This window comes from Macaca nemestrina, chromosome 15, assembly GCF_043159975.1.
Source record: "Macaca nemestrina isolate mMacNem1 chromosome 15, mMacNem.hap1, whole genome shotgun sequence".
Classification (NCBI taxonomy): Eukaryota; Metazoa; Chordata; class Mammalia; order Primates; family Cercopithecidae; genus Macaca; species Macaca nemestrina.
This window is the reverse complement of record NC_092139.1, coordinates 3,955,197-4,099,375: the sequence shown is the minus strand read 5'-3', so window position 1 is coordinate 4,099,375 and position 144,179 is coordinate 3,955,197. Positions and strand designations below refer to the sequence as shown.

Sequence of the window (144,179 nt, the reverse complement as noted above, 5' to 3'; positions counted from 1 at the left end):
CAAGACACAGAATATTTTCATCAACACAAGAAGCCTTTATATTGTCCTCTTATAGCCACACCCACCTCCTCCCCCAAGCCTCATCCCTGTGACCACGGATCTGTTCTCCATCTCCAAATGTTATCACTTTAAGAATGTTATGTAAATAGGAATACAGTACGCCATCTTTTGAGACTGTCTTTTTTCGTACAACAGAATTCCCTTAAGATTCCTCTCAATTCTTGTTCGTATCAATTGCTTGTTCCTTTTGATTGCTGAGTAATATTCCAAAAGATGGATTACACTGCACTTTGTTTAAACTTTCATCTCCTGAAGGAGATCTCTGTTATTTCCACTTTTTGGCTATTAGAAATGAAGCGGTTATGAACATTCATGCACAGGATTTTACAAAACCTGGAATAAATGTCCAAGAGTACTATTGCTGTGTTGTACGGTAGTTGCATGCTCACTTTTATAAGAAATTGCTGAACTATTTTTCAAAGTGGCTATAGCATTTTACATTTCCACATGCAGTATATGAGTTTGTCAATGTATTTCACGAAATATGTAAACCCTTATGCCCTTTAACTAATAATTACCCTTTAGGGAATCTATCCTCTGAGGATAGCTCAACATATAGAAATATATGTGTGTGTGTGTGTGTGTGTGTGCTTTATATAGTCTATTTTTTTGGCTTTAAGGAAAGCTAAAGGGTAAGCTAGATGGGATTTTATATTTAAGCCTAGAAGAAAAGCATGTTAAAATTGTGTTTATGGAAAAATATAATCAAGTGGAAAAACACATTGCCCTATGTTTCTCAGGCAATAATGCTTCTAATACACCTATTTGTTTTGAACATATGGTCATATCCTTTGCACCACTGTACACACTTGCTCTCCAGGGAGAAAAATAAGTCTGGAACATTGACTGAGAGAACCTTAACCAACAGAAAGTTAATTAGGTGGTGAGGATTAGGAAACCATGAGCCTGAACAATTCCTTAGACTGGTAGATGGTGGTTGAGGGTCAGTGAGAGGCTTTTGCTTGTATTGTCAGGAGAAGGTCAGAGGTCAGCAAGAGGCATAGGAGGTGACCACAGTGAGGGAAAAGGGGGCGTGGAGGAGCCTCCAGTCCACTTCACAGTTGATGGATGCCCTAGCCGTGGTTGAGAATTAGCAGCTCCTTGTTCCTCAAGGCAAAACCCAAACCAAACCAAAACCTTTCCCAGAAATTATATTTTTCAAAGACTGTTTGAAATAATATCACATAGACATATAGATATTTTTAAAAGAGAAAACAGTAACCTATCTAGCTAACATCAAGGGGAAAAGATCTTAATAACATTGCCTGTATCTTTAGGGTCTTTGGAGTTTGTTGCTGTTATGTTTTCAAGAAACCCAATATACAAAGAGATCAGAGCAAGTGAACACTTGGGTCTTGCACGATGTGTCTGGAGAACTGGCCTGCAGAAGTGTCAATCAAATCTTAACACAGAATTTAGTTCATTTCTAAAAGATTACAAATATGAAGTGACTTCTCAATTAAATCTGTTAACCACAGGAAAAAAACAAAAACAAAAACAAAACAGCACTTCAGTTTAGTTTAATTCCGATTGCCTTTTCAAATGCCAGCCATGCTGGTGGCAGGAGAAATGGAGGTGCCTCCAGAGACCACCGGGTGTGAGTCCTCAGAACCTGTGGATATCTGGAAACTTGTGGTCTTGTCACAGAGAGGAAGGAGACATGAAAGTAAATTAAACCCTTGAGAACCATTTCTGAAATTATGAGACCCTCTTAAACTTAGTTAACATCTCCCCTCCAGATGGAGAAGGAAAAGCTTAGGGGTCATATTTGGGAATTCACTGGACCTGGATTCAAATCCTGTTTCTGTTACAGACCATGTGGCCTTGGGAAGTCATGAGCAATTCTTATTTTTTAATTTTTTTTTGAAATGGAGTTTCACTCTTGTTGCCCAAGCTGGAGTGCAATGGCACGATCTCCGCTCACTGCAACTTCCGCCTCCTAGGTTCAAACAATTCTCCTGCCTCAGCCTCCCAAGCAGCTGGGATTACAGGCATGCACTGCCATGCCTGGTTAATTTTGTATTTTTGTAGAGGCGGGGTTTTACCATGTTGGTCAGGCTGGTCTCAAACTCCTGACTTCAGGTGATCCACCAACCTCGGAATGTCAAAGTGCTGGGCTTACAGGTGTGAGCCACCGCACCCAGCCTCCATGAGCAATTCTTGAGCAAGTCACTCAATCCTATTGAGTCTTAAACACTCCCCTGGGAATGAGGACTCTCGTACCCGCTTGCAAGGCTGTGTGGGCATGACGTAAAATTCTGAATGTGGATCATTAGCTGCAGGCCCACATGGATGACATACTGGCTGCTCCTGGGTGGTTGGTGAGATGTGGGGGGTTATTTCCCCGTCATGGCTGGGATTTGCCCATTGTTGGTGAGTTCACAAGCATGCTGTTTTCTTTGATGCATTCACTGATTCTGCAAGTATTTGTTTGACACAGGCACAGTTCTAGGTGCTGTGGAGACAGCAAGGAGTGAAAGGGAGCCTGGCTGGTGAGGAGGGCACCCTCTGTTACAGGGAGAGATGGTAAACAATTCCTTATGCCCGGTAGGTGGGATGGACACTGGGGAGAAAGCTAAAGCGTTATACAGGGATAGAGAGCAAACACGAGGGTGGAGAAGGAGGCCCTGTTAATAGCTTGTCAGGATAGGCCTCTGTGATAAGGAGATATTTAAGCACAGCCCTGAAAATGCAAGGTGACAAGGGGAAACGGGAGACAACTATTATGGGATTGGTCAAACACACGTTTAAAAATATTTTCTGGCCTCAGCTTCTGCTTGTTTCTGCTAATGAACTGGGATCCAGAAGCCGGATCTGCTCTTCCTCGGGAGTGCTCTGTGGCTTTCCTGTTTGCTGCTGGGAGGCCTCAGCTGCCACAGCAGTGAGCTGGGATCCTACAGCCCTTGAGGGACTTCCTCCTGGGGGCTGCCCTCCACGCCCCATCTGTCTTCACTCCCTCTGGCTCCCACTGGCTCCTGGACCTCACTGTACCTGATCTCTTGTGCTTGTCTACCTGCCCATCTCCTCCAACTTGGGTCTAGACCTCCAGGGTGGGACTGTGACCTTAGCCATCTTTGTTTCCTCTGGCGTCTGGCGTGGTGTTTATTTCACAGTAGATCCTTCCTCAGCACAAGTTAGGTGAGTCGCTGAGGGACAAAGAAAAATAAAACTAAGTAGGTTTGCCATTAAAAAAAAAAATCTTATACTGACTAGCCCTTCTGCCATAACAGAGGTATTTGATTTAGACAAGACAGAAACCCACAGTAATTAGTTCAAGAAAAAGGGGGGAAAGGTGGCCTATAGAACAGTGAGACTCAGGCCCATAGGGTGCTGCCATTGGAAAGTCAGGGATTTCAACTTGTCCCCCTCCCTGCGGGTCCCAGGTCCCGCCTCCTAGTCATCCTTTCCTTCCCCTGCAATTCCCAGCATGTGGGTACCATTGGCTGGCCAGGCAGTGACTCGAGTCATGATGAAGTTTTGTGACCATCTGGCTTCTTCAAGTCTCCTTGATCTCATGTCTCCAACTTTCCATCCCGGAGACAGATCTCAATGACTTAGGCTGGTCTGGGGTCTGCCTCTGGGCCCAGCAGCTACAGACCCTGGAGTGGAAGTGTTCAGTGCCCAGATCTGCCCCACAAGCTCCCTGCGATGATTTGTCGCCCGTTCGTTAGTAAGTTCCGCAGTGCCTCCTGCAGAGCTGGGCCCACAGTGCTGCTGAGGGTCTAAAGGCAAGTTGGGGCTCAATAATGACTTGGAAAATGTTGACTGAATGCTGAAGGTGAGAGCAGGGCAATGGTTAGAACACCTTCTACATCCATGAAAAATTTACAAGAAATGTGAAATATGTAAAATAAATGTGCTTCTGTTTCCTTATCAGGGGCTGGTTTTGCACTTACCTGCCTCCATCCCGGTGATTAACCCCAACCAGGTATCCTCACTTTCAAATCACAGGACTAAAAAATAATTATTTTGCTCAACATTCTAAGTGAAGAACAGTGTTTGTGATTTTCATACCCTGAGATGAACACATTGTTGTGTGCGTCCATTTTCTGAACCTACTTTTCTTCTCTATACAATGGAGATGGTAATAATAGTAACAGTAGTAGTATAGTAGTCATCTTAGTATACTCCATATGGCTGTGGTGAGAATTAAAGAAAATAATGTGAGCAAAGTGACCAGTGATCAGCATGGTACCAAAAAAAAAAAAAAAAAATCAGCCCTAAATGGATGGTTGCTACATCTTTTGCAAATACCACCCCCGCCCGCCCTCCACACTGTCATCGTTGTCAGGAGCATCGCCGTCACCAGGGAGCAGCACCTGCGTCACCCTCTCACCCCCCGCACTCCCACCAGGTGCCTCCTAAGGGCGACTACAGAGAAATCACTTGTTGTTTTCCAGTGTGGACAAAAATATTCAGCAACCTCTGTTTCTATTATTTGAGAGGCAATGTGAGAAAACGACAAGCAAAAAAAAAAAAAAAAAATCACTTGGAAAAAGTTTGATTTATGCCTGCAATCATACACAGCCAACTTTTAAACTATATTCATTAGCTTGTGGAATCTGTTGTATTCCTCGGCATGTAAGACACTGTTCTGAACCCTGCAAAGACTTCAGCTCACCTTGGAGACGAAATGTGAAGCATGATCAAGATGAAAGACAGTTTGCAAGAAGCATGGACATAGAAATTGTTTGCAATTTAGCCATTCTTCATTTTGTGTGATTGGAAGTGCTAGCCCACTTACAAATGACAATCGAATAAAGAGTTTTAAACAAGCATTTTCTAGAATGTTGATTTACTGGAGGAGGAAAAAAAATTGTTGTATCCTGCCAAATGATTGCAGCACCTATAAAATGGTAAGGTCATTTTTCTGCTGAAATGTCACAGTGAGATTTTCAAAATAGATTCCTGGTGCAGTTTTAATAATGTCGAGGTTAAAGATAAGGGGAAAAAAGTATTTAACAATGAAAGTGAAGCAAAAATATTGCTGTTTTAAAGTGGATTTTAGGAGTAGCCTTTTATGATGTCAGGGCAAAATATAACCTTGTATACTGCTAATATTTTTCTAATTGTTTTATTCATAATTAATAACAATCAGCTCAACCACACTGGGCTGATGAAACTGCTTTGACCCTCATGCTGAATATCATAAAAGCAGTCCCCGGGGAGGTCTGGAGGAGGGAAAAGGAACAGGGAATGCATGAAGCCCTGTGAGTTTCTCAAAATAAAAATCGAAGAGTTGGCCGGGTGCAGTGGCTCATGCCTGTAATCCCAGCACTTTGGGAGGCCAAGGTAGGTGGGTCACCTGAGGTCAGGAGTTCAAGACCAGCCTGGTCAACATGGTGAAACCCCGTGTCTACTAAAAATTAAAAAATCGGCCGGGCGTGGTGGCAGGCACCTGTAGTCCCAGCTACTCGGGAGGCTGAGGCAGAAGAATTGCTTGAAACTGGGAGGCAGAGGTTGCAGTGAGCCAAAATTGGGCCATTGCACTCTAGAAAAAAAAAATCGCAGAGTCTGTTCTGCAGTGGACATTGTGGAGAGTGTCCATCTGGCTCTCTTCTCTTGACCTGAACCCCATGACTCAAAGCTGCCAGTGACCAAGGTTGTATCACGTGACCCGAATGCATCCATTGTTGGAGATCAGTGTCGGAAATGTGAACCAAGCTGGGCCAGGTCCTTTGTCCCTAGCATTTGTGCTGAGGAAAGGAACCTGGGAGATGGGGGTTGAGGGTATTTTTGGCAGCATGTCCACTTGCTCCTCAATGGGAGACTTGCCTTCTATGTTCATCTCAGTAAGCGTCTAGTAAATTGCCTTTTTAAACCTAAATTGAATGTATTAATGAAGACGGTTTTTCATAACAATCAGTAGAGAGGTTATTTCTCCTACTTAGGATGTAAGGAAGGAGGGAGCCAGGGTGAGTTAGATAACTCTGCACTCTCTGTAAATCTCTTCCTTTTTTTTTTTTTTTTTTTTTTTTTTTTTTGTGACGGAGTCTTGCTCTGTCGCCCAGGCTGGAGTGCAGTGGCCAGATCTCAGCTCACTGCGAGCTCCGCCTCCCGGGTTCACGCCATCCTCCTGGCTCAGCCTCCCGAGTAGCTGGGACTACAGGCGCCTGCCACCTCGCCCGGCTAGTTTTTTGTATTTTTTAGTAGAGACGGGGTTTCACCGTGTTAGCCAGGATGGTCTCGATCTCCTGACCTCGTGATCCACCTGTCTCGGCTTCCCAAAGTGCTGGGATTACAGGCGTGAGCCACCGCGCCCGGCCTCTTCCTCTGTCTTTTACATTACACAAGAGTTTATCTGTGATGTTCCCCTTCCCGAGTCCAAGTGATCTCATTGTTCAGTTCCCACCTATGAGTGAGAACATGCGGTGTTTGGTTTTCTGTTCTTGTGATACGGTGTTTGGTCTTCTGTTCTTGTGATAGTTTGCTAAGAATGATGGTTTCCAGCTGCATCCATGTCCCTACAAAGGACACAAACTCATCCTTTTTTATGGCTGCATAGTATTCCATGGTGTATATGTGACACACTGGGGCCTATCATGGGGAGGGGAGAGGGGGGAGGGGGGAGGGGGGAGGGGGGAGGGGGGAGGGAGGAGGGATTGCACTGGGAGTTATACCTGATGTAAATGACGAGTTGATGGGTGCTGACGAGTTGATGGGTGCAGCACAGCAACATGGCACAAGTATACATATGTAACAAACCTGCACGTTATGCACATGTACCCTAGAACTTAAAGTATAATAATAATAATAATAATAAAAAGTTTATCTGGATGAGAATAGAGCAGTTCAGCAGCCATTTATCCAGCCTGGGAGCCTGGGAGGCTGGAGAAAACTTTCTTCTTTGCCTGCATCTTCTCTCTTCCTGCCTTTCCTAGAAGTACCCAGACGTTTCCCTCCTTGGCCAGTTCTGAATCCACAAGCTACCTCTAACTGCAAGGAAAACTGGGAAGGCATTTTTTTTTCCCTTAGTGGGAGGAATAGGGGGACAGGGAGCTGGTATGACTGTGGGATCAGCAGCCCATATTGTCTGCCCCGCTGGCCTGTGTGGCTTTCAGTTGGTGACCCAAGGGTCCAATTATGACAATGTAAGCCAAGAGACTAGGGCCTTCCAGATTCTAAGTTCACATTCTAACATCTACCATACTCAAGCCTGCAAGAAGGAGGAATGTGTGATTCAGCCTCAAATCCGCCTTCTCTGAGACATTCATGGGCAGCTTTAAGTGCCGTCTGAGATGCCGCATGACCACACGTGTCCACCAAATACACCAGATCTTTGCTTCAGTATTGTTTTTCCTATTTGGAGACGTCCTTCCATCCTCCCTGTCTTTCTTTCCCCCTCTCCCTCCCTCTTTCTCTCCCCAGAGGGCAGGCTGTCACGACAGGGAGTACCATGTCCATGTTTGGCTTTTGAATCTATTCTTTTACATGTCAGTGTTCATGGCAATATACAGCATGATATTTCATATCAATCTCAAATAGTACGCAGATGATATCATATTGCTCACATGATCCAGCAACTTTCTCTTTTTTCCACATGGCATTAACCCTCTGAGATCTACCCATGTTGGCATGCGTAGCTGCAGCTCATCTCTCTTAGCCACTGTGTTCTCTTCTACCCTGTGGCTCAATCTTTTTTGAGCAATGTTGCCCAGGCTGGTCTCAAACTCCTCGTAATTCCAAGCCATTGCAATTATTTATAATTACATCCTGCTACTATAAGCCAATTAGGAAAGTGATCAAAGGAGAATTAAAACCTTTCTATGAAAAATTAAATCTCATTGAAATCTTAGCTGTAGCAGCTAACTATGCCAGCATGTACTTTGGTGAGATAAGGATGCCAATCTCGTATCTTCCTACTCATGGACTATTAGATTGTTTCTACTTTATGGTCATTGTGAACAATGCAGGAAGGGACATTTGTCTTTTTAGGTTTAGAAGCAAGCACTGCCATGTAACTATTTGCTGGGAGTTGAATTTATGGAACAAAAGGTATCCATGTACCAGCATCTTTTACCAGATTTTGCCAAATTATTCTCTACTTCCAGCTGCAGTCCTGGCAGCATACAGATGTTCCAGTTTCCACATCTTCAGCCTCTTCCCATAAAACACAAATGTTTTTGCTGTTCCAATGGATGATGAGAAAGGGTCTATCTTTGTGATTTTGATCTGTGCTTTCTTAATTACTAGCAAGTTTGAGCATCTTGTTCTGTTGGATGCTCACCTGGGCTCCTGTTCTCTGAATTATCCTTCCACAGCTCTTGTTTAGAGCAGGACCTTGCTCTATAAACACTCCATACTCATCCTTCATCAAATATGTGAGCCGTCCACGTGTAGTCTCAGTTTCTGGCTGTCCTTGGCTTTAAGGTATCTCGTATTTTACAAATGTTTTAAATTTAAATGTGGTACATCTATCAGTTGTTTTTATTGTGGTTTGTACCTTTGAGTCTATTTCAAGACATTTTTCTCTATTCAGAATCATAAAATAGTCTTTTATAATCTATTCTAAGAGTTTTATTGTTTCACCTTTTTGCATTGATGTCTGTAGTCAACTTTGGATTTACTTTTGCATATGAAGAAAAGCATATGGTGCATATAATTTACTTTTACATATGAAAGAAAAGCATCAGATGGTGCATATTTCAAATAGGCAGGCAGATATATTAGTGACATTGGCAGAATGTCCTATCACTTCTCAGCTTTTGTACAGGACACTTTGGTGCCCCACGTGTGTGGGGTCATTCTGGACTCCCGTTTTTTTTTTTTTTTTTTTTTTCCAGAAATCTGTTTTTTTAAATCCCTGACTTAATTCCCCATGGGTTTTTATTTTCAATACAGTGAAAAATAAGCAGGGCATTTTGCCTTGATGTTGCTTGTAAATCATTTTATCACTTTAATAAAGCTCCTTTTGTTCCAATTTTGCTAGGAGGGTTTTAAAATGACTGTATTTATTTGGATGTTGAATTTAGTAACATAATTTTGTGTATCTGTTGACATGACTATTCTTTACGTTATTAGTGTGTTGAATTACATTCATAGATTTCTTAATATCAAAATAAGAAATAAGTGAACAATGCCTGTCTTATGATTTAATTGTGTGTGTGTGTGTGTGCATGCATGCACACATGTGTGAGAATATTCAGCTTGCTGATATTTAATTTAGGTTTCTGTATCTATGCTCAAAAGTGAGAGCATGTATCTCTGGTCAATGCTATAAATAATTCCGTCTTTTTACTTCCAATTCTTTTTCTTTCTTTTTCTTTTTTTTCAGAAAGAGGAAGTCTTACTCTGTTGTTCAAGCTAGACTCAAACTCCTGGCCTCAAGAGATCCTCCCTCCTCTGCCAAATTCTTTTGTGATATGAAAGTTCATTTTTTTGGAGTAGGACGATTATCTAATCTGGGAATATTTGTGTTTTAAAAACACAAATATGGGGGCCAGGAGCGGTGGCTCACGCCTGTAATCCCAGCACTTTGGGAGGCTGAGGTGGGCGGATCACTTGAGCTCAGGAGTTTGGAACCAGCCTGGCCAACATGGTGAAACCCTGTCTCTAGTAAAAAATAAAAAAATTAGCTGGGCCTGGTGGCCAGCGTCTGTAATCCCAGCTACTCGGGAGGCTGAAGCAGGAGAATCACTTGAATCCAGGAGGCAGAGGTGGCAATGGGCCAAGGGCATGCATTGCACTCCAGCCTGGGTGACAAGGTGAAACTCCATCTCAAAATAAATAACTAACTAAATAAAAACAGTTATGGTATTTAAGTAAGAATGCAGTGAGCCTTTCCCGGGACTGACTTCGACCCTCTTAGTTTTGTTGTTGGTTTTATTCATCAGGAGTAACTAGGACTGTTTCTTGCTGAGCTGAGCTGAGCCATTCAGGGTGGTGCCCACTGCACCCCCAACGGACAGGCTTCACTGGTAAGCAAGTCTGCATCCCATGCCAGTTCTGCTAAGAATGTTCTTACATATTTTGGCAAATGTTCACCAAACACTAGAACTGACAAGCAGCTTAGAGTGAGACAGCTGTCCTTCTTAAAGCTCAAGATTAAATGTATACAATCCAAGCCAAGCAGACAGTAAATCTATTTCAGAATCAGAGCTCCAGGAAGGATTTTCAAATACCGTACAATGGAAAAAAAGGAATCACTGATGAAACCTATTAAAATATCCTTAGAAAACACAACTAAAATGTAGTCAAAAGATCCAAAAGAAAAGATGGCCTCAGCAACTCTTGTCTCAACATTGGATAGCCTTGCAGAGATGATAAAACTTCTTAGTGATGTCTTAGCCTTGATGATATGGCAAAGGGAGGCTTGTCATGGCAATATTTTGCAAATAATGCATTAACTCTATTAAAAGTGCAATTCTAGGATATACACAAGAGACACAATAATGTTAATTATGCAGGAAGAAGCTCAGAGTCAGAATAATTTGAATAAAAGGTATGGCTCTAAAATACTAATTCTGATGTGTCTAATATAAATTAAAAAATGGTTCCAAGGATAACCCAAAAGTGATTTGGAATAGTTGGAGAACATTCCAACATTACTCATTTATATGTGCATTTTCGCAGCATCTTTAAAAAGAAAAACTTATTCCATTTATTTATAATTACATCCTATTACTACAAGCTAATTGAGACAGTGATCAAAGGAGAATTACAACATTTCTAGGAAAAATTAAATCTCATTGAAATGTTAGATGTAGTCCCTAACTACTCTAGCCTGTACTTTGGTGTAACAAGGATGCCCGTCTTGTCTTGGGTCCTGTAGTTGGCTGAATGATGGCCCCAGAAAGATACGTCCACCTCATAACCCTTGGAACCTGTGAATTATGCCTTATTTGGAAAAGGGGTCCTTGCGGATATAACTAAGTTAAGGATCGTGAAATGAGATCCCACTGGGTTATCTGAGTGGACACTTTCACTCGTGTCCATGTAAAGAGACCACCAAACAGGCTTTGTGTGGGCAACAAGGCTGTTTATTTCACTTAAGTGCAGGCGGGCTGAGTCTGAAAAGAGAGCTAGCGAAGGGAGATAGGGGTGGGGCTGTTTTATAGGATTTGGGTAGGTAAAGGAAAATTACAGTCAAAGGGGGGTTGTTCTCTGGTGGACACAGGCGGGGGACACAAGGTGCCCGGTGGGGGAGCTTTTGAGGCAGGATGAGCCAAGAGGACTTTCACAAGGTTATGACATCAGGTAAGGCAGGAACAGGCCATTTTCACTTCTTTTGAAATGAAGTTACTTTTCAGTTACTTCAGGCCATCTGGATGTATACGTGCAGGTCACAGGGGATATAATGGCTTAGCTTGGGCTCAGAGGCCTGACAGACACTGAATCCAAGGACAAATGTCCTGATACATGTCAACCTGAAATAGTCAAAAGGTCAGAATCTAATTCAAAGCCAGTTTCCTCCAGCATAAATTGGTGTGAGGCTGCCACCCCACCCCCTCGAGAAACACCGGCTCCAAAGGAATGGAGTCAGCCTGCCCAAGTAGGGAAGCGAAGGTTTCGCTTATAGCAGCAGAGACAGAAGGATGAAAACTCATTCATACCAGGTTGGTGCATAGCTACAGCAGTTTGGCTGGTTATAGGCGGTGTTTCTTTTGGGAAAGGGTGCATTTAACATTTCTTACAGAGGGTGTGAGAGTCATGGGTTTTCTGTCATCTGGTCTCAGCAAAGCAGGACAGCAAGGGGAAGTTAATCGATAAAAGTGTCATTAATTTAAAAGGCAGGAGGTTTCTGTCCTTGACGTCATTTAATTCTTTCTAGTCATTGTACAGAACAAGAAAAATAAGAAAGTGAATTAATCTATAATCTGAGAAGAGAAGTTGTTCCCACAGGTGACTGAGCTCACAATCACATCTCTGTCAAGGCGTAAAGTGTTTCTGGGGGTTCCAACAGCTTTTGAATTGTATTTATTTTCACATAAAAGACAAAAAAGGGGAAGATGCAGACTCATAGAGGAAGGAGAGAGAAGACATTGGAGTGATGCAGAAAAAAAAAAAAAAAAAATGTGTGGAGCCACCAGAAGCTGAGAACGGTAGGGAAGGATTCTCCCCTAGAGCCTTCAGAGCAAGGACAGCCCTGTTGAGACTTTGATTTGGAACTTCTGCCCTCCAGAGAAGACATTCCCGTTCTTTGAAGGCTCTGACTTTGCGGTGATTTGTGATGGCAGCCCCTGGAAGTGAACACAGTTCTCATCTTGAACCACATCACTACCCGTGGGTGATGCCAAGCCAAGAAGAGCGGCCATGACTTTGTCGATAGACCATGATCAAAACCCAAACAAAACAACTACACCCCGAAATGCTGGGATGACTTCAACAAGGAGACTTATTAAGGGTATATAGAATGATAAGCCAAAGCACAGGACAGGCAAACGTGACAACCTGTGGAGAGCGACCCTGAAGCAAAGGCAATGCAAAGTTCTGCAAGGGGCTGCCACAGAGGCGTAGTGACTCTGCAGGACTTTAACACGAGCATTGATCGCTTCCCAGAACTGGGAACACCTGCAGGGCTCCGACCCCACAGAAGCGCCCTGCTGAGTTGCGTGGCTCCACTTTAGGGTGGATGCAGGCAAGTCTGGCAGAACAGCCTCCAGGATGGAAAAATGACTGAAACCCTGCTCAAAGAAGATGTGAGCAGAGCAGGAGAACTTTCTGCAGAGACCCAGGAGCTACAGGAGGTGTTAATCTCATCTGCAAGCTGCCACAGGGAGGTTCTGAAACCAGTGAAATGATGGAGTTTCAGGTCAACGTCAGCCAGACCTAACCAAATGCTGGGACATCCTGGGGCCAGAGGCCTCTTCCCATTGTTGGCGGCTGAAAAGGGAAGAGAAAACAATTTTTAGGGAGGCTCAGGGAGTGACCCAGCATCTGAATACATTGTAGTAAGGAGGGAGAAAAATGGTAAATTTCCATAATAAAGAAGAGGGTTTGTGGAGGAGGACGTGAAGGGGAAGTGGCCCATTAGTTTCAAACCCCTGTGGGTGTCTTGAGGGCAGAAGCTCCATTTCATCACTTTTATTCTCAAGAAACCCCTTGGAACACTGACTTAATATTTGTGAGGTGAATTTTTTTCTGTAGCTTAATGTTAGTTTTCCATACATGGTTATCTTTTAAGGATAGCAGTAAGAAACTGACATTGTTTTGCCCCAGGGACTAGAAATGTCCCAGGTACTGGACCCATGGCTTCAGCTGGGAAATCTGTGTAATTGACATGATTTAGGGAAGGATTTTTTTTATTGTTTAAACAAGTTTTTCCCTTATAACATTATTGATTCACTCATCAACAAATATTTAATAAATGCTCACTGTGCTAGACAATAGGATGGCGAACACAGACCTCCACCCCCTCAGCATCCAAGCACCCTCTAGCCACCAACTCACTACCTACTCTTGGCAACCCTGTGAAGTAGGTTCTTATTTCCATTTTGCATGTGAGACCACTGAAACAATGAATAATGTAATTAGAAATGAATTGAATTTATTTGCAACGGCAAAATAATTTGAAATAGAATGAAATAAGAAAAACTGAAATAATTTGCTCCAATTATGTGGTGGTTGTGGGGAGGGTGGGAACGAACCCAGGCAGTCTGGCTCCAGCCAGATCCTGGGCTCCTCAACAGACTCCACGCTCCTAGATGTACGATGACGGGCAGAAGGACACCAGCCTATCCTCACGTCACAGGCAGAGTGGTGGGAGAGAGATTTTAATCAAATACTTAATCAAATCATGAATCAAATAATGCCAAGTAAATATACAATTACAGTTGCAATTAGTCGTATAGATTCATCACCAAGGGGTTTGCTGTAGCAAAGGTCTGAAAAGCTTTCCCCTGGAAAGGCATACTTAAGCTTATACCTAAATGATGTCATAAATTTGGTTAAGAGGGTGGGGGATGCTTCAGGCCAAAGTGAGTCACAGGCACAGATATGACTCTATGCCTTGTACAAGGTCTAGGTATTTCCCAGCACCAGACGCATCTACCTTGTAGATCGGTGGTCTTAAAATGAGGTGCATAGCTCAGAAGCAGCAGCAGCCCCTGGAAACTTACTGGACTCATGCACGTTCAGCCTCATCCCCCTCAAGGGAAAAATTTGCCTGTGTCCATGAAAAGAGTCAAACTCTGTAAAATATTTGAAGAGATTTCTCCTGAGCCAAATATGAGTGACCCTGGCCCATGACACAGTCCTCAGGAGATCGTGAGAACATGTGCCCAAGGTGGTCAGGGTGCAGCTTGGTTTTATACATTTTAGGCAGACATAATTCTTGGGCTCCACCCCGTCACGACTGAGTGGGGAATTCTGGAGGGTGGACCCACTGCTGTTTTAAACAGCCCTCCAGTTGATCCTGAGCTCACTCAAGTTTGGGATCAGCTGCTGTGGAAGATACAGTGGGCACATGCCCAGACCCCTTCCACGGCAGATGTTCCCATTCCCCGTGGCTGAGTATTGGCCCCTGACAGCTCACAGCCACCGACTACCCACTCAGGAAGGCTGAGTCAGCACTGCTGAGTCAGCCTCACAGGAGCCTTTTGCTCCCGAATGCTGAGCTGCCTGTAGCCTCCACTCTCCCACCAGACCCCGATGACACATGACTCACATCATGCTTGCTCCCTGCCTTAAAGTGAGGATTGTGTTGAAGTTGTGTAATCACCTAATGGGTTCCTCCTACTCACTGCACAGGCAAAATCAATTCACTGAGACCATGGCATTGCAAGAAAGAAAGAGTGTAGCTGACATGAGGCTGGCCACATTAGGTGGGAGATGAAGTTACTACTCAAAATCAATCTCCCCCAAAATTCAGAGGCGAGGGTTTCTTAAGGACTGTTTGGTGAGCAGGGGGTTAGGAAATGGGTGCTGCTGATTGATTGGGGATGCAATCAATGGGATGTGGAAATCGGTCCTCCTGCACTGAGTCCACTTTTGGGTGGGGCCAGAGGACTGTTTGAGTCACAGCTCTGGGTGGGGCCAACTGGTCATCAGAAATCAAAAGCCATAAAAGACATCTCAAAAGGCCAATCTTAGGTTCTAAAATAGTGACACTAATTATAGGAGTAATTGGGGGAGGTGCAAATCTTACCCCCTCTGAAACACTGGCTGGCAACTGTTTCACTATGCCTACCTACATCTTAGCAGGATGCGGCGGGCCCCTCTTATCCTCCCAATCTGGTGGCCTTCCATGAGGTTTATAAAGGTGGTTTCATTTTGGGGAAAGGCTATATCATTTAAACTAGAAACTAAATTTCTCCCAAAGTAAGTCTGTCCCAAACCCAGGAATGACCAAGGGCAGTTTGGAGTTGAAGGCAAGATGAGGGTTGATTAGATCAGATCTCTTTCACTGTCATAATTTTCTCACTGTTATAATTTTTGTAAAGATGGTTTCAGTTGTGCCCCAGAGCTGCCAGTGAGCCATATTCTAGTTTAGACACATTTCCCATCTCCTTGCCCTCTCTGGCCTCCTGTCTTCTTCTCCCAGGTATAATTTCCCAATAAACCTCTTGAACAAGAATCCCCATCTCAGGCTCTGTTTTCGGGAAACTTTACCTGGTGTAGGCACTGTCGTTCTGGAGGCAGACAGAGCTGGAAGCAAAACTGAGACAGAGACAACAGAAGCATCAGTGTGGAGTGGGGGGCACTCTTCTCTGGCCCTCCTGCCTTTTATTTATCCCAATCATGCACGTTCAGCCTCATCCCCCTCAAGGGAAAAATTTGCCTGTGTCCATGAAAAGAGTCAAACTCTGTAAAATATTTGAAGAGATTTCTCCTGAGCCAAATATGAGTGACCCTGGCCCATGACACAGCCCTCAGGAGATCGTGAGAACATGTGCCCAAGGTGGTCAGGGTGCAGCTTGGTTTTATACATTTTAGGGAGACATAAGACTTCAATCAAATACATTTAAGAAATACATTGTTTTGGTCCAGAAAGGTGGGACAACTTGAAGGAGGGGGTGGCTTCCAGCTTATAGGTGGATTTTAAAATTTTCTGGTTGACAATTGGTTGAATTTATCCAATGACCTGGGATCAATAGAAAAGAATGTCTGGGTTGTGATAAGAGGTTGTGGAGACCAAAGTTTTATCAATGCAGATAAGGCCTCCAGGCAGCAGCCTTCAGAGAGAATAGGTTATAAAATGTTTATCAGACTTAAAGTCTCTGTTGATGTATCATGAGGCATGTCCGACCCCCACTTCCCATCAAGGCCTGAGCTAGTCTTTCAGGTTAAACTTTAAAAGAGTCCTGGCTGAGGAAGAAGTCCATCCAAATGGTTGGGGGCCTTAGAATTTTATTTTTGGTTTACACCTGCTTGTTTACTAAAAACAAAGAGGTTATTGGTTGTGACATCCTTCCATCTGCTTCTACTTTAGACCATCCTTGGACTTCCACTTAGCTCCAAGCAAATATTCTCAGTTCTTCTCCATCTTTTCCTCTGCCATGCTCCTGTCAGGAAGCTCCCTCCATCATGAGTAGGATATGCAGTGGTCAGTACAGAGGCTTAGAGCTTCCAGCTTCCTTTAAGACAATCACCCTCTATGTGCAGCCTGGTTGCAGCTGATGTCCTGCCTGATGGTTCCCAGGGCTCAGATAAGGTCAAACAGATGCTTCTTCCAGGACAGGGACTTTTGGGTCAAGGGATGCAGGACTAAGAACAAACACCGTGGCTGATTCATCCCAACAGCTGCACTCTGACAAGACTCTCCAGTGTCTCCTGACACTCAGGGTCCTGCCACTGGTCTACTTCCTGTGCTTTCAGACACAGGTTTGGGTTCTCTTTCTCTTTCTTTTTTTTCTTTTTTTCTTTTTTTTTTTTTTGCCTTTCCTCCCATTTCTTCCATAAGTTCTCCTTTGCTCAAGTAAATTTTCTAAAAGATACACCACCTTTATAAGAACAATTCATACCAGAAATATTAGCATCTTAACAAAATTAAGATTTATTCTTTACTCCTGCAAAATCCATCTCGGATCCAACAAGCCTCTTCCATTTTGTAGCTTAGCCATGAGAAACAAGTGACCAATGAGATCACTACTTCAGGATAAAAAAAAAAAAAAAAAGGAGGAAGAGGAGGCGCTTCTGGTCTTCATTGCAGCAGTGACTCCCCACCCCCAGCCAGGAGATGACTGCCTCACTTGTCCCATGCTCAAGTGCAAAGGAGGCAGAGAAAAGTTGAGGAAACACTCTCTCTCTTGCTCCTTTTAATCCCAACGCCACAATATACGGTCCATTCTCCCCATTACCCTTCTTTACCACTGACTCATTGATCACTCCTGGTTACTCCCTGGTTTTGCTTCCAGTAGATGCCACTTGAAACCACCTTTTATTTTTTTGAGACAGAGTCTCACTTTATCACCTAGGCTAGAGGGCAGTGCAGTGATCTCGGCTCGCTGCAACCTCTGCCTCTCAGGTTCAAGCGATTCTCCTGCCTTAGTCTCATGAGTAGCTGGGACTACAGACATGCACCACCACACCCAGCTAATTTTTGTATTTTTAGTAGAGGCGGAGGTTCAACATGTTAGCCAGGCTGGTCTTGAACTCCTGACCTCAGGTGATCTGCCCGCCTCAGCCTCCCAAAGTGTTGGGATTACAGGCACGAGCCACTGCGCCCAACCTGAAACCATTCTCTTGCCATCATTGAGAACCTCCCTGATCCTTGCTCCCTGACCAAGGGTCTTCCCTCAGTTTCTTATCTGCCTGCCCTTCCCTACAGTATTTGATGTTTCCGCCATCCCTTCCTCCGAAGAGCTCTCTGTTCCCTTGAAATGTGTAATAGTGCCCTAGTCTGACCTGGGAGACACCTTTTCCTATCTCCATATCCTATTTTACTTTTTATTCCTGACCCCTAAGTATAGTTCTTCAGATTTACAAACTAAACTCTCTCCTTTCTCCTTATAGTTTTAGAAGCTCCATCCAGTTTCATAACTTGAGTTACCACCTCTCTGAAAGTAATTCCTAAATGGTAATACTTAATCCTGATACTGACTCAGAACTTCCTGCAGAAATGCAAGTCCATCTGGTTTTTGAAAAGATCCACCTCCAGATGTTCATACCCAAGATAATGATGCAACTGTCTTCCTATCTAGCGGTGAATCCACTAAGCTAGGTCCCTTTGGCCTTGGGTGCTGCTGATGGCCACTTCTCTCCTAGGCTGCCCTGAATCTCATGACTATGCTTATCCCCAAGCAACCTCTTTCCATTTCCAGAAGACTGCACTCTTTAGGTTTTAGTAAATTTTGGCTGGATTATAAATAAATTTTCCTGCCTGGTTTTTCTTTCAGGATTTTTCATTTCCCCGCTGTTCCCTGTGGTGCTAGATTAATCTCCTTAAACTGCTATCAAAGAAAAACTGCATGAGGTGGGATAAACAGGCAAGGAAGACTTTATTCAAGACTGGGGCAATAGGGGAGAGAGATTGAACTCATCTCCACTGAAACAAACAGTAAGGTAGTGTTTAAGTGCTGGGGTGAGCCAGTGGAGAGGGATGGGAAGACGTCAGGAGTGAGATTGGCCAATGCAATTAAGCCATCTGGATTTTCTGATTGGTGCTTATAAAACTAGGCTCCCACTCTCCCACAGAGATGATTACATTTCAAAGGAATTGCTTCCAGCTCCTTGAGAAAGATATTCCTGAGTATAAAACTGGCAAGGAGAAGAGTTGCATCTCACATGGGCAGAGAAATGATCTGCAACTTCAGATCTTTCTAAAGTTAATGCTCTAAGCAAAGGAAGGTCAGAAAGAAGTCTGTCTGGAGTCCAGTGAAGATGAGGGTTATGTTAGGTTCACATGGTCACCGCAGGGCTGACCTGGCCTCTGGCCTGCTGGAGTCTATGCAAAGCCCCTCTGCCATCCAGTGACCCTGTAGATTCCCTGCAAGGGACGCAGGGTTCCAGGACCTTGGCTCCATCCTTAGCACTCATTCATGGCCTCATTTCCATTCCTGATCACACCCCAGAGGGCCTGTCCTAAATATTTCTGTGCACATGTCTCCCTCATTCCCTGTCATTCCCTTTCTCCATGGCCAAACATTGAATTTTCAACCAACCTTCAAGGCCCAAATCAAATGAACTTTTCACAAAATTTCCCTAAATGCCACCCTTGGGCCTACACCATGAAGTATTAGTTTTCCATTCTCATTGTCTTCACGGCAAGACTAAATGAATGAACGAGTGAAGAACAAATGAAGGAATGAAATACATGATATGGAGAAGTCTTCCTCTCTGTGTTTCCACTTCAAAGTTGGATTTAAGTTGTCAATACCAGTTTTAGAACGTGGAATTTACAAATACTTTAAAATATCAAAAATTTGCCAGTTTAAGTAATGTTCTTCTGAAGCAAAATGTATTGTCATCTAGCTCTTACTTCAAAAGGCTTAAGAACAAAATCCATGTGGCTACTATTTCAGAGTCTCTCGTAGCAAGTGGGTAAAGTACTATCTCTTGTTCAGTTTGGGCAATTGCTTTTGCATATCAGAGGACTAGTCATTAACCAGCAGAATTTTCTGTGATACCTACATGTTTCCCCCTACAGTTAATTCTCCCTTAATTCAGAATATCCTTCAGTAAGATTGTAAAGCTCAGGAATTTGTGCAAGTGGAATTTCTTTCATGAATAACATTACCTTATAGACAACAGCGCATGTACGGCCACTTTTTCCAACATTCATGTAAATTTTTATGGACAACAATACATCAAGGCTAAGGAAAATACAAATTTCGAAATAGAAAAGTGTTACACCTATATTCTTGACAGGAAAACATTGTAAGTGCATTTAGATTTCGCATCTATATTAGCAGAGAAGTAAGTGTCTTGCTAGCCCTGGTTTAATGGTGACCATGGTATTTGTTCCTTTCCCGACCCTCTTCTATTCTAAGGTGAAGATGATTAATAGGTTGCCAAAGGAATTGTACATTAAGCTTTTCTGACCTGACTATTCCTTGAGCTAACCATGTAACAGCTCACTGCTGCACAACTGAGGATATTGATGAATAGTTTTATGATTCATCTGGGCAGATCCATGAAGCCAATTACTTCATAAGGTGGCATTTCATCACAGTTGCCTTCGATCCTCTGTGGCTGGCTCATTGATTAGAGCTTGCCAAGGAAAGCAAGTGTAACAGTCTGGGATCCAAAATTGCTGACAGTCGTACCTGGACTTCAGCATGGGTGTTCTGACAATGTGCTTGTAATTTCTCTAGGCCGGCTTAATTATTCTACCCTTATATAAGGTTTAGTAACTTGACATAAAGTGGAAGAAAATCCACAGTAACATTAGACAGAATCTGCAGTTCCTAGATTCGGATAGGACTCATCTGGAACTGCCTTCCCATCCACCCCTCTCTTTTATTGAAGAATTTGATCATTGAATCTGGTCACGCATGTATGCATCATTTGCTCAATTTGGAGGAGTCAGTTAAATTAAAAATTCAAGCTGAAAAAATGTGCATTAGTAGGTGGTTTTGATTTTTCTAGCTTAAATACAATAGAATTATATCTGAGTACAATTTCATTGATGCACTATGCTGTTAACAAGAGGAACAATTTGCAGCTAGCAAATGGTATGTGGATCCACGCACACGCATAATTGGAAAATTAGGTGCAAATAAAATATTTTTTCAAATGATGTATTTTTGCACAGTTTGCTCTCCTTTAACCCCATGCTGATGCATAATTAATACAGAGATGTATTCACTTAACTACTGACTTCTAGAGACTGCCCGCAGGCATCTATTCCATCTCAGAGACCCAATGCAGTGTGACATCCAATGACATTTTTGCCATTGGAAGGCAGAGTAGTTAATGATGAGAAAGAAGCTTCTCATCTAGCAAAATAGTAGGAGGCAGGCAGTAGTTTCCTCTAGTGAGGGACACAGAACTTCCTTGGGATTGCTGCCATTTAGTGGGATGGCACAAGAGAACTCGAGCTGGGAATCAGAGCTAGTATGCCTTTTAAAAAGTAAATGTTTCACTGTATTTTAAGAGTCTTAAAATTACAAAAATAAATGTGAAGATATGTTATAGTTTGAATATATGTCCCCACCAAATCTCATGTTGAATTTTAATCCCCAGTGTTGGAGGTGGGGATCCAATCACCTGGTGGGAAGTGTACTGGATCCTGGGGGCAGGCTTCTCATGAATGGTTTAGCACCATCCTCTTGGTGCTGTCCTTGCAATAGTGAGTCCTCAGGAGATCTGGTTGTTTGAAAATGTGTGGCAACTCCCCACTACTCTTTTGCTCCTGCTCTGGCTATGTGATGTGCCTGCTTCTGCTTTACCTTCTGCCATGAGTAAAAGCTCCCTGAGGCCTCCCCAGAAGCTGGGATATGGGCACCATGCTTGTACAGCCTGCAGTACCGTGAGCCAACTAAATCTCTTTTCTTTATAAATTGCCCAGCCTCAGGAATTTCCTTATAGCAATGCAAGAAGAGCCTAATGCAAGATGGTGCAGAGTTCCCATATGTCCTACACCCTGGCCCTTGTTATTTTAACTGCTTTATTGAGATGTAATTCATATACCATAAAATTCACTTATATAGACCATACAATTAAATGGATTTTGGTGTATTTGGAGTTGAGCAACTATCATCACAACTAGAGCATTTTCATTATCCTAAGAAGAAACTCAGTACCCAACGTCAGTCACTCCTCTTGCTTCCCAACCCCTCAGCCCTAGTCAGCCTCTGATTGACACACGTCTATCACTATAGATTTGCCTATTCTGGACACTTTGTATGAATGGAATGATACATGATGTGGTCCTTCAGGACTGGCTTCTTTCTTTTAATGACATGCTTTCAAGGTTCAGCCATGTGGTAGCCAGTATCAGAACTTCTTTCCTTTTTGTTGCCAAATTATAGTTTATAGTATGAAGATGCTGCATTTTATTTCACTGTTTATTAGTTGCTGGACATGGTATTGTTTCTATTTTTTGGCTACTATGGATATTACTGTCATGAACATTCAGGTACAAGTTTTTGTGTGGCTGTGTATTTTTATTTCTCTTGGTTAAACACCTAGGAGTGTAATTGCCAGGTCATATGGTAACTGCATGTTGAATCTTTTGAGGAGCTTCCAGAATGTTTTACAAAGTGATGGCACAATTTTACTTTCCCTCCAATAATGTATGAGGGTTGCACTGTCATTACATATTACCAACATTTGTCATTGCCTTTCTTTTTTTTCTTTTTCTTTTTTTTTTTTTTTGAGATGGAATCTCACTCCGTCACCCAGGCTGGAGTGCAGTGGCACAATCTTGGTTCACTGCATCTTCCGCCTCCTGCCTCCCAAGTAGCTGGGACTAGAGGTGTGTGCCACCACACCCAGCTAATTTTTTTTGTATTTTTAGTAGAGAGGGGGTTTCACCGTGTTAGCCAGGATGGTCTTGATCTCCTAACCTTGTGATCCACCCTCCTCGGCCTCCAAAAGTGCTGGGATTACAGGTATGAGCCACCATGCCCTGCCATCTGTCTTTTTGATGATAGACATCACAGGAGTGTAAAGTGATAGTTACCTATATTGGCTTTGTATTTCCCTGATGGTTAATGATTTTAAACACTGTTTAATGTGTTTATTGACCATTTTTAAATCTTCTTTAAAGAAAGTCTATTCATATAATTTGCTCATTTTAGAGTGAGACATTTTATTTTTATTCTTGAGTTTGAAGGGTTCTTTCCTTATCAGACAAATGATTTGTATATGATGCTGCTATGTAGATTGTTTTCTTAAATTTTCTTCCACCCTGTGGCTTGTCTTTATTTTCTTGGTGCTGCCCTTTGAAGCATAACAACGTTAATTTTCACAAAGTCAGATTGATCCTTTGTGCTTCTAGTATCTCATTTAAGGGAATTTTGACTAATCCAAGGTCATAATGATAGATGTCTATGCTTCCTTCTAAAAGTTTTATAGTTTTAGTTCCTACATTTAGGTATTTAATTCATTGTGAATTAATTTTTGTACATGGTGGAAGGAAGGGTTCTAATTTAATTCTTTTGTAGGTGGATATCTAGTTGTCCCAGCACCATTTGTTCAAAAGACCCACTTATGTTTAACTGAGCTATCTTGACACCCTTGTCAAAAAACAATAAATATATGTGTTTCTTTCCATGCTCTCAGTTTTATCCCACTAGTCTATATGTCTGTCCTATTAACAATGCCACACTGTTTTAACCTTGTATCTGTAAATTTGGATAGTATTGTCATTTACAAAACACTAGGTTTTTTGATTTATGAACATAGGGTATTCTAAAATTTATTTACGTTTTTTGAAATTTATTCAACAGTGTTTTGCTGTTTTTCAGAGTACAGTTGCCCCTCACTACCCATGGGGGATTGGATCCAGGACCCACATGCAAACCAAAATACATATGCAAATGGATAATCAAGTCCCTGACATAAAATGGTTAGTAACTTTGCATATAACTCCATGAACAACCTCTTGAATATCTTAAATCATCTCTAGATTACTGGTAATACCTAATACAATGTAAATGCTATGTAAATAGTTATACTGTGTTGTTTAGGGAATAATGACAAGAAAAAATGTTGTACACTCAGTATAGACACACTCATCCTTTAAAAAAAATATTCTCCATCTGCAGTTGGTTAAGCCCACAGACGTAAAACCCACAAATGCAAAGGGACAACTGTGTAAGTTTTGCACTTGTTTTGTTAAATTTATTCCTAAGTGTCTCTTTATTTTTGCTACTATTGTAAATTGCTTTCTTAAATTTTATGTTTGTACTGTTCATTGGTAATGCACAGAAATACAATTAAGTTTTGTATGTTTATCTTGTACCCTGGAACATGCTGAATTTGATTATTAGTTTAAACAGTGTTTTAATGGATTAATTACAATTTTCTGTATAAAAGATCATATTATCTTCAAATAGAGATAGTTTTACTTCTTCCTTTCCATTCTGGAATTTTTTTTAATTTCATATCTTATCCTATCTACACCTCCACTACAACTCCAATTGAATAAAAATGGCAAGAATGGGAATCTATTGATCTTAGGGAAAATTTTCAACTTTTTCATTAAGTTTGAAGTTAACTATGGGATTTTTCATAGGTGCCCTTTTTCATGTTGAGGAAGTTCTCTTTCATTTCTAGTTTGCTAAATGTTTTATCATGAAGGGACATTGTGCTTTGTCAAATTCTGTGTGTAAATTGGGATAATAATGAAGTTTTTTTACCTCCTTGATTCTATTGATACGGTGTAATTTTTTTTTTTTTTTTTTGACAGAGTCTCACTCTATCACCCAGACTGGAGTGCAGTGGCACAATCTCAGTTCATTGCAACCTCTGCTTCCCCAGCTCAAGTGATCCTCCCACCTCAGCCTCCAGACTCCCATATTACATTATTTATTTTATTGTTCTAATTTTGACCATTGGGAGCTTTTTCTGCTGGCTCATGTGTTCCTTGGACATGCCACATCATTGTGTGAGTGTGTGTATTTGTGTTTGGTTAGCACTATATCACTTATTGATCCTAAATTCATGATCTAGGATAATCATATCTTTTCTAACTTAATTCTAGAATCAGTCATTTCTCCAAGAAGCCCTATTTCCTTTCACTGGAGAATAGTGCTAGAAATCAAAATATTATCACTTCCATATTCTTGTTGTTAATGAGGTATCATTACTTCTAGGAAATCTCAGGTAACTGAGCAATAAAACATGTGTAAACACCAACCCATGTCTACACATATCTATAAATATTTCTAGATCTCTCTCTCTCTCTCTCTCTCAAGCTAAACATGAGTTCATACAGAAGTCCCTTATCCACTACCACATGGATTATTCTAGCCTTCTCTCATTGTGTATCTGTAAAGTCCCACACTAACAGTGAGTAACCTGGCTTCAACCACCCACCATCCACTTACTTACTTATTCATCTCTATTTACATATATAGCAGTAGAGAATTGTTAAAACATACTGCCATGGGAAACAACATTATCAACTAGACCATAGCGCTTATGTGCAGATTTTTTGTTTGAAGTTTTTCATATTCCACTCATTTCCAAAGCCACACAGGTCAGCAGCATTTTCCCCACTCCCATCAGTGGCATTATGTCATATAACAGCAACGTAGTCAGATGTTTCGTCACCTTCCACGTTCCATCTCGGAATTCCCCCAGCCACCTCAATGCTTTTCATTTATATTTGTGCTATACGGTTCTATAGGTGTTAAGAAATAAATAATATCATATATACACTATCAGAGTGCCACAGAGGAGAGTTTCACTATCTTAAAGAGAAATCCCTGTATTCCACATATTCAACATTCTCCTCCTTGCATAAATGCCTCCAGATCTGTTCTGTTTTTTAATGTTGTGCTGGCTAGTCTATGTTTTTTGACTTTCCACATAAATGTTAGAGTCAAGTTATTTACAGTTACATAGTGGCTCGCTGAGACTTTTATTAGTATTGCATTGAATTTATAAGTGAATTTGGAAAAAACAGACACTTTAACAATATTAAATCCTCCAGTTCATGAACATGGACTATATCTCTATTTATTTAGATTTTATTTTATTTTCTCTATTTTTTTATTTACAACTTCATTGATTTCTGCTCTTATTTTATTCATTACATTTTTTCCCTCATGCTATAGGGTTAAATTGCACATCTTCTTCTGGATTCCTAAGGTGAAATATTATATTGATTTACATTTTTCATCTTTCTAATACATTCATTTCATGCTATACATTTTCTTTTAAAGAATGCTTTCACTTTCTTCCACTTTTTAAAATAATTTTATCTTTATTTAGTTCAAATTACTTTTTACATTTCTCTTGAGACTTTTACTTTGATCTATATGTTATTTAGAAATGTGCTATTTAATCTCCAAATAGTTGGAAATTTTCTAGTTATTTTTGCTATTATTCAGTTTCTGGTTTAGTTCCATTGGGATCTGAAATATATTTTTATGATGGTTAAAAATTTATTAAATGTAATAATTTATGACACAGAAAGTGATTTATTTTGGTGCATGTTCTATGTGAACTTCAGAGGAAAGCATATCCTCCTGCTGTTGGATAGTGTTTTACAAATGTCAATTAAATCAAGTTGATTGATAGCACTGTCACATCAACTACTGATTTTCTGCTTGCTGAATCTATCAATTACTGACAAGAGGTCTGTTGAAATCTCCAATTATTATAGTGGATTTGTCTATTTCTCCTTGCAGTTCTATCAGTTTTTGCCTCATGTATTTGGATCCTCTCTTGTTAAGAATATGCAGGTATACCTATTTCACTGTACTTTGTTTTATTGCACTTTGCAGATACTGCAAGGATTTTTTTGTTTCTTCTTTTTTCTTTTTTTTTTGAGATGGAGTCTCGTTCTGTCACCCAGGCTGGAGTGTAGTAGTGTGATGTCGCTCACTGCAACCTCTGCCTCCTGGGTTCAAGCAATTCTCTGCCTCAGCCTCCCAAGTAGCTGGGATTACAGGCACCCACCAATTGCACGCTACACCCGGCTAATTTTTGTAGTTTTAGTAGAGACAGGGTTTCACCATCTTGGCCAGGCTGGTCTTGAGCTCTGGACCTCATGATCTACCTTCCTTGGCCTCCCAAAGTGTTGGGATTACAGGCATGAGCCACCATGCCCTGCTGATACTGCATTTTTTACACAAATTATAGTGTCGTGGCAACCCTGCATTGAGCGAGTCTATCAGCACCATTTTTTCCCCCAATAATTTGTGCTCACTTTGTGTCTCTGTGTCACATTTTGGTAACTCTCTCAATACTTTAAACTTCTAATTGTTATTATATCTGTTATGGTAATCTGTGATCAGTGATCTTTGACGTTACTATTGTAATTATTTGAGGAAACAGAAACTGCACCCGTATAGGACTGCAAACAATCAAAAAATGTGATCCACTGACTGGCCATCCAATCTCCCATCTCTCTCCCTCTCCTCAAGCCCCCCTATTCTCTGATCCACAACATTATTGAAATTAGGGCAATTAATAAACCTACAGTGACTTCTAGGTGTTTAAGTGAAAAGAAAAGTCACACATCTTTCACCTGAAATTAAAAGCCCGACATGATGAAGCTTAGTGAGGGAGGCATGCGGAAAGCCAACACAGGCCTCTTGTGCTAAACAATTAACCAAGTTGTGAATGCCAAGAAAAGTTCTTGAAGGAATTTCAAAGTGCAACTCCAGTAAACACACAAGTGATAACAAAGCAAAACAGCCTCATTGCTGATGTGGGGGAAGCTTTAGTGGTCTGAATAGAAGATCAAATCTGCCACAACAGTCCCATAAGCCAAAGCCTAATCCAGAGCAAGACCCTAACCACCTCCAATTCTATGAAGGCTAAGAGAGGTGAGGAAGCTGCAGAAAAAAAAGTTTGAAGCTTGCAGAGGTTGGTTAATGAGGTTTCAGAAAAGCAGTAATCTCCATATCATGAAAGTGCAAGGTGAAGGAGCACGTGCTCATGGAGAAGCTGCAGCAGGTTATCCAGATCTAGCTAAAATAGTTCATGAAGGTGGCTACACTAAACAACAGAATTTTAATGTAGATGAAACAGCCTTCAATTGAAAGAAGATGCTATTTAGGACAGACTGACTCTTGTTAGGGGCTAATGCAACTGGTGATTTTAAGTTGAAACCAAGGCCGATTGACCCTTCTGAAAATCCTAGGGCTCTTAAGACCTATGCCAGATCTACTCTACCTGTGCTCTAGAATGAAACAATAAAGCCTGAATGACAACACATCTATTTACAGCATGGTTACTGACTGTTGTAAGCCCACTGTTGAGATCTACTTCCTTTTAAAATATTGTTTCTCATCGACAATACACCTAGTCACCAAAGAGCTCTGATGGAGATGTACAAGGAGATTAACACTGTTCTCATGTCAACACAACATCCATTCTGCAGCCCAAAGATCAAGGAGTAATTTCAACTTTCAAATCCTATTGTTTAAGAATTATATTTTGTCAGGCTTACAGCTTCCATAGACAGTGATTCCTCTGATGGATCTGGGCAAATTGAAACTTTCTGAAAAAGAGTCATCATTCTAGATGCCATCAAGAATATTCATGATTCATGGGAAGAGGTCAGCATATCAACACTAGAGGAAGCTGGAAGAAGTTGATTCCAATCTTCCTGGATGACTTTAAGGGGTTCAAGATTTCAGTGGGGAAAGTAACCTCGATGTGGTAAAAACAGCAAGACAACTAGAATTAGAAGTGGAGCCTGTAGCTGTCATTGAATTGCTGCAATCTCATGATAAAACTTGAATGCATAAGGAGTTGCTTCTTATGGGTTAGCAAATAAAGTGGTTTGTTGAGATGGAATCTACTCCTGGTGAAGATACTGTGAACATTGTTAAAACGACAATAAAGGATTTAGAATATTATGTAAACTTGGTTGATAAAGCAGCAACAGGGTTTGAGAGGACTGACCTCAGTCTTGAAAGAAGTTCTACTCTGGGTAAAATGATATAAAACAGGATTGCATGCTACAGGAAAATCTTTCGTGAAAGAAGGAGTCAATCCATGCAGCAAACTTCATTTACGTTTCATTTTAAGAAATTGCCAAAGCCACCCCAACCTTCAGCAACTACCACCTTGATCAGTCAGCAGCCTTCAACACTGAGGCAAGACCTTCCCCCAGCAAAGAGATTATGACTTGCTGTAGGTTCGGATGGTTATTAGCACTTTTTGTCAATATTTTTAATGGAGGTATGTACATTATCTTTTTAGACACAATGCTATTGCACACTTAACAGCATTATATACACTGAGAAACCAAAAAGTTTGTGTGGATCACTTTATTACAATGTTCATTTTATTGTGGCGGTCTGGAACCAAACCTCCAATATCTCCAAGGTATGCATGTACATACTTACGGTTGCTAATTCTTTTTTCTTAGAAAATTGACACTTTATTATTATGTGAAGCTTCTTTTTATCCTCAATAGTTTTCCTTTCTCCGAACTCTGCTTAGTTTGAAATCACTATAGCTACCCTAGATAATTTTCATTGGTGTTAGTGTGAGGTATCTTTTTTTTCCCCATCGCTTTGTGTTGAATTTTTCTGAGTGTTTATATTTAAAGTGGATTTCTTGTGGACAACATGTAGTCAGGTCTTGTTTATTTATCTTTTCCACTCTACTGGTCTTATTTTTAAATCCACTCAACAATCTTTTTCTTTAACTAGTGTATTTAGACCATTCATATTTACAGTGGTTATTGATATGGTTGGATGAATGTCTACCACGTTTGTATGTGTTTTCTTTTTGTTGCAGTTGTTGTTGGTTTCTTTATAATCCCTCCAATTTTCTTTCTTAATTAAACTGAGAATTTCATACGATTATGTTTTATCATACGATTATGTCTTAGAATGTTAGCGATACTTCTTTTTAATATGCTTAGTGTTTACTCCAGTTTTCTATGTACATTTTTAACTAATATAAGTCCACCTCCAAATAACACTATACCATGTCACATGTCCTATAGGTAACTTATAGCATTTCCACTTTCTCCCTTGCATCCCATAAGATGTTACTGTTCTTCATCTTCCCCACATGCTATATTCATTACCTGTCTGATCAATTGAGAATGAGAAACATACAATATTTTATTGTATTTTCATTAACTTTTCTCTGAAGCTCTTCCTTTCTGTATGTAGATATGAATTTTGGTTCTATAGCATTTGCATTTTTCTGAAGAACTTATTTTACAATTTCAGGTAGGGAAAACCTGCAACCAATGAACTCCTCAGATTCTGTTTGTTAGAGAAAGTCTTTATTTCTACTCACTTGTGAATAACTTTTATTTTAACATAATTTAAAAAATTTTAACATAAAATAAAATAACTTTTATTTTAACATAATTTTATGGCTATAGAACGCTAGGTGAGTAGGGTTTTTTTTTCTGTCAACACTTTAAACACTTTAAATCTCTGCTCTTTGTTTATTTTTTTGCATGATTTTTGCATGATTTCTGATGATAAATCCACTGTAAATTAAGTCCTTATTCTTCTAGGTTTGCTCCTCAGTGAGTAAAACAATTTTTCTTTTTGTCTCTAGCTTCTTTTGATTTTCTTTTCATTATTTTTTTGTTTTCTGCAGTTTAAATATGCTATGTGTAAGTGTATATTTATTGATAATTAACATTCTTGCTATCGTGTGACCTTTCTGGATCCACGTTTGGTGTCTATCATTAACTTTGGAAATTCCTTGGCAATTATTACTTCACAATTTCTTCTGATCTGTCTCTCTTTAATTTCCTTTCAGTAATCCAAATATTCATGTTTTTCACCTTTTAAAATTGTCCTAGAGATCTTTGATGTCCCATTCCTGCTGTCATTGTTGGCACTGTTTTCAACTTTTTTTCTTTTCATCTCAGTTTGGGAAGTTTCTGTTGCCATATTTTCAGGCTCATCAACTGTTTCTTCCAGTCTCTCCCATCTATGATGAGCTCATCAAAGGACATGTTTTATTTGTGTTACAGTATTTTTTTTTTGAGTTCTACTATTTCTGTTTTGTTCTTTCCCCGAGTTTTCATCTCTCTTCTTACCTTACCCATCTGTTCTTGCATATTATGTACTTTTTTAACATTAAAGCCTTCAATATGTCAATCATCGTTTTATAATTCCAGTATCTGAATCAGGTTATTTGTTTTATCAGTGGTTTTGGGCACTGTAATTTAGCCTGATCAACATTTCTTAAAGTGAAGCAAATGAAACATTAGCCCTCTATAATTATTTTCCTAGAAAAAAAATGTGCATATCTATTTATTAGATATACACTTATAAGCAATCTACCCTAGACATTAGTAAATTAAGGATTTATTAAAAGTAGAATTAACTTTAGAGGGTTACAGTAGAGAAACTAATTTGCCTAACAAAGAGATTTCTCAATGTATTTTAATTTAGAGACATTTGTGGATACTTGTTAACATTTCCCATGTCTTGTGTTTCCTGGAATATGCTTTGATAAACAATATTGTAATTGAAATATATTTCTCCACCACTCCTTTACTCTTTTCTAGATTTTGTTAGACTATGCATTTTTTTGCATTTTTTGCATATAATAGGTTCAAAGACATTTGATTTGATATTTATTACGGTATTCACTATGAAACTGTCCCAGAAGTCTTAGGTGTTCATTAAGTCTTTTATTCATATATTTTTAGTTATGTGTTTTTTAAACTCAGAAGGCAAAACAAATGTATAGAATATCTTTACCTAGTCAGCATCTATGAAACCTCCAGCTCCGAAAGAAAGCAAAAGTTTATTTTTTTCATATACCAAATGCTATTAAGTGCCAAGATATGCCAGGTATAGTTCTGAATGTTCTGTCTCAGTTAAGGAAACAGAAAAGGTCCTGTGGGACGGGGAGTATAGTCTAAGTTATATGACACTGTGTTCTTGAACCAGCCCTTCCCTAAGAGACACACAGTTCACGGCTTGTACTGTTTCTTATTTTTTAAGGCCTATGAATCATAATGAAGATGTGTCATGAGAAGGCCTGTCAATTCTAATGTTTCCTTAGAACAAGTTGCATTTAAATCAGGGATTTCTAAAGTGTATGCCATGAAGCCCTATGGAGTGTTAATGTGTGCAATGAAAAATATGTTCCAAGATGAAATAACCACAGTACTTTGTGTTTAAGAAAATTAAACCTATTTACTTAGCGAAGGCATTCTTAGTACCTTTAACATATGTTCAATGCTATTACGCCAGGTTCATCTATCTGTGTATGAGGGGTATCTACAAAGTTTCCCAAACTAGCTGTCCAGGGAATAGCTCATAAATGTGATGTTTCATAAGTTATGTTCGGGGAAATACATTTCTATTCCCTGTGTATGTAAGAAATGCCAATGTACCCAGATAAGAAATTTGTAAATGTGCCAATTTTATAAGCCCCCTTACTAAGGAAGGAAAAAATCTCAGGGGGAAATATACCAAAGTTATAATTCTGAATGATTTGAACTTTAAAGATGCTTTACATATTCAAAAAAAAGTCAAAAAAGGAGAACAAAAATCACATTGCAAACTGAAAACAAGCTGAAACAAATGGACCTATTTTTATATCGAAGTGATAACATAATAAAACAGAGAAAATTATTAAAATTATTTCAAGTAATCTTTGAACACAGCAACCTGACTTTAAATCCTTGGTGGTTATATTCAAAGGATGAAGAGAACAGAGAAATCTTGCAATTCACTCAGCAGTTTTATTGTTAGTAGTAATTTGGGTATCATAATTTTGACATCATTTAATGTATCTTTTAGAATAAATAACTGTTAATGTTATTAGTACAAACATATACATATCTATACACACATAAAATCAAAAAGGATAAGAAAATAAACCATGATTTCATGAAATTTGCCCATGAAACAGTAATAAAACAGGGAGTTAAAGCACACACACACGCACACACACAAACACACATCCCAGTTCTACCTACTCAGAGGGTTTTGAAAGCAGGGCTGTCTCGGAGGCGACAGCATACAAGCTTATCTCTTGGCTTCTAAGCAGTATTTCCCATTAAAAGAAAGGAGAGCTCAAAGACATACAATGGCGTATCAAAGGTGAATCTATTGGATAAATGTGGGATAATTTAAGCATCAAAAAAAAAAAAAACCCACAAGGTGGTTTCTTTTTTTATTTTTGAGACAGGATGTGGCTCTGTGGCCCAGGTTGGAGTGCAGTGGTGCAATCACGGCTTACTGCAGCCTCGACCTCCCAGGCTCAAGCAATCCTCCTGCTTTGGCCTCCTGAATATCTGGGACCACAGGTTGTGTGTGTGTGTGTGTGTGCATGTGTGTGTGTGCATGTGTGCATGAGCGTGTGTGTGTTTTAAAACATTTTGAAAGTTTTCTTTTGTAGAAATGTGATCTCACTGTGTTGCCCAGGCTGGTCTCAAACTGTCAAACTCCTGGCCTCAAGTGATCCTTCCACCTCTGCTTTCCAAAGTGCTGGTGGGATTACAGGTACGAGTCACTGTGCCCGATCACCAGTGGTTTTAATTGTAAACACATGAGCCAATAATAATATTAAAATACAAAACAAACCAGAGCAGACACAAAATGGGAAACCCAAAACAGAGAGTGTGGGAGAGGAGGGGATGCGCCCCCCGCCAGGTTCCTCTTCAGAAAAGCCTCTGCAGGGCAGCAGCAGGGGGCGCAGGCAGCAGGCAATGCCTGAGCTTCAGCTCCTCCCACCTGGCTCTGCCTGGGATCCAGGGAGCACCCCCCTCAGGCTAGTGCTCTTTGGGGTGGCAGGAGCTCTGAGTGAGGCAGGATAGAAAGGCCTGGCCGCTTCAATCCCGCACAGGGCCACTGGGCAGTTGACCCGTTCTGAAGGCAATGCTGGCCCCAGAGTTTTCCTCCAGGTTGGCCAGGGCTTGCTTTGCCTGCCCTATAGTTCAGCTTCTCCCTCTGCCCAGTTCTCCCCTTCCTTCATAGGTGAGCATCTCTAATACACATCCTGCAGCCCAAACGCCATCTTCTCATTAGATGGAGAGGGGGAAATTCAAACTGTGACAAGGAAACAGAAAAAGAAAACTCATTTGTCACTATTGAAGGTGACAATTAGAACCACATTTTACCCTGAAAAGTGGGAAAGAATTAAGCATTTACCCAGAACCAGTTTATCCTCAGTGTGAGAAAACATTTTAAATGGTCCATTTTCAGGGCATGATAAATCTGAGCACTGGCAGCCAGCCTGCAAATGTAACAATCTGCACGGCTCATGTACCTAGAAGGTCACAATAAGTGAACAGAATAGAGAGGAGGGGTCAACCCATAAAAGGGAAGAAAGTTTCATTATTGGGAAATCGAAACTTAAGCAGGGAAGGAGACGGAGTATAACCTTATAAGGGGGATGAAATTTAGGTGACGTCCAGGAAGATTGTAACTCCATAGTACTCGACCAATGAAGAAGTCGGGGAGGGACTTGTACGCTAGGAGACAAATTACCTGTTGTGACTGCCCTGGGTGTGCCTGCCTACCAGACAGTCCATCTTGCAAGACTGCTATTAAAAGTCTCAGTTTCTCTGATCTTCGTGCCTCTAAGTCCATCTTTTGGGTTTGGGCAGATGAGTGTGTTTCTCACATCAGTTAATAAGAAAAGCTGTTCTTTATAGGAACAGAGCGAGTAGTAAGTGAGGAAAGAGGGATTCAATTAGAAAACCACCCTTTCACAAGCTCTAAAGAAATCATTGATCCTGACAGACAGATTATCGGTGATGGCTAAAATCATTTGGGAGAAGATTTTGGGGAAAGGGACATAGTCTCTGAAACATTATTATTTTAGGAAAACAAAACAACATGGCAGTAAGGGAGGTGGGGTAAGAACTGCAGAAAAGAGGGGACAGATTGAAGGCCATCCCCACCAAAGCCGTGTGTAAATGTGTAAATGTTGACAGGTTGCTGGACAGTGGAAAGCAGCCTGGAATGGTAGCTAATTCCCCCTTAAACTGTGGGAAGAACACGCCGGAGTTCAACATGGGAATGCAGATTGATGGGTGTATTTCCCATCCTTACGTCCTATGACTGAGGAGTGAGCGGGGAGTAGAGATTCGTGAGTGAACATTGCTGTAGTGGCTTTTTTGCCCCCGCGTTCATTTTCTCTTAGGATAAAGGGACCTACGATCTCATTTGTTGAATCATTTACATCCCATTCATCGATCCCCGGGTTTGGGTGGAACTAGATACAGCACCAACCCCAAGAATTGTGTCATTCAGGCACAGGGACTGGACGGGGGTAACCACACGACAGAGGGAGCCCTAGTGCTTTTTCTGAAACCACTGGAAAGAGTTATAGACTCTTCATTAAAAGGTTAGTAAATGAGTAGGTGGTCAGCCTGGAGCTACACGCACATCTATACCACAGCAATGGCGGCCCTGCCTGAGAACAGAGCAAATGTAGATACAACCAAAGGCAGAGAAGGAGAAAGACAGCATCTTCTGGCTCCCTAGATCTAGCCATAACTGAAAGCAACCCCAGAACTTTCCAGAAATAGAAGCCAGTAAGTTCCCTATTTGTCTAAAGCCAGTCTGGGTTGCATTTCTTTTCTTTGCAACTATTAAAGTGCTGAATAAAATAGATGTAATAGTCAAAAATCTGGGCAAATTTAGGTGTATATGTGTGGGAATCTTTTAAAATGTTTCATAGGAAAAAAAGCATGCAAATTTTATTTTTAAATTTTAATTATGAAACATTTCAAATAAGCATAAAAGCGCAGAAACGAACAGATTATCCATGTACCCACCTCTGAACAGATATTAACATTTTGTCATATTTGCTTCTGAGTTCTTTACTGAAGCATCTGCGTGGTTTGAAATGCGAGGTAGGAAGAGTATATAGGGTTCTATCTGCTCTTTCTGTCTCCTGAGATCTTTTCCCTTAACAGCTTTCAGGATTCGTGGATTTCAGTGAATCTTTTCATAACTATTCAAGTACATCCATTGGCTATACATCTTACCACAAATTACAACATTTAAATAATTAGACTTATCCTTTGCATTTTCCAAATAATACATATTGGAGATTGTTTCTTTATAGTACATATAGAGCTGATGCATTTCTTTAGCAGCCATGAAGCATTCCTAAATCTAAGTCAAACATTTTGTATAATTGTAGTTTTGATAGCTTTTACAAAAGGTCCAACGTAGAGGTCATATCAATTTATACTCCCACTGATTATGTGTGAAAATCTATGCCACAAAGGCTGGTCTAGTTAGAATTATCAAATCTTTGCCAATGTGATCAGTGAGAAAATGATATTCCGATGTTGTTGAAAGTTGCATTTTATGTTGAGCATCACTGCATCTATTTAAGGGCCACTTGTATTTCATTTGCATTTTGCGCCTATTTTTTTATTTGTTGTTTTTAAATTGGACACACACACACACACACACACACACACACATTGGCCATTTGTGACGTAAATAGCCAATGTATTTTCCAGTTTCTTATTGGCCTTCTTACTTTTCATTATGGTGATTTTTCTCATATAGAATTTGTAAAATTTTATTTCTATGTCACCAAGCCTAATCTATTTTAGGGTTTTGTGTCATTTTTAGCGAAGTGTTATGGGTTGACCTGTGTCTCCCCAGTTTCATCTGTTGAAGCCCTAACCCCCAATACTTCAGTATGTGACTGTTTTTGGAGACAGGACTTTTAACAAGGTAATTAAGTTAAAATGAGGTCATATCTGTGACCTTTGATCCAATATGACTGGTGTCCTTATAAGAAAAAGCTACAGAGGGACACACACAACGGGAAGACCACATGAGGACACAGGGAGAAGATGGTCCTCTGCAAGAAGTGGAGAGAGGCCTAAAACATATCCTGTCCTCATGGCCTCCCAAGAAACAAACCCTACTGACATCTTGATCTTGGACTTCCAGCCTCCAGAATTGTGAAAAATAAATTGCTGTTGGTTAAACCCTGTTGTCCGCAGTACTTTGTTACTGTACCTCAAGCTGACTGAGACAGAAGGATTTCTTACAGTAATATTTTTAACACACAAAGAGTTCCATTATCCTCCAGGCAAACAGATTACTTTATTGTTAACATTTATATGTATTTTTTATTTTTTGCATATTCTGCAGTGGATAAACTCCATTTCAGAGACATGCTACCACTTCTAAAAGAAGGGCAAGGAGAGGAGATCCCAGCACTGGGTGATGACTGGGCCTCCCCCATGCATCATTTCTTACCTGTCTCAGCCACCACCCCCATAGGGGGCACTGACCCCTGAAAATAGGTATGGTAGCAACTATGATGAGACTTAGCTCTGCCCAAAGAAAACAGAGTGGGCTGGAGGTGTGTTCACTCCATTCAATCATCATGCAACATATCCAGTAATGATGATCTCTCAGACATGGCAAGAGAATCTTTCCCCTATGCAGCAGCCTGACTGCCCTGCCGGGGAAGCACACTCCGCAGCAGCCCCAGGCCACGGGTGCTCCAGCAGGTCTTCCTCAAGCACTGGTGAGCAGCAGAGAATTCTCACAGGCTAATATCCTATCCAACAAGCTGTGCTTGTGTCCCCAGGGAAAGATCAAGTTAGAAAAACTCATCTTGAACAGAATTGTATTCGCGGCTCTGGCTTGTGCAGAACTGGTTTTGTTTTCTAATCAAGTTTCTGGGCTGAATATTTATTCACTTTTGCCTGCTCGTAAACTCATTGTATGGCTTTTAAGTAGGGGAAAATGTCCTGTTTCATTGTTAGTTGATACTGAAAGTGTTTGATAAAAGAGCCAATTTGTCCTTTTCCCCATTGGATTTAGATTTGAGTTAACAAAAAGTCAGGACTGAAGTGGTTGGTCATACATCAAAGAGTTTAGATCTAATGGGCTTTTGAAGAGATAGTGTAAACATGTGGGAATAGTGTTCTAAGGCGGTAATGTTGCTTTAGAACACCATGAGGCTTTTATGACTATGAACAGTGTTTAAATTTTAAATGACTTTTAAATACGTTCTCTCAACTTCTCTCTTTCCTCCTGCCACAATTGGACTCTAAGTACATCTTGTGAGTATTGTACCAAGCACAGGTATTGTGGTTAGCATGCAGCAGCGCTGCACGGGAGGCCAGAAAACACATTGGACTTTCCATGCTATACATTTATCATCATATGAGCAGGGCTTTTCTGCGTATATTGGTCACAAGATCACTTAGCACTCTTCCAGGACTCTTCTCACAGCCTCAGATTGGTCAGTTCTGTGGACCGTGCTCGTATTTTCTGGATTCGTCTTCAACGTGCCCTGGTAAGGTGCTATAGATCCAAAGGTCAGGTAATGGAACGCTAGACTATTAACACTGTAACAGACTGGTTCACCGTTGGATGTCCAGCACGTGATATAGTGCCTGGTACCTAGGAAGCTTCAACAAATATTTATTTGATGAATGGGTAATCTTTTAAAAATTGTGAACTGAGTAAATAAGACCAACCTTCAAAATAAGGACAGCTAGAAAAATCATACAACATATTAAAAATGTTGCAAGAATGCGATAGAAAGTAAACACGATAGCGATGGGTTACTGGGATAAGAGGCCGGAAAGATGTCCTAACATTAAACACGATAGTGATGGGTTACCGGGATAAGAGGCTGGGAGGATGCCCTCACATTAAGGGGGCTACTCTTCTGTGGTCATTGACGTGAGCCAGAAGCAGCCAGGCCATTACAGACTCTGAAGCTCAGCTTCTAATGATCTCAGTCATTGAAAAGGGATAAAGTTGAACCCAGATTACTATAGGAAAGATAAATGGCATCAATTGGGACCCAAGTCATTTCTGCAAACAACGGTAAAAATAAAATGTCTGGGACATTATATAAAATAGCCAGGCACACGAGATGTAAAGATAACATATTTAAAAACCAATGGAAAATACAGGTAACAGGGACAAATTCAAAGGGAATCCAAAAAACCTGAGTTGTGGACCTAACAAAATCCCAACAACTGTTATTATTATTCATGTGCAAGGAAGTGAAAGCTATTGAGAATTTTTGCAAAGAACCCAGAAACTGCTAAAAAAAAGAATCAATTGAAAATAATGAAAAAAAAGAAAGAAAGAAAAGAAAAGAATGAAACAGAAAAAAATAAACAAACATTTAGAACTTGGTAGATTTAACACAAATTGGATGCAGAAAGAATTAGTGAGATGGAAGACAGGTTAGATGTCAATGTCAAGAGTAAATCACAGAGTGACAAATTATGGAAAGTACAGAAAAGGGCACAAGAGACATTGCAGATACCAAGAGAAGGACTGGCACACATGTAATTGGAATTCCAAAAGAGAAGAGAGAGAAAATTGAACAGAAACAATATCATATTGGCAGATAACTTTTCAAAGCTAAAAAAAGACAAAAATTACAAATCTAAGGAGCTTTATAAATCCAAACACTGTAAAATCTTTAAAAAGCATTTGCACTAAGGTATATTACAGTAAAACATTTGGGGAAAAAAAGGTAAAGGGAATTTTAAACATTCTCAAAAACAGTCAGAGGAAAGGGGTCGGGTTCCTCCAAAAGAACAATAGGAGCTGAAATCCACAACTCTCTTGTCAACAGAAGAAATACAAGCCCAAGGCAATGAGACTATGAAAAGGTATTAAAGGGCTAAAAGAAAGTAACTACCAAGCTGGAATTCTGCCCAGCACAATAATAACTTTTAGTGATGGAGAGGAAATAAATACATTTTCAGACAAATATATGAGCAATTTCAGCATCACCAAGCCAGTACTAAAGGAAATACTGAAGTTATTCATCAAGCAGAAGGAACCTGGATCAGACAGAGCAGAGAAAGTAACAAAGAACAAAAAAATGGCAAAGGTGAAGGCAAACCTAAATAATACAGGCTGTATAAATTACCGTAATAAAATCCTTTAAAATAATACAGCTTGGACCGGGCGCGGTGGCTCATGCCTGTAATCCCAGCACTTTGGAAGGCCAAGGTGGGTGGATCACCTGATGTCAGGAGTTCGAGACCAACCTGGCCAATATGGTGAAACCTTGTCTCTACTAAAAATAAAAAAAGTTAACCGGGCGTGGTGGCGGGTGCCTATAATCCCAGCTACTTGGGAGGCTGAGGCAGGAGAATCGCTTGAACCTGGGAGGCGGAGATTGCAGTGAACTGAGCTTGTACCATTGCACTCCAGCCTGGGCAACAAAAGCAAAACTCTAAATAAATAAATAAATAAATAGATAGATAGATAAATAAAATAATATACTTTACCCAAGGAGTTGTTCCTAGTTCAATTTTGTGGCCTTTCATCCTACATATACATATTCTGTTCTCAGCCAAATTCTCAGGGGAACCCCTCTGCAGATTTCCGGACCTCTTCTGTGTGCAGCTCCCTTCTCTCAAGTCCTCTGCCCCTCAGTTTCAAGCCAGTTACATCCCCACCAACTCTGTCTCCTCAACTTAGCAAAATCATCAAGCTAGGTGTGAGCCACTCTTCTCTGTTTTGTCGTCTGAAATTTGCTTTTAGCAGAGAGCTTGGGCAATTTTAGGGCTCATCTTGCTAATACCTCTTCTCGTGGGGCTCATTTTCCTACCCTATTGTACAATATCCAGTTTTCTATCTATTAGTTCAGAAATTATATTCACTTTCCTTCATTCACTGAAAATCTTGTAAGGATAATTAACAAATGCCCCTCCTATAATTCATATACAGTTCATCTATATTTTAAACTTTAATCTAAAATGATGAACACTAATAAAACTTATTAGACACCTAAAGGAACAGGCAAGGTGGCCTGTAACCAGGAGAAAACTCAGTCAATAGACACAGACCCCAGAATGACAATGATGATAAGATTTGCATACAGGGAGGTTAATACAACTATTAAAAACATGCTTCAGTTGCTCGAGGATGTAAGAAAAATATGAGAAGAGAAGTGGTCAGTATTGAAAAAAAGAAAGGAAACTTCTAGAAAGATAGACAAGCAGGCCACTGGATACAATCTAGAGTCCAGAGCATGCCCCAGCTATGTGGACAGTGAACTTAAAGCAAAGGTAGCATTACAGAGCTCAGTCTAGTCAAATACACAGTGGTGGATAAAGCGTATGTCCACGTAAGGCACAAAGGAAGTATGATTTCTATATTATGCCACACTAAAAACCAGCCCAAGTGGATCACAGACCTAAATGTCAAAGGTAGAACCATAGAGACCCTCAAACATATAAGGAGAATATTTTCATGACCTCAGAAGTCAGGACATTGTTTTTCAAATCCCAGAGTATTAAGAAAAAAAAAAACACCAGTCATAAAGGAAAAGATTTCTAAATTTGATTACATTAGAATTAAGAACTTCATTCCTTCAAAAGACACGCTTAAATAAGTGAAGCCCCTAGGTTGAAAAATCTATTTACTGTATATCTCACCTATGAAGAGGTACTATTCTAGAAGAAGTAGGAGATACATAAAGACCTGTTTCAAATCAACACTGAAATAGACAACCTAGCAGAAAAGCAGGTAGAAGACTTGAATCGTCTTCTCCAAGAGAGGATAGTCAAATGGCTAGTAAGTGTATGAAAACGTCTCAACCTTATTAGCAGTCAAAAAATGCAAAATGAGACCAAAATGAGGCACACCTCTTCCACTCACCAGAAGGGCTAAAATTAAACTAAAATACAAAGATACAGGTCAGGATACGGAGCAAGAGGAACTCACATACCACTGGTAGGGATATAAATTGAAACAACCACTTTGTAATAGTGTTCTGTATTTGAAGCTACACCAGTATTATGACTACTATTTTACTCTTCCTCAAGTAGGTATCTTTTATATATTAAAGAAAAAGGAATGAACTATAGCAGTGTGCAACAGCATGGATGATGGATGAATCTCAAAAATGAACACTGAGCGGGCCAGGTGCAGTGGCTCACACCTGTAATCTCAGCACTTCCGGAGGCCGAGGTGGGCGGATCACAAGGCCAGGAGATCGATACCATCCTGGCTAACACGGTCAAACCCCATCTCTACTAAAAATACAAACACAAAGTTAGCCGGGTGTGGTGGCGGGCGCCTGTAGTCCCAGCTACTTGGGAGGCTGAGGCAGGAGAATGGCATGAACCTGGGAGGCAGAGTCTGCAGTGAGCTGTGATCATGCCATTGCACTCCAACCTGAGTGACAGAGCGAGACTCTGTCTCAAAAAAAAAGAACACTGAGCCAATGAAGCCAGACTCAAAAAGAATATGAACTATGCTATTCGTTTCATCTCATATGTTTAAAACTTAACTGTAATATTACAAAAGAAAAGGAAATAAGGGATTATCATAAAAGATGCGATAGCAAAATCACCCCTGAGAGTGGGGAGAAAGTGATTTGCTGGGGCGAGAGGGGACTTCTGGGGTGTAGAAATATCCTATGTCTTTATCTGGATGCTGATGTACTGGGGGCTCATTTTGTGACCAAACACTGAGATGTACACTTAAAATTTTTCCTCTTTTCTGCATGTGTCGTATTCATAATAGCAAAAATGTTACACAAAGAAAAGAAAAAGCAATTCAGGGTTTGAGTTAGATGTCCTTTCAGGCAAATAGCTCCCACAAGAAAAAGTCTTAGACAAGAAGATCAAGGAAAATGTGAAGTATGTATCACAAGATTCCAGAGCAGAGCATAAATATAACAGGACAGTTCCCATTATGTTCCCAGAGCAAATTCAGGATGTAGAATTTACTAAAATATGCTGATGCAGAATCTGATTCTAGCCCATTGTAGTGTGGGAGAAGGAAGGAGAAGAGAGGAGAGGAGAAGAAAGGAGAGGAGAAGAGAGGAGAGGAGAGGAGAGGAGAGGAGAGGAGAAAAGAGAGGAGAGGGGAAGAGAGGGGAAGAGAGGAGAAGAGAGGAGAAGAGAGGAGAGGAGGGAAGGAAGGACGGAAATGGAGGGGAGGAAGGGGGAAGGAGGGAAAGAAGGAAGGAAGGAAGGAAGGAAGGAAGGAAGGAAGGAGGGGTATTTTAATAACAGTGCATCTTCATTGAAACTTTTTTGAAAGGAAATATAGTTTATCAAGTGAAAGAGATAACCAGCTACAATGCCACCATTTAGAAATAATCACTTGACACTGTGGTATATGTTTTGTATCTCTGCATCTATATATGGATATTTATCTATCTATATCAACACAATGCAAGGCATATAGGAAGTATTCAATAAATGCTATTTTCCTTCTTACCTACATCATAAAGAAATTGCTTTTATTATTCTGTTTGAAACCTGTGATTTTGATCCAATGTTATAATATAAAGGAAGAACAAGTTTCTTTTTTTATTCTAAAACTTTGACATTATAGAATTCAATAGCTGCTGGTTTTCCATGCAGTGCTGTTTTTGTGATGCATATAATTATTATCATCTAACATTTATTGAGCACCCTCCGAGGAAAAGACATTGTACTAGATACAGTAGGAACAATATTTAAAAGAAGTCGGCAACTATAGCAACTTGCAGAAAAGAAACAATTGATTTTTAAAAAGTAATTTGACTTTCTTTGGGAAATATTTAATTACATGTGGACATATTTGCATATTTTCCTTGTGACATGCTTATTTCAAAAGCAATGGAAGATCTATTAAATTGTTGCAGGCTAGAGGGAAAGGAAGAAATCCAGTTATTTATAGTTTAGGGGAAAATGCAAAAGTGCAAATGCCATTCTCTACTCTTTTTCTATCCATCTCTCCCTACTTTATCTTCCTTAATCTTATAACAATGACAGAAGCCTCCATGCTACTGATTTTCACTTTAGATCTTAATAAGATTTTAACCTCAAACAGTTATTTCTAACTACCCACGAACCACCTCTACCTGGTCCTCCCACAGGAAGCTCAAAGGCATCTATGGAAACCTAAACTTATCATCCTCCCCTCCTCCTCCAGAAAGATTCCCTACTAATTTACTAAGAGATACTGCAGCATCATCAGTATCTCCAGCTTAAGTCTTCAGATAAATCTTTGACATTTCACTCTTCCTCACCCACACTGTATGAGTCAACAATCCTTGATTACGCCTCCTTAATCTTTCAATTCCATTTCCCCCCACCATCTCTTTACTCACTGAGTCAGCATCTTTCACCTTTACTCTTGTAGGAGCCTCTAAAAGGTCTTACGCTCATCATCTGTTAGTCTTCTCTATGCAATAGTCATAACATTCTTTTCAACACTGATCATATCATGTTATATCAAAGATGAAACGCATTTACGATTCCCCAGTGCCTGCAGGACAATGTCAAAATCCCTAAACAAGACAGCCAAGCTCTCCCATTACATGCCCCAATCCAAGCTAACAGCAACTCCTCTTATGTTTGATGCATGTTTCAGTAACCAGGGCTTCTTATAATCCTTTTACACACTATTGGGTTTCATGTCTCTCTGTCTTTGCCTGAAATAGACTTTTTTTTTTTTTTTTTTTGTATCTGTTATAGCAAACTTCTTTTTATCTTCTAAGGTCAAACACAAAATTTATCCTTTGTTTTTTTTCTTACCTACAAAATTAAACATATAGTTTTTCTGTTAGGGTCCTGAGCAGGACCTACTCTATCCAGCCACTTTCATGCATCATTCACCTGACACAGGGCTCATTCATTCTTTCAATACATTGGTGAGTACTTAATATTTGTGTTGAGATGCCAGTCACAATTCAGGCACTGGGGATACCAGGTAAATAAGACAGGCTTCTGTTTGACCCCTTTGGATCTTCCCTTCTCATGGTGGGAAGCAGCAGAACAGAAGTAAATAAATAAAGTTATGAAGAAAATAAAACAGGGTCATGGGATAGAATATGACTAGGTAGGATCTACTTAGGTAATGTAGCCTGGAAAGTCACTTCTAATGAGATGATATGATAACACATCTGAATTATGACAAAGAACTAGGCATGTGAAGAGGCAATAAAGCTTGTTTCAGAAAAAGAGAATGGTAGTTGCGACGACCTGAGCTTGGAACATACTGGTGGCGTGCACAGAAGACGAGTGTGCCCGGACCATGGCCAGCAAGGAGTCGGTGGCACGAGGTCAGTCCAAGGCTGGATTGCAGGGTTTTTCTTTTGTAACTCTTTTTAAAAAGTTTTAATGATTGCCCTAAGGATTGCAATACACACCTTTAATTAATTACAGTCTACCTTCTAATAATGTTACAGTGCTTCACATGCTGTATAAGAATCTTACAGCTGTATAATTCCAATGTCTCCTCTCCATCTTTTGTGATAATATAAAGTGTTTTGTCACACATTTTACTTTTACATAGTTATAAATCCATAATGCACTGCTACTGTTTTTGTTTTCGACAATTACCTTTTAGAGTGATTAAAACTAAGAAAAATATATTTTATATTTCTATTTATTTTAACCTTTTCTGGAGGTTTTCATTTCTTTCTGTAGATCCAAGTTTGTAAGTCATATTCCCATTGCCTGAAGAACTTCCTGCCACACTAGTCTTACTGTAAGATAGCTGATAATCAGGTCTCTGAGTTTTTTTTATTGATTCAAGAAATATTTCTCCCTCATTACTGAAAGCCATCTATACTAGGTGTAGAATTTTGGGTTGACAATTTTCTTTCCAGCTTTTTAAGAATTTTACTCTATTGTTTTCTGGCTTGCACAGTTTCCAATAATAAGTCTTATGTATTTTCTCTTTATTTCCCCCTCTTTATAAGGTGTCAATTTCTCTTTGGATTCCTTTAAGATTTTCTATTTATCTTTGGTTTTCAGCAGTTTGAGTATAATACATTTATTTCTTTTTAAATAATTTTTTTATCTTCAGGTATTTACCATGCTAGGGATTATCTGAGTTTCTTGAGCCTGTAGTTTTATGTCTTTAATTATTTTTGGAAGATTATCAGTCATTATCTCTTCAAGCATATCTTATGCCACATTCTTTCTCAATTTTCCTTCTGGGATTCAGTTTATATCTCTGTTTGACCATTTGATCTTTCCTCACATCTCTGGGCTGTTCTGTCATATTGGTTTTTATCTTTGTGCTTCAGTTTAGGCAGTTTGTATTGATCTATATCCAAATTCACTGATGGTTTTTCCTCTTATAGGTATTAAGTCTATGGGTGAGTTTACTCAAAGCATTTTTCATCTCTATTATCGTGATTTTTATTTCGAATCTCCCTGCTGAAATCCACCATATGCTTCTGCATGTTGTCTCCCTTTTCTAACAAAGCCTTTGACATATTAACCACGGTTATGATAAATCTCTTTTATATTTACATCTGAGTCACTCCTGAGCCTAGTTCAGTTGATTTTTTTTTTCTTGGTAGTGTCCTTTGTGTGTCTCATAACTTTTTTTTTTTTTTTTAACACATGAATGTTGTTTACCTGTAAATGGCATATGTAGAACAATGGAGACTGATGTAAATAATATTCATGCCTGATGTGGACATGCAACTTTTGACAGGCTGTTGGGGCTGGAGTGGAGCCTTTCTAGCCACGAGTTGAGCTAAGTGTGGGTTTTATTGTTTCTATGGTTACTGGCTTTACATAACTCTGGCATTACCTCATGCTTCCGATGGGAGCTGGTTTACTGGAGGGCTTTTCTTAATACTACTACTCCACCCTCAGCTTTGGGACTTCCCTGGAAGCCGCACATCTCAGAGTCTCCTCCATGCCCTTACCCCTCCCCGATGGTAGATTTCTATTGCTTATTTCTCTGTGCTTGTTAGCCAGGGATCGGGGCCAGTTCTGCTGTCCTGGTCAACCCTTAGTCTCAGAAAATCTCAATATCCCTAGGTTTTGGGGGTGGGGCTTTCTCAGAGATCCTGCCCCTTTCTTACCACTAGAAGGCCTATTAGGGTCTGTGCCTAGGATGGATGCCTGCCACTTCCCAAAGGGGAATAGGTTTCTTATTTTCTCTTCCTCCCAGTCGCAATGAGTTTTCACCTGTACTCAAGGGTCAACAAGGTTTGCTGCCCCTCCTGCAGCATCTTAAGACGTTTGTAGAGGAAGAGGGTTCAGGCAGGACACTGTGCCACTCCATGGTGACCATTCCACTTCTACAAGCCTGCACCCCTAAGGGAGGCTTCTCTAGCCTCTCTCTCCCAATCTTTCTCCTGAGCTCCTGGTGGAGGTCAATGGAAAGGAATCTGCAAGTAAGTGCATGCCCATTGTGTCCCTCCGGTTAGTCCACGCTTGGTTTTTAGCAATTTACGCTCAATTCTGCTCACCCGTTTGCACGACAGCCCCACCTTATCCTGTGCTCTGCCACAGTTGAGCCAGGAATCGTGTCTCATCTCTCTCGGATTTGACTTTTTGTCCCTCGTATTTCCGGCTACTTGATCGCCCTGCAATCTCAGTTCTCTGATGGGTTGAAGTAACGTTCTGACTTTGTAGATTGTTGGGCTTTTACCTCTTGTGAGATGTGTGTGAGCAACCTTCTTTTCAGCCTTCTGCTGGAAGAGCTATATAATCTATGAAGTCATGGCAAGAAGTGCGATTGGCACATAGTCAATGCTCAGGAAAAATGTATGAATTAAACTCATAATTCAGAAGTCGTCTGTTATTCCACGGGTGGGTTATATTGATTCACGTAGTTTATTCTCCAAACTCAGCCAGAGGCATCCTTTTGGAACACAAATACTTCAGAGGCTTCCAGTGCCCTTAAAATAAAACATAAACCTCATTGCTTACTTACTTGGCCAATGTAAGTCTGAACCTCGTTACTCTTTCCTTTGTGCAATGAGCGGTAATGAGCCTGATCTTATTCCTTAAATAAAACACAACATTTCCCATTTTATGCCCTTGAGTGTGCTGCTCTTTCTGTCCTGAAGAACCCCAGTATCCCACATTTGCAAGGCTAGTTTCCTCTCTCCTCTCCTCAATGGCATTTCTGTGGTGAGGCCTTCCTTGAATAGAACCTCTGTGGTCTAATATAGTACCTGGGATTTATGTTCTTCTTCTTCACACTGATACATGCTTGTTTGTGTCTCCAGCACTTCACATGCATGCTTGTGACTTTCCCTATTGTGAAATATGAGTTCAATGGAAGCATGAACTCGGTTTATTCCCCTGCTGTGTCCCTGGGACATAGCACTTCTCAGGTGCTCAACATAGCAAAAACAACTAGATCAATGGAAATCTGCATTAACTATTGTTAAACAAATAAATACCCTCTGCTGCTCATCTTAAAACACCCTACATGGAGTTGCCCAATTGAGAAACAACTCAACTGCAAGGCACGGCCTGCAATAAGGAACGTCTGGGGCTCCCACTTTGATAAACCAACCCTTACCTATCTGTCCACAGTGGTTAAGCCTGCAGAGCTCGTTTTCCCAGTTAGCAGTGGCCCAGCCTTTAATTCTGCTCCAGTCTCTGTTGTGCCATAGGAGAGGACAGCAAAATGTAAATGGCCAGAGAGTAAATGTTTTTGGCTTTGAATGCCATATGGCTGCAATGTCATAACTACTCATCTCTGCAATGTAGCACAAAAGCAACCATAGACCATACGCGAATGATTGAACATGGCTGTGTTCCAATGAAACTTTATTTACAAAAACAGACATTAATCCTATTTGGCCCAAAGCTGTAGTATGCAGATCGCTGGGCTGCTGACCAGTACTGGTCTAAGGCCTGTTAGGAACTGGACCAAACACAGCAGGAGGTGAGTGGCAGGTGAGTGAGGATTACTTCCTGAGCTTCACCTCTTATCAGATCAGCAGCAGCATTAGATTCTCACAGGGGCATGAGCCCTGTTGTGAACTGCATATGCAGGGGATCTAGGTTGCACGCTCCTCATGCGAATCTAACTAATGCCTGGTGATCTGAGGTGAAACAGTTTCATCCCGAAACCATCCTCCCCAACCCTGTCCGTGGAAAAATTGTCTTCCATGAAACTGGTCCCTGGTGCCAAAAAGCTTGGGGACCACTGCTCTATAGGATCACCACCTCCCTCCTTGGGTGCTATCTCCAAGTAAGGTGCCTGCATTTTTAAAAATCCATCACATGGTTTCTATTTTAACTCAGACTATTCCAAATATATTTGAAATTTTCTGAAAATGAGTTCAGCCATGTTTGCATGATGCATTATCAGATTGGAAAAAACAATTTCATTATTTAATCGTTTATTGAGTTATTCCTATTTGCCAGGCATGGTGTGGTGCAGTTTCCATTCATCCTGTCACTTGATCTCCCGACAGCATCATGTGTGCACCACTATTTCTATCTGGCAATGAAAGAAATGTCTCAGTGTGTTCTTTTTTTTCTCAGTGTGTTCTTTTTTTTTTTTTTTTAAGACGGAGTTTCACTCTTGTTGCCCAGCCTGGAGTGCAATGGTGCGATGCAACCTCCACCTCTCGGGTTCAAGCAATTCTCCTGCCTCAGCCTCTGGAGTAGCTGGGATTACAGGCATGCACCACCACGCCTGGCTAATTTTGTATTTTCTGTAGAGATGGGGTTTCTCCATGTTGGTCAGGCAGGTCTCGAACTCCCGACCTCAGGTGATCCACCCGCCTCAGCCTCCCAAAGTGCTGGGATTAGAGGCGTGAGCCACCGCACCTGGCATCAGTGTGTGTTCTTATAGTTAGTTATGGTGTTCAGAGTGTGGACCATGTGAGATCACAGGTGGTTCTTTACATTTACAAATACTGGCTGGCACTGAGCTTGTTCCTCAACACATGCTAAATGAGTTTCTACTGAGTCTAACTGAAGTGGACGTTTACGCTTTGACATCAGTGTTGCAGTTCTCTATCATTCAGAACAGATGCATCTCTGCAGCTGCCAACTCTGGAGCCTGTGCTTGTCCAATCTTCCTGTTCCATGAGACCCCAGAGTGAGTCTACTCATAGGATGAAAAAGCACTCTGAAAGGGCCCTGGCCTGAGGAATATCTGTCCAAGGAGAGGCTCTTATTTTCATTCAAAGGATAATTGCATGGAGACACTGACTTATTAACACTGGGGTTGAGCCAAACAGTTATTGAATCATCTGTTGATCCAGTTCCAATGGTAAATATGATCAGCCTGTGTAGACAAGAGATTAGAAAAATAGCTTTTTCTTTTCCCTCTAAAAGGAGTTACACAGGTTGCTGTGAGAACTGCCATCTAATTTCTGAATGGTGTCATGGGGAAGAGTGTGCATGTCTTCCATGCAAATGCCAGGTTAAAGAGTGGTCAATAGGTAGAAGCCACCACAGGCACCATCATCATTCATCATCACTCGTTTCAGGTTTATTGTAGAGCTATTTGAGCATTGGTTGGGTGCATGATGAAGTTATGGTTGCCAATATGCACAGAAATTCAAGGTGAGCACCCACTGAGGATATTCTAGAGAGCACTCTAATGATGCAGGCAGAGTGGATCTAAACTCCTTTGTGTTCTTTTCCTTATGCAAGGCCATACTATTCTATTAGGACCATTACTTCAATTACAGAGAAATATTTCTCATTAAAATATGCCTGTTGAATGAGGACAGCTGGCAGGAAGAGCCACCTGTCCAATTAGCAGCAGCCCAGCCATGCCTCTCCCAGATCCTTTGGCTCCCCGTAACGATCTTGGGAGCTTTCATTTATGTCTATAACAGTGTTCCTCATTGTTTTCTACAAAGCAAAAAATGTCTCGAGAGACAGCTGGTTCAAGACATCTTACCTGTATAAACAATATCTTTGCTTTCCAGTCTGTGGCATTGTTCTGTCCCTGGTTAATTACGTTATGTCTGAAGACATTCAAGTTGTAAACACAGAGCCATCCATCCTTCAGCTAGGCAGGGGTTTGAGTAATTAACAACAATCAAAGGTGCTGTGTTTAGAGGTTGGAAGAAGATCTGGAGGAAAGATTCTCACTCTTGGTTTAATTTGCTGATGAAAATGTTGGATGAGGAAGAAACCTTAGTCTGGTCCTCCCATCTTGCAGGCTGAGAAACAGGGGCTGGATCAATGTAGGTGGCAAGACAAGAACTCACGATTCACTTTCCTTCTCCAAGACCAGCATAACTACATTTATGCGGCACAGGAGAAGACTGAAAGTTTGAGGGGACAGAATGGCTTTCCTTTGGTTGGAGTTCTTGAGAAATCCGTTTCTGACTTATAGGCCTACTGGGATTTTATTCCATTCTTCCAACCTCGCCAGTCTTCACAAACATTTGTACCACTACTGAAGGAGTGGCAAAACCTTAACCCGCTTTTGGACTCTACTTGGACAGTTTGACAAAGGGCTGTACTGAATACAAAAGTGCTCAACAAAACAAGAGTGTGTACCCGGGAATCCTAGAAGCCTTTCTTCCCTCTTCTAAATTAGATCCACTGGATTATGAACTTTTGACTGGGTTGGAATTGCCCTATACAGCTCCGAAGGCATGCCTCTTTATCTTCCTGTCCTAAATTGGAAGCAGGATTAGAAAAGGCATATAGAATAAAAACATTCTCAAACAGATTAGATTGGAGGGAGTTCATACTACGTTTAAGGCCATTGAAGAAATATTCATCACATATGGAACTGTGTTGCTCTTGGTATTTCCTGAATCAGCTCTCATTTCAAACATTCTGCCTTAACTACCCATGTAAGTAAATTCATATATACAAGAAAGTCTTTCCTCATGCTGATTTCTGGAATAGGATCCCTGTTACTTTATGGAGTATGAATATACTAAATCCAAGTCCTCGTCCTCAAGAAGCTTTCTGTCTGGTTGAAGAGCTCTACATGTATGAAAAATGAGCCAAACGATTCAAGAAATATTTGTCTGCAGGGAAGGATTAAGGGCCAAGTGAGTGGAACAGGAGAGGAATGGTGGGCAGAGTCCTCAGGTGCTTGTCCCTGTTGGAGGTTTTGCATTTGGAGAAAGACTGTGTGTTTTCCCTCACAAGACAGAGAATGTCTGGCTCAGCTTGGTGACACTGCATTGAAGGTCTGTGTGGCTTTGTCTGCCCATGCTACAGCAGCAGTGCAGATGAGCTTAGATTATTTTTGTTTTACTGGTATCATATTGGCATTTTATATTCTTATTTTATACTCAGCGACTGAGCAAGGCGGAGTTCATTCCAAACATTGCAGCTGAAAGGCTAACTTGCTTCCTAGAGGACAATAGTAAAATACATTCTCAACTCCCAAGTCCTCCCAATTGAAGTTTTGGTGCCTACACTGGTGCCCACACTTGTGGTTGATGCATACGTGAATCCCTTTATCTGTTTTCATGGAGAGCTGTGTTCATGCTCGCACGGCATGGTCTGAACTCTTCCATCATAAGGATATCGGGCAAAATATTCTTTGTGCACCTGTACCCACCTATTTAATTTGCTCCAGTTAAAAGAAAAACAGTTTGAGTGAAAGGGCTAGTATCATTTATTTTAGCGAGAAATTTTAGTTTGTTCTAAGACTTCCGAAAGTCACACTCATTTTTCACATACATTTGAATATGTAAAAGAAAACATACACTTATGAAAAAAATGTTAAAGAGCATGTATCTTGTTAAAAAGCAGTTATTTATTAAAGGTAATCGTAGCTATTTAGTTTGGTGGAAATAAAACTTTATACACGCCAAAAATATTTGGGGGAAAATTACTGAATGCCTTATCTGGCTATGAAGTCCTTTGAACTATTGACTATTGAAGTCCTCTGACTATGGACTATTGAAATACCTATTGATGTCTTGCCAGGAAGCCACTGTCTCACAGCCATAGGAGGAAGGAAAATTTGCCTGATCCCGCTGCGGTCTCCTCTTGTCTTCTCTTATTTCCTCCCTCAAGACTCACAGCAGGTAGAGGTGCACACACTACTTGTTTTCCAGGAAAGGCTGAGGAATGTCTAGGGAGCAAATGAGTGAGAGAAAGGTGACTTCCTCTCCCGAGGAAGCAAGGCAGAAGGAAGGAAGTGACGCTGGAAACGTCTCTGAATATGCGTTCTTCTGGAACCTGAGTCCTGTTCCCTAGGACTGACCCTTGCACAGGAAGGGGCAGAGATTAATTGTGCTGGAGTGCAGTAGATTTTTGGCTAGAGAGCTTTCTAAACACAAGACTGTTTAACACAAGCTGAGAAGGAAATGCTCCGTGGCCCTGGCTACTCAAAGTGTGGTCCATGGACCAGGAGCATCAGCATCACCTGCTGGATTGGAAGAATGCAAGGTCCTAGGCTCCCCCCAGGCCGGCTGGGCCAGATCACAGGTCTTACCAAGGTCCCAGTGGGATTTCATATGCACAGTAAGGATTAGGAAGCACACTGCTGTGGGTGACACGAGAACAAGCTTTGTCTCCCAGGTGAACAGTGCAGTGCAGACTGGAGGTCAGGGTTTGGCTTCTCCCACATCAATACAAAAAGTCATTTATTGTTAGCAAAAACTAGCATCAATTTTTCTAAGGTGATATAAAAATGTGTGAACGAATCTGTTCTTTTATCAAGAGACATGCCCATCCATAGTCCCACAGCTCCCAGTCTCCTTCCTCCTGGGTCTCCACTGCCAGCAGCAGAGGCCTGTGCATGCGAGCTCACCTCAATCCAGACTGCTCAGTGGGAGCTTTGAAAATGCACCTGTCCAGGCCCTGCCTAAGAAGAACGAAGTCAGAAGATCTGGGGATGAGGCTCAGGCACTGGTACACTAGAAAAATGTCCCCAGCCATTCATGAAAATTGCTGGGCAAAGTTAAGTTTCAGAAGAAAGTTAACTCAGGGGTATTTGAAAAGATGAGGCCGACTTTTCTACAGCCTTCAAATAAACCAAGGTCACTTGTAATAGTGTGGCTTTCATCAGAGTCCTGAGTAGGAACAGCAATTAATAGGCACACACATGCATACATATGGGTGTGTGTATGTCTATGTGCACGTGTATATCTGTGTGTGTGTGTGTGTGTGTGCGCGCACGTGTGTAAAACCTCCATCTCCATCTCCATCCCAGACCTTAACCTTTTTTTTTTTTTTTTTTTGCTTCACTGTAAGGACACAGTACAATTATGTAAGTTACCTGAGCTGGGCCACCTAAAAATTAAAATATTCATGAAAGATTGACTCACTGGCTCCATTAAAGCATTTTTTAGGACTTTGTTATGCATACTTAATTTTAAAACACATGCATATTTAATTCTCTCTTCATGAGAATGTTTTATAAAAATAATAATAAGCAGCATCCTCAGAAGACAGAGGAAATAAGACAGATGGGAAGAGAAGCATCAGAACTGTCAGTTGGAGGAAGGTCTACCCTGATGTGTCTTTAGAACTGCTGATTATGTGTTCTTTGCTGGAATATGGATAAGACCCTATATCCTCTCCATGGAATTTATCAACACCCCAGACCCTGAGGTCTCATTTCCATGATTAGGCCTTTGTCCAGCACACCACCAACAGTAAAATCCTAGGAAACACTGTTCGTGTCCAGGGTGCGGACTAAAAATACTGGGTCTACTATCATACAGACGGTGTGGTTCCTACTCACCAGACTAGAGTGTGGAAGACAAATTACTTTGCTTTATTTTCTCTTAATCTGATGGACTCTCACACCAAGCCACTGACACATCAGGTTGGTAGGAAAATCAGTCTGCACTATCAGAGGGCTACATTTCCCCTGAACTGGGACCAAGTTCTGCAGACATTGGAGAGGTCACTGACATTTTGGTCTACCCAGTTTTGGTTATCACCAAGCCATCTGTTCCCCTGGCTGTGTGAGTGTGTGATATCCAAATGGTACTGGCTTTTCTAATCTACTGGGAGTGTAGCATAATAAATCTCTGCAGAGCTGGGAGGGCCTAGCCTGGGCCCCTGTGGCTTTACCCCACCTCTGTGGGTAGGACCTAGGTCCTTCCCATGAGCCATCTCCTTCCTGCCATCTCCCAGATCTCAGCACACACTCTCCCTCTCTTCTTCCCTCTATCCATCTCTACCTCTCTCCCCACTTTCCTAGAAGTCACTCTCTAGGATTAAGCTTTTCATCTCCTAGAAGACACCTGGAAAAACTCAGGCTTTCAGAAAAAGAAGACTAGGGCTTACCCTCAAACAACTTCTGTATATAGCCCTGCAAAAACCCTCAGACCACCTGAAAGGGTGGGGGATATTGGGAGGGAAAAGTGGAGGAACAATACAGTGCCTGGGGTGTCAATTAAAACCTCAGTGAGTGAATCAGCTACAGATTTGGAAAATATTAGTATCTCCTAAGGCAGGCATTTGTCTCAGGGTTAGCTGCAACCAGGCACTCATGTAAGTCAGTTAGAGGACTCAGAAATGAGGTGCCTTCAGCCCTCCTGGCTCCTGTTCCTCCATTGCTCCTGCACAACCCTGGGTGATGTGGCTTCCTTGGCCATTGTCGTGTTTTCACCATGTTAACTGGCTCCCCAGTGGGTAAAAGTGGACAGAAGATGACCCAGTGAAGGACAAAAACCAGTGTGTCTGAAGAACTATCCTTGCTACTCTGGGTAGACAGGAGAATCCAAATCGAAGCAAAATTCCTGGGAGAGGCTGATGCAACAACCTTGTCAAAGGATTCATCACAACATTCCAACCACAGGTGTGATGGGCCATCCGGACGATGGCTGGGCGCTGTGCTGGGATAGACTCTGACTTATTCATGTTGTGCATGAATGTCACATGAATGTTACATTCAGTACAGTTGTAAAATCCCAAAGGGAATTCTGAAATTTTTACAAAGTTAATTACAATGTGCACAAAGTATAGTGCACAGAGGCAGAGATCAGTTTCCTAAGGGAACTCACCTATTTATCTGGCATTTTGCCAATAAACAGAATATCACCAGGCTAGATTTCCACAGCTGCTAATCTGGTCCCCTAAAGGAAACCGTTATCCAGCTTTCCAGTATTACGTATTCAATACTAAGTTTAGTACTGCTTCTGAACTTAGTGTACAAGGATTCAGATGGTATTTAATTTCTATGACTGGCTTCTTTCATTCACTACTTACAAAGTTCATCCATGTTGTTGTGTTAGCTGTAGTTTGATCTTTCTCATTAATATGTAATACTCCCTTGTGTGAATATTATATTATTTGTTTATTCATCCTACGCGTTGATGAGTTATCTTTGGTTTAGCTCCATTCCAAGTAAAGTTGATATACACATTTTTGTACATATATTTTGGTGTAAATATATATGCATTTAAAAAAATAGATGCATTTCTTTTGAGTGTGTAACTAGTAATAGAATGTTTGGGTCAATTTTGGTAGTGATATGGTTTGAATTTGTGTACCCTCCCAAACCTCATGTCAAATTGTAATCCCAAGTGTTGGAGGGGACACCTGGTGGACTGGATCATGAGAGTGGACTCCCCCCTTGCTGTTCTCATGATAGTGAGTGAGTTCTCAGGAGATCTGGTTGTTTAAAAGTGAGTGGCCCCTCCGCCTTTGCGCTCTTCCTCCTACTCCAGTCACGTAAAATGTGCCTGCTTCCCCTTTGCCTTCCACCACGATTGCAAGTTTCCCGAGGCCTCCCCAGCCATGCTTCCTGTACAGCCTGCAGAACCATGAGCCAGTCAAGCCTCTTCTCTTTATAAATTACTAATTCTCAGGCAGTTCTTTATAGCAACGTGAGAATGGACTAATACAGGTAGATACAACCAGTTTTCCAAAGCAGCTAAGATCATGTCTGCTCCCACCCCAGTGTGTGAGTTTTAGATGTTCCACATCTTAGCCTACACCAGGCAACGACAGTCTTTTTTACCTTTGGCTGTTATGGTGGCGTAAATAGTAAATTGTGGTGGTTTGAATATATATTTTCCTGTTGATTAACGCTGCTGAACACCTTTTCATATGCGCGCTGTAAAAGCGAAAACATTCATTAGTTAAGTACCTTCCTGGTATTTTTCTCATCTAAATTTACTTTTTCTACATTTTTTATTGAATTGTTGTTCTTTGTATGCTCATGTATGTTATGAGCTTTCTGCATTTCAGATGTCTCCTTCCACTCCGTAGCTTATCACTCTTTTAATGGTATTTTTTGATAAGCATTTCTTAATCTTAATGAAGTCAAGTTTATCTTTTTTTTTTTAAAGCTAGGGATGTGCGTATGTGTGTGTATGTGTGCGTGTGTGTGTCCTACTTAAAATCCTTTGGCTCCCCTAAGGCTGTGAAATACTCTCATGTTATCTTCTAGAGGCTTGTGTTTATTTTTATATTCATATCTCTAACCCAGGTGGATTTGACTTTTTGCATATGTGAGATGGATGGTCAAGATTCAATTTGTTAAAGTTGAATTCATTGAGGTATGATATATATACACGCAATAAAATTCACCTCTTTTACACGTTCAGTTTGATGGATTTTGGCAAATACGTGCAGTCATACAATTATAACCAAACTGAGATATTTAGAATAGTTCCACCACCCCAAAAGCTTCTGTATGTCCCCTTGGTAATTGATTCCTCCCTCCATACCCTAGCCCCAAGTAAGCCCTCACCTGATTTCTCCCCAGACATAATATAAACGGAATCATACAGTATGTAGCATTTTGAGTCTAGATATTTGAACTTAGCAGAGTGCTTTTAAGATGCATTTCTTTGGAAGGCTGAGGCAGACGGATCACTTGAGGCCAGGACTTTGAGACCAGCCTGGCCAACATGGTGAAACCCTGTTTCTACTAAAAATACAAAAATTAGTCGGGCATGGTGGCGTGCACCTGTAATCCCAGCTGAGGGAGGACTGAGGAAGGAGAATCCCTTGAACCCGGGAGGCGGAGGTTGTAGTGAGCAGAGATGGCGCCACCGCACTTCAGCCTGGGCAACAGAGTGAGACTCTGTCTCGAATAAATAAATAAATAAATAAATAAAAATTTAAAATGAGATTTATTTCTTTGGATTGCTGAGTGGTGTTCCATCATATGGACAGATGACAGTTTATCCCTCTGTCGGTAATGGGAATGTGGGGTGTTTCCAGTTTGGGGAGATTATAAATAATGCTACTGTAAAATGATCATAAACCAGTCTTTGTGTGGACATAAGTTTTGATTTCTTTTTATTCTTTTTGTGATAAATCCCTAGAAACGAGATCGCTGGATTTTGTAGTAGGCTTATGTTTAATTTAAAAATATATATATACTGCCGAAATGTTTTCCAAAATGTATCTACCATTTTATTTCCCACCAGCAGTGCTCCAGGACGTCTCTCAGCACTGTCATTTTTTTTTTATCCCACTGCAGTTGGTGTACAGTGGTATCTCACTGTGGTGTAAATTTATAATTCTCTAATGACTGATGATGTCAGGCATCCATATCTTTTACTTGGTATAGCATCTGCTCAAATATTTTGTACATTTTTTTATTTACTTTATTTTTAAAGCTGCAGCAGTTATTTATATATTCTGGATACATATCTTTCACCAAATATGTGTTGCAAATATTTTCAACCCTTCAGTGGTAGAAAATTTTCAGTTTTCACTTTTTAACAGTGTTTTGAGAAGAGCAGAAGTTTTTAATTTTGGCGGAGTTCAATTTATTCATGTTTTTGTTTATGGTTCAGGCTGATTCCTAAGAAATCTGTCAAATTTCAAAAATAGTTTCCCTTGTATTTTACTTGAGAATTTTTATGCTTTTAGATTTTACACTTAGGCCTATGTTCCATTTCAAGGTAATTTTTATATAAGCTGAATATTGATGTCCAATTGTTCAAGTAGCATTTTGAAATCCTTCACTATTCTTTCTCCATTGAATTACTGGTACTTTTGTTGAAAGTCAATTGACCATATGATTCTATTTAAGAACTCTATTTCTGCCGTGTTGATATATATGTCTATCCTTATGTCAATACTATAATAACTTCTAAAAAATCTTATTAAGATATGTTTTACATGCCATAAAATCCACCTATCTAAAGTTTAGTGACTTTTTAATATATTCATATTCACACGATCTAATGTTGGAATATTTTTGTCACTCCCAAAAGAAACCCCATAATGAATTATCACTTCCCCATTCCACCCTCCCAGTCTCTGTCAATCTACCACTAATCTACCACTAAACTCCCACTAATCTGTCTCTGTGCATCTGCCTGTTCTGGACATTTCGCATAAATGAAAGTGCATAAAACATGATCTTTTGCATCTGGCTTATTGTACTCAGTGTATTGTTTTCAACAGTCATCTATTTTGTCACATGTGTTAGTGCATCATTTCCCTTTGTGACTGAATTTTATCCATTTGACAGTTGTTAGGCATTGGAGTTGTATCCCCCTTTGGGCTATTATGAATAATGCTGCCATGAATATTCATGTAAAAATTTCGGTGTGAATATATGTTTTTATATTTCCTGGGTATGTATATAGGACTGGAATTGCTGGGTCATATGGTAGCTATATGGTGAGCATCTTGGAAAACTGCCAAACTGTTTTCCAAAGTGGTTCCAGTATTTTACATTTCCACCAGCAATATATAGAAGTTTGGACTTTGGCCGGGCGCGGTGGCTCAAGCCTGTAATCCCAGCACTTTGGGAGGCCGAGACGGGCGGATCACTAGGTCAGGAGATCGAGACCATCCTGGCTAACACGGTGAAACCCCGTCTCTACTAAAAAATACAAAAAACTAGCCGGGCGAGGTGGCGGGCGCCTGTAGTCCCAGCTACCCAGGAGGCTGAGACAGGAGAATGGCCCGAACCCGGGAGGCGGAGCTTGCAGTGAGCTGAGATCCGGCCACTGCACTCCAGCCTGGGCGACAGAGCGAGACTCCGTCTCAAAAAAAAAAAAAAAAAGTTTGGACTTTTTCACATTCCTATCAACACTTGTTATTATCTTTTTTTTTTTTAAAAATTATAGCCATCTCAGTGGGTGTGAAATAGGCCTTATTATGGTTCTGATTTGCATTTCCCTAATGACTAATGATGGTGGCATCTTTTTGGGTGTTGGCTATTTGTATGTCTTCTTTGGAAAAATCAGTACTCAAACCCCTTGCCCCTTTAAAAAATGCATTTGTGTCATTTTATTATTGAGATTTAAGAATTCTTTGTATATTCTAGATACAAGTTCATTATTAAATACATAAAATGCAAATATTTTCTCCCATTCTGTGGACTGCCTTTTCACTTCCTTGATGGTGTCCTTGAGGCAAACTTCCGTTTTGATCAAGTCCACTTCATCCAGCTTTTGTTTTTTGTCATTAGTGCTTTGATGCCAAAGAAACCATTGCCTAACCCAGTATGATGGAGATAAACTCCTATATTTTCTTCTAGGAGATTTATAGTTTTAGCTCTTACATTTAGTTGCATGAGTCATTTCAAGATAATTTTTTGCATAATGTGAGGCCGGGAACAACTGCTTTCCTTTGCATATGTATATCTACTTTTCTCAGCAACATTGGTTGAAAAGGACATTTTCCTTCATGGATTTTATTTTTTGGCACCCTCATCAAAAATCAATTGACCATGAATGTGAAGATGTATTTTTGGGCTCTTCATTCTATTCCACTGATCTGTATGTCTATCATAATGTCACTGCCATCATATCTTAATTACTGTAGTTTTGTAGTAAGTTTTAAAATTGAGAAATGTGAGTACCCCAACTTTGCTCTCTTTTTTCAAGGTTTGCTTTGACTATTCTAGATCTGTTCCTTGTATTTCCTAAATACTTACAGTCATTGCTGCTGGGTAAAGTGCTATAGATATCCATTAGCTGTAGTTGGTATAAGTGTGCGAAAGTCTTCTATTTCTTTGTCGATCGTTAACTTCGCTGGACTACCCACTGAAAATGGGATATTAAGGTCTCAAAATATTATTGTTGAATTGTTTATTTTTTCTTTCAATTATGTCAGCTTTTGCTTTGTTTATTTTGAGACTGTGTTGCTAGGTACATATCTGTTTATAATTGTTGTATCTTCTTCATCAATGGCATCTTTATCATTTAAGATATCTTTTTTGTCCTCAGTATTTGTTTTTCCTTACTTTTTTTCCATCTGATATTAATATACCTACCCCAGTTTTTTTTTTATTACTGTTTGAAACCAAGCAGTATGTTCTTTTCATTCTTTTATATTCAAGCTGTTTATTTATTTGAACCTACAGTGTGTGTCTTTTAGGCAGCACATAGCTGGATCAAGTAATTTTATCCATTCTCTTAATCTCTGCCTTTTGACTGTTGTGCCTAATTGACTTTTATATAAAGTAATTACTGATAAGGGAGGATTTACATTTTCCATTTTGCTATTTGGAAATTCCAAAACAGAGGAAAAAAAGACACACAGATTGTAGAAAACAAGGGTCTGTGTCTCTACATATCTGTGTCTCTTTTGTTTCTCTGTTTTGAGATTCTCACATTTTGTGTTAGATAGATACTTTCTAGTCTACCTTTTAATCCTTTTTCTACTATTTTGTTTACTATTTTCTGTGATATCTTCTTAGTGGTTGACCCAGTGATTACAATTAACATATTAACATATAACAATCTGGTTCACATTAGTATGAGTTCAATTTCAATAATGTACAAATCTTTGCTCCAAGTTTCTCTGTTCCCTCCTTTTTTTTGTACTATTATTGTCATATACATTAAAACTTAATACATTACAAAGCCGTAAGTACAGTTTTATAATAATTGCTTTATGCAATTGTCTTTTAAAACAGATGGGAAAGAAAAGATATAGAAGCAAATGTGTATTTATCCTGACTTTCATAACATCTATCACTGCATTTAGCAATTCTTTTTACTTCTTTTATAGTTTTGAGCTACTATCTAGTGACCTTTCATTTCAGCTAAAGAGCTCTGCTTAGACTTTCTTGCATGAAGTGTCTACTAGTAATACAGTTTTTGAGTTTAGTTTATCTGGGAGTGTCTTACTACTTTTTTGGTTGGGGGAGCGATGTTAAGCTGCATATACCTTTTTGGTTGAGTTTTTTACTTTCAACACTTTGAAGATATCATCCCATGTCTTTGGCTTTCATGTTTTCTGACTTTTGTCATCACTTAGCAGTAATGAGTGGTCTCAGGGGCAGCCTTTTGGGGAGCAGTAATGAGACACTTCTACAACTTACACTAGCCAAGTGCCAGAGGAGAATAAATAGGGAGCCAGAACTTTCACACTGGATGGCAGGAACTAGACCTCCAGCTTCCTGGTGTCAACAAAGGCCAAGTAGAGAACATGGTCTTCTACCACCTCTTGGTAGTGACAAGACAATACTCTCTCTCTCTCTCTCTCTCTCTCTCTCTACCCTAAAAGATCTATGCCAGAGAAAGACAGTGAAACCAAGAAGTTTAAATAAGATCCAAGGTGTCATAACATAATACCTGTAATGCCCAGATTTCAACAGAAAATCATTCATCATAGAAAGAACAAGAAAATTTAAAGTTAAACAAACAAACAAAAAAACACAACGAATCAATGTCAACATCAAGATACAAGAGATGTTAGAATTATCTGACAAAATATTAAATCACTCATGGTAAAAGTGCTTCAATGAGCAATTATAAATAAATTTTAAACAAGTGGGAAAATAGAGTATCAGCAAAAAGAAAAATGGAAGATTTAAAGGAGAACAAAATGGGAATTTTAGAACTGAAAAGTGCGATCAACAAAATTAAAAATTCCATGGCTGAACTCAACAGACGAATTGAGAGGAAAGGAAATACAGTCACACAGTGCATAGCATTTCAGTTAATGACAGACCACATATAAGACTGTGGTCCCGCATGATTATAACGGAGCTGAAAGATTCCTATTGCCTAGTGACATTGTGGCCATTATACTATCATAGCATAACACATCACTCATGTGTTTGTGGTGATGCCAGTGTAAACAAGTCTGCTGTGCTGTCATTTGTATAAAAGTCTAACACATACAAATATGTACAGTACATCATACTTGATAATGATAATTAACAACTATGTTACTGGCTTATGTATTTACTGTCCTCTGCTTTTATCATTATTTTAGAGTATACTGCTTGTACTTACTAAAAAAAAAGTTAACTATAAAACAGTCAAAGGCAGGTCCTTCAGGGGGTATCCAGAAGAAGGCATTGTTATCATAAGAGATGACAGCTCCATGGGTATTACTGCCCCTGAAAACCTTCCAGTGGGACAAGATGTGAAGGCAGAAGACAGTGATATTGGTGATCTTGAACTTGTGGAGACCTAGGCTAACAGGTGTGCTTGTGTCTCAGTTTTTAACAAAGTTTAAAAAGTAAAAAGTAAATAAAAACAAATAGAATAAAAGCTTGTAGAGTAAGGATATAAGGAAAATATTCTTATACAGCTGTACAATGTGTTTGTGTTATTATAAAAGGTCAAAAAGTTTTAAAAACATTAAAATTTTGTAAGGTTAAAAAGTTACAATAAGCTAAGTTTAATTTATTATTGAGAACATAAAAATAGTTAAAAATAAATGTGGTGTAGCCTAAGTGTATAGTGTTATTACCAAGTCTCCAGTAGTGAACGGTAATGTCTGACGGCCTCACACTGTCTCACCACCCATTCACTGGCTCACTCAGAGAAACTTCCAGTTCTGCAAGCACCATTCATGGTAAATGCCCTATAAAGGTGTCTCATTTTTGCAATCTTTTATATTTACTGTACCCTTTCTAGGTTCAGATATGTTTAGAGACACAATTAATCACCATTGTGTTATAATCACCTACAGTATTCAATACAGTCACATGCTGTACAGCCTCTTGCTCCTTGTAGTCTGGGAGTAAGAGGCTCTACCACGTAGCCAGGTGTGTAGTAGACTGCGCCATCTTGGTTTGTCTAACTGCATTCTGTGATATTCACATCATGACACAATTGCCTCAGGATGCGTTTCTGAGAACGAATCCCCATCGCTGAGCAACACGACTGTAATAAGTAAACAGGAAGATCGAAATTATCCACGATGAACAACAGAAATAAAACAGACTGGGAGGGCCGGGCGCGGTGGCTCACGCCTGTAATCCCAGCACTTTGGGAGGCCGAGGCGGGTGGATCACAAGGTCAGGAGATCGAGACCACGGTGAAACCCCGTCTCTACTAAAAAAATACAAAAAATTAGCCGGGCGCGGTTGTGGGCGCCTGTAGTCCCAGCTACTCGGGAGGCTGAGGCAGGAGAATGGCAGGAACCCGGGAGGCGGAGCTTGCAGTGAGCCGAGATCGCGCCACTGCACTCCAGCCTGGGCGACAGAGCGAGACTCCGTCTCAAAAAAAAAAAAAAAAAAAAAACAGACTGGGAAAAAAATGAACAGGGCCTCCCGAACCTGTAGGACTATAGCAACAATACATCTAATATCACATTATCAAAGTCCCAGAAGGGGAGAAGAAAAAGGGTAGGGCTGAAAAACCCTTCACAACTCATTTTTTAATGTTTCACTTCATCAAAGTTTGTTTATATTTGCACTTTGTTATTGAGATCTTCTCTTTGTTATTTTTTTTTTCCATTTCAGGTCATCCACCTGGGATCACTTTACTTCGGTCTGAATTATAATCTCTCTCAGTTTGCCTATGTGAAAATAGATTTACTTTTCCTTCCTTCTGAAAACATACTTTGCCCTCCTCAATCTGCTTAGGATTGATTTTACTTGTTCTGGAGAATTTTGATCATACCTTTCAAAATACTGCCTCTTACCCTTTCTCTTTCCTTCCCATCTTTAGCATAGTTGGACATTCTCAGTCTTTCCTTTTCTCCTTCCACCCTCTTTCATATTTGCCATCCATTAGTATTTTTGGGTTGCATTCTGCTTAATACACTCAGAATTATCTTCCACTTCAGTAATTTTCCCTTCACCTTTATTTACCCTATTTCATCCAATTTGTTATTTAAAAAATATGCACTGTGTGCATGCATGTGTGTGTGTATGTGTTTCTAGAAGTTCTATTTATTTCTTTTTCGTGTGACCATTTTGAAATGCTTGCTTGCTTTACACCTTACCCATATTTTCAAACTTCTATTTCTTTAAACATATTAAACAGATTTATTTTGTATTCTGAATCTGATAATTCTGATATCAGAATTCCCGTGGGCATGTCAATTCTCACATTGCTATAAGGAACTACCTGAGAAAGGGCAGTTTATAAAGAAAATGATTGACTCACAGTTCTGCAGCCTGTACAGGAATTGACTCACAGTTCTGCAGCCTGTACAGGAAGCATGGTTAGGGAGGCCTCAGAAAACTTACAATCATGGAGGGTGGGTGAAGGGGAAGCAAGAAAGAACCTTCCTCACATGGTGACGGGAGAGAGACAGAGAGTAAAGGGGGAAGTGCCATTTTTTAAGCATCAGATCTCTTGAGAACTCGCTCTCTATCACAAGAACAGCAAGGGGAAAATCTGCCCCCATGATCCAATCACCTTCCACCAGGTCCCTCCCCCAACAACGAGATTTACAATTCAACATGAGATTTGGATGGGGACGCAGAGCCAAACCATGTCAGCGTGAATCTCCTATTATTTCTTCCATCTTCCATTCATAGTTCGTTTTCTCTATTCCCATTTGTGATGTTTCATTACAAGTTTTAATATTTTTGGAACTGCATCTTTTCATTATTATCTGAGCTTTAATTTAATGACGATTCCTTTGAACAGGACTTGGGCATGCTCCTGTGGCACCACAGTCAGCACCACCCTGCACTATTTGACATTAAATTATCAGTTTGAGGTTACTTTGAGTGACAAAGAGTGTGAAATTGGGCTACAAATCTGCTTGAAGTCTGGCTTATGATAATATGTTATCAGGAGAGATATGTTTCCTGCACTCTGCCCTAAGTAAATTATCCTCCTGCAGGGGAGAGTAGCAATAGTGGGGAGAAGTCAGCTGGAGGAGGGTAGGGACACGCTTACGCTTAGTGAAAGTGTATCCTGATTTTGAGTGTGCAGCCCGTTAGCTGATGCCATATGCAGGAGTCTTCCATCGCCTTTCTTTGCGGGGGAGAGTCCTGCTCCTTGATTCCTACCCCATTGACCATTTGCCCTGTGAAGCCACAGAAACTGAACTCCTAGCCACCGTCACCAGATATGCCAATGCCCTCGAGGGAAATGGCTTTAGTGATGCTCTGTTCCACTCCCTTGATTTCCATTTCCACTGAAGTTTGTACTTATCAGTTGTTTTTCTGTTGCTTTTTATTGTTTTTGCTTTATTTGCAAACCAAAGAATATATAATTTAAATTTTTTTTCTTTTTTTTTGAGACAGAGTCTTGCTCTATTGCCCAGGCGGGAGTGCAGTGGCGCGAGCTCAGCTCACTGCAAGCTCCGCCTCCTGGGTTCAGGCCATTCTCCTGTCTCAGCCTCCCGAGTAGCTGGGACTACAGGCGCCCGCCACCACGCCCAGCTAATTTTTTGTATTTTTAGTAGAGACGGGGTTTCACCATGTTAACCAGGATGGTCTCGATCTCCTGACCTCATGATTCGCCCGCCTTGGCCTCCCAAAGTGCTGGGATTACAGGCGTGAGCCACCACGCCCGGCCATAATTTAAAATTTTAAAAAGCATGTAATTCAGCACTATTCAGAAAGATGTTCACTGTATCTAGTTCACCATGCAGTTGAAAATAAGAGCTCTGGCCTTTCTCTGTCCCTCGCATACACCAAGCTCAATCCCCCATCCCATTCAGACTCATGGGACACTCTTTGTCCAATTCCTTCTATGCCTGATGATACCTAGTCTCACATGTCTCGGCTCACATCCTCCTTTCTCAGAGCAGTCTTTCTAACCTTCTATTAAAGACAAACCATGACACTGAGAAAGTCTATTTTCCTGCTTTTTTTTCCTTATCCATACCATTTCTCATTGTCTGAAATTAATTTGTGGAGATATGTTGTAGCCTCTTCCTGTGTGTCTTCAGCCACTAGAATCAAAACTCTACAAGGGCAGGGACCTTGTGCCTTTTCCTAACTGCTTTTGTGGTGCCAAGGCATATGCCAGCCATCAATATGTGTTTGCTGAATGAATGATTGAATGAATAACTGGGACTCTGGGGGGACTTAAGAACTCTTGATGGAAGGAAGCCACACTTTCTCCTACGTCTCATTCCATGTTTACTTTTGTTTGGGGAAATTTAAGTGTTCAGCTGGTGAAGTATAAGAATTGGTCTCTGTGCATTCTCACGGGCATGCTTGTTCATTTTCTTCTCTACTTCTACTGTGCACATTTCACACTGGTGGAACATTATGAATAACCCACGCTGACAGTTGGTGACTTCAATTCACCTTCTATTACCCTGCTTCTGGCCCTAATATCTACACATATAGAACCCTAGGGTCAGAAAGTGCCTTTGGGTCTTCTAGGTTGCAAATTCCTTTGAACACCTATTGATGAGCTGTACCATTTCTGCAGAAAAGAAAATGTGAGTGTGGCATGCGGTGTAATAATAAAATACCTTTCTGGTGAAACGGACCCCATCCAAAATGGCTTCAATAAAAAGTAATTGTTTGGGTCAATATCTGAAATGTCAGTGGAAGAGCTGGCTTCAGGGGCAACTTTAACTTCATGGGGTTACAATTCCACTTTACCCCCAGCCGCAGCAGTTCTTTTCACAGTGTGGCCCTTGGCCATATCAGGGCCTTCCCACATAATTCCATGAGATAACTCCAGTCTCCTTCCACTGACAGTCAGTTTTAGCCCAGCAGGCAAGAGCAAGTCTCTTCTAGTAATGCTCCTAAATTCCTGCCATTCACTGGGATCAGACTGGCCAAGGCCTGCATCACTGCAGAACCCTGCAGAACCAACCAACCACAATAATGTGGTATTCTGTCTGGGTCACGTCCAACCATCCCTGCAGTGCGGGGGGGCCCAGAAATCAGGAGTAAGCCACACCCGCAACTCACACACATGGTGGGGGAGTTAAAAGTTAGGCTGAAGATTTTTCATGTAAATACAATTCAGAGACAAAGATATTCAAAAGCATTTGATACAAGCAAGGGCGCCTGACGTCTAGAAGAAGTTGGAGAAACAGAACTGAACTCATCCCCCCGTCAGAGATTAAAACCTGGCTGGAGGATGGTGGTTATCTCAGGATATAAAACTAAAGGGGGTTGGGAGTTGTTTATTCAACAAATACGTGTTGAGCAGATCGTCCATGTCAGTCACAGTGCCACGATACCGGGGTGAGTTCTGGACCATCCATTTGGGTGAGGAACAAAGACAATGTGAATCCATATTTAAATGAGATCATTTCAGGTCAATTAAGTGTATTAAAGGCAATAAGACAGGGTGTTACACAGAATGGCAGAGGTGATGGGGAGCTTCTTTAACTGGAGTAGTCAAGGAGGGCTTCTTAGAGGAGGTGGCATTTGGGCAGTGCCTGAGTGAGCAGGACAAACCCAGGTAAAGTGTAGAGGGCAGAGTGTTCCAATTAATGGCAGTAGATGAGTCCAGAAGCCTGATCCGGGATATGTTTAGTGTGTCTGAGAACTGAAGGAATACCTGTATTGGCCAGAGTGCAGCAGGCGGGACAGAGGGGGCATGGCCCAGTCTTGCATATGGATGGGCTACGCTGAGGAGTTTGGGTTTTGGTCCCAGTGCTACATGGAACCATTGTAGTATTTTAATTAAGCAGGGGGTTTATGTTTTTAAATGATCTATCGAGAAACAATGTGTAGCCTGAACTGGAAAGAAACAAATTGGAATCTGGGCCACAAGTGAGGAGATGGGCAGAGGTGGATGCCTGTGTGAAAAATCTGAAGATGGAGCTGCCAGGACATGTCAGTGGGTGGGATATGTGCAGTCGGGGGGAGAGGCTTTTGGCTGAAGCAGCTGGTGGATGGTGTGTCTTTTACTGAGATGGAGGACTTGCGAGGCGAATCCGGAAGTACACTGGTCTGGGAGGGAGGAGTCAGTGGAATCCATTACCTTCCAAGAAATTGCTAGGACAGGAGATGACCCACAAGCCAAGCCAGCAAAGACAGGGCTGAGACGGGTGGAGTGAGTCTTGTCAGTTAATGCAGAGTGTCAACATTGCGTATTTGGCTTCAACTTCGCAACACATTCGTTCATTTTAAAGGGACATTTTAACCCTGACTTACTACTTGATCAGGTTTGGATCTCGCTAGAGAAAAACTGGGCAACTTTTCTGGACACTTCTCAGCTCTCTCCTGTTGTAAGAACTAAGTGGCCAAACTCTCCGGCAGGGACTGCAAAGATGTAAATGCTGCAGCCGTGAGACTCACCTCTATCAGGCCAAAGCTTTGGGAGCGTGGAGGCTGGAGCAAGGCCATGCAAGGCGTCCTCTGAACCTGGGATTCTAACATGCTCTGGGAACAGACTCAAGGGAGGTGTCCAGGCCTCTCTGCAAGGGAATGGCAGGGTGAGCTAATTCAGAGGCACCTCTGCCACCCCCATGGATGGCCCTATTGACAGAGCCAAAGATTTTTTGGACAAAAGTAAAAGAAACATGTTCAAAGTAGTTGAAGAAATAGAAGGGTTTATTTATTGAAACCATGAAGGAGAATCTTACCAAAGCCAAGGACAGGGTGTGCCCTGGACAAGGGCAGGGTGGGAGCAAGAGAGATGTTCTGCTGACAAGAAGGTCCCACGGTTTCTGATCAATTTTGCTGGAGGTCCTGCTCCATGTCTCTGTCTCTGTCTCTTCATCTCTCTGTCCCTTGCTGTGAGTCTGAGTGCTTATCTCTGTCTCTTTGTGGTTTGAGTGTGTCAGGGGGTGCACACCTACCTCCATTTCTCTGGATGTCTCCATGGGTGTTTCTATTTCTCTGTGTCAGTGTTCATCTCCTGTCTCCTTCTCCTCCTTTCTCTATGTTCTCTTTCCATGTAACTGGAGACGGCTCAGCCAACATGGCAGCCTCTGGCCTAGTAGGTAAAATTACTTTCAGGTTAAGCCCCTTGCAGAAGCTAAGTCCAACCTGATTGGACGAGTGAGAGTCAGTCATCCACCCTGGTCCAGTCAGCAATTGCTAATGGGAGGGCTGATACCATCCTCCCATGATTGCAAGTGGCAGGCCTGTGTTTGGAACAGGAAGGAATTCCTTGTAGATGGGATGGTTGTGAGCGGGACAGAAACTCCACTACAAGGGTCCTGGGGGTACTACAGGGACTGAAGGAAGCAGTGTGATCAGTGTGAAAGCAGCAAAGCCATGATTTATTTCTTGGGCATGTAGTTTTCTCCCGAGGCCTCTGCTTGGTTGTTTTACCCAGCATCGGTGCCAAAGGAGATTTCCCTAAAGGGAAAAGTACTGCAGTGGTCGACGCATTACAGTCCTTTCCCATTTGCAAGCTCTCCCACACATTCCTTCTTCTGTTCCCAAACCACAGGAGACGACGAGAAAGAGAACAGACAACCTATCCAAATAATTTGCCTTTGGAGTCTGCAGGGCTGGTGAACGCATCCTGAGATGGGGGAGGCCCCTGGGGACCCCACAGTGAGGGCTCCCACCTCCTCTCCCACGCCGCTCTTCCTCAAGCCCTGGGCTGCCTGTGTGACTGTCTCAAGACTGGGGGTTCTCCGGTGAGCAGATGGCTGCTTAGTGTAAGTAGAACAACATATTTTTAAAATAATATTTGACAGAAGGGAAGAAGGAGGCCTTACCACAGTCAAACCACTCTTCCTAGCTTGAATCCAATGCATCCTCCCATAGTGTAAAGGCCGCCCCCGCACTCTCTCGTGACAACTATGGGGTGTGGGGTGTGTTGCTAAATTCAAAGACAGGAGCACAGCTTGGGTGCATCTTTAGAAGCGTGAGCACACCCAGTATCCACTCTAGATATTTCTCCAGATCCTCCTTCCTCAGGAACCTTTCCCTGCCTGTCCATTTACTTTTATTGTTCAATTTTCCATCATTCTACTCTTTGGACCATTCCCTTTATATGGTCCTTTATTCTCTCTGATTTTGAGCCTTATTCTTCAGCTACTAAATTCCTTACACATGATACTATTTATTTCTCACTCTGTGTCAGCCCCTCCTCTCCCTCATTCAGTCTTTCCCCTGTTGACTTCTTTGTCACTCCAGGCTCTAGGTAGAGGAAGTGACTGAATTTCCAAATGAATTGTATCCATGATGAAAAGGGAGGACCTCTCCATACATTTTGCATTTCTGTTCACATTTTTTTAAAACGGGAAAGAAAGAAAATAAAGACAACTCACCAAATTCAACCACTTATTTAATTTGTGCTTTCTTTAAGCAAATCACGTTCATATTCTAAAATAAGTAGTGTCAAAAAGAGATTGTATACCATTACCATAAGTGGCAAAGCAGTTAGTATCCCTTTGCCATGAGGAGAAAGTAAATGTAAAACTAAATCCAGTGGACAAGAGCTATTCCTATGATGAAATCCCAGCTCCATGAGGCTACTTGAAGAAGCCTCTGAGCCTGAAGCCCCTGGGCTCCTGGTTAAAAGGAAAAATTATCCGGTGCTAAAAAGGCATGGAAGCCTCACAGACACCAGGCTGGAGCTTTCTTCTTGAAGTAATCGCAGTCCTTTCTCTGTGTGATGATTTCATATTTCACGCTTCGTCTGTATACAGGGAAGGCCTTCTCCGGCTTGTCTTCTCCCTCTGAGACCAGCTGGGAACCGAACCTGAATCATGGATGTTTATTGCTGGAAAGGTCTTCGGCCACCCCCTAATCCCTTCATTTCACACTTGGAGTAACTAGGGCTCAGAGAGGTTAAGTGTCTTTTTGGCTGTCTCACAGCTCATTAGTGCTGGAGGCCAGGCTGCAGCTGAGGAGCAGGTTTCTCAACCCCGACTTCTCCATGTGCAAATGACAATGGCTCAGGCTTCAGTAGTGTAGGGACTTTTTGGACCACCATGTTAGGGTCTCATTTTTCAAAGGGCTAGGTTTTCAGTGCTGTCTGTCATTTTCAGCAAAGGTGAGAGCTGCATTTGCATAAAACCAGGTCTCCGATTCTGCATTTTGGCAGCACAGAGGCAAGACTGAGCCTCCACCTGGAGGTGCAGCCACCACCGGGCTCCAGTTTCAAGGTTTTCTGAGATTTCCTGAGCACTGCCAGCTAGTTTATCATCTCGTTTAATGAGGAAGAAGAAGCAATTCAAAACCATCACATCCACATTATTCAAAGTCTCTCTAGCCTGGATTGGTGTAGCTCAGGACCCTAGCAACCCGATGATATTGAAAATGAAAACCCAAGCAATTTGTAAACTGTCAAGCTTAATACAAGATCTCTGTGCTAATGGGATTGTATTGACCTGAGCATTATCAGAAGAAGAGGTTGATGGAATCCTAGGACGAAATGAAGACATGACACACATTTTGGGTGCATCTCCCAGGACCTATAAATTTGGGTATGAAATTGGAAGCATAGCAGTTCATTGGCCATGACTGCAGCTCACCGTGGCCATGCCCAGCTATGCTCAGTGTGCACAGCGAGGAGAAATTTGAGGTTTGGCATCCAAATACAGGCAGGAAGCATGAGCGTGTACGGTGTGTGTTCATCCCACACCCATGTCTCTGGCCTCTTGCTAGGTCCCCTTCTCTCCTGTTCCCTCCCACCTGAAGCTCTAGCAGCCAGCTCTGTTTTGTGCCAGATGCAGACCAAATGCTGTGAGGACACTCTGCTCAGTGGAAGGTGGCTCAGGGCTCAGGAGGCCGCATGTAGGAGCCAGTAAAAAGGGTGAATGTGCTTTTGCCTTCCTCCTTCTCCTTCTCAAACAGCTCCCTAACCACCCAGCAGGTCTGGCTCTGCCTTCATGCAGGAAAGGTCGATTCTGGCTTTCCAAGGCCCTCAGGCAGCCACAGCCCTACATGGCCTCATTCCAGCAGGAAGTGTCAAAGGAATTCTGCCCTGGCACATCTCACTTCTTTCCTGATAAAGGGGCCAGCACGGTCCTTCCTCCCCTTCTCAGGTTCCAGGGGCAGACGCCATGCCATGGTGACAGGGCGTCCCCTTGATGGAAAGGCCACCAGAAGCACTGGTGATCCAGCTGGACACTGCCGAGTCCTGGGACCATACTCGCTGCCTCCCTCCAGACTCCTTACATAAGATAAATGAAGCCCAGCTGGCTGAAGACTTTTGATTAGTGAAGCAAGATTCTTATTGCTCACAGTCCCAAGTGTAGCAAGCTGAGATGCTGTGCAGACCTCAGAGAAGGGCAACCATCCACATGGCGTGTTCGGTCTTCATGGCTCACGTCTCAGCTGTGGCTCACATCTTCATGGCTCACATCTCATGGCCCCACAACTTGTGCCATCGTGTTGCACATGAGTGCTGAGTTGAGCAAATAGGATCTTCTGCCTCAGTGTTCCCTGTCTCCCAGTGAGACATGGCTGTGCTTTGGTACCCACTCACTGTTTGTTTTGGACCTAGAAATCAGTTTCTGAAATGACACATCCTGGTGCAGTGATCAAGCTACTGAAGATCTGAGCACACCTGGCAATGTGCACAGATTTCACTGTCCTCCTGGGCCCATCTCCTCCAATAGGACCAGGAGAACCTCCCACACCTGATGCTGGGGCATGGCCTTTGGACAGCGCCTTTCTGGTCTCTAGGATTGAAAGTCCATGTATCAGTCGGGCAGGAAGATGGGGTCAAAAAGCTGTGGCAACTCGAGAGAGATCTGCCAGGTTTCTGTGAAGATGGCCCTGCTGGCTACACATTTAGGAAGGACAGGATGGGAAGGGCCTCTTTGTGAAAAACAGAACTGGACAGACTCACTGTTTCCTAGTGGAGTTTGCAGTATTGATGAGAACTAAGAACCAGCTCAACAGTTCCTCTCTTAAAAACTTGCTTTCCTTACTAATATTCAGACTGTTAGTACCAAAAAGCCTACAATTTCATCAGAAAATATTAAGAAATGTTAACAACATGTAAGTCAGGAGAGAGAGCTGTCTTTCCATATGAAAGCTCTCCCTGAGGGGCAGTAAGAACACTGATCTCTTCCAGTTTCTTCTTGTATATGTCACACATTGAAGCCTCACGGGGCCCCAGGAGGCAGCAAGACTCCTGACAACAGGGTAAAGATCCTCACCTCTTGTTGGCTGGCCCAGAGTCTTAAAATTTCGGTTAAAAAATGTAGAGTTAGGCCAGGCGCAGTGGCTCATGCCTGTAGTCCCAGCACTTTGGGAGGCCAAGGCGGGTGGATTATGAGGTCAGGAGATTGAGACCACCCTGGCCAACATGGTGAAACCCCTGTCTCTACTAAAATAAAAAAATTAGCTGGGTATGGTGGTACGTGCCTGTAATCCTAGCTACTTGGGAGGCTGAAGCAGGGGAATTGCTTGAACCCGGAAAGCAGAGGTTGCTGTGAGCTGGGATTGTGCCACTGCACTCCAGCCTGGCAACAGAGCAAGACTCTGTCTAAAAAAAAAAAAATGTAGAGTTTAGAAATTAATTTGTATTATAGAAAGAGTTTTCATTGTGTGTGGATTTGACCAAGGATTAAATTCTGTACCCCTTTTCACATCACAGGTCTATACCATGTGTTTGGCATTTTCCAGTCACACCGAATTGGTCATCTCCTAATGACCACATGGCTCAGAACCTCACAGCGCCTCCTTCTGGGGGCCTCTTTCTCCCAGTTCCTCCCAGGGACTTGGCAACTTCATCCGTAAGGCCTGCAGAGGCTGGCAATGGCTGTCCATTGTTTTCGCTCCTTGGCTTCAGTTCAGAGCCATCAAATCCCTGCAGCTCGCACACTAGAACATTCATATTTTGGATAAGGTAAGTTAAAAAATAATTTACTAAAAGTCAGTGCATCATCTTTGTAACAATTTTCAGCATCTTGACAAAAGTGAGAAGTCATTCTCAATGATAAAGATAGTTTTGCCAGGTATTTTTTTCCCCAATATTCTGAAAATGTTATTTTTTATTTAGGAAACAGGTCAATAAACACTAATTCTGGTGAAAGAAAATGCATGCTACATAATTCATTAAATCCCACGGGCTCTCTGCACACCCTGCCACTCAGAACTGTTTCCATGCAGAGCAAATGATTTTCAGTGTAATTAAAGAAATGAATTGTGGCTGGAGACTGCAGGACTCTGATCACCAAACTTCTTTCCAGCCACCTCTTTTGTTTGTTTGTTTGTTTTTGAGACAGAGTCTTGCTCTGTCGCCCAGGCAGGAGTGCAGTGGCACCATCTCGGCTCACTGCAAACTCTGCCTCCTGGGTTCACGCCATTCTCCTGCCTCAGCCTCCTGAGTAGGTGGGACTACAGGCGCCACCACCACGCCTGGCTAATTTTTTTGTATTTTTAGTAGAGATGGGGTTTCACCGTGTTAGCTAGGATGGTCTCGGTCTCCTGACCTCGTGATCCACCAGCCTCGGCCTCCCAAACTGCTGGGATTACAGGCATGAGCCACTGCACCCGGCCCTTTCCAGCCACCTCTTACCTTATTATTGGTTTTATACTCAAATGTCACCCTGGGAGTGGCACAGGGAGTGAGGGAGCCCACGGCAATGGGAAGCTTCAAGAGATCCCAGCATTTGGAGAAGGTGAGTGAGCCTCGAGTTCACCTGGAGAGATTTTTACTTTCTTCCACTTCTAGAAACAGTGTCTCCCTCTTTTTTGGGTAGGCTTTATTGTGTTTTGGATAACTTTTAAAGTAGTCAACAAAATAGTTTCTAGAAAATGGAAAACTCAGAGTGTCATCTACCGGGAGCTCCTGGTTTTGACCTGTTCCTTGCTTTACCTGCTGGGCCTGTGATACAAAGAAACACCATGTCTTCAATGGCAACCTCGGAAATGAACTTCATTGAAGGGGAATGCACGTTGAGGTTTATGATTGCTGCTATGAAAAGAGTCCACACCCTTTCCTTCAAAACACAAGTAATGTGTAAGAGCCACACGTTACTGTGTCAGGGCAGCATTTTAAGGATAAAGAAAAATTAGAACTATTTTAGTCTTCACTAGCGTGTACACACAAACACACATATATAGTTTGGCCATTGATGGAATAATATGCAGCAAATAAAATGAATAAATTAGAGCTAAATACATCTAAATTAATCTCAAAAACATAATGGTATAGTGGTGAATGAAAGTAACATGTTGCCGGGCGCGGTGGCTCACGCCTGTAATCCCAGCACTTTGGGAGGCCGAGGCGGGCGGATCACAAGGTCAGGAGATCGAGACCACGGTGAAACCCCATCTCTACAAAAAATACAAAAAAAAATTAGCCGGGCGCGGTGGCGGGTGCCTGTAGTCCCAGCTACTTGGGAGGCTGAGGCAGGAGAATGGCAGGAACCCGGGAGGCGGAGCTTGCAGTGAGCCGAGATCGCACCACTGCACTCCAGCCGGGGGACAGAGCGAGACTCTGTCTCAAAAAAAAAAAAAAAAAAAAAAAAAAAAAAGTAACATGTTTTGAAAGGGTATATGAAACATGATCAAATTACAATTTTTTAAAAACACATAATAATACTATGTATCATTACTGGTCACATGCATGTTTAGTAGAAATGTAAAAACATGAATCAAAGGATATCACCAAATTTGAGATGTGGAAAGTAGAATGGACACAGGTCCGAGATGTTTTCCATAAAGCATTATTTTTTCTCTGTACCATTCTATTTCTTTAAAAATATCTGAAGGAAAATGAAAAAAATGTAATATTTGCTAAGTTGTGGTCTCAGATCCATGGGTCTTTTTGACATTATTCTCCATACTTTTCTTTATATTAATCTTTCATATAATCAATGGGGCAAATTTTTGTCTAAGAAAAAAGGGATCCAATTGACCTTTATTTAACTCTTTGGAATAAAAATACGAAGCCAGGTCAACCTGTAAGAATGTGAATCAATTCCCATCTCAGATTCCTCATCACAAAGGCCTAAAGATCATGGGAGTGGGGAAAAGGTTGCACAGAAGGACACGATTTGTTCACTTCACACAAGTGTTCTTTGAAAATAGAAGCACAAGTAAAATATTTTTTAAAAGCAATTTTTTGTTTTAATTTCAACTACTTTTTCAGTGCTGTGAATGTTCCATATGAAATGCTTTTCATGGTAGAAATTTCTTTTTTTATTGCATATATTTATGGTAAACACCATGGTGTTTACCATATCTCACTATATATATGTTACTATACATATAATGAAATTATTACCATGGCCAAGCAAATTAACAAAGCCATCACCTCCTATAGTTACTTGTGTGTGTTTAAGAGACAGGAAAGAGCATCTAAAATCTATTCTCTTAGCAAATTTTCAGTACAACACGATATTATTAACTGCAATAGTCATGCTGGACATTAGATATCCAGACTTACTCATCATATATGACTGCAACTTTGTACCCATGACCTACATCTTCCCATTTTCCCCTCATCCCACCCCTGGTAACCGTCATTTTACTTTCTGTTTCTATGTATTTGACTTTTTTTAGACTCTGCTTATCATTGAGGTTCCTGCAATATTTTTCTTTTTGTGCCTGGCTTATTTCAGTTGGCATAATGTCCTACAGTTTCACGTATGTTATCACAAATGGCAAGATCTTCTTTTCTAAGGCTGGATAGTATTCCATTATACACACACACACACACACACACACACACACACAGAGCAATTTCTTTATCCATTTACTTAGGTTGTTTTCATATCTTGGCTATTGTCTGTGATGCCGCCATGAGCATGGGAGCACAGATACCTTCATATGATGCTGATTTCATTGCCTTTGGATGCATATCTCGAAGAGGGATTGTTGGACCATAAGGTATTTAGTTCTAGTTTTAATTTTTTGAGGAAACGCCATATTGTTTTCCATGATGTCTGCATCAATATACATTCCCACCAACAGTGGGTGGTGGTTCCTTTTCTCCAGACCATCAGCAACACTCATCATTTCTTGTCTTTTTGATAATAGGCATTCGAACAGTTGTGAGGTGATATCTTATTGTAGTTTTGATTTGCATGTCTCTGATGTTTTCTGATATTTCTCTGATGTTGAGCACCTTTTTGTAAGCCTGTAGGCCACTTGTGTGTCTCCTTTGGAGAAATGTCTATATAGGTCTGTTGCTCATTTTTAATGAGGTTTTGGGTTTTTTTGGTATTAAGTTGTAGCATTTCCTTATACAATTTTGATAGCAACTCTTCATCAGATATATGGCTCACAAATATTTTCTCACAATCTGTAACCTGCCTTTGATTTTGTTGATTGTTTCCTTTGTTGTGAAGAAGCTTTTAAGTTTGATATAGTCCCATCTGTTTATTTTTGTTTTTGTTAGTACTGGAAGTGCTAGCAAGAACAGACAGACAAGAAAAATAAATAAAAGGAAACTAAATTGGAAAGGAAGAAGTAAAATTATCTTTATTTGCAGATGACTTCATTCTATATGTAGAAAACCCTAAAGACCACCCACACCCACACACGTGTGTGTACGCATGTGTGTGCACACACACACACACACCCCTGTTAGAAATAAGAAATGAATTCAGTAATGTTGCAGGATACAAAATCAACATACAAAAATCAATTGCAGTTTTTATGTTAATAATGACCTATCTGAAAAGAAGATTGAGAAAATAATCCCATTTATGATAACATCAGAAAGCATACAATACTTAGAAATAAATTTAACCAAGGAAATGAAATATTTGTACACTGAAAACTATAAAACATCAATAAAAGAAATTGAAGAAAACACAAATAAATAAACAGATGTCCAGTGTTAATGGATTGGAAGAATTCATATAGTTAAAATGTCCATACTACCCAAAGCAATGTACAGATTTAATGCAATCCTTATCAAAATTTTATTTACGGAAAAAGAAAAAAAAACTCTAAAATTCATATGGAACCACAGAAGACACTGAATAGCCAAAGCAAGCTTGAGAAAAAAGATTTAAAAGAAAAGCTGGAGACATTACATCTCTTATGACAAATTATACCACAAAACTATGGTAATCAAAACACTATGGTAATCAAAACACTAAGGTACTGGCATAAAAACAGATTCATAGACAAATGGAACAAAACAGATAGCCCAGAAATAAGCCCAACTATACATGGTCAACTAGTTTTCCACAAAGCACCAAAGAATCATAATGAGGAAAGGATGGTCTCTCCAATAAATGACCTTGAGAAAACTATATATCCACATGCCAAAAAAAGGAAAAGAAAAAAAAAATTGGTCCCTTACCTTCCAACATGCACAAAAATCAACTCAAGATGGACTAAAGACCTAAATGTAACACCTGAAACCATAAAAGTCCTAAAGGAAAACACACAGGAAAAATTGCATGACATTGACCTTGGCAAGTGATGTTTTGGATATTTCAAGTTAATGATATTACTTGTCATTCACTGACTCCACATACAATCCGTCCCTCAAATATTCTCAGAACATATCACCAAGACTGTGATCACTTCCTTGGGATGCTTTAAAGTTAATTAGGAAAAAATAAAACTGGGTTTTACCTTTGAAAAACTTTCTAATGGTACCAATGTGCTCAGACAAATAGACGGACACATGAATGAAAAATCCAGATTTGTTCTTTCCATGTGGTCTAGGTGCCTCCATATATTTCTCTGGATTTTGCCATTCACTGAATGCACACGAACACTGAATTTACTGTCTATTGCTGAGTAACAAGTTATTTTAAAACGTATTGGCTTAAAATAACAAATATTTATCCTTTTGCAGCTTCTGTGGATCAGGAATCATGAAGCAGCTTAGTCGGGTATTTCAGGCTCAGGATCTCTGATGAGTTTGCACTGTAGATGTGAGCCAAGGCTGCCGTCATCTGAAGATTGGACTAGGGATGGAAGCTCTGCATTTGGGATCATACTCATGGCTGTCGCCTGAAGTCCTCGTTTTTTCACCCTTGGGCCCCTCCGTGGGGCTGCTCCCGACAGGGCCTCCCTAGAAGGAACGACTCATGAAGGAGAAATAAAGACCAAGCTAGAAACCACCATGTCTTTCATAACCCAATGTCAGCAATGAGGAAGCACTTCTGTGTTCTTTTGGTGTTGCAGACCAACCCTGGTACCATGTGGAAGGAAATTACAGAAGAGTGTGAATATCAGGAATTGGGGATCACTGGAGGCTGGAGCCTACAGGTACCTTATGGCGAGTCATGGCTATGGTGAGGAAGCAGCTACTTTCATCACAGGTAAAAACTGATACAAAAACACACAAGCAGAGAGGAGCCCTATATGTCTGCTTCTCCTTCAGGGTTTTACTTCAGGGTGAATAGCAGCCACCATTCACCCTACCAGAGAGATGTGCTTTATTTTTTTATTGCTGGCTGGATCTTAGGCAAAATAAGCCTCTCCTGTTTCCCCAATTGAGGACAATTGAGAAAGGCTTATGTTTGCCAAAGAATATCTCATGCTAGCAACAAAACTTTTAAGGAAATAATTACAGAAAGCACAATCAGCAGTTCTGAAACCTGGACTTATAATTTCCACGCTAACTCTTTTCTAGTCCTACAGGAAGCATCAGGCAACTGGGCTGACTTCTTGCCTTAAAAACACCCCACTGCACCGGAAAGATGCCAGCATATTTCCTACTCACGGCTGGGATCACCGATCACTGCTGTTACTCTGACCTCTTCAGCTCCAGCACTGTCTGTGTCAGGACCAAGCTGTCAATGTCACCATGAAAGACTTTTCCCTTCTTAATAATAGGCCAGTGCTTTGCTCAGCGCTGACCAGGGTAGAAGAACCCGTGTTCATCAAGTTCCATGGCTTTCCCCATGTTAGCTCGCAGTCTCCATCAATGTGGCGTTTGCTGGGGAAGAGGCCCCCAGTCCAGAAACAAGGACAGTGACTCACTGAAGGCCACAGGGCTTGAGGTTGTGAACAGGACTGAAGCCTTTGCTCAGTGTGGATGGAGTGTCAGTCCTGAGCAACTTAGCTTTGATTCTGAGGTTGCGTTTGACAGAGAGCAGGGAAAGTGGAGCGTACAATGGGCCACGTGTTTGTGAGGAGGGGCTCTGGGAGATTTTCAGCACTTGGGCCTGGTGGGGTTTGGGATGGGCTGATACTCAGTGGGACTGAGTTGGAACTCATGACACTCTGAGCTATGTGTATAGTGACAGCTCTAAGGGCACAGCAAAGGGTATAGGGAGGCGATACTGGAACATCTTATAGGGCACTGCTTACAGCCCACCACTGTCTTCCTTCCCACTGCCCTCAGGAGAATCCCAAAACCTCTGCTTGCTTGTGAAGCTCTGCTTGCCTGCCAGTGCATACCTGCTCACACCTCCAGGCTGCCCTTCTGCCCAGCTCTCGTGGCTGGGTCCTCCTCCATGAAGTAGCCGCACCTAAATACCACTTGGCCTGGGACAACCTCCTACCTCCACACCCACTTCACCTGATTAACAACTAGGGAACCTTTCAGACCAGTGGCCCTCCACCAAGGGCAAGTTTGCCCCCAAGAGACATTTTACAACCTCTGGAGACCTTTTTGGTTATTAAAACAAAGAGATTGTGACTGGCCTGTGGTGGGTAGAGGCCAGGAATTGCTGCTCAACACCCTACAGTGCTCAGGACACAGCCCCTTCCCTCCACCCGCCTCCCCACTACAGAGAACGATTCAGCCTCATGCCAAAAGCACTGAAGCACTGAAGCCAGGAAACCTGAGTGAAATCTCAGCTTCAATGCCCCCTCCTCAGAGACCTTTCTGTACCTGACCTTTCTGACTAGTATACCCCCTTTTTATGGGCCCTCAAAACCCCCTCCCTGTGGCGTTTGTTTTAGTTAACAGTTCTACACTGACTCGTGTGAATTTGTGATAAACATCCATCTCCCCCATCACAGTTCCATGAGGGCGAAAGCTACAGTTTCCTCCCTGTTGTGCAGGGCATGTAGCACCACGCCTGGCCCTGTAGCCAGGCTCACTAAATATTTGCTGAAGGTAGAAATGAATAAACAGGACTGTAGCTTCTAGGGGCTTCTGTGGGAGCCAGTATCACCATTCATACCTGGGGATTATGGGACATTTTCAGCAAAAACATGCACTTTGCACAAAGTGAAAGTCAGAGCCTGGAGCCTGTGCAAACGGTGCCTTGAGTAGCTCTACAGCGAGTGTGAGGATGCAGGCAGGGGTCCTTCAACAGGAGCCGGGGCATCCCAGAGAACACAGGGCTGGGATCCTTGGATGCGCAGTAGGGAGGGGGCTTGGCACAGCCCCATGAGTTTGAAAAGTTTGAGGCATTAAGGTGAGTTTCTTATGGTGCAGCTCGCCGGCAGTGAAGGGAAGTGGCTGCCTCTCCCACCATGCACAGACATGCAAAATGTCCAGGATCCAGCTAGAGAAGCTTCATCAAGGTTATCTGTGTTTTGCTGCAGCCTAATAAAAGCTGTAGGCTTTTCTAAGAAGGGTTATAAAAGGGAACAGCGGTGAAGTCCGAGGACAAGTCATCAATTACAGCAATTACAGTAACACCGTAACCTTCCTAGGCTTGCTGGAGGGAGGTCGCTCTGTCCACAGGAGGTGTACCATGGATTACAGGACTAAAGGTCTTCTCTGCTTCTTCACAGTGATCCATCTCTGCCCAGCACCCGAGTACTGAATTAACCTACAACGTGGTTCAGAATTAAAACATAAAATGCCAGGGGCCTCCCCCAATTAGCAGTATTGGTTGGAAACATGTTCAGCAGTGAGTAACAGAAGTCTCAAGAAATAATGGCTAAAACAAACAAGGCTATGTTTTTCCACATAGTAAGCTGTCAAGAAGTGGCTGTCACTTTAAATTCACTTTCTCATGGATGCCATCAAACACCAGGTTTATTCAGCCTTCATACGCTGCCATCACCTTCCCGTCCATGGACTTTTCTGATGTCTGCTGAACACAATCACAAGGTGGCTGCCAGAATTCCACCCATTGTATCGACATTCAGGGAAAGAGGACAGTGCCAACAATATGTCTGCTCATTTTTATTAAAGGAGGAAAAAACTCTCCTGGAAGTTCATGGCAGCATTATTCTTACTTCTTACTTGCCAGAACTTTGTCACGTGGTCAGACTTTAAGGTAGAGAGGTAAGAAAATAAATACTCCATCTTCAAGTCTCTATAGTGGATGGCGTCAAAAAAGGGGGCAGGGATGCCTGTTTTATAAGTCAACTCACATGTTCTGCTGCATCAGCCAACTTAATAATTAATCTACATTGCCCCCCATTTCCATTTATTGCAAAGAAAAAATGGCAGACTTACACCGGAACCCTAAGGGTACCATGACACCATGCATGCTTTCATTCATTCCTTCATGCTTCCATTCCCTTATTCATTCTTTCCTATCACAGGTATGTGTTGGTGGCCTCCTGTGTTTCAGGCCCTTGCTGTCAGCGGAATACAGCAGCACACAAGACAGACACAGTTCCCTTCCCGCTGAGGCTGGACGTCTGCAAAGAAACTCTGGACAGCTGTCTGCCAAGGCAATGGGCACTACAGAGGAGACGCACAAATGATATGACTCATGGATGACGCTGGACAAACCTTGGTGGTTGAGTCCTGTTAGGTTTTCTCATAGGAGGTGAGTTGGAAGCAAAGACCTACAAGTAGGTCAGATACGATGGTGTGAAAAGAGCCCCACCCCCCCTACAGGGAGCACATGCAGGGATAAAGAAAAGAGCAGGATAATTTCCAAGGGCTAAAATCCCAGCTTGGCTGGAGTCCAGAGGTTGAGCAGAATTTTCTGCAGGACAAGGAACTTGCAGGAAGCTTCCCCAGTCACCCCTGCTCCCCACTCCTGTGGAGATTAAATGAAGAGATCTGTTTCTTAAGCACCTGTACCCCCACCACAGCCTCTGGAATGTGATAGGCATGTATTTGATGAATGAATGAATGAATGAATGAATGAATTTCACTCAGCTGACTCTCTCTTAATTCCAGCTTCCCGTCTGCCTCTTCTGCTGCACAAGAAGCTTTGAGAACCCAGGCTAAGTTTACCATTTGTTTCTTCTGAGTCTAACACAAAAGACATGCTTATTAATAGCTGTGGAATTGATTTGAATTACATGCAAACTCCCTCAGAAAAAGACCCATGTCTAACTGATCTCTGTATCCTTCATCCTTGCACTTCAAAGCCTTGCGCATATGCGTCTTCCATGCACATTGGGTTGGAGAGGTGGTGAGAAAGAATGAAGGAAGCCACACTCAACCCGGTTTCCACACTTTCTCCTTCACTCCTTAGCAGCCACTGGGTGCATAGGAAAGGACGGTCTTGCTCTCCCCTGAAGCCCCTGAAGCCGATGTTTATTTAGAGCCAGGTTTCTGACACAGACAGACCCCTCTGAAGAACCATTAAAAATGAGTTCTGAGTAATGAATGTCATACCATGTAGCAGAGACTTCCCCCACGACTTCAAATTTCCTGCCAAAACATGCCAATACACTGGAAGCCAATTTATTCTAAATTACCAAACTACACACTGCAGTTAATGAAAAGGCTATTTCTGAAGATGTGTGCGTGCACACTGATATATTCAAAAGCAAATGACACCCGTGCTGGTGGATACACGTTGGTATTTCACACAACCTCACTTAAAACCTACAAGGTTTTAAGCCTCGATTAACTGCGGACTTCGGCAGTCATGAGGGATGTGATCGAAAGTCCTTTGAGAGAGGAAATCCTGTTAATAATATTGCTCTGCCCTGCTGAGAAGAGACGGGGTGAGCCGGCACCTGCTTGTCTCCTCTCTTCTCTTGCCCTCTCCTCTGCCTCACTCTGACAGTGGAGGGGCTGCAGGCTGCATGAGTTGGTGGGCTCTCTAAGGTGGACGAGAAACCTGGGAATTTAGGTGTCTGTGTTAGACCCATTTCTTTCTACCTAGGTGGGCTAGACTCAGCCTCTGTCCTTCCTGAGCCTGGGTCTGTCTTCTGAAAGCCCACAGCTAGGTCAGCAGGGCCAGCCTGGGCATCAAGTGGAGACCACGGAAGAAGGAACCAAGCACACACAGGCCACAGTCAAGCTCAACCTAGCCCTGGGACTAGAACCCCGAGTCCTATTCCGGGACAGCATCCGCCCAGTGCCCACCTTCCCCAGACCCAGTTGGCATCGTTGGCATCCAAACTCTGCTTCCTGATCCCAGGTCTTCAGTGCCTTCCTCACTCTCACTCACACACTCTCTCTCACACACGTACACACACACATGCGCACACCCTCTCTCACACACACCCTCACTCAAACATGCATACACACACACACACCTATACACACATTCACACACACGTGCACATATACACACATACACACACACAACTATGCACATACACACACTTGTACACACATTCACATGCACATATACACACATTCACACACACATCCCTATAGATATATTCACACATTTACATGCACACACCTGTACACATCCACACACACACATCCTTATACATATATTCACACACACCTATACACACATTCCCACACTCTTTCTCACACACACACCTATGCACACATTCACATACTCTCACACACATAAACACACCTGTACACTCATTTGCTCTTAATACCACACACACAGGCCCACACACCCATTCACCCACTCACACAACTTGCACACTCACACACACGTATACACACATTCACACACACACCTGTACACACATTCACACGCACATATACACACATCCACACACCTACACACTTATATATGCATTCACACACGTACACACTCACACCTATACACATCCACACACACCCCTGTACATACATTCACCCACACCTATACACACATTCCCACACTTTCTCACACACGCCTATGCACACATTCACACACTCACTCTCACACACAAACACACCTACACACTCATTTGCAGTTATTGTCACATACAGACCTATACACACATTCACACACACATTATTTCACACACACCTATACACACATTCACACACTCTCACACAAACACATACTCTCCCCTTAACATAGGCAACACAGTGTCCACTACCTCCCCTCTTCTGCAGGGGCAAATCCAGGTTTTGTGGGACCTAAAACTCATAATACAACTTTTGGAGCCTTCTTTAAAAAGAAAAATAGGCTTAAAAATAAATGTTAATTTAAAATTGGAAAATAAGTCACAATACATTATGGTAGTCCTTGGAGTTTAGGCTCTTTCTTCTAAGATTCCTTGGGACTTGCTATCATGAATATGTTTCCCTCCCCAGTCAGGACATTCTATGGCTCCCAGTAGCTCCAGCCCTCACAAGTCACCGGCCCTGAGGCTTCAGCTTTGTTAGCCTCGGGGTATATCCCACTCTGTGATTCCTTCCCTGAAAGTGGACCTTGGTGGAGGTGAACCTCCCCAGATAACACTGAGCCACACACTGCAAGGAGATCACCATTCTCTGGAGGACGTATTCCTCATACACGCGCACACACACACGCATCAGAGTGTGGTCGGGCCTCCAGATCTGATTTCCTGCTAACCTGTCTGCAGGAAATACAAGGAATACAGAAACCATGTCACATGACACCAGGGGATTTTACTCTGCAAAACCCAGAATGCAGGAAACTCTACAGGACAAATGACCCAGATTCCTCAATAAATAAATATCAGGAGCTGAAATGGGGAGAGGGGAGGATGCAACAGATGAAAAGAGATGTGAGAAAGAGCAGCCACATGCACTATGGATGTTTTAGGATCCTGGTGCAAAACAATTAAATATAAATACATAGACATTGACCAGTAGGACATTTTAGCATTTAATGAATATTTGATTTTGGAACTTATTAACAGTGTTAGGTATGATGTTGTTGTTAGATTGTGTTAAGAAAAAGGGGCTTAATTTTTCAGAGATGTGGACTGAAAAATTTAGGGTGAAATATAATGGTATGAAGGACTTGTTTCTAACTAACCCAGTGGAGGAGGTGGCAGGAGAAAGGGAAGGGAAAGGAAAGCTGAAGATGATACCAGATTGGCCACATGTTAGTGTTGACTTGGGGTGATGGACACAGGAGGCTTCATCGTGTTATTGTGTCTATTTGAAAACTTCCATAGTAAAAATAAAACCAAAGTGAGTGCTATAGTCTCAGTTTCCCCAAAAGCAGAGGTGGAGAGGAAGGCATGCAGAGAGCGGTACTGAGTGGTAAGGGACGGGACCAGGGACATGGGCACAAGGCTGCTGCTATGATCACAGTTCCCTCCTAGGTCCCAGTGAACCTTCTTTGAGGCCTAATTAAATGGATTTCACAACAGTTTGCTGAGGAGTCTGAGGGGAGAAACACTGATTCTTCAGCTGCCTGCCTGCCTGCTCAAGGGTGGCTCCATGAGTGCTGTCTCCCAGCACTTCTAGGTCACACCTGGTGAGCACCCAGGTGTGTGCAGGCATTGCACACGGCCATGAAACAAGAGGCACACTAGCAACGAAGGTTCAGAAGCTGCTCCAAACCTGAGAGCAGCTGGTCACTGCGGCAGGGTTGGAATAAGACACACTGCAGAAGAGATACGCAGATGTGCACAGGGAGTGGAGCCAGAGAGAGGCTGGGGACACGGGCTGCAAACACAGAGTGACCCAGGGAAGTGGAACAGGAATCAGGGTTCTGCTACACAGAGATGGATGCGAAGAAGTGGATCGGGATTAGAACTCTTTGGTTACAAGTAACACAATCAGACTGTGGCTAAACTACATGAAAAAAGAAAATTAAAGCTGAGAGAATCAGAGGGACAGTGAAAACTCAGGAGTGGTCAGGGACCAGAGCTGCTCTGGCCATCTAGTGGTGGGAACCTCTGGTCAGATTCCTCAGAGCATCTTCACAGGATAGGCCTGCGCTAATCATTCTCCATCCTGGATCGTTCTGTGCTAGACTCACCACTCTAGGGGCCAAAGCATGGGTTGTGGGATGCAGAAATTGGCTGGGAAAGGCAGGCCAAGGGCTCATTTGTCAGAAGAAAAACTGGGTGCTGTAAATAGAGGAAACGTAGTGGTTGCGGGGCAGTGTGCAGGATGAGCCTGGTGCATTCTAACAGCATTGTTAGCACAGATGCAGGATGAGCCTGGTGCATTCTAACAGCATTGTTAGCACAGATGCAGGATGAGCCTGGTGCATTCTAACAGCATTGTTAGCACAGATGCAGGATGAGCCTGGTGCATTCTAACAGCATTGTTAGCACAGATGCAGGATGAGCCTGGTGCATTCTAACAGCATTGTTAGCACAGATGCAGGATGAGCCTGGTGCATTCTAACAGCATTGTTAGCACAGATGCAGGATGAGCCTGGTGCATTCTAACAGCATTGTTAGCACAGATGCAGGATGAGCCTGGTGCATTCTAACAGCATTGTTAGCACAGATGCAGGATGAGCCTGGTGCATTCTAACAGCATTGTTAGCACAGATGAATCCACACTTGATGCAGTTAAAGGAAGGGATACTTTTCAATAATGGACCTTCAGGCTCACCTGTTTCATTTTTTATTTTTTGAATTTATGAGCCATTAGAGGAAAGTTTAAAAAGCAATATAATAGAGACCCATGTCACCAAGATTAAAAGAGAAAATGACATCATTTTACCATTCTAATGAAACAGGATGGAAAGCCCAACCCCGATTTCTGATTTCTCTCCCCTAACACTCTGTCTAAAAATAATCACTTCTGAAATCCTTGTTCATCCTTCCTTGGATTATTAGACTAACAACATATGTATGCATCCATTAACAATATCCACATTTCTTGTGTGTTTTTAATATTACTTATGTACAATAATATTCTTTCTTTTGCAAGATACTTTTTGCATTTATAATGCATTTGATATGTATTATTGATACATGTTGGTATTATTTTCACTGCTGCACAGCGTCCTACTGTAAATAAACCCACTATTCATTTTTCCATGACATTTCTGAAAGTCAGCTTTTTTCTTCCTTTTTTTTTTCTTTGCTACTTCAAAAGGTGCTTCCAGGAACATTCTTGTGGAAGACTGTGTGAGAGTATCTCCAAGATAGACAAGTAGAAGTGAAATTCTGGGCCACAGGGGATGAACACTTGCTAATGGGTGTTGACAAGTTATTCTCAAATGAAACTGTACTGCATTTTAAGGCATGGGAGTTCTTAGTGGCCCCATCCTTTCCCAAGCTTGTGTGGTTGGCTGAGTAATACCTTCCAAGATGTCCAATTCCCAATCCCTGGAACTTCTGAATGCTAGCCTGTATGACAAAAGGGACTCTGAAGTTGGGATTAAATTAAGAATCTTGATGGGGAGACTATCCTGGATTATCCAAATGGGTCTGATGGAATCACAGGGGTCCTTATAAAAGAGAGGCATGAGATCAGAGAAACAGAAGGTGATGTGAGAATGGAATCCAAGAGAGAGTTGAAGATGCTATGGCTGTTGGCTTTGAAGGTGCAGGAAGGGCCATGAGCCAAGGAATGTGAGAAATGGAGCTCGAGTTGCCAGAAAAGGCAAGAACGGAATCTTCCTGAGAGCCTGCAGAAGGAACCAGCTGTGCAACACCTTGACTTTAGCCCAGCGAGACTGTTTTCCAACTTCTGAGCTCCAAAACTGTAAGAGAACAAATTCAGTTTGTTTTAAGCTACTAAATTTACAGCAATTTGTTACTGCAGCAATAGGAATCTAATACAGCGTGGTATTGTCCTTAATATTTTTCTGCCAGCCTGGTAGAAAGTGATATGCTAATGTTTTGGTTTGCATTTTCATCCTTACCAGACCAAGCATTTTTGTATCATATGTTCATTGCATATTTAGGTTTTCTACCCTAGACAGTTCTTGTTAAAATATTTTTACCAGATTTTTCTCCCTTTATTATTTTAAAAATTAATCTTTCTTTCTGAATATTCTGGATATCAAACTTTATCCCTGGTACATATTACAGATACTGTCTCCCAATTTGTGAAACTGATTTTCATCATTCAAATATTTTAAATTTTGTTGTTGTCAAATTTATCACTTTTTTCTTGAGAAATTCTTTACTATTCCAATGAGTTAAAGATATTATTCTATATTTTCTTTTTAAACATTTGCCTTCCACTGTAGGACTTTAATCCATCTGGAATATATTTTTGTATATGGTGTTATGTAGGGATCTAAATATATCTTTTTCCATATGTCTAGCCAATTGTCTGTGTACCGGTTATTACAGTCCATCCTTTCCCATTGACTTGAGATACTGCTTCTCTCATGCACAAATCCCCTACAGCTGTTGTGATTTCTACTGAGGTTAATCCTGCTTCTTTCTCACAATTGTCTTATCCATCTTTGGCCCTTTACTCTGTTACATGACTTTTAGAATCAGCTGTCAAGCTCTGTTAACTTCTGAGATTTTGTTTGGGATTGCATTTAATCTGTGCTTTATCAGAGGAGAATTCCCACCTTCCTGGTATTACTTTGCTTGCTCTTCTTTGCCGTCTCTTTGGCTGGTTTCCTTCTTATCTCCACGTCTTGCCCTCAGTGCCTCAGCAGGTCCCAGGGCTCCTTAGTTGGAACAACCGTCTTCTCTCTCCATGCAGAATCACCAGAGCAAGGTTCACAGATTCCAGCATGTTTCACATCACCTAGATTGCTTGTTAACACGGACTGTAGGAGCCCATCCCTGAAGCTTCTAACTAAGTAGGTCGGAGGTTAGGCCCAAGAATTTGTCTAACAAATCAATGCTGCTATTCCTGGGACCACCCTTTGAGAAGAGCTGTTCACGGAGCCTCTTTTAAAAATACCATCATCTATATACTGATAAATTTTTATGCTCAGCCTAAACTTCATCCACCTTCCTCTGAACTTCAAAATTCCATGTACAACTACTTTTAATAATCACTTGAGACTTTATAGATTCCAGACCTAACTCCTCATTCCTCTCCTCCTACACCACACTTCATAGACAGTTGATCAGCAAATCCTACTGGCTGTACTTTCAAATGTATCCAGAATTTGTTCTCAGTTCTCACCACCTCCACCATGACTGCCACTTGGATTATAGCAATAACCTCAAACTTGTATTATGTTTTCCACCATGGTGTTCTTTCAATTTATTGACACACAGTAGCTGTGTGAGCCATTTAAAGCCTAAGTTAGATAATCTCACTCCCTTGCTTAAGAATTATCCAAAGATTCCCATCCTACTAGTCATAAGAGTCAAACTTCTTACAGTATCCAGCAGGGCACTGCCTGACTGCACCTGCCTAATTCTCTTGCCTCAAATTCCACCATTCCCACCACACACACCCACACTCCCCACTCCAGCCATGCTGAGATACTAATTTGTCATCTCTCAGCACACCAAGCATGCACCTTCTATGGACATTGGTATCATTTTTTCCCCTGACTGAAATAACTTACTGCAGTATCTTCATGGCTCATGACCTCACTTCCTACTCAAATGTCACATTATCAGCATTCATTATCCCTGAGTTTTATATAAAAAATAGAAATTCCCTCTACTCCTGCATTCCTGATGTCCCTCATTTTGCTTTATTTTTTTTCCATATGATTTTTTAACATCAGATATACTATGCATAATATTATAAGCTCCGTTAAGTATGAAATTCATTCACAGAATACCACCTGACCTGTGAAAATTGCTGAATTTATATTTGTTGAATTAATTAAAAGATTACGTCTTTTGTTCATGAACATGGTACACCTCATTGTCTAGTTGAAACTTATTTTATGGCCTTACTAACCTTTTACTATTTTCTCTCTAAAGGACTTCTTTGTCTTTCATTAGTTTTATTTTTAACTACTTCTACAGTTTTTAATGTTGTGAATATCATTTTAAAAATACGGCATGGTCTAATCGTATTCTTTATTGTTAGGAATACAACTAATTTTTCTTCACTGTTCTTGTACTTGTCTACCTTGTTTAACTGTTTTATTAGTTCCCATAGATTTTCTGTCAATTTTTAAAGTTTTCTTTGTAGACAATCATACCATCTACAATTAATGGTATTCCATTCCTTTAGTTTTTATTCCTTTTCTTTGTTGTTCTGCATTACTAGGGCATCCAGAGTAATGATGAATAATGTGGTGATAATCAGCCTCCTTCTGATTTCAATAGGGAAATCAAAACCCAAGATCCCAAATCAACCTGACTGCATATTAGAATCACGTTGGGGGACTTAATAATAATGCTGATGGCTGAGCCCCATCCACACAGATACTTAATGAGACAGGGCATTAATGTGGTTTAATATTTCCCTAGGCAATTCTTATTTGTAGCTAGAATTAAGAACCTCTTCCCTAGATTACTGAGATTGTACCCTTCCTCCCTTTCTTACACCTAAAAGTCACATAGTGTAGATAGGCAAGCTGCCTTTTAGTTCTCTCTGTTTTTTATTGCACTTGGGGAATTTGTTTCCTTTCTTGCATAATCAATTGTACATTTAAAAGCACATTTGTCATATTTAATATGCCGTTTCTTGATTTTGTACGTAATGGGATATAAAGGTATCTATGCCATCAGATGTTCCAAATCAAAAATCTCTTCCCAGACTTCCTTGCGACCTCTGTCTCATGACAGGCAAAGCTCTGGGCTGCCGTCTTCTTAAGTAATTATAAAAACCACTTGAGACACTTGCTACTCTCGCAGCCACGTCTCTCACACTCCCCTGGACACTACAATAACCCAGAGAAGTTTTAAAAATCCCTATGCCACGGCATTAGGGCACATACCATTTTAGTTAGAATCCCTAATTGTGGGGGCTAAGTATAATCATTTTTCAAGCTTTCTAGGTGGTACCAGTGTGTGGACAAGTTTGAGAACCAGAGGTATACAGCATTCTGGCAGCCTCACTCAAACAGAATCTCCAGGGTGACACAGGGCATCATCATGTTTTGCAAGCATGTCAGGTGAACACCATACATCCAAAAAGTGAGGTCGTCTCTGAGCTTCCCTGGACCACTATCTCCCTGCCAAGTTATGAGAACAAGAATCAGCATTGCAGAAATAATGCACTCTCATTACAGCTTAACCAGGCTAGGTCGTTTCTTGATTGTTTGATTGAACAACTGGAAAATCATTCATTGTTTTGTGCATTGGTTCATTCATTCATGCTTTTATCTATCAAACTTTTATTGAGCTCCTGCTATGTCATAACCTGCTCCCTTGTTTTTTTTTTCAGAGATTTTTCCTTACCTAAGAATGGTTGAGTTATTAATTTGTTGGCTTTTTTTTTTATCTGAAGCCTCCATATTCATAGCAGAAAATAAAACTGTTTCAATTTCAAGCCAAATTGGGATTTTTTCAAATAAAGAGAGTAAAAGTATGTCAGGAGCCCATTCCCCTGTTTTGTATGGTGATGCCTTCTGAGTTTTAATCCAACAGGTGATGTTGTCTATGGATCTTGCTACCTGTACACACAGGCAAGATAAAAGATAAATGGTCCTCATACATACAGAAACAGCCCTCAGGCAACAGAGAAGAGGGCACTTTGATATGCACCACTTCCTCTTGTACACAACTACTCCAAGCATCTATTTTCACTGACTACTTTCCTGGAGTCTGACATTTCCAAAGGGGAAGACAAGTATTCACTTTGTCCTCACATATTCGACAAGATGTCTAGAAATTCACGCCCACTGCCCTTTACTGGCGCACCATAGAACTATGGCATTCCACAGCTGGCAGACAGTCATCTCATGCACACTCTTCCACTGTGAAGGGAGAAGGAGCTGAATCTTAGAGAGGAAAGCAGATGTGCCATTTTCACAGTATGACCAGCGGCAGAGCTGAGATAGAGCCAAGATGGCCCACTCATCCCTTCCACCCCACTGTCAGTCAAATATTGAAGACAACATCAATGCTACCAGCCAGGCAATTCATGCAATTCCTACCCATGCCTTCCAGTTCAAATAAATGTGGTGAAAAGGCAAATAAAACCTGACTAAGTCCATCCAGAAAGGACTTAATATGTGAGCTGTAAAGCTGTAAAGTGTGTACAAAAAGACACACTTATTATTATCATTTGTAATTTTTCAGACATGGTCCAGGCCACGTTAATTTACAGAGTGCTTAAAGGCCAAAATTTTGTTTTAAGATGGAGAACTCATCACACATGTTTACCTTCCTTCATTTCCCAATTTTTAATGAAAATATATACTGTTTTCTAAATAGGAAAATATCTATATCAGAGAACGGTGCAACCCACTTATCTGAAATGTCAAGAAATTTATGAAGGAGATAGGGCAAGAAAGAGAGGGTGCCCTTGGTGAGTCACCACAAGAGATAGAAACCCCTAATGGAGAAATAAGGGATGGGACCACATGCAGCAACCAGGAGCAGCAGGGGCTCAGAAAGGCCAGGCAGCCCTGAGGCCAGACACGGAGTGTGAGGAAGCACATCCAAAAAGAGGATTTCATAGCTGACTGGGACCCTGGAATCACCTTCTCTCCACTGACCAGCCTGTAGACACAGAAGCCGCCTTCTAGGAGCCAGGGAGCATTCCACCTCCAGGATGCATTTTTCCTCAAGCTCATCACATCCTCCACAGGAGCAATCTTAAGGCGGACCCACAACAAGGGTTTCTGACAATAGAAACATGGTTCCTCAACATGACTGGCACCCAGTGAGGTTCCACTTTGTACCCAGCTCTATCTGGGCATGAGGGAGCAGAGAACCAATAGCCACAGGCTCCACCTGAAAGGGTTCATGGCCCGGCCAAAGAGGTGGAGCAGGGCAAGGAATTGCAGAGCAGGAATTGGTATGAGGGACACCTGAGGAAGCTGCCGAGGGGACACCCAGCTGCATGTGAAGGTGTCAGGAAGGCTTTTCTCTGAAAGGGTCTCTGAAGAAAGATGTGAGGGGTAATTTAGGTGTTAACCAGAGTTAGAGGCAGCTGTCGGAGGAAGTGGAGCCATAGGCCGAGTGACTTTCCATGTAGGACAGTCAATATTGACGTTCCCAGTACACTCTGAGCATGGGGAAAAGCAAAGGAGCGATCACATAACCTGGGAGAAAACACGCAGAGAAATTGCCCCATAAATTAAGAGATCTGCATGTGGCATTGTCCTCATTTTATTCTTTACTTGGCTCACTTTATCACTAGAAAATCCAGTGAGGACTTTTATGAAGACACACACATAATTAATGGGGATAACTCATTAATTTACAAGCCAGCTAATCGATAAGCAGGTTAATCTACTTAGGCATCTGAAGAATCACCGTGTATCTCTCTATTTACACTGCTGTTTAGTCTCGTTCCACATCATCAGCTTTTTGGTGGCTATTAAGCTGACAGTGCTGGTCACCACATAGAAAAGCTGATGGATTAATTTCTGTTAACATGATATTCTTCTGGTATATGAATGGCATATTAATGACCCGCAACCAGATGATGGCATTTCCCATCAGGAGAAAAATATATTTTGTTCATTTCAAACTTTCAAATCAATCTTTCTTTTACTCTACCCATCTATTTAATTTTCCAGCTTGTTTTTTTTTATGTTTCAAACAGAAACTGAAAACTAAAACTTTAGTTTTATTAAAAATAGTTGTATACTTCAGAGAGCATTTAGGCTTTTGGGTTCAAAAAGAAAAAAATATAAACAAAGCAACAAAGATGGGATTTGGTGTCTAGAGCTCCCTGTATGTTGCAATGATTTCAGGTCAGACCCAAACCCAAGTGCCAATGGAAATTAGACCAATAGTGAAATGGATGTACTGGGCCTATTGGTGGCTAATCGGCCGGCACTTAGCTCCTCTCAGTAAGGCCACCTCCACGTGGCTTGTAGCTGTTGCTCTGTGAAAATGCATTGCGGCTTTTAAAGATTTTCAGTTTTTCAAGAGAAGTCAAACATCGGGTTTTGGCAACTCTATCAGACAGTTCTTAGTTGCAGGTAACAGCATCCAGTGGAGCTGATTTAAGCAGAAATGAATGAGTATTGGACTTTGGGTAGCATATAGCATTTCCAGGAAGACCAGGGAATCAAGCCTGGATACCGTGCAGCCAAGGCAATGCCATCGCAGGAACCCCTTAGCCATACTAGGGGGTGTGCCAGCACCTGCTGCCTAGCATGTCACAGCCCTCAGGACACTAGGGACCAGGTACAGAATGCTGACCACAGCCACAGCTGAGCATCCAAGGGCCTTTCTGCTCTTGCTGGCCTCCCCATGCCGGCTCTCTCCTCACTTTCTCCAGCCCTCCAGGACGTGGAGATTGTCTGCTTGCTGGCATCAAGGTCAACTTCAGCTAGCACTGAGGTCATCTGCAGCACCAGCTACAAAAGAGTCTGGCAAATGTAGATTTTTACCTTCCATGCTCTGTTATGCTGAAGAGCTGGTTTGAAAGAGGTTAAAGTTGGCTTGAGTAAGCCAACATCCAGCATTTGTCTCAACAACTAACAAGCAAAATTAAGGCTGTGCAATTGAAATAGTATTGCTCCTTGGGCTACAGTGACTCATTGGGTGAGCAGTGTCCTGCCTGTTCAGTAAACAATTTGCAAGCAGAGATCTTATTTCCTGTATTCCGGTGTTGTACAGCACCGCCTGCACCAAAGCAAACCAAAGCAAAGGAGCCCTTGATGAGGAGGTGCCTCCCCCTACCTGGTCTCCTATAGGTCCTGCGTACACATCCACCCCAGATACACAGAGCTGCTTCCTGCTGTCACACCGGACTGAGCTATGACCAGACATTTCCCCCAGCACTAACCAACACTTTCAAAAATACATTTTTCTCTAAAAAGAACAAGTTTAAACAGAGTTGACTCATTTTAAGAACCGTTTAGAAAATAACCTGTGTTTATTAATTGTATATTTGCAGAAATTGGAGTCAGGAGGTTACCAACATCACCTCGTGTCCAGCCAGGAGGTGGAGCGTGGTGGCATCCGGAACCTTCCTCCAACTCCTGCCTGGCATGGCTTCGATTCGTCTTTGTATTCCCAGGAAACTTCTCAGTGTCTCAGGAGTACTAGGTACTCAGTAAGTGTTTGGTAGTTACATGAATGAATACATAATGACTAAGTGAGTTAATGGATGAAGCTAATTGGCTCTCCCTTTTGATTTTCCGGATCCTTCTGAGGTGAAAGTGTTGGTCACTCTTTCTTCATCTCATATTTAATCAATTAAGAATGCTGCAAATTGAACACCAGTCCACAAAACTCAGGAGTACATGAAAAGCATTGTGCCTTATTTTTAACTAACTCAGTTTCTATGTCAGGCTCCCTTTTATGCTGGAAGTTGGAGCTAAATCTCAGTGGGTTCCTCATTCTGCCAGACCTGTGTCCAGTCTGGGGGCTTCATGTAGAGCCACCCCATCACAGGAGAGGGAAGGGTCTCGCTCTTGGTTGCCATCGCTCCACCCTCTTGTCTTCTGAGCTTTGATGTTCACCTTCGTTTTCACCACTCGGGAGCTTCCTGCCATGATACATTGAGACCTCAATGTTAATGCCAATTGGGGTTTGGGGTTCTGATAAACTCAGAAGTCCAGGAAAATCACCTGCTGCCTCCCACAACACACTGAGGCATTCTGGAATCCTACCCCTTACCCGGAACCTGCTGGCCTCAACTGTTTTCAAGTCCATGTCTGGGCCATGCAGGTAAATGGGAAGATGCTCTGTGGCCATGAAAACATCCGAAGTCCCACCTAAAGTTGACGCAGGGTCTTCTGCATTTCATTGCTAAAATTGTTCTATGATTTCTATAGTTTTCAGCCCACGGTCAGGGGCCAAGACCTTGCACCCTTGGTAAACCTCAATCTCTTCCCCTTCCTGACTTCTGCTCCTTTCTCCCTTAATCCCAAATCAAGGCCCCTTGATTGTCTGGAGGTAGGAAAGCCTGGTTCTGGCTCATCATGTATTCGACATCATAGCCTTTGTCTTCTCATGGATTCACTCAACACCTGGGCATGGATGGGGCCACCCAATATGTGCCAGGAGTTGGGGACACACAGGGTTAAAATAATGAAATAGATAAGGGGCCCACACTCACAGACCCTGCAGTACAGCGGAGCTGCAGACACAGCCTGCGAGTAAGGACCCAGGGAGCTCACCAGACAGATCATTTAAATCAGGAGATAGGACAGGGAGGGGCAGGGGCTGCATTAGTTTGGGTGGCAAGAGAAGGATTATCTTCTGAGAGGATCCACAAAGTAAAGAGGGCCAGAGTGACTGTGTACAGTGAAGACCATGGTAGAGGTAGAAGATGGAGACATTGAGCTCTAGGGAGCCCATTGGATGGGACCTACGGGGCTTGGTGGACTTAATTTTAAATGGGAAAGAAGCCATTGCAGAGCTTGAGCCGGAGGTGTGGCATGGTTTGAGTGACTTCAAACCAACTTTATTGAAATCTCTTTGTATACAATGCAATGCATAGATCTTAAGAGTATAGTTCAATGAGATTTGATAAATGTACGCACCAGTGTAGCAACTACTCTGATCAAGATAAAGAAACGTCTCTCACTACGCAATATTTCCTCATGCCCTTTTGTAGTCAATATTTGATCCACTCAGCCTAGGCCACCATTGATCCACTTTTATCACCATAGATATCTGGGTATGAGTCTTTGTATGGTCAGCTATTTGTATGTTGCTTGGGTAAATATTTAGGAAACATTCTTTCCTTGCTGAGGCCAAGGAAAGAATGTTTAACTTGGTTGCCGACTGTTTTTCCCAAGTGGTTGTACCACGTTCTTCCTCCACCAGCATGTGTGAGTTTCCAGGGCTTCTCATCCTTGCCAGATACTGGATGGTTGCTTGACGTGTCCCAGCAGCTGTTGGGAATCACAGTAGCTGGGCCCAAGATGACTCTGGAGGACTTTACGTTTGCCCCGATCTGTGGGTCCTCCTATGCCAGTGCTTCCCAAAGCATGGGCCATGCACATTATTCGTTCCAAAATGATGTCATGTGGTGCACAGGAATGTCGTGGAATACAACGGAATCACTCTGGAAGGAACTTTTCCCTTCTCAGGTGTTGTTTGAATGTTCCTGATGTGATCAAGGAGATTGACTGCACCTTAACATCTCTGTGCCACTTGCTAAACTCCTTGTTAAAATTACGCTTTTTATTTTGAAGGAGTTCTAGATTCACATGCATTGTAAGAAATAACACAGAGAGATTCTATGTACTCTTCACCCGTTTTCTCCCAGTGGTAACATCTTGCAAAACTATGGTGCAAAATCAAAACTGAATCTCTTTTTACAGCAAAGAGAGGGTTCCCACCTCAAGCTCAGATCCTTCCCTGTGTAGCTAGAACTTAATAACAGTGTTTTATCTTATTATGTTCAGTTTCAAGGGTTACATTCTATTTATAACGAATGACATTGGTTTTCCCTTTACAATAATGATAAAGTTTTATTACTGAGTAAATTGATTTATGTTTAAAAATTGAGTTATTTTAAAGAATATATAAATGATTGTGCTAGCTGTATGAAAATATGGTAAATCGGCCGGGCGCAGTGGCTCAAGCCTGTAATTCCAGCACTTTGGGAGGCCGAGGCGGGCGGATCACAAGGTCAGGAGATCGAGACCACAGTGAAACCCCGTCTCTACTAAAAATACAAAAAATTAGCCGGGCGCGGTGGCGGGCGCCTGTAGTCCTAGCTACTCAGGAGGCTGAGGCAGGAGAATGGCGTGAACCCAGGAGGTGGAGCTTGCAGTGAGCCGAGATCGCGCCACTGCACTCCAGCCTGGGCAACAGCGTGAGACTCCGTCTCAAAAAAAAAATAAATAAATAAATAAATAAAAAATAAAAATATGGTAAATCATGAAAGTGAATAATATATAATTGAATTTCAGGAAACACTGAAAACACTGAAGCTCTACTCTCAAATGGAATGCTTTCCAGACCCTACTTTTTCTACATTGAACAACTACTATGAATCTGATACATCATGAATAAACCCATCAATTCACTGCATTTATGCCAGCAATTGATATTTATTGAGGGCCTTATGAATGTAAACATCTTTCTGGGCCTTGAGGATGACACAGAGATGAACCAAATCAGATAGATATCCTAGATTCAAATAATATATAGCCTTACAGGGAGACATTCATTCACCCCATGAATATTTATGAGCACCTGGCAGGTGCCAGGTGTGTTCTAAAAATGAAGAGGAAGCAGCAGAGGCCAGAGGAGTGCAGCCATTTGGGGGTTCACATGTCACCGGTAAGACAGACAAAGAGCAGGATTCATGGCACTTTCTATGAAGATGACAAAACTTCATGGATAAGTAAGTGCTTGGGGAGGAGACATGGGGAGGCCTTATTGTACAGGCAGGTCAGGGATGGTCTAGCTGAGAAGGAGGCACTGGAGCTGAGGCTGACATAAGAGAAGGAGCCAAACATGCAAAGAAGCAGTGGCAGAGTGCTCCAGGCACAGCAACAGTAAATGCCAAGGCTGTTAACTGGGCATGAAATGGGTATAATTATTACACAGTAGCTGTAATTCAGGACGGAGGAAGGGCCAAGTGTCTGGAGGATGGAGAGGTTGGAATATGGAAGAGAACAGGTAAAGCTGGAAACAGTCTGAGCCAATGGAGGCTGTACGTCATCGGTGGAGCTGGAAGAGACAGGACAAAGGCTCATAGGAAAGGCAGGACCTGTCCTGAGCTTGAACAACAGAGATGACCTTGAGAAACCTATTTGCAAAATGCTTCAAGCATCAATGCCATTTCCTACTATAACTTTCCATAGCAGGTTGAATTGAATCCCCAAAAATATTACATTCAAATCCTAACCCCCAGTATCTACGAATGTGCCGTTATTTGGAAGCAATCTCTTCGTAGATGTCATCAAGTTTAGGTAACATCATATAGGATTAGAGTGGGCCCTAAATCCAATGATGTCCTTTTAAAAAGTTGGACACAGAAACACAGAGAGGAGAATGCCAGTTGAAAGCAGAGGCAGAGCTTGGAGGGATGTGCCTACAATAAGCCAAGAAACACCAAGGATTTCTGGAGCCAGGAAAGAGGAACGGAACAGATTCTCCCTCAAAGCTCTCGGAAGGAACCAACCCTGCCAACACTTGATTTCCGACTTCTGGCCTCCAGAACTGAAATAACACATTTCTGTGGTTTTAGTCCCCCAAGCTGCGGTAGTTGGCTTCAGCAGCCCCAGGACACTAACATAGCCCTGATTCCCTTTGCAGAGCTGGGCCTGAGAGCTGCTGCCTGAGGGTTTGGCTTTCAATTCTTTCTGTGAGATATTTGCTGTTAGCGCCTTAGGCACCAATTATTGTCTTTGATTAATTTTAGGGCCTCAAATTGTGAACCCCTCAGTTTTTCTAACAATACCCCTCCCAAAGCCAGTCAAGGCCAGCAGTGTTGAAGGGTTCATTGGGAGGAGACCTGCACTGGCTGTTTGGATGATCAGCTCCACCAGTGCCTACCATGGTTTGTGCTTTCTTAGCACATGTTTAAAGAAATAAGCTATTGAACTTGTTGAAATAATAAAACAGCTAGGAATCACCTGATCCAAATAAACAAACGCCAATTAACTGCCACTGTGGTGGGGAGATTCTAGGATGGTCCAAATGCTGCAGCAGCCTCCTGAAATTCACACCCTGGAGTGATCTCTTCTCAAGTCTGGGATGGACCTGGTGACTGACTCCTAATGAGCAGAATATGGCAGAAGAGATAAGATGCTCCTTCTGAGACTGGGTCATAAAAAGGCTGTGGCTTTTGCCTTGGACACTCTCTCCTGGCCACATCCTAAGGCAGCCTCACAGACAGGCTCACTTGGTCAGGAATGGTGGCCTCCCTACGGCCACATGAGTGAGCTTGCAAACAGATCCCAGTCAGTCTTGAGGTAACTGCAGGCCCAGCAACACCTGGGTGCAGCCTGGTGAGAAACCCCAAACCAGAACCACCTAGCTCAGCCACACCCAGATTCCCAGCCCATAGAAACTACAACATAATAAATGTTTGTTGTTTTCAGCCACTAGGTTGTTGGATTAATCAGCTATTCAGCAATAGATACCCAACATCCTCACTGTGGGGCTACAGAGTGCTTTGAATACCAAAATGTTTACTAAAGAGGAAAATTATCTTGGATGAGCATAGATCAGATAAGGTCAGATAGGGTGCTATACTTCATTCATTCGTTCAGTTAGCCAGTCAGCCACTCATTCCTTTATTCATGCTGCTATGTGCCAAGTACTGTGCGGGGCACTGGAGATAATGAAAATAAAAACAACCCCTGTCCATAATGAAGTCATAGTCTAATGAAGATGACATGGCATATTTAAATAATTGCTTTTGTGAGATAAATGCTAACGTCACTTATTCAACGTTTTCTGAGTGCTTGCTGCTGTGCCAACCTTGTGCTGAATGCTGGGCTTAATACCATGGGCAAGACTGGCCTGGGTCCTTTTCTCGTGGAGGTTGCAGTCTGCTTAGGAGGCACTTCACCCTCCAGGTACACACAGGGAAAGAATAACTGCTCTGTCTGGTCTTAAGGGAGAGCTTCCAAAAAGAAGTTCTTGAAGGAAGCCTTGGAAAAAGAATAGGAAGTACTCTTGTGCCAGTAGTTCTGGCACAAGAATGGGAAGGAAATTCCAAGGAACAGAATGTGTGTTATGTGGAAGCATGTGACAATGTGGTGTGTCTGCATCTGCAGTCCAGCAAGGAGTTCAACCTCACCGAATACTTTGCCTCTGATACCACAGAGAAGGATGTTTCTGAATGCTTACTGCAGCAAGACTTGCAGCCCTGAACACTAAGCTACCACTTGAATGTTCATGGGTGCCTGTCTCCTCAGGATCCACACCATGGGCACCACTGCCCCCAAGGAGGGAAGGTGGAGCCCTCCCAGGGTTTCTCAGCCTCAGCACTGCTGGCTCACTCTATTGAGGGCCTGCCCTGTGCACTGTAGGGTGTTTAGCAACATCCCTGGCCTCTGCCCACTAGATACCAGTAGCTCCACCTCCCACATTGTGACAACCAAAACTTTCCCGGGATATCACCAAATGTCCCCTGGGTAGGGGCAAAATTGCTCCTGGGTGATAAGCACTGATCTTTAGAACCAACATATTATTAAAGTACCAGAGAAAGACATGATTTAATTCCTAATTCTATGTATGAAAAAGAAAAGTGTAAGTATGTGCATGCCTATAGCTATAGGAATTGATGGCTAAGGTCTATGGAGCACACTCTTACACTCCCCAAGGTTAAAGAACTTCCTTGAGGAGACAGTGGTGTGATGGAGACACTCAAAGGAGGGTTTGGCCTCTTTCACTCAGTGTACTCTGCAATAATTAACTTGATTATAATGAGAATGTTTCCATGTTATCAATTGTTTAAAGAAGTTCAAATATGCCCTACTCTTACGGCCAAAGGTATTTGTAAACATGTCAAAAATGGCTATGGAAGGTCTTGGCAGCAAAGACAGGAAAAGTTAGAAAGTGTATGTGAGTTCCCTGAGACAGAAGGGAGAAAAACAATGCCAAACTGAAGATAAGTGTATCAGTTATTGCCTACATGCCAGGAATACCATATGAGAGTTTAAGAAGTTAAAATAGTAGTAAATGCATAAATCAGAAAAACAGGATAAGAAATTACCTTGGGAAAGATATGCTGTTATTTTCCAAATGTGTTTGTTTTAAGAGATGGTTCATTGCAAAGCAGAAACACAATGGAAAAAAAAAGAAGAGAAATAAGCATAATTTTAAGTCATCCATGATACATTACAAAGGGAAAGGATCAAGGTTCAGACCCAGGACAGGTTTCAAGGCCAGCATCTGTCTCTAACTCACTTGCCTCCGGTGCGGCCATCCTGTCTGTCTGGACTTTCTCTCTAAATGAAGAGCTTGTCACTCAGGGTCTCTAGGGAACCTTCCTAGAGCCCTGATACTGAATGGATCTGAGTCCATGGCAACCAATCCTCCATATAAACCTAGAGTCTCGGTGCAATTTAGAAAAGGCCTGTTCTTGTCCTGGGGGAAGTTTGTCCAGGCCAACATTAGACAACTGGAGTTAGAGCAAAGGGCTCAAAATACAAACAGGAACGACAGGACATTTACATGCAGTCCCAGAAAAGCTAAGAATCAAAGTTGCCCAGGAGGCCAAAGCCTTTCCCATCCCCCCTGTTCTCTCCTGTGGACAGCACCATTAGGAGCCCAGACCCAAAGTCTGCAGCTGAAACCAATTTTGAAACCCCAAACCAAGCCTTGTCTTCTTGCTCTTGTATTCGTACTTTCTTCTCCTTGGAACTTACTTCCCTTGTTGAACTTCTAGAGAAGTTGATGGTATAGCAGCTTGAGTTTGGTGTCAGAATGTGCACACGTGTGTGGCAGAAGTGTGCAGGTGCCTGTGAGCAATTGGCTTCAGTTCCACAGTTGGGAACGCCAGTGGGTGGCACAGGTGTGGAGCTGCTTTCCACTCCTGCCTGGCCATCCTGGGTGTGCCTGGACTGTGCCAGCTCTGATGACCTGACTCTTACCCTAGAGTAAGACAGGTCTGCTCCCAGCTGGACCCATGGGAGACAGCCACCCTGTGAGACAGCTACAGCTCTGGACACAGGCTCAGTCCCAGCGGCTGCTCTTTACCCACACACAGACACAACACACAAACACACAACACACACATGGAAACAACATACAAACATGGAGAACACACAGAGGCACAGCATACAAACATACAGATACACAGACATAACATACAAACACACACAACATACACTGAAAAAACAGAAACACAATACAAACATAGACACAGAACATACATAGAAACAGCATACAAATACATCGAACACACATAGACACAGCATACAAACATACAGATACACAGACACAACATACAAACACACAGAGCATGCACAGAAACAACACACAGAAACACAATACAAACACAGACACAGACACACAGAACACACACAGAAACAGCATACAAACATGTAGAAGATGCACAGACACAACATATAAACACACAGAACATGCATAGAAACACACAGAGACACAAATACAAACACACAGAACACACACACAGAAACAACATACAAACACATAGAACACACATAGGCACAGCATACAAACATACAGATACACAACATACAAACACGCAGAGCATACACAGAAACTACACAGAAACACAGCACACAATACACATAGCATGAACAGATGATGCAGTGCACAAACACACACACACGGATACAACATAGAAACACACCTGTGTCCTGTGCTTGCTGCCTCACTGCCTGGAATGCGTTTCCCAGGTCTTTGGGTGCTGGTCTCCTCTTATCAGTTAGATTTCAGCTTCAATGCTTCCCCTCAAAACCCAGTGTTTCCCTAACTGCAGGCCCCCTAACACCCCCGCCATACTCCAGCGCACTCTCTGTTCCAGTCTCTTACCCACTGCGCCCCTCTCGGACACAGCAGTGGCCATCACAGCTGCTCCTTCCTTCACAGCTGTTTCCTGGCGCCCAGAACACAAGCCCTTTCTATCAGACTTGAGGTTCTCGTTCACACCCATATATGTAGTAGGTGGTCCGTAAGTATTTGTTGAATGGATGAATAAATGGGAGAAAATTTTAGTTTATCAATTGTGCTCAATATTGTACTGGAAAATACAAGGGACCTACCAAACAATTTGGAGGATTCTTTAGAAGATGTTGTCAGAAAACCATTCCGCTATAAAAGCAAAAGGCCAACTGCACTGAAGTCCAGATCTTAACTTTAAAGCTGTCGTTCTTCCTGGCGCCTCTTTCTTTAACCAGAAGACTCTACTTGACACTCCTCTGTTTAACTGAAAAGTATGCAGGCCCCTGCATTATTAGCATTTGTTACTAGTATAATCTCCTTCTATACCGACGTGAAATTTGTATCAAATACTGACAACAGGTGAGGTGAGAAAAGTTTCTTACTGAACGCCTTGACCACAAGTCTGTAGAGAGTTGTAGAATCTTGAAAGCAATAAATCAAAACAGCAAACAGGGCCTGCACACTCTAACAACGGCAGTAACAACAATGATACAACAGCCCAGTGTACTGAGTACTCACTGTGGACAGGCACGGTGCGAAGCCATTTTGTTATTAATTCACTTAGTCTCGTTCCTAAGTCTGGGCATAGCTGCACTCCGCAGATGAGGAAGTCCAAGCACTGAACTGAACTGTTAAGTGGCGTCCCAGATGCCGCAGTTAGGAGGACGTATACCTGCAATACAACCTGGATTTCAGACAGCCCGGCCCCAGAGCCTCTCCAGATGTCATGCCGTGAAATGCTTCAGAGACTTCTGAACTGGTACAAAGGAAGGTACGTTGAATATTCCGAGAGGGCAATCAGTGCTTAAAAAGCTGGGCAGCTATTTTTATTGCCAAAACAGCTGGATGAAAAGGCGAAAAAAGAGACGTGGGGACTGCCATCTGGACACACTATGGATGTTTATCATGACCCCCCTATTCTGTGCAGATGTGCCTGGCTAATGGATGCCTTGGAGACACACCTCTCAAAAGGAAAGACAGGAGAGCCTCCACCTCCTCACCTGGATCCACAAAACAGCCCCAGTGTGACGAGGACACCAACGCTGGCCACCCTAGGAGCGTTGTCAGGAGCACCTATGGGGTCACCCTGAGATGTCACTTACAACATTTAAGGTGGCTCTTAGCTTTCTAAGTTGAAAATGAATTAAAGTTTCTCGGCTTTCTAGACATTTTAGTATAAGAAGAGTTTTGGAAAATCATGTGTGGGCGTTGAAATTTGATTTGAAAGAAATTAAAAGTGTATGTATAGGAGTTTAACGAGATATCAATTATTCTAACCAAGAAAGTGTGAGTCCTGACATGTCTCAGCATTGCCAATTGTTATGTGATATTTTTACAGACGTGGAATCTAAAGGCTGGAAGGAGTTTGAACATCGAACTATTCATCTACAAAGATCAAACTGATTTCTTCTGACTTTTCACTAAGGTGCCACTGAAATAAGATTTATCAGGCTGTCAGTTTTGTTATTTCTGAAAGGCATTGCAAAACATCCTTCGAGGATCTGAATTAATTTTGTAATAATGAGATCATATCAGACTATAGATCTGATATTTTAGATAACACTGGCCAGTGCTTTTGGTTATGTCATCATTTTTGGCTAGATAGTAACATGTATTAGCAAGGCCATAATGTGAATACATTTCACAAAAACACACGTTCTTAGCCCTGCTCCTCTAACTTGGAATAATTTTCATCTCAGTGGGATATTGGCCAGGACTGTGATTCCAAAACAAGTAAAATTGAAGCCCATTTCTCTTTTCCCCTCTGCTCTTTATTTTTTTTTCTTTTCTGGAAAAGCTGTTTACATCTCTTTTTTTTTTTTTTCTTTTTTGAAACACTTTTCCCAAGAGATATCAATTACTACTAAGAAATTTTAACTCAGTTTCAGAGCTGAAGAAACTGTCAACACAAAAAAGATTTTAATGATCACCTGGCTGCATTTAACAATCACACAAAAAAATGTCTCTTGTTTGGGACACTCGCAATAATTGAAAATATAAAGTTTTTAAATTATGCATGTGCTTCCGACACTGGTGTGTAAGGATAAAAAGCATCCACTGAAGCACATTTTTTTACTACACCAAACCTGGAAACATCGGAATTCTAGGCAATCATGGAACAGTTGTGTAGTTCACATGCACAAGTAGCCCTCAGAGCTGGTCCCCCGCCACAGGGAGGAGCTCAGGGACACTGAGTGTGACCTCAAGATGAAGGACGGGACTTTGGCTGCATTCTATGGAGAGCCACGCTGTGGGAGGTCACATCCTCCTTCTTATCCACCAAACATCCTTCCAGCAAGACCAGGAAAAGTCAGGAGACCACTCAAAAAAGAAGAATACTACAAAAAACCATCTCAAACAATGTCAGCAAGACAGGACCACTGTGACATTTTCAAAAACGATTTGTGAGCCCAACTCCTGGCTGAAACCCCGGCCGTGGTCACGGCTCTGTGCTCGTCCTCCATGAGTCTGTGGCTCTTATCTGTAAAGTGGGCACAGCAATGAATTCGCCGGCCTGTAATGATGCCTGAAGTTAGGTGTGCTGAGATATTTGTAAAGCATCCCCAAATAGTCATATTCAAGTTGTTATAGCTATTAATAATAATAAATAATTGTTATTACTTTTATTCACATTCATTGACATTTCCTGTGCCAGGCATTGTGCTAAGCATTTCATCTGGAATCTCTCATTCCCATGGGCCCCTAAGAGGTATCTGATCTCAGTCTTACAGACTTAAAAACTGGGTGCTAAGGGCAGCTGGGTGGGCAGGGATGATCTGCCAACTCACCTTCCCAACCAGCTGCTGGGTACTGTGAGCAGGTGACCTTCAGTCATCAGCCTCTTCCAGGGTTGCCTCACAAGCAGAGAGCTTCCTCACTCACACACCTTCTGGGGCAGCGCAACTAAAGAGGAATGGATACAGAGGCATAAGGGCATTGCCATCTCAGCCCCATGCCCTTTAATGAGCTGCTTCAGCTCCAGAGCTCCTGTGCAGTCAGTTGGGACTGTTGGCCAGGCCACCGCAGCCTGATGACGAAGGCCCTCCTCAACCTTCTCCTCCTCTTCCTTCTTCCACCTCCTTCTCCTCCCTTCCCCTTCCCCCTTCCTCCTCCCCCTTCTTTTCTCCCTTCCTCATTCCCCCTTCCTCCTCTCCTTTCCTCCTCCCCTTCCTTTCCCCCTCCTCCTCCTTTCTCCCCTTCCTACTCCTTTCTTTTCTCCTTCCACCACCCTCTTCCCTCTTCCTCTACCCCTTTCGTCCTCCCCCTCCTCTTCTTCCTCCCCCCTCCCTCCTCCTCTCTCCTCTTTTCCTCCTCTTCCCTCTTCTTCCCTCCTCCCCCTCTTTAGGTATAAATCCCAAGGGATCTATATATATTATGTATATTTTGATTTGATCTCATTATTACAAAATTAATTCAGATCCTTGGAGGATGTTTTGAAATGCCTTCCGGAAATAACAAAACTGACAGACTGATAAATCTTATTTCAGTGGCACGTTAGTGAAAAGTCAGAAGAAATCAGTTGGATCTTTGTGGATGAATAGTTCGACCCTAACAGTCATTCTGCTCCATGCAAAGCCCTCTGTAACCTCTCCTCCGGAATGCAGCCGGTCACAGTGTTTAGGAAATGACCAAGCTCACAGAGCGAGTGAGTGAGGGCCCCGAGATCCACACCCACATCTCCCTGACCGTCATATTTTTTCTTCCTCCCTTCTCCTCCTCTCCCTCTCTAAAACTTTTGGAAAAATCATAGTTCATCTTCACATCTGTCATAGTTGTGACAGCTGTTCGGGCTTCCTCCAAGTCTAAAATTATAGAATTCTTTGAAGAAAAGTATTCATGCAATAAAACTTCACCAAATTAGGAGACCATCAGTGTTAATTAGCAAAAATTCCAGATTATAAAATGCCTCTAGATGTATGTTCTTTTTTTTTTTTTGAGTAAATATGTCAAGCTTGTATAGCAACTAAAGGAAAGAACCGAAAATAGAAGCCTTTTTTGTTCTCCTGCAATCTGTCGATGACCACAGTAACCTTAAAAATAATTTGTTCTCCTACAGAAGTCAACATATATTTTCTACAGTCACCCCTTATTCACAATTCATCTGCTGAACAATCTTTAACAAGGAAAAAGGAACCTCCCTCCTGACCCACGTCTGAATGTTCACAAATTATCATGTTACCAGAATCGAAATTAACTGATTCTCCTTCATTTGCCATTTTTCCCTTACTTTCAGTTTCTTCTTTTCTCCACATTTAAAAAAAAAAAAAAACCCCACTTTTTGTGATATGTCGATATGTCTACCTATCACCTCATCTTTTCAAAGCCCTGGAGATCCCCAGTCACTCTGGGAAAAGAAGAAACCCCTTATTAATCTGAGCTGTTTTAGTGACAACACACCTGAATGTTTTACGATAGACACCATCAGATCCAACGTAATGCTGTCAGTTCTTCACGTTCAAACACTTCATCTTCAGAATATCATCTGCATGCCTTAGGGAAAAGCCCACATATTCCTGGAGGTACAAACCCTACCCTCTGGGAGGTGCTTTACCTAGGGAGAAGCCTGAATTCTCCAGCCAGCTTTCTGACCTCCTCAGCCTTCTCTCACAGCACAGCCTTGCAAACAATTCCAGCTTCAGTCATGCTCTTCTAATTGATCTCCTTTCTATATTTATTTTTTGATGAGATGAGTAGAAATGGCAATTCATTGTAACAGTAAGTTTTTTAAATCAATATGGAATCCTGCTGTGTGCTAATTTGGAGTAAATAACAAAGCAAATGGGACATGATCTCGGCTCCCAGAGAACTTGCAGTGAGGTAGAGGAAAACTGACCAAGGCCTGCACTTGCTGGGACTTGTCTGAGCATCGTCTGCAGTGTCTCAGTGGTAGCACTCACTGGTTCTGTGCGGTGGGTGCCCTGTGATGCCTACTGTATGGAGTAGGGTGTGAATTACACCTGCATTACAAATGACTCCAATACAAAACCCATAGTAGATAACTCCGTGATTTGTTAGTGAATGAACAAATGAAGGAATGAATACTGGAAACAGTTTTTTCAATGGCAAGAGCATAAGTTTGAAATGGGCCAGCCCACGCCTGACTAGGTTGCTGTGAACTTGAGCAGCATGATTCATTCTGAGCCTCAGTTTTCCCTTCATTCATGCAGTAGAAACTTTGTCCCTCAGAGTTGTTATAGGAAACCTATATGATGTATGTACAAATGTTTATTGAGTGCTGGCTGTGACCCAGGGTCTGAAGGAGGAACTGGGAGCACAGAAGTCTGTCTTCATTGGGTTTAGTTTTCCCATTCAGTGGAACAAAGCAGGTAATAAATGAGCCAAGTTCAGTGAGACACAGTAGATGCTCAAGAAACGAGCCACATCGAAGGCCAACTCAGGAGTTATGGCGGAAAGCTTTTTGTGACTGGGGACATGAAGTTCAAGTTCAAATTGAACTTCAAAACTGGACAGCATGAAGATCAGTGGTAAGACTCACCAGGAGGAAGGAGTATGGTGAAAGGCAGAAGGTAGCTGGAACATTTAGGATGCTGCCCAGATGTAAGAGGTGATGGAAAATAAAGTCAGGGAGTTGTCCCTGGTCAGCTGTGGAGGCCTGATCCCCTGGGGCATAATTTCATCCACTACTGGAGGCACTGAGGAGCCTAAAGGGGTTCACGGAGTAGGGACATTACAGAAGCCACTTTAAGGAGATGATGCAAAAACCTGCCCTCAGCCTGGCTTGAAGGTAGGGCAGACTGCAGACCACATTCCAAATAAGAACTCCTTTGAATTAGATCTCTTTGTGTTGCAAGTGACGGAAAACACAGCTTACCCTGGCTTATGGAAAGACATCAAGTATTGGCTCATGGTATTGACAGCATCCAGGTGTTCCAACGATGCCAATCGGAATCCACCTTTCCTCATCTTTGAGCCCCATTTCCCTCAGCATGGCTTCACTTTCAGACATCATCAGAGGGCAGATGGCAGCAGCTCCACGGTGTCATCCCCAGAGCTCAGCAAGCCCCGGGAGAGAGTGGCTTACACCATAGCCCCAACCGGAACCTCCAGTGAGGCCCACGCGGCCCAACTCGGCTAAGCCCATGGCCAAGAGGACACCCTGGTCCAATGGGTAAGGGCCTGAGTCAGGCGTCTGCCTTCTGAGCTGAGTGTGGAGGAAACTTTATCTGCTTCACAGACTGAGAATATGGAATGGTGCAACAGAGAGTACAGAAGGGACATTACTACAGCAGGAAAGGGCGTTACTGGTGTGTCTGGAGTTCATTGCATCCAGTGGGTTCGTGGTCTCACTGACTTCAAGAATGGAGCCACGGACCTTTACAGTGAGTGTTACAGCTCTTAAAGACAGGACGGACCCAAAGAGTGAGCGACAGCAAGGTTTATTGTGAAGAGCAAAAGAACAAAGCTTCCACAGCGTGGAAGGGATGGGTTGGGTTGCCACTGCTGGCTGGGGGGGCCAGCTTTTATTCCCTCATTTGTCCCCGCCCATGTCCTGTTTCTGTCCTATCAGAATGCCCTTTTCTCAATCCTCCCCGTGATTGGTTACTTTTAGAATCCTGCTGATTGGTCCATTTTACCGAGCGCTGATTGGTCCATTTTACAAACCTTTTGCTAGCTACAGAGCACTGATTGGTGCGTTTTTACAAAGCGCTGATTGGTGCATTTTACAGTCTCCTTGGAAGACAGAAAAGTTCTCCAAGTCCCCACTCGACCCAGGAAGTCCAGCTGGCTTCACCTCTCACCGGGAGTCTGGAAACAGTGCTGTTAGGATGTTACTCACTGAGAGTATGTAAGGTATTACTGAGGGCATGAAATCATGAAATGGTGACTGCAGAAGGGGTGTTACTGCAAGTCTAGAAACGGCGTTCCTGAGAGTATGTAAAGGTGCTCCTGAGAGTAAAGAAGGGTGTTGCTGAAGGTCTGAAAGTGTTACTGAGAGTGCAGGAGGGACATTGTTGAAAGCATGGAGGGTGCTACTGTGCACACCCTTTCTGCAGTCGCTGTTCCATGATTTCATACTCTCAGTAATGCCTTACACACTCTCAGTGAGTGACATCCTAGCACCACTGTTTCCAGACTCCCTGTAACGCCCTTTCCTGCTGCAGCAACGCCCCCTCTTTACTCTCAGTGAGTAACATCCTAACAGCACTGTTCCCAGACTCCCAGTAGTGCCCTTTCCTGCTGCAGTAACACCCCCTCTGTACTCTCAGTGAGTAACATCCTAGCAGCACTGTTTCTAGACTCCCGGTAATGCCCTTTCCTGCTGCAGTAGCACCTCTTCTGTACTCTCTGTTGCACCGTTCCCTATTCTCAGTCCGTGGATCAGATGAAGTTTCCTCCACACCCAGCTCAGAAGGTGGACGCCTGACTCAGTCCTTGCAGATACTAAATGTATGTTTTTGGGGAAAGTGACAGTAGTACTTAATTCTGTCAGACAGATCCTCCTTCCATATATTCTCCCATTGATGATCTTCCCAACAGCCTACAGTCATCTGCATTTAAGAGGAAACAGACCTGTCAGACACCATGTTTCCTTTAGCAGGTGGAGCTGGGACTCAAACCTAGGTCTTTGTAGTGCAGGCCACACCCTTTACCTGCCTCTAGGGGATAACAAATACAAGAAATTCTCCCATGCAAGAACAAATTCATCCATCCTTCGTCTCCTCTATAACATGTATGGAATAAGTGGATATATTAGCCTCCTATTGGTACTATAACAAACCACAAACTTAGTGGCTTCAAGCAACATGCATTTATTGTCTTACAGCTCTGGAGGTTAAAAGTTCAAAATGGGTCTCATCAAGCTGAAAATTAAGGTGTCAGCAGGGATGCATTTCTTCTGGAGGCTCCAGGGAAGAACTCTCCTTCCCTTTCTTTTTTCCTTTCCCTTTTCCTTTTCTTCACTCTCCTCTCCTCTCCTCTCCTCTCCTCTCCTCTCCTCTCCTCTCCTCTCCTCTTTTCTCCTCTCCTCTCCTCTCCTCTCCTCCCCTCCCCTCCCCTTCCTTTTCCTCTCCTCTCCTCTCCTCTCCTCTCCTTTCCTCTTCTCTCCTCTCCTTTTCTATCCTCTTTTCCCAGATTCTGAAGGCTGCCTGCATTTGTCAGCCTGTGATTCCTTTCATCTCAAAGCCAGGGATGGCTGGGGGAGCTTTGCCCACACTGCGTCACTCTGACGCGACCCTCCTGTCTCTCTCTGTTAAGGACCCTTATGATTCCATCATGTTGCCTCCACCTGGAGAGTCTAGGAGACTCCCCAACTCCAGATCCTTACCTTATTCATGTCTACAAAGTCCCTTTTGCCACGCAAGGAGAAATATTCAGAAATTCTGAGAATAGAACATCTTTAAGGGACCGTTTTTCTGCTTGCCACGGAGGGCAACTGGTCTATTGTGCATGTAAGGGAAATGCGCACCCCTTACTGTGTTAGAGTAAAACTCAGTCCTGTCCAGTTTGGAATTCTCTTGTGAACATGATGAGGATGCATCAGAAAAAGCCCATGTTGGGAAAGAACCGACACCTTTCCTGCCACTGCTCAACAAATGTCAAGGATTACAGATTGAATCACGCTCACAGGCTCATGTCCAGCAATGCACAACCTCCGCTGTGTAATGCCACTGCCGTACGGCAGCCAAGCCCTCACTCTTTGGCCAGAGCAGGCGGGAAGCCAGCATACACGAGGCACCCGGCTTCCTCCAGCCTTCAGCATCTGATGCATCTTGAGCACATTGTAGGTTCCTCCTGACTCCTTGGAACTCCATTTCTTTATCAGTCCCGATGATAAAGAGCATCGCTAAAGGGTAAGAACGTTCTGGTTTAATTTTTCATGAGGGCAAACATAAAAAATTCAAGCTAATACAACCCAAAGTGAGCATTCAGGGCACCAACAAACCCTGACACCTGCCTCTCAAACAAACTCCACTGCTTCCTGAGTCCACCCCAAAGTTGCTTCAGCCCTAATTGGAGCCAAGACTGTGCTGGGCAGCCAACCCGGGGCCGCCAGGGGCAAGGCACGCACATCCCCCGCACAGGGGCTCGCGGGTCCAGGCGTTTGTTTATCAGAAGGTCACTCCTAATGGTTTTAATTTTAATTTTTTATGTTTTTCTTCATTAAAAATTTAAAAACTTTGTATTAGGGGTCGCATTAAAGAAATTCAGAAGAGTAAGGAACAGCCCCATCCTGCCTGGAGAGCTCAGCGCTGTCTGTGGCGTTTGTCTCTGGCTGAGGGTCTGGCTGGCTGGGGAGGTACAGTTCTATTTCACCCTGCTCAGTGCTGCCACCATGTTGGGTCAGCTCCTGCTGTGGACAGGCAAGGGTGAGCTGCTCTGTGTGTTTCCTTCACCCTTCTTTCAGAATGGATTTTTTCTGATATTTCTTCCTGGAGAGCCCCTGTCCTTCTCTGCGGCCACAAGACCTGAGAGGCTGGGGCCAGCACAGTCACACTCTGTAGACCAAAGGCTCACAGAACCCTCAGCTGGGAGCCAGGGGGCTTGTGTCAGTCTCAAGGCCAGTCAAGATGTTGGTTCTACATGAACAGGCTAAACTGATGACAAACCAGTAGGATTTTGGGAGGATGGTCTTTGAGATACATTCATGGAGAAGAGGGCACAGCACACTAGTGTCTCAAAATCAGAACTCCCTGGGAAGGCAACGTAAGGCAGGCCTTAGGACAGCAAGGTCAGGCCACAGCAGTCGACAGCCCCACAACAACGTTCGCACTGCTTACCCTTCAGCGAAGGGATCCGTAAACTGTTGTCATTGCATTGGCTCCTTCATCAAGCAAATAGCCATAGACCATTGCTTCGGGTCATGCCCTGTGCTGGGCTTTTGGGGCACAACAATAAGGACACAGCCCCATTCCATCAAGACTCCCATCCCAGCCCCTCACATGGATGATTCAGAACACGATGGACAGTGGGGATTCCATGCTGTGGCAACGCCTCACTCAGGGCAGAGGTGGCTTCCCAGGGGAGATGATGTGGAGGCAGAAACCTGAGGATGGACACAGGACAAAGAGTGGACAGAAGACTGCTCCAGGCAGAAGAACAAGCCTTTCAACAGCCTAAAAAGGAGAGTCACCATGGGTTGTTCTGGGAACTGTGTGTGTTTAGGAGATGGGAAGAGGCCAGAGAAGTTTCTGGAAATCAGGGCCAGAGCCAGGTGACTGTGGCTGTGTAGACTCTTTAAAGAATGTGGCAGGCTAAGAGGAAGGGGGAGCCCTAGAATTTATCTCTTCCACATGTAATAGAAATATATCCATTTAAATTGTGACTTCACTACATTCTGACAAATACATACACCTGTGCAACCACCACAATTAAAACACAAGAGTTTGCACTGACCCCCAAATCTCCCTGTTGCCCATTCCATCCTACCCACCTCTTCCCCAGTTCCAGCAGCTACAGACCTGCTTCTGTCTCCATGGATCAGAGGTGTCACTTCTAGAATTTCAAAGGAATGGAATGCAGTGTGCACTCTTTTGTGACAGGCTGCTCCCTTTGATATCATAATTCAGATTCAATCATGTCATTGTGTGCATGCATTTTTTTCATTGCTGAGCAGTATTCCATGGTGTGGATGTGCCACAACTATTTAGCCATTCATCTGTTTGTAGACAGATGGGTTATTTCTATTTTGAGGCCTACAATGAATAAGGCTGGTAGAACATTTGCGTGCGAGTCTTTGCATGAACATATGTCTTTTATTTCTGTTGGCTATGAGTGGAATGGCTAAGTCATATGGTAGATGTGTGTTTAACTTTGTAAGAAAGTAACACACTGCCCAGAGGCATTTAAGCAGAGGTATGAAATGATATTTCAGAAGGTTTCTGGCTGCAGTGTGTGGAGACAGAATTGGTAAGGAGGGAATATGGAATTGGATGGTGCAGTCAGTTAGGAGATTATAACTTGCCCTCAAGAAAAAATGACATGGATCTGACAAAGGGAAGGACAATGAGGTGTAGAAGTAGGTCAGTGGGGAGTAAGAGGAGTTGGCAGGATCGGGTGGCCGGGTGGAGGTGGGTGGGGGAATGGGGCAAAGATGCTTCGGACAGTGATGATCTTGGAGGGGATTGGGTCATCCACCAGTTTAGAGAAAGCAGAAGTGTGTTTGGGAAGGTGAAGAGTTTGACTTTGGACACGGTGAGTGAAATAGGCAAAATCCAAAGTAGCTGGGCATCCTTACAGGAAACTCACAGGGGAGCTCGGGAGGCATGTGTTTCTAACTCATCAACATTTATCAATCGCTGAAGCCACTGAAGACATGCACGCCCAGTTTATCCTTTGTAGAATATCTGCTCAAGAGCTCCAGGAGAGACAAGAACGAGATTTGGCAAATTTCCCATGAATCTGATTCTCTAGAGACAGGAAAGGAACACGATTAGAATTTGAGAATGACCCTCAGAAATAAGTTAATTGGTATACAATTATCAATTAGAGAAGAGAGGCTACTTGCATACATTGAGGTGTGATGGAATTAAACACCACACTAACCCAAATGTTACTCCAACTGTCCTCATTGCCACCTCCTGACAGTGGCTAGGGGTGGCAACAATGAACAGCTGGCTATGAAGAGAAATGTGCCCTGCATCCCATAAACGTGAAACACACGAGGAGTTTCTTCATTCTGCATGGTCAGTTTCTTAGTAACAACAGTTTGCTTTTTGTGTGCTGTTGCAGCTAAGCTCAGAGAATGCCCTTCTCATTTTGTGTTACTTACCCAGGTTCCTGAGGGAGGGAATATTTGCAGGTGTGTTGAAAATTATCCCCCACTAAACAATAGGATCTCACAGCTCACCCAAGCCCCAGAGCACATTGAATGCCCTGGGTGGGAATAATCCTCTGTTCAGAGAAAGAGATGGGCATGATTTATTTATTCCAAGGCATGTGAGAAAGCATATGGTTAAGATGAAAGAGACGCAAGACCCATACACACTTCAAAGAGGGAAACTTCCAGGACCAAGGATAGAAAACAGTGAGACAACAACAACAACAAAAACCATATGTGTGTCCACAGAGAGGGCTCAGCTAGTGGGCTGGAAAATTGCACAGTGACAGAAAGCATGAAAAAGTGAGTTAGAGTCGCATGCACTAAAATATCACCTGTTAACACATTAGAAAATATTTTAGATATAAGAAAAGGGTATGAAGAAGAGCATGGTAAATACCCATGCAGCACACCCAGCACACAAATTAAACTTTGTACAATGCATTTGAAGAGATTCTCTGTTGATGTGTTTGTAATAGTGTTAAGGAGAAGCTAAGCAGGTACTGAGTAGATGTTAAATTTAGAGTTTACCCTCAGCTGCCCTTGCTTCCCTTGGATTTTTCTTGATGGTGATGATCTCAAGGACCTTGACTACTCCCTCTCCTCCTCAGGGACAAGCAGCAGAGGCAGTCACACAGGACCCAAGCTCAGAAGGGCCCACACTTGGTTTAATGCTTTACTGTTAACACCTAAAAACTGCTAACAACTTTTAGGCAAGGGATCTCACATTTCATTTTGCATGAATTATGAAGCTGGTCCCCTCCAGATGTGTATCTAAGTGTCTTCCTCCAGCACAACACAGTCATTCCTAGGAGATTCCAAGGCTGTTGCCTATACCGGATTGAGCTATGCCCCAAAGTTCATATGCTCAGGCTGTAGCCCACAGTACTTCACACTGTGACCTTATTTAGAAATAGGCTCATTGCAGATAGAATTAGTTAAGATGAGTTTGTATAGAGTGAGATGGGTCCCTAATTCAATATGACTGGTGTCCTTAGACAACAGGGAATTTGGACACTGGTGCATACATAGAGAGAATACCAGGTGAAGGTGAAGACAGAGATCGGAGTAGCATTTCTACAGTGAAAGAAGGCCAAGGGTTGCCAGCAAACCGCAAGATGCTAGGATAGGAGCCTGGAATCACGGACCCACCCCTAGCAACTTTAGAGGGAGCGCGATCCTGCTAACACCTTCATCTCAGATTTCTAGCCTCCAGAACTGTGAGACAATCCTTTTATGCTGTTTAAGCCCCGCCAGTTAGTGGTATTTTGCTACAGCAGTCCCAGGAAACTCATACCTGCCTTTCGTTCCTGACCAATCCCAGCTTTTCCTCTCAAGCTGTCAGGGCTCTGTTTGCCGCTGGAGTTGACAGCTGAGGAAGTCGGGGACAGTGGTGAAGTCCTGAGACCTATCAAGCCCTCTTAGAGTTTTGTTGGGTTCACAACACTGTGCCATGAGATAGTGGGTGTCCCTCCCATGCAAGTAACGGCGTCGGCCTTTGGAAGGACAACTTACCATGCAGGACATTGCTGTGAATTCAGACGTGGACCTGTCTCAGCCCCTGAGTCTTGTCTGTCTGTGACCTTCTGTCAGATTTAGCCCTTTTCCATAACTCCCCCTTCACCACTGCCCAGGCTTTCAGCTCCTGCTCTGCTCTGCTGACTCGGCTTCTGTCCCCAGCTCACTGCATGGATTTTTGCATTCTGCTTTCAGGATTCGTGTCTCCAGATTGACCCTCAGCCACTCTTGTTTCTGGCTGATTTGCTTGTCACCTTTCTGGTAGCTTCCAGGGAACTTGTTCACTGCAGGGTCTGAGATAACACCGGCTGTTGGGTGTTCCAGGTCATCGGGTGCTAAGGTTGCACAGTGTGTTCACTGGGACCTCTGGGGACAATTTCTCACTGTGACTGTCTTCCTCAAATGGTGGCTCCAGTGTCAAGAATTTCAGACACAGTGTTAGGGAGCGGAGAGAGCATCACAGCAAGGTTGTCTCCAGCAACCTCGCACCTGTGTGGGCCTGTGCACCGAGTGTGGCATGTATCAGAGCAAGACAGGTGATTACCAAGGACAACTCAAGAGGGAATCGTAACTATAGCCAACAAGGTGGCAGAAATGCAGTGGGACCAGGAACCCAGAAAGGAAGTGGAACAGACCAGCCTGAAATCTGATAAGATGAGAGAAACTGGGTCAGTCCCGGAGAAGGTTCCAGAAGCTGGATTTTACAAGGTGACAGCTCCAGGATATGGAAATCAAGGGATTTCCCATAGAACCCCTGCCACACAGCCCAAAGAGGAGGCGTTTGAGGGCCAGGTGGACTGTGGGATGCTTTCCTCCCACTTCGATCACTGAGCACAGCCAGCCTTCCAGCTGCTAGCAGAGCAGGGACACTCGAACTGTTCCTTTTGGTGTAGGGTTTTCTTCCCTTCTTATAGAAAGCTCTCCTAATCCAGAGCACTACCGGCCAGACACTGGCTTCCACCATATTCTTTTTGAAGTCAGTCATAAAAGTTAGGTGGGAGTACAGACCTCTAGGGGCGCTTGGAGACAGGAAAACCCTGTTGCCTACTCATAATAAAATATCATGGTTTGAATCATTTAAAAGCTTCTGGAATCATAATTTCAGATTAGGTTTCCTTCTACTTATTGCAATTAAGCCTAGGATTAAATTGAAAACCTACTCATCTTAAAGAAATATTCGGCTGGATGCAGTGGTTCACGCCTGTAATCCCAGCACTTTGGGAGGCTGAGGCAGGTGGATCATGAGGTCAGGAGATCAAGACCATCCTGGCCAACATGGTGAAACCCCATCTCTACTAAAAACACAAAAATTAGCCAGGCATGGTGGTGGGTACCTGTAGTCCCAGCTACTCGGGAGGCTGAGGCAGGAGAATGGCGTGAACCCAGGAGGCGGAGGTTGCAGTGAGCCGAGATAGCGCCACTGCACTCCAGCCTGGGCGACAAAGCAAGACTCCACCTCAAAAAAAAAAAAAAAAAAAAAAAGAAAGAAAAAAATATACTAAGTTAATGCAGCTGTGTATTCATTATCTTAATTCCTATCTATTCTCTCCACCGATACCAACTTTGACTTTAGGTAGACCCTATCTGAGGAAGAAATGTGCCTCTGTGGCCCCTCATGCCTTTAATGTGTATTCCTAACAGTTCCAGATGATAGGAGAACTCCGAGGACCAAATGCTAAGCCAAAGGCATAGTTACTTGTAATCAAAGTGAACGTAACCAGGTCCCACAACAAATATACCAAAGGAGCTCATTTCAAAACATGTTTGTTTACCCATCCGTTAGAATGACTGAAATAAATGAAAAACACATTATCAATTGTTGTTGAAGATGTGCAGCAACAACAACTCTCATTTGCTGCTGATGGGGATGTAAAACGGTAGAGCCACGTTGAAAGACGTGTTGACAATTTCTTACAAAGCTCAATGTAGTCTTATAAGGTCCAGCAATCATGCTTTTAGGTATTTACATAGTTGATTTGAAACTTACGTCCACATAAAAATCTGTGGGTAAATGCCTCTAGCAACTTTCTTCATATCACCATCTGGTAGCGACCAGAATGTCCATCTGTAGGTGACTGCAAAACAAACTGTGGTGCATTCATTAAGTGGAATACTACTCTGTAATAAAGAATGATACAGCCAGCCATACAAAGACATGGATGAACCATGAATGCATTTTGCTAAGTGCAAAAAGCAAGTGTCAAAGGCTGCATAGTATATGCTTCCAATTATACGACATTCTGGAAAAGGCAAAACTACAAAGATGATAAACAGATCTGTGGTTGCCAGGGGTTGAGAGGAGGTTGGTTAAATAGGTGAACCTGGAAATTTTTTTTTTTTTTTTGAGACGGAGTCTTGCTCTGTTGCCAGACTGGAGTGCAGTGGCACAATCTCAGCTCACTGCAATCTCCACCTCCTGGGTTCAAGTGATTCTTGTGCCTCAGCTTCCTGAGTAGTTGGGATTACAGGCACCCATCACCACGCCTGGCTAATTTTTGTATTTTCAGTAGAGATGGGTTTCACCATGTTGGTCAGGATGGTCTCAATCTCCTGACCTCGTGATCCGCCTGCCTCGGCTTCCCAAAGTGCTGGGACTACAGGCATGAGCCACCGCACCCAGCCAAACCTAGGAAATTATTTATGGCAGTTAACCTAGTCTGAATGATAGTATAATGACACTATGCATTTGTCAAAACCCACATTACCTTAAGGTTCACTGTAGTACACCTTAATGTAAACAAATTTAAAAAAATAATTTAGGAGATTGGAGGGAGTAAGGATAGAATGCTGAATGTGACATAAGAATATAACTGCATTGCAAATGTAGGATACAACCTCACTGAAGGTACTGGGGAAAAAGGTGCCAACCTAAATAAGTCTGGAATTGAGTATAGTGTGCCGACTACAGGCAAAGGGAATTGCACATAGCACTGTACTCTAGTTGTTAACGTTCTTTCTCTCAGGGTTATGGGTTATCAGTTCTGACACTCCTCTACGTGCTTGCTGGAGTTGAATAAGTAAACGAATAGTGGATGGTAGGAGCCAGATTTCTCACTGCTGGAGTGAAAATTTACAGAAAAGCTAGGGGAGGATACTGGAATAATCCATGTGGTAATGAATTCAAGTTGCAGACATTGGTGTGAATTCATGTTTGAATAATGTAAAGGAAGATTGTTATATATAAAAGTATTTCTGTATATGTATACACAAGATTAACATAAACACATGTATTTCCTAACACTGTCAGGTGAGAGGGCCTGGAAGCAGTAACATCTTAGCAGTGATGAGCACATCTAGGCTCTTGATTTCTAATCTGAAAAAGGACTAAATACATAAATAGAGGAGAATATACAAATCGCCTATGCAGTGATTTCATAGCCCTCATCTCTGAGTATCTAAGAACACTCATTGAAGAACTCAGAGAAACCCTGCTTTGAGGTAGGTTTTCAGAATGAAATGCTTTCGTTAGGCTGCAGGGACTGTTAGCGCTGCATCCAGTGGAAATTTCTTCAAGACTTCCATTTTCACTGTGTTGGAGCAATGATGAAACAGATGAAACCAGGGTCCTGACAGTCCGCAACTTCTTGCTGAGGTTTTCCAAGTTCTGTCCCTAGTTGTCATCTTCATAATTTTACCTCAAGCTTTCTAGGTTTTATTTCTAAGTTGTTTATGCCTTAAGGAACCTCTTCAAATGTTAGAATTTCAGACTGATATTTTCCAGGACATACAGTCTATCTTTTGTGTACCTCCTCTCTATTTCATTCTAGGGCTACTGCCCTTAAGCCCTCATGAATTCCTATAAAAATATGTCTTGTATCTAATATTGTGCAGACAGTCTGCTATGTCAGAGACACAATGTCGACCAGGAAGTGTGCTGCCCTCAAGGATCTCATGATCTGCTTTGGAAAATACACTAGACACACAATTAATCAGCATGTAATAAGACAGGCAAAACCAAGAAGTATTCCACAAAGTGACACAGGAACATGAAAAAAGGAAAGAGGAGCCTTGAGGAGTGAATGTTTGTTGACTTTGTGCTGGCCTCCGATGGCTGCCTTGGGGAAATGCCTTCCACCATGTGGTTCATCTGAGGCTCTACATTGTCTCCCGCTGGGATCATCACACACTCCACCCTAGCAGATCTGAGCACCCTCATCCCTTGGGCACTGTGACTGTTTCAGGGATAGAGACATGATAAATGAGTCCATCAGAGGCTGTTGGGGATTCATATAGCTATCATGAAGGAAAACCATCCCTCTGCTTCCAGGACCATCAGTGCTAAGCAACATGGAAGCCTGGAGCAGCAGGGACCATCTTTGCTTCCATTTGCAGACAATCTACTAGAGAATCAAACCAACAGAAAAGGCAGCAGGAATGAGGAGAGGGACAGACCAATGCCGGGAACAGTGTTTGAGCTCCTGGATTCAGCCATACCTGGAGGGATCCCTACTTCTTAGCCTCCAATCTACGTAAGTCAATAAATGATCTTCTTTGCTTAAGCAACTTCCACTAAGCCAAAGCCTGGGCCAGTCCCTCCCATGTGTGTAATGGAATTCCAGCTGGCTGTTGCTTTCCCAGCCCATCTTATTATATGAAGCTGCTAGAGAAACACTCAGATTATTTTTACTTAAAAAATCAGAAAATTTTTAAGGCTACTGAATGAACTATGATATTCTTAGCCTGATAAGCCTTCTAGGATCTAAGCAAACCTACTCCTTTTGTATATGGTATGATTCCACAGAAGAGGAAATACTCGTAATTTTCCCAATATGCCTCATTCTTTCTTACCCAGGAGCCACTGCTCTTGCTGTCACTACATTCAAATCCACCCTTCCATCTGTTTCTGCATTGCCTGCACCAGCCTTACTTCCCAGGTGCAAAAGCCCTCTTCATTCTGGAAACTTCCTTCATATTTCTCACAGCACAGTTCTACCACCTCTCGCATGGTGTTTGTTTAGACAGATGTTCTCTTCTTCTTCACTGGACTGTGATCTTCCTGAGAACAGGGTTTCAGTGCGATCCTGAGTCACCTTTGTATTCCTAAAAGAAATCTGGAATACTTTCAGTGCAATCCTGAGTCACCTTTGTATTCCTGAAAAAATCTGGAATACTTCCTTGTGTGCCGTAATACTTCCATAAAAGACCGACAGATGGAGGAGTGGACAAATGAACAAAAGAGGGATTATTCTGGGTGCCCATCAATGATACTAATTGTCTGGAAAAGGGGGAGAACGGGAAATGGCCCCCGTTGCCTCTCTCTTCCTTTGTGGCCATCACAAACCAGAATAACTATCAAGAGCATGAAGACATTCCTCACTTCTAATTTTTTTTTTTTTGAACAGTTGTTAAAACTTCAGTGGCAATTTTCAGGCCAGGCTGCCAGGGGAAAAGGCAACATAATCTTTTCTGCATGGTAGAAGACACAGTTGGCTGACCCTGCAGTTTACACTAAGCCCAAATGCTTATGTGATCCCGGTGATTATTTTCTGTTTGGGGTCCCACATTGCTTAGTGATATTGGAGCTAGATGTGTGTAGGGATGCATGGTTGGGTGACTTTGAGTCTAGTATAAGATCTAGTTATTTGTCATGGACGTTTCCGTGAGGTTCCATGTAATATTTTTAAAATCCGCCATTAGCTCTTGCTGTCTTATTCTTATGTTTGTTGTTGTTTTACTGCCAGGCCTTCGGCCAACCACAGCATGCCCCAATTTTCTCCTATATAAAATGGGCAAGGTGATAGTGACCACCACACCGGGTTGCTTGAAGATTAAATGAGTTAATACATATAAAGATTTAGAACAGAGATTAACACCTAGCAAGTGCACACCAACCACTTACTAATTTTCAAATCATTATCATTAACATGGGCATGACGGTGGAGGACCCAGAGCGTAGAGTGCCCTCTACAGCTGTTTGTGGAATGAGAGTATGCTTGCTGGAAAAAGGCATGGGGTATCTGGTGTTGGGTAGGGCTGAGGCACTGATGAAGGAGGAGGCAGCCCTGAAATTTGGAAGGTAGATGGACCCAGGGCTCCCACTTTATATGTGTGCCAGTTTGGAGCAAGGTCAGCTTTCTGGCATCCCAGCATCTTGGCACCCTACACCCTGGATCAAGACCAGGCAAAGCTGGGCAAGACAGGCGACAGGGTGAAAGGGCCATGGGGGAGCCTCACAGCTTCCAAACCTTCCTTCCAAAACCCTCTATGCCCATGAAGGGCTGATGTCACTTCCATTCGTCCTGACCCCCGCCTTGGGGAGCAGTAACCACTGAGCCTGGTATGCTTTGAGAGCCCCCAGTCCCAATTCTAAGCTGTGTGTTTTGGCTATCGCTGACTCCAACCCCAAACAGAGAAGTCTGCTTTAGGAGGCACAGCAGTGAGGGCTCCTGGGGAACAGAACCAGTTGGAGGCAGCTGAAAGGGGGGAGTTTTATGAGGACATAGTGAGAATCATGAAAGTCAGCTGCCTGGAGATAGCAGAAGCCGGCCTCTGGGCAGCACACGAGCCGGCACTAGGAGGCCCTTCCTCTCCACACAGTAGCTTCTTCCTTTCCCTGGACACGAGTTCCTGTTAGAATGTGTTTATTTACCGATTCATTTCATTAACATTTATTTTAGGTTCAGGGGTACATATGCAGGATTGCTATATAGGTAAATTGCATGTCACAGAGGTTTAGTGTACAGATTATTTTGTCATCCAGGTAATGAGCATAGTACCCAGTAAGCAGTTCTTGATCCTCACCCTCCTCCCAACCTCCATTCTCAAGTAGTCCCTGGTGTCTGTGTTTCCCCTCTTCACATTCATATGTACTTGAGGTTTGGCTCCCACTTCCAAATGAGAACGTGTAGTATCTGGTTTTCTGTTCCTGCACTAGTTTGCTTAGGATAAGGGCCTCCAGCTCCATCCACGCTGCTGCAAAGGGCTTGCGTTTATTTCTTTCCAGGCTCAAAGGGCAGCTCATTGCCTCCCACTGTGCATTACAAATTTCCAAAGGAGAAGAATGTCATTCACCCCGTTGACTTTAGGTGTCTTCACTGATCTGATCCCTTCTGGCGTCTGAGGGTTTATCCCTGTGGGTCAGGAAGGAAGAGGGGCCATTAATAAAAAAAAACGGTTCCCAAAAATATTGATTTCCCATCAACCAAGGGCACAAGAAGAAACCAGGATTTCCTATAGGACCTTTAAGCTCTCCTTGTCCGTAAGCTTCTTCTGTGTTTCCAATAAACACGGCTAGGACTTCCTTCTCAGCAGTATCCTAGATTCCTCAGGCAATGACAAATTCACCCCCATCCAGAGCCAGGACCAACTGCTGAAGACAAACCATTCCCAGGAAAAGGCGTGCGTTCCTGGCCAAGTTATATGACACCTGGAGGAGAAACAGCCATGGAGAAGGTAAAACTCCAGGCTGAACCTCTTCTTTCTGCTGTGGGTGATTGGAACGGACAGCACTGTCTGATGGGATTTACTGTTTTGTCTCTTTGGACCTGAAAGTTTGTTTTGTACTTGCAAATCTGGACCCGCTGTCACCTTGTAAAATCTTCCCCCTGAAACCTTGAATGACAAAAAGATTAATGAGAAATGGCGCCTGCTCACTCCCATTTTGCATTGTCACCCACCCCAAGGGAGATGCAGATTTGAAAATTTGGGAAAGGTTCTCAGGGATTTGACCACAGTCTCCTTTCAGATTCGGCAGTCCTGGAGTGTGACAGCAGTCAGAGTCAAGCCTGGAGTTTTAGAATTACTTAGCTTTAGGGGGCCTAAGCCCACAAACTAGAATGGTGCTTCTCCAACATTAGGAAATATGGTGATGGTGTCCTTTTTTTTTTTTTTTTTTTTTGTGGGCGGAGGGGTATTAAAGAGGCAGTGATTTAAATAATTGAAATTTGGAGCTCTGCGTGACTCTGAGATGAGACGTCATTTGTTTTAAAGAGCAGAAGTGTGTCTGTTCTCTCTGCTGAGAGCCACCTGGATTCCTTTCCTGAACTGCCTGCTTGGCCACACCTCCTGTGCTGAGCTGAGTGAAAACTCCACGCTGGGAGAAAAAATGCATAAGAAAAGAGATTGGTCTAAGGACGGGTTTCTATTTCTTTTGTAGTTTTCTGGGGGTAAAACAAATTACATTGCCATAGAAACTTCATTTTCTATATATTTTTCAAGAAGTTTCTCAGCAGATTTAGAAACTGTACAAAGATAAGAGCAGACACAGTAGCACAATTTAAAGAGTTCAATAGAATCTGATTTATACTCATGATCCCAGAGACCAGAGCATGTATTAATAAACCATCTCTGGGGGAAACCCACGTTAACATTCCAAAACTTATCCCAGGTTGAATCTTCTGCCATATATCATTAGACATTAAAATTCCCTGAAGCACTTCAGACTGCAAACTTGCTTTGCAGAAAGTCGGATAATATCATGTCCTCTGGCTCATTTCTCAGCAAGTAAAGATGCAGACACGAGGAGATGTCTTTGGGCTAAAAACCAGTGAAGCATGCTGCTAGTTTCCATGTTGGTGTTGGCTCCAGACATGGCAAGGTTTATCTTGCCTCTGGTGGCCCATGTCTGCAGCCAGGATGGTCACCTGTTAAAATGCACGCAGTGTGCTCGGGTACGTCACTTCAAACTGCCTTCTTTCATGAACGGCTATGTTGCACAGGTAATTGGCAATATGTAATTGCTCAACACTGTCATTCTCAGGTAACGAATCTAATTTTTTAATAGCTCAGTAAGACATGACGTAAAGAACAATGTTCAATTCCCACAATCATGCGACTGGTCCGAACATGTGTATTAATGGGTGCATTGCCACATGATATGACGGAATTTGTTAATCTTGCCTGCTGTGCTTGAAGGAGCTGCGAAATGCTCCGCAGCAAAGGCAAGAATGTGTTTGAAGAGGAGGAAGTATGCTTTATTTCCTGTCTAAAAAGTTCCTTCTCCATCTACTTCATCAAAGAGATGATTATTTTAATTCAAATGATCAACAGCACAGGGAGAAACCACTCCTGTTTCCTCATAGAGCATGAGGATCACTTTGAGGAGGTCACTAGACCTTTGTAAGCCTCAGTCTTGACATTGGCCATATGGAGATCATAATCATCAAAGAACGTCAAGGAGGAAGGCTGTCGAGAGCTAGTCCTGACATTCCATAAAGGTCATCTTCCCAGCAACCCCCCTCACCTCAGAATGAGCATGATCCCAAAATAAAAGGCACTCATTTAATTTGAATATGTTTTTATTAAGACAGTCTTATAATATTGTTCAAAACGTTTCACATCATGTTCTTTTAAATTAGCTTTTTGTTTTAGATTAATTTTAGGTTTATAGACTTATTATAAAGATAATATAAAAAATTCCCAAAACCACACACCCTCTTATCTCTATCCACATCTTACATTAGTATGGTATGTTAGTCAATAAACCTACCAGTAAACTAATGTTGATGAATTATTATTAATTCATGTAAGGACTGTATTCACATTTCCTTCATGTTTCCCTAATGTTTACTTTCTGCTCCAGGATCCCACCCAGGAGTCCACGTTACATTTAGTTGTCATGTCTCCGGCTCCTCTGGGTCATGAAAGTTTCTCATACTCTTCTTGCTTTTGATGACCTTGACAGTTTTGAGATGTATGGGCCAGATATTTGATGGAGCGCCCCTCAGGGGGGATTTATCTTATGTTTTTGTCATGGTTGGGCTAAGGTTGTCCGTTCTGGGGAGGAAGAGCACAGAGGGGAATTGCCATTCTCATCACCTTCCGTCCAGGGTGTGTGGTACCATTGTGACTTAGCTGCTGATGTTGACCTTGGTCACCCGGCTCAAGGTGGTATCAGCGCTCTCCCCTGCACTTTCCCGTTCTCCCCCTTTTCACACTGCACTCTGTGTCCATGTTTCGAGGTGGGAGTTAGTGCCACCTCCCAGAGAGTGGGCTATCTAAAAAAATTATCTAGAATTCTTCTGCAAAGGAGATTTGTGTCTCCTCCCCCATTTATTTGTGTATCCAACATTTATTTATATCACGAATGGGCCACAGATGTTTACTTTATAGTTTGGGTTATAATCCAATACCACTTTGTTTTATTGTTACAGTTATTCCAGCTTCAGCTGTTGGGGCATCTTCAGTGGCTCCTGTGTCCTTTTGCCATAACCGCATCATTGAAACTGGAGGTTTTGTTGTTGTTTTGGAACATTCTTACTTCCAAGACCTACAGGATGCTCCAGGCTCATCTTGTCCATTTCTTGCCCCAGTTTGAGAATCCGCCATTTTTCTAAGAACCCCAGGAGAAGAGTAGTATAAATATTTGGAGAATATTAGAATGCCAGTTGTGCTTTATTTCTGGAGAAAACTTCCAGCCTCTGGACCACACAGTATTTTGGTTGATTCTCACTAAATGTTGAGGAGGTAAGCATTCTCATTAACCCCAGGTTACAGACGAAATGTGTAGACGGGTCTGGTTAGGATATGGTGGAGGCAGAAATGAGACCCAGACGGATACAGCTCCTCACTGCCCCCTGACGATTCTAGTGTCCTCCCTGTTGCACTCCCCTTCGTTCCTTCTGGTGCAGCGGCTGTGGAAGTGGACATAGCGTGGTACTAGAATGGATGTGAGAACAATCACAGTGCTGGTGTGGCCGTGGGTGCTGAGGTCACTGCAGGTTGCAGGCTGTGGTGCAGGTCGGTGACCATTCCCTGGCCCTGGATGACCCGGTTACTGTGACCTTAACATCCTCCGACACATCTTCTAACCTTTCACATCAGATGTGCTCTTGGAAGACAGGCTGCCTCCCTAAGAGCTTTCACCATCACAAACTGCCCGCCTGTCTGCCCATCACCCTGCAGGCCTGGCCAGCTGCTGGCACAATGGCTGCTGCAGAAGCCCTCACTTGTATCTGAACATTCAGTTAAATTAACTCAACTAATAACAAGGGGTTGGCACTTTGTATTCCAGGGAGGGTGGATTAGAGTCATTTCCATTAGCCTAATTGAGGCCCTAAAGGGAAATTTAATTCATACCCCAAAACACTGCTACATTCTGAAGTCAGCGGCGTGATTTGAGAGAGAGGTGAGATGTGGCTGTTTAAAAATAGGTCCGTTTTTTCCTGAGAGAAGACGCTGGTTTTAGCCTTTCGATTTGAAGATATTCTAACATGATTTTATGGGGGAAATTGTTTCAACTTAAAAAAATACTAGTTCCAAAAGAATCTCTGAAGCCCCAGCATTTATACTTAGGTTCCAACTTGCCTAGGCCCTTCACTTGGATCTGAGGTACTGTGTCCACCGCCTGGGTGTCCAGGCATAGCCCCTTTTCTGGGTGTCTGGGTAGAGTTCCTTGCCTGGGTGGCTTGGCAGAACTCCTTGTCTGGGTGTCTGGGCAGAGCCCCTTGTCTGGGTGTCTGGGCAGAGCTCTTGCCCTGGGTAGCTGGGCCATTTTTCCTTAATGACTGCTTTGTACAAGGTGCCTTGTCATCAACTTGCATCCCAAGGGGAATGGGGATGTTCCCCTGAACCATGCACAGTCAACTAGAGGCAGAGAGAGAAGGTGCCTAATGACATGTTGTTAGGGAAAATAGCTAACATGTGCCTTGGAATATCTAATTTCTTATGAAATGGAGCTATTTCTTTCTTCACTGCCTCTACTGAGATAAAATAAAGGGGCCCCGGCATTGCCGAGGGAAGAGCAGAACAATCTGTGCAAATATTTCATTTGTATAAATAGCTTCCCTTATGACATGGGTACTATTTGGGATTATTTTTAAGACAATAAAAGGTAGTTCATCGCTGTTTTTCTGTTGTTTGCTCATTTTGAAACAAAAATTTAGAGTGAGGAAAGGGAAATAGAAAGATAAATAAGAAGAAGATTTGAGCAAAAACAAAGAAGAAAGAGATAAAATACACCAGACAAAACCACTATGTATTCTTGACTTAAACAAATAAAGCAATTGCATAAGCTTTGAGGTGTGAAGAGTCAACCAGAATTATAAAACCTCAAAAATTGGGCCAGGCACGGTGGCTCAGGCCTGTAATCCCAGCACTTTGGGAGGCCGAGGCGGGAGGATCACCTGAGGTCAGGAGTTCAAGGCCAGCCTGGCCAACATGGCAAAACCGCATCTCTACTAAAAATACAAAAATTAGCTGGGTGTGGTGGTGCACACCTGTAGTCCCAGCTACTCAGGAAACTGTGCCAGGAGAATCGCTTGAACCCAGGAGGTGGAGGTTGCAGTGAGCCGAGATCGTGCCACTGCACTCCAGCCTAGGTAACAGAGCGAGACTCTGTCTCAAAAACAAAAACAACAACAACAACAACAACAACAACAACAAAAAACCTAAAAAACTGGAAGAGCAACACAAAAACAGGTAAACCACCAATGCCTGGTGAGAATGGATTTCTATGTCTTGGGCACTCCACATGCCAATGGACCAAGAAGGTGGAATTGATGATTGATCAACAGGAAAGACTCAAGTGGGCAGAGGCCCTTAAAATTCTTCCAAGGACTCCATTATTTGTATGCTTAGTTCTTATTGCCTAGGTTTCCCAGTGAGATAGTTCACAGATCCCTAATCTACACACCCCAATAGCTGAAACCCTTCCAGCAAAGCCAGGGGTGCAGGTTTCCTAAGGGGGACTTGAACCCAGAACCCAGTGCAATGGGAATAAGCTTCTGCCCAGCTGAGAGGAAATGCCCTCCCTCAACTTTCACTCTGTCACTGGGACCCTGGGCCCCACTGTACAGGCTGTCTACCCTGCAGAATAAGTTTCTCCAATGTTGGCTTAGTACAGTCATTTTTTCTCTCTTAGTTTCTGCGGGTCATGGGCTCAAGCGTGACTCAGCTGGGTCCTCTGTTCAGGGTCTTGTCAGGCAGAAATCAAGACATGGGATGGGGCTATCTCATCCAAAGCTTACAATCCAATTCTTAGCACAGGTAGTTGTCGGCAGAATCATTTCCTTGCAGCTGTGAAAGCCATGGCGGTTTGTATCTTCAAGAACAGCAGGAGGAAAAGTCTCTGATGTCATGAAACTCTTTGATTTTGTCCATCTCTGACCTTCAGAGCTTCCTTTTCTAAGAGGCTTCTTTGATTAGATCAGACCCTTCCAGGATAAGCTGAAATCAGTCACATGATTAAGGATCTTAATTTCATCATTTGAAAAATTCCACCTTTGCCATGTAACATAGCCTAATCACAGGAGTGACATCTCATCATAGTAACAGGTTCTGCACTCGCTCAGACGGATGGGGTCACACAGGGCATGTTCATCAGGGATACGAACCTTGGGGGCCATCTTAGAATTCTGCCATGACAGCTACCAAAGCAAGATCAGCATCTAAAGCTTCTGCTAAGAGCATAAGGATTCATTTCTCCAAAGAAAGCACAGTGCAGCTGTTACCTAAGGACAAGGAGCACAGTAATTCATGTGTGGAGCATTAGAAATGGGGTCTCTACTAGGGGGTTCTGTTTTCTTTCTGTAAAAGTCCCCAGTTGGAATGGGCTGCAAGTATACTTGGGAAGGGAGGACAGCTCTCCAGCAACAAGAGGAGAATTTATCAAGTCACATTCTCTCCAGGAGCCTTGGCTCTTAGAATTCCCTTTGTATTTTCTTTTCCTTTTAAACGCAGAATGTATGTTAGAGTCCCTTAACAGTTTTCAGATGTCCTGGTAAGAGTTTAAAAGGAGGCTTTACTGAGATTCTATTTTCCCTCTTTGTGCCATTAAGCAAAGAGAGCCATTTAAGGGTATCCTGACAGTTTCGTGTAGCTATCAGACAGTGAAATGAAGAGATCACTTACAACCTGACGTTGATCAGAACTTGGAAGGAGTCTTTGGTGCCCAGACATGTCTCCTTACTAACAGGAGAAGAGTGCATTTACACTAAAACCTGTGGCAACCGAGAACTCAGTGTAAGAAAATCCTCAATTAAAGTGTTTCTCCCTCTACATCCCGCAAGTGGGAGAATTCTGGTAACTGGGCATTGCAGATGCAGTCTCAACAAATGTCTCCAAATTCATGGCAGGAGCTAGTTCTCCCAACAGAGTCTCATATAACCCATCAAATCAACATAATAGAAACTCGAAAGTAGGGACCATGCCTGCTGCTTCCCTATACCCCTCAGAAAACAGCACAGAAGAGGAAGAGATGCATGATTGTGTTTTTCTATGTGTTTTGTTTTTATTAAGTAGCACAGGGCATCCATCTTTATCTTAGAGAAAGTAGGACGTTTGTCTATGCACAAAGAAAATGAAAAATCACTTGCAATCCTACAGTGGAGAAATAACCAAACACTTGGGATCTCTTCCTTCAAAATATTTTCCTACATGTATATGTGGAGAAAGCAAGAGAGAGAACATTTTAAAAACAAGGAGATGATAACATGTACGTTGTGTTGTAAACTGTTTTTTTTTTTTTTATTAGACAAGGATCTTTTCAAAATAAAGGCCGTGTCTTACATATTGCTGTGTTTCCAGAGCAAAGCACGGCACTGGCATGTAGTGAGTCCTGAGTGACATCTGTAGAACAAACCTGTCCCTAGCAAACAAAAATGGAACCACAGCCTCACGTCAGCAATTGCACATTGGATGATATTATAATTTGGTAGTTCCCAAAGAGTGATATTTTACCACTAAGAATCTTAGGTGGCACATGGAAAAAAATGCCTTTATGTTAATCACAATATATTTTCATTTGCACTTGAAAATTTATGTAAGTAGCCTATCAGCCCCATGATTGCACATTTTTTAAAATTCAGCCTAAGCACTATTTAAGTGAAAAAATTTTTTGAGTGAATAATAATTCAGGAGGTTCTCAGATTTGACAAAAATGGTAAAGATGGTACCTCAAGTGATCGAAGTATAGAATGCTGAGACATGACTTATTCAACCATTTGCCTCTTAACACACTTATTGACAATCTCCTTATTTTTTCCTGTTATAAAAATGCTGTAACATATTTCTACCTGTAATTTTATATACTTAATTGATGATTCCCAAACAGAAAACTCCCTAGAAATGAAAATGTTACATCAAGTGATTTGAATGTTTTAGGGTTATTGATAAATAATGTCAAAAATTGTCCACTACACTGCCTTCAGCCACGCATGAGAGAAAGCAAGCGACTTAGCCTTTTTGGAAGCTCTCTGTACCATGAGAGTGGAAAGGCATGAGGATTTTGCACAAGGGGAAATGTGCAGCTCACTGGAATCATGCCTGCACCAGCTCAGGACCCCTCTCCCGTTGGTCCTCGTGTTCCTCCAACTCAATCACTCTTCTGGGACTTTCTCTGTCTCTCTCTCATCTCTCCTCCTGACCTTTCTACCCCCAAGACAGAGTTGTGTGTACATTTTCAGTTTAGATAATAATGCAGTGCGTGATATTTTGATATTTATCATTCAAAATTAAAGAAAGCTGATATTTATATTACTAATGAGGCATTTCCACGGATTTGCCTTTCAGTTTGGAGAATCCCTCTAGGACCTAGGTGGCTGCCTGCGGCTGGAACCAGAGGTCCTTCCAGAAGACTCCAGGGCCTTCCCTAGGCAACTGGCATTTGGGCCTCCAACTGCTTTGCTTTCTGCGGAGACGGCACCGCCCCCACTCTTTGCCTGGGCCTCTGTTGACCCACTCTTTGCCTGGCCCTGCCCACCTTGACTGCAGGCTTCTGGCCATGGGTCAGAACTACCAGCTGTGCCAAGGAATTCTCCTTGAGGATGGAGCCACCGAGTCACCTGGAGTCATTTCCTAGAAGAGTGAATGAGGATGCCTGTCTCCAACATTGAGTCTGGGGACCGTTCTTCGAATTAGGATTGAAACAAAACTGGAAGTGATGTGAAGACGGCATCCATGTCAGACATTTGCCAATCATATCCACAAACCATATATTTAATTAACTCTAATGGATAAAGTTCCCTTTATCACTTATAAAATTTGCTTCAGAAGCACAATGCATATATTTACTGTGAATGCAAAACCATTATCACTCACAATAAGAAGGTCACCATATAATTTAAAACAGTGAAGACAAAGAAATGTTCCTCAGAAACATCTAGCTTTACACTAGCACCTGCCGAGGACCCAAGCCTGCAGCCCTTCTCTCTTTCTTTAGGGAGATTAGGAGGCAAGAGGGCTGCTGAAGACAGGACGACAGGGGTGAGACTTTCTCCTTAACTCTTCAGAAGACTTGAAAAAGAAGCAAAAAGATGACCCCTCTCCTTCAATGAGATGGTGCTATCCAGTTTCAAATCCCACCATCAACAAAAACACCACTCCATACTTTGTGAAACTCTGAAATTATGGTGGCTTTTTGGCTTCAATGAATAATGAACACACAAACAAATAGCAAACCAAAGCAATGCAAGATAGTCCAGCATTCAAAAATGGATCAGTGTAATACATCACATTAACAGAATGAAGGGAAAAAAGCAACCTGATCATTGCAATGGGTGCAGAGAAGGATGTGGCAAACTTCAATGCTATTTCATGATGCAAGCACTCAATAAACTAGGAATAGGAGGAAACTGCCTCAACATAGGAAAGCCTTATGTGGAAAGCCCACAGCAAACATCGTGCTCAATGGCGAAAGATTGGAAGTTTTTCCTCTTCGACCAGGAACTCCTACCGCGTGACTGAAGCTGTGGGAGTGGCATACTTACCTTGTTCCTGGTCTTAGAGGAAAAGCTTCTAGTCTTTCGCCGTTGAGTATGATGTTTGTTAGAACCTGCAAGCTCTAGCCAGGGTAGTGATGCAATAAAAATAAATGAAAGACATCCAAACTGGAAAGGAAGAAGTAAAATTATCTCTGTTCACAGGTGATATAATCTTACGTGTAGAAAACTCTAAATATTCCACAAAAAAACCTGTTAGGGCTAACAAATTAATTTAATAAAGTATTAGAATAAGAAGTCAACACACAAAAATCAGTTGCAATTCTACACACTCACCATGAACAATCTGAAAGGAAATTACAAAAACAATTCTATTTACAATAGCAGCCAAAATAATAAAATAATTTATTTTATTATTAAAATGTAAGGAATTAAACAAAGAGGTGAAAGACTTGTACAACAAAATCTATACAACATTGCTGAAAGGGTTTTCTGAATTGTGATAAAATATATAAAATATGATCTTGGCTCACTGCAATCTCCGCCTCCTGGGTTCAAACAATTCTCCTGCCTCAGTCTTCTGATGAGTTGGCATTATAGGCACAAACCACCACACCCAGCTAGCTTTTTTTTTTTTTTTTTTGTATTTTTAGTAAAGATAGGGTTTCACCATGTTGGCCAGGCTGGTCTCAAACTCCTGACCTCAGGTGATACACCTGCCTTGGCCTCCCAAAGTGCTAGGATTACAGGCGTGAGCCACCGCACCCAGCCTAAAATACATATAATATGAAATTTAGCATCTTAGTCATCTTTAATTGTACAGGTCAGGAGTGCTAAGTATGTTCACCTTGTTGCCCAGCTAATTTCCAGAATTACTTTGTCTTCCAAAACTGAAACTCTGCATCCATTTCCCCTCACACCAGCCCCTCATGACTACCATTCTACTTTCTTTGTCTATGAAATTAACCACTCTAGATACTCATGTAGGTTGTATCACACAGTATTTATCCTTTCATGACTGGCTTATTGCACTTGACATAATGTCCTCAAGGTTCATCCCTGTTGTAGCATGTGTCAATTTCCTTCCTTTTCAAGGCAGAGTAGTATTCCATTGTGTGAAATGCCACATGTGTGGGTTTTGTCCACCTTTTGATAATTGTGAATAATACTGCTATACACATGGGATGCAACTATCTTTTCATGTCCCTACTTCCAATTTCTTTGAATACAGATCCAAAAGTAGAATTGCCAGATCATGTGGTAATTCTATTTTTAATTTTCTGAGGAATTTTTCAGGCTGTTTTTCATAGTGGCTGCACCATTTCACACCCAGGGTTCTGGTTTTTTAACTGAACTGGACTGAGAGTGTGAACCTGACTAGAAGTGACATAAGGGAATTTCTATTATCTGAGCATCAGAAGAAAGTATTGGTCTTTTGTCCTAAGTCTACCCATCAGGTTTAAAGGGACAGTGAAATAAAAGAAACCACTGCTTCTGCTCACACACTAGGGACTCCCACTCCTTCACTGAACCAGCTATGCAAGCAGGCCAGCAAGCCCAGCTCCAGGCCAGCACTCGGCCCACACTCCCACCTTCCCTCACACACAAGCAACCTCCATGCTCTGCAAACACACCTGGTCCTTCCTTGCATTCTGGTCTCTGCTCCCACCACCACCTTCATCTGAGGACATAGAACTCCCCATTCAGGGTATAGCCCAGCCCAGACTCTGAGGGGTCTGTGCGGTCTCTCATCTCAGCCTCTGCAGAGCTTAATCTCTGGGGACTGGGCTTTGCTATTTTAAGCCCAGATCCTGAATCTGACCTGCATTTAAACCTTGGTTTTCTCATCTGTAGAATAAAAATGCAAATGGTATTAATACCTTATATGTGTCATTCACATTGCTGTGAACAACAAGCAGGGTAATGAATATCAAATGCTGGTGAATACTAAGTGTTTAATACATTATCCTTCCCTCTCCCTTCCCTTTTCCTGTTCCTCCTCCTCCTCCTTCTTCTTTATTATCCTTTTGCTCCTCCTCCTCCTTCTTTTACCTCCTCCTCCTCTTTCTTCTTCTTCTTCTTCTTCTTCTTCTTCTTCTTCTTCTTCTTCTTCTTCTTCTTCTTCTTCTTCTTCTTCTTCTTCTTCTCCTCCTCCTTCTTCTCCTTCTTCTCCTTCTTCTCCTTCTTCTCCTTCTTCTTCTTCTTCTTCTTCTTCTTCTTCTTCTTCTTCTTCTTCTTCTTCTTCTTCTTCTTCTTCTTCTTCTTCTTCTTCTTCTTCTCTTCCTCCTTCTCCTCCTCCTCCTCCTCCTCCCACCTCTTCCCCTTCTCCTTTTATTACACAAACATATGTGGGGCACATTCCAGACTGGTAGTGGATAACAGTTTGACTCTGTGTCTTCACCCAAGTCTCATGTTGAATTGTAATTCCTGGTATTGGAGGCGGGGCCTGGTGGGAGATGATTGGATCATGGGAATGATTTCTTATGCTTCAGCGCAGTCCTCCTGGTGCTGTCTCTTGATAGAGTTCTCATGAGATCTGGTTGTTTAAAAGTGTGTAGCACTTTCCTCCTAGCTCTCTCTCTCTCTCCTGCCGCCATGTGAAGACGTGCTTGCTTCCTTCCCCTTTGCCTTCTGCCATGTATGTAAGTTTCCTGAGGCCTTCCCAGTCATGCCTTCTGCACAATCTGCTGAACTGTGAGTCAATTAAACCTGTTTTATTCATAAATTGCCTAGTCTTATGTAGTTCTTCATAGCAAGTGAGAACAGACTAATACAGTGTTCTCTTTATTTTACTGACCATTTTCTTTTTCACTGTAGCCAGGCCCAGGGAGCAGGGAGCCATGGAGGGGCGGGAAATGTCACCATCATATCCATTCTGTAGGTCAAGCCAGCCCAGACCTTGACCTGATCAGCTTGAGTTCTTCAGTGGCACTGCTGTGTCCACATGCTTATCAGGCCTTCCCAGACCCTGTCACTGTGTGGAATGCTCCACTCTCCACCACACCTCTGCACCTCAAACCTGGAGACGGCCTTTTCACCCATCACTCAGTGCAAATGGCACTTTCTCAAGACATTCCCTCATGTCACCCTCTCTCAAAGCACCAGGAGCTTCTGCCTGGTAGGCTGTGCTATCTTTGTGGTTGTTGCATTTGTGGTTTTTTCATCAGTGACTGCACTCACCTTCTTCTCTGTAACCTCCATGAGGGCAGGATCCTGATGGGTTTGCTCACCATTGTACCCCTAGTGTAGACTGTCCATAAATACTGTTAAATGAGTGAAGCTCTCATGGCTTCATTAAGCCCCACCATAACGGCAAAACAGGGGCTCAGACTCAGATCTGGGGAAGGCCAGATCTGCCTGCTAGCTGAATCAAGGCGTTTTGCTCTACTATTTCATATGGTTGAAATCTCAGACTCAGCAAATGCATAGTTAACTGAATTATGGACTTTGAAGCTACTTACCTACAGAAAATCCATGATCCCTCCTCCGACACATTTGCATTTTCTGTTCCTTCTGGCTGAAATGTTCTTCCTTCTCTCCTCATCTCCACACAACTCCTCAAAATTTGAAGCCTTCCTTGGATTATCCCACTAGCTCCAATACCCAGGTGATAGCCTCTCATAGGGCCACAGCTCCTGCCCTTGCAACATCTGCAGTTGGATTTTACATGTTGGTCACATGGTTACTTGAGGAATGTTTTTACCCCTTGACAATAGCCTGCTTCAGGCCCTAGCACGGCACCAGGCTAACAGCAGGCACTCAGTGTAGACAAGCTAAATAAATGGGTATATGCATCAAGTAAACTCCATCAATTCAGGTACAAAGAAAATGTGTTTAGACCTCGTGGCTGAGGGAAAACCTAATTTCTGTGATCATTTTGGTTTTGCTTTCTAGAGCAAAACATAAGGCCAAGAGAGGAAAATAACCAGGTTCAAGGAAATTGATGGATACTCATAAATCAATTGCCAGTTTCAGCCACCCTCAGCATCATGTGATACCATAGGCTGCCCCATCAGATGTCTTGGTAGGAATCCAAACCCTCGCAGTGCTCACAAGATCCTCCAGCACCATGCCTGAGTGGCCACCGTTTTCCTAGATCTTGTTTTATGATTTGTTTTAACTGCCAGCAGAGTGCTGCTGCTACCAATGCAAGAGAACCAACACACAGAGCTTAGAGAAGGAGACATTTGTATATTTCTGTCCATATGTCTCTGCTCAAACAAGAGGAAGATAAACTCATTATTAATCCACCGCAGGGTGTGCAATAAAGAACCAATGCATCCAGGTTATACCTTCAGGGCATGATTAATAAAATCAAATTCCAGCTCATTCATGTCATTTGTCCTTAAAGTTTGCTGAGAAGAGGAATCATCGCCCCCAATGATCAAATTATCTGATCCATGCTCTGCAGCTGTATTAAAATGCTCTTCTCTTCTCTCCATCGAACCACTGTGCTCTGCAGTGTGGTGCAAGTGAGAAAGGATGCTCAGAAAAACAAAGAGAGCCCCTGCAGCCAGGAAAAACCTGGAGATTTTTGTAACAAGAAAATATGCATTTATTTTAAACATATGTGTGTGCCTGTAGTTCCAAAGTGTAAAATGTTTATTTGGCATGTAAAGCCATTACTACATGGGAGGTAATATGGAAATGAAGAACAAAAACAAAAATAGTGGAGTAATTTTCATTTTCCTTTTGTCCTCATGAATATAAAATTATTTCTTCATCAAGAGAAAAATAATTAAACACAGTCTCAGGAGACCTGAATCTAAGCCTGGTTCTATCTCTAAATAGCTGTTTGGCTTTAAGCAAGCTGCTTAATTGTTTCCATTTTTTGTTAAGTAAGTACAGAACGACTTATTATTTTTCATATATGGACCAAAATAGGCTTGTTACAATCCAACTTAGAATGAAAATGCATTTAGTGATTCACATGAAAAAAAATTGTTTTATTATATTCTCAGGGTAACTAACCATTAAAAATATTAATAAGAATATCAGTACTTCTCTTATGATCCTAAAATGTTAATATCTCATTGACATTACATAACAGCCCAAAAGATTCTATGACTTAATCCCAAAAATTGACTGGAGCCTCAGTGTATACCATGTCCTAAGCGCTGACCTTAATGATGCTAAGAACGCCTCCCATTTTAACTCTGTGTGCCTTTAATGTATGATGTATAGGTCTGTTTGGGAAATGTGATTGCTTGGTCTATTGTTAAATTTTAGAAACAGTCTCTGGCTGTCAATAATGATTGTTCACTTCAATTTAACTACATTTAAATCTAGAACCTGATTATGGATGCCAATGAGTCTTAAATTGAAAATAGAGAAGTCAACACACTATTAACATGTGCTGTTTCTCATTCACACACACACACACACACACACACACACACACACACACACACTCCAGAGGGCAGATCAAGAATTCAACCCCCCTCCAATTTTCTGAGAGAAATCCCTGCCTTATTCCGGTATGATCCCGAGACTGTTCATTTATTCATGATCAAGTATCAGGTAAGGGAGCCCCCCTCCCAAACGATTGCTCCTTTTCAAGAGTTGCACGAAATCCGATGCACACCACTGTGTGTTTCCATTCCATGACAGTGAGCTGAAATAAAAGCAGGAGGAGAGGGAGGCATGATCTTGCTGGAATATTTATGCTGTTAGAGATAACCTCAAGATGCTTGAAAGCCCTGGGACGTGACCCACCCTCCCTCAGAACAAGAAAGCAATGTGCAGAGAGCTGCCTGCTCAGATAGGAGCTATGAAGGCACCATGTTACCCACTTCCACTGACAGCAACACAGCCCTTCCCTCCTGCCTCCTGCCTCCCTCCCGGCTGAAACCTTAACATTGAAAATTCTGTTTAGTGTTTGAGTCTAGAAGAACAGAGGAAATCTGTGGTATCTCCCTGACTTTCTTCGTGTACTTTGCAATCTTACAAGATACAAAATAGTGCATGCAAAATCCCCATAAGTGTAATTTCCACGTGTGAGAGGAACAACACAACAAAACAAACTACAAAACTTTACTTAAGCCTGTGTCTTTCTTTTTTAAATACATTTACACAAAAACATTTACCCTGCTCCCTAGCTTTTTGTTTATCCAAAAGGAAGCCATTTTTCTCTTCTAATATCCCCATAGAATATCATATTTATTATTTTTATAGCAAAATTGTAAAAGTTTTCCATGTGTTTTCAGGAATTGTTACTCCCCAAGGGGAGGCCTGTGGTATAAGCAGGTGGTCACCCTGGGTCACCGAGGACATTTTTCTTATTTGCAGAGGTGGATCTAGTTCAGGAAATGTGTGACTGAAAAAGGAGGGGATCCTTGCTGCACGTGATGACCCACACTGTCCCTTGTTTGGAACTTGAGCCACGTCATCTGGGTTCAAATGCTCAGAGAGGGATGCAGGCATCTTCAGTTCACCCAGTGATACAAACTGGCTGTGTCCCCACCCATATCTCATCTGGAATTGTAGATTCCACAATTCCCACGTGTCCTGAGAGGGCCCCGGGTGAAGGTAATTGAATCATAGGGGCAGGTCTTTCCCGTGCTGTTCTCAAGATAGTGAATACGTCTCATGAGATCTGATAGTTTTATAAAGTGGAGTTCCCCTGCACAAGCTCTCTCTTGCCTGCTGCGGTGTAAGACGTGACTTTGTTCCTCCTTTACTTTCCACCATGATTGCGAGGCCTCCCCAGCCACGTGGAACTGTGAGTCCATTAAACCCCTTTTTCTTTATAAATTACCCAGTTGCGGGCATGTCTTTATTGGCAGTATGAGAATAGACTAATACATCCAGACACTGTCTCCTGCACGAACTGTGACTTTCATTCCTGCTCCTGTATCCACTGCTTGTCCTGTTCACTTGGCGTTTATTCCATAAGCATCTGTTGAGTGTCTTCTCTGTGCTAGAAATGGGGCTATGCCCTGGATATACATTCAATAGACGCTTATAGAATAAGTGCCAAGTGAACAGCCAGGGTTAGGAAAAAACATGGGCCTTGCTCTCCAGATACTACAGATGGGTAATGAAGCCAGATGAGTAAACAGGATTGGAAACACGGACACTTGTGATTGCTGTGGTTGCAGCAATGATGATAACCATCACAACAGCAGCCAGCATGCCCTGAGCAAAGCCCCCGTGCCAGGCCTGTTTTGAAGAACTGCAAAACTGAGTCTGCCCATTGTAAGGATGGGGAAGCTGAGGGACACGGGTTTAGAAGGCTTTCCCAAATTTGCCCCCAGAACCACGTGGTACAACCAAATCTTGAAGCCTGATCTGCTTAATTTTAGAGCCCAGATACTCACCCCTGGGCTGTTCTGCCCTGGATACCACGCTGCAGTAGAGGGGACATGAGAAAGGAGGAATTTTAGCCCTTCCGATTTACAATTTCATCTCTATTAGCCACATTGCCCTCTTTGTTATTTTTTTCTAAATAAAAAAGATAATTATGGAAAGCCTACCATGAGACGGGCTATTCTGGGTACAGACGCAGACGTGCACAGGCTTAAATAAAGGTGTAACAGCTGCAAAGGGAAGACAACCCCTGTGGTGCCCACAAACAGTAAATTTACTAAATAAAAGTGGGAGAGACACAGTCAATCATTTCACTATGTTTTATATTTTTACCTTGATAAATCAACCATTTGCAGTGTCATGTAGATAAAACATAATTCTGTTATCTTAGACCAGTGGTTCTCAACTGAGGGCAACTTTGTCCCCAGAAGACATTTGTCAATGACTGCAGACATTTAGACATTTTTGGTTGCAATGACAGGGCATAAGGGAGGTGGGGAGGTAACCAGGAGGTAGACACCAGGCATGCTGCTAACCATCCTACAATGCCAAGAACAGTCGCCACACAACAAAGAATGATCCAGCCCAAATCCTATGGTGCTGAGGTTGAGAAACTGGCCTTCAATGTGTATCTAAACCAGACAGGCATTAACTTGTTTACTTTTGGATGGAGATCACTGGACATTGTCATAACAGAACCAAGTTGTAAGTAGACCTCTATGCTGTGTGCAGTAAGCACTGACCAGACTTGCTTCGTCTTCCCTGTTTTGCGTAACATCTTTTCTCTCATCAAACTTAAGATCAAATGAGCAAATAGGCTATTTGTATCCTCACGTTTTAAAGTTGAGATATACAACTGATAATGATTACAGTGTCTTTACGAAAGACCCCTCCTCCCAACCCCTAAACTCGGGGTGCCCTGTCCATTGACCCAGAGCCAAACAGATGCATTTCCCAAAGTGCAATTACAGAGATTGACTGCCAGTTAGTAGAAGGCACCCTGGTATCAGCTAATCTGAAATTAAGTGGGGGATAGTTGGTTAAGGCTCTGTTTTGTTAAGCAAGCAAAATGTAAAACCTTCACATCTTTAGTGATGGATTAATGACCTTTTAAAGGACCCTGCTAAATGGAACAATTGAAGAATGTGGGAGCAATTAAGAAGCTTTTGCAAGGCAGTTCACTTATCAAAATGACTTAGACAAGATTTCAGCTGGATCATCGCCCCGTATACCTTAACGGCTGTCAAATCGTATCAAACAGCCCCAAGAAGGCTATTTTAGGCATATCAGCAAAATGCCACCCTGAACTTTTAGCAGTAATTATAGGCATAACAGATACTGGCCATAGAGATCTGGGCTCAACTTTCTCCGTGAGCTTCGATCTACACACCCCACATACCCAGCAGATCCTTTTCTTGCCTTCTGTTATAGGTATTTGCTGTTCCCATTAGCATTTTCCAGATAAACGCCACTGTCTGGAAAGGGTAAAAGCTAAGCTAGCTCAAGTGATGCGGCACTTTGTTCCAGGAAAGCTGCCTTTGAAACAGCAATTACTAATGTGCACAGGTAATTTAAGGAAATGGAGCTAAAACTACCACAGAGCTTCGCCCAGAAATACCGTCCCAGACGTTTAGTTTCCATTCCTCTTTCTTCCCCGGGCGTTTCTGTTTGATGAAAATGAACTTGTTCCTTCAGAGACTGTCCCAGCCCTTTGTGTTGCTCATAGAGAAGGGCTATCCCAAGTGCACAACATCCAGGGTGATTGTGAATGTGTTATTTGCATCTGGACAGAGCAGCTATCTCATGCATTGGGCTCTTTTGGACAGAAATAGCCCGTTCCTTTCTGGGCCCCGCCCTGGCTCCCTGGCCTGCAGTGGCAAAAAGAGAAGATTAAACATTTACTCAGACATACTTGTCTTAGAGGTTCGTTTTTAAAAGCACCACATGCCAAGGACATCACCAAATGTAATCTCTCCCCAGGGCATGATAAAAGTGAGTGAACTGTCTTATGATTGCTTACGATGGCAAGATTTTCATTTCTTGAAATTCATGGACCGCTTGGGAGGGTTAGGAGTCAGGTTCTATTCTAGTTTGTATCTTCACTAGTGGCCTCTGAGCCTGTGTCCAAGGGATGGGACCTGTACACTCTAGTCCTCCTTCTCTTGGCCCAAGACCAGGGCCACTCTCTGCTCCAGATGAAGCAGGTAGACTGGACTCTTCATTGATGTACCTTCCTTCATGGGATTTTCCAAGGACAAATGAAAGCAGTAGGAATCAGTGATCCCATGGCTGATGGCTCTGACTGTCCATCCCCCACATTTCCCACCCAGAGCTTACTGATTCCCTGGGACCCTTCCCTCCTTTTACAGCTTTCCAAGCCCTGAGATGACCTGGATCTCTAAAAAGTGGTCTCAGCACTCTCATTTTTATAAGGGAGATACAGATATCTAC

At 42.4% G+C, this 144,179-nt stretch overlaps 2 long non-coding RNA genes across 10 annotated transcripts in view; both read right to left on the bottom strand.

The window, feature by feature from the left end:
- LOC105470554 (uncharacterized) overlaps positions 1-7,105 on the bottom strand; it is a 9,718-nt gene extending 2,613 nt beyond the window's left edge. The window contains exons 1-4 of one of the 2 annotated variants that reach the window (XR_011614298.1): positions 6,681-7,105; positions 3,498-3,832; positions 3,052-3,206; positions 1,525-2,515 (exon numbers count right to left, since the gene is read on the bottom strand). This is a non-coding gene — a long non-coding RNA (uncharacterized lncRNA). Of the gene's footprint in view, positions 1-1,524; positions 2,516-3,051; positions 3,207-3,497; positions 3,833-6,680 lie in introns of those variants that run through there. The other variant, XR_011614297.1, reaches the window with a different exon arrangement.
- A 44,826-nt stretch (positions 7,106-51,931) lies between these two features.
- On the bottom strand, positions 51,932-114,986 carry LOC105470553 (uncharacterized). 8 transcript variants are annotated; one of them, XR_011614290.1, is made up of 7 exons: positions 114,922-114,986; positions 107,318-107,432; positions 105,048-105,201; positions 68,990-69,126; positions 68,487-68,605; positions 56,109-56,204; positions 51,932-52,262 (listed from the first exon to the last, which is right to left on the bottom strand). It is a non-coding gene; the product is annotated as an uncharacterized lncRNA (long non-coding RNA). The 8 variants fall into 8 exon arrangements; XR_011614295.1 differs by having other exon boundaries at positions 114,950-114,986; XR_011614293.1 differs by lacking the exon at positions 114,922-114,986 and adding an exon at positions 114,269-114,881.
- Positions 114,987-144,179: the final 29,193 nt, after the last annotated feature.